Source organism: Macrotis lagotis, chromosome 2 (assembly GCF_037893015.1).
Source record: "Macrotis lagotis isolate mMagLag1 chromosome 2, bilby.v1.9.chrom.fasta, whole genome shotgun sequence".
Classification (NCBI taxonomy): domain Eukaryota; kingdom Metazoa; phylum Chordata; class Mammalia; order Peramelemorphia; family Peramelidae; genus Macrotis; species Macrotis lagotis.
Window position 1 is genome coordinate 153,512,824 of NC_133659.1, and position 144,179 is coordinate 153,657,002.

The window sequence follows — 144,179 nt, forward strand, 5'->3', positions numbered from 1 at the left end:
GAATGGAAAAAGAAAGGACAAATTTAAGAGATTTAGTAAGTAGGATCATAAGGATTTGGCAACTAATTGAACATAGACAAAGAAGGAAGCATCTCAGAGAATCGTAAAGTTACAAGTCTTAGTAGGAGAATAGACAATGGTGATCTACTTCAACAGAAATAAACTAAACATGATTTAATATGAAGAATATGATGAGTTTGGTTCTAGACATGTTGAATTCAAAGTGTTGGAAAATACATGAGGATACATCCAGCAGAGTTTCAAATATGAAAATGGAGTTCAGAGAGTGGTTGAAATATAAATAAATATTTTCAGGTTATCACAGAGGCAATGATCAAAGTCTTTAGAGTGGATAAAATTTTTAATGAAGAGAACATAAAGAGGGAAGAGAATAGGGCCAATAAGAAACTCAGAAGGATGGCCACTTTTTTTTTTTGCAAGGCAATGGGGTTAAGTGAATTGCTCAAGGTCACACAGCTAAGTATGGTTTAAATGTCTGAGGTCAATTTTAACTCAACTCCTCCTGTCTCTAGGGCCAGTATTCTATCCACTGCACCACCTAGCTGCCCTTACCCTTAGATGGCCACATTTTAAGAGTACTGAGAATCAGAGAGAGAGAGAGAGAGAGAGAGAGAGAGAGAGAGAGAGAGAGAGAGAGGATCAGGAGACTGAAGTTTCACAAAGCCAAGGGAGGATGAGAGAAGTGATCAACAATGTCATTACATTGGTAGTCAAGGAAGATAAGGTCTTCAGTTTCAGCAAAAGGGAAATGTTATATATAAAGGTAACATTGATTACAACATTTAACAAATTTCATATGTTAATCTAAAGGACCAAAAAAACTTATCTGAATTGATCAAAGTATAGTTAATAGCTCTTTGTAGCTAGTCCAAAAAATGTATATTAATGTGGAGAATGGGTTCTAGTACTGTGCTATGGGATGGTCAACAATTTTAATAGTGATTGAATGGCTCACTCATTAGCTATGTATATGGAATAAACCTGGGAGAAATAATTAATACTTTGTATGACAATCAATATTCAAAAGCATCAAACAATAAAAGCATTGAACTGAAACCAATAAGATTAAATATGAAGCCAATAAGGTGAAAATTGAATAAATGTAAAATCTTGTATTTATATTGTTTAAAACCTCACACACATATTTATATACACGGGGCTATTTTCATTTGACAAGAGTTTATATGTAATGAGGACTTATTTGCTACTGTGGCAAAATAGCCTGCAGCTACCACTAGGTCTCTTATCCCCTCTAGAACTGTTGTGCTCTCTTGAGATTACTTTGGCAAGAAATTGGGAAAAACAGAATTTTGCAACAAGTTTCTCTGATGAGGATCTCTTTTCAATCATATGTATGGAACTGAATTAAACTTACAAGATTAAGGGTTATCCTCAATTGATAAACGAGCAAAGGATCTAACTAGTAGAAGAAATAATGGAAGAATTCTGAGCTACCAATATCAATATTTAAAAAATACTCTACATCATTAACAACTAGAGAAATATAAAAACAATTATCTGATACACCTCACATCCATCAGATAGGCTAAAATGACAAAAAATTCCTGAGAGTCTGTAGGAAGACAGGAATGCTAATACACTGTCAGTAGAGCTGTGAACTAGTCCAACTTATTTTGAAAAACAAGTTGGAAGCATCCCTAAATTAAATTATCAAACTGTGCATACCTTCTGGTCCATTGATACCACCAAAATTAAATTCCAAAGAGAGAAAAGAAAAAGGGAAAGAATTTATATGTACAAAAATATTTATCGCAACTCTTTTTGTGGTGGCTAAAATTAGAAATTGAGCCATGCCCATCAGTTGGGGAATTGCTATACAAGTTATGGCATATGAATGTGATGAAATATTGCAGGGTTCTGATAAATGAATAACAAAATAGTTTAAGGAAAACATGGTAAGACTTGTATGAACTGAGGCAAAGTAAAGTAAGCAGAACCAGGAGAATAATTTATAACAGCAATGTTGTAATCATATCTGAAAGACATAGGAACTCTAATCAACACCATGACTCACCACAATTTCAAAGGATTCATGAAGAAACATAATATCCTCATCCAGGTAGAGAGTTGGTACTCTGAGTGCAGATTGAAGGAAATTTCCTTTTTTCTTTTCTTTTTTCCCTATCTTTCCTTTTTTCTTTGCCTCCTTCCCTCCTTCCTTTCTTTTTCTTTCTTCCCTTCTTTTATCTTTCTTCCCTTCCTTCCCTTCCCTTTCCTTTCCTTCCTTCCTTCCTTCCTTCCTTCCTTCCTTCCTTCCTTCCTTCCTTCCTTCCTTCCTTCCTTCCTTCCTTCCTTCCTTCCTTCTTTCCTTCCTTCCTTTCTTCCCTCCTTTATATCTTTCTTTGTCTCTTTTTCTCTTTCTTTCTGACATAGTTAATAAAAGAATTTATTTTCCATGACTATTTATTTATTTGTCTTCTCCATGGGTAGAAAAGGGGAAAAGAGAAGGGAAGGAATTCAGAACTAGAAATAAAATAAAATTGAATTTAAAAATTAAATTAATTTAAAATAGAAACATCTTTGAAGTTTAGGGGAATTTGGATGGCATCCCTATCCTCAGAGGTGAGGGTTGGGGCTAGAAGAAGCCCAGAGAACAGAAAACAGAAAGAAGAATGGAAGCAGTGTGGATGTTTTTCTGAACCTCTAAGATTCAATGAAAATTTCTGAATGAGTGGAAGGAGAGCATCATGCACAAACTCTGAGTAAAGAAAGAGGAAATGGAATTCAATCAAAACTTGGCCAGAACTGAAGTGTAAGAAGGAACAGGGAGAGTTTCATGGTTGCCTAATCAGACCCTTTTATATAGAGGATGGAGAGCCTGTAGGTACCAAGTGGGGAGGAAAAATCCATAGAAATAAACTAATTAGTTCAGACATTTCAACATTGGATCAGCCTAAGATTTAGAGTCAGAAATATGTTAGCTAGCCTAAAGGTATGTTGGCCTTAGCTATCTCATCATAAAAGAGATTTAACCCTCCCCAAGGAAGGAAAACAGTAGTGGGTGGATGGTGCTGCTCATAGCAGAGGCAATGAAGCAGGGTGATAGAGTCTCACACCCTTGGCAGAAATGGAAGCCTAGGAAGAGAAAATGAGGTGACAGAAACTCAGCCTGAGCCAGAGAAAAAGCACAAAACATGCCTCATGGATCTGGAAGCACCCACAGCAGAGTAATTGGGTACCTAGGTTAAGGAGAATAATATTTGTATCCCAGAACAAGGGAACAAAGAATGAAGGAGAAAGTTTTAGCTAATGTATAAAAAGAAAGACACCAGTAGAACTCACATCCCAAAAGCTCCAAGTTGGAAATGTGGGGTGCAAGAAAATGCCTCAGTTTCCCTGGCTCCCTTTAAGGTTTAGTTTAAATCTTATCTTTTCCAGGAAGCCTTTCCCTGTTCCTCCAGTGACTGGTTTCTTCTCACAGGTTACCTCCCTCTACTCTGAATATATATGCTATATATCTAATTATCTAAATGTTGTGTCCTTCATTAGAATGTAAGCCCTTTGAAGGTAGGTACTTGTTTTAGCCCTTTTTGATAATTCAGTTCTTAATATAATACCCTAGCACATAATGAGAACTCAATAAATGCTTATTACTGACAGACCTGCTTACATTTCCATCAAATCTGCCTTCCCTCTTCTATTACCATAAACAATGCTTCATTCATGTTATAACATCCTCAATGGACATGCACCCCTCTTTACCTCTACCAATGGTAACAGTACTAATAAGGTATTGGGAGTGAGGGAATGGTTCAGATTTCTAAGAGAGATCTTTTCTGCATAATATATACAGAACCTTAGAATTTAGTCTAAAAGGAAGCAACATGAACTTCATTTTACTCTAAGACATATTGCATTTTTGGTCTGGGGGAATTTTGTGTGAGTCACTTCCAGCTCAGAACACCCAGGCTGCAGTTAATGACTAGAGTTTTTATGTATAGAGAAATACTGAGTCTCATAGACTCATTTCCCAGCCATTTTATTGTAGTTCAGTTGGTTCACCATTTCTCTGAACAAGTGATGCCCCTTATGGGAGGTTTTGAAAATACCCTAGCCTGGCTCAGAGTCCAGCTGATCTTGACTTTACTGTCTGCTACACTTTTTCCCCCATCACCATTGGTCAATGGTAAGTTTCATGGCAAACAATATATGCCTAATTCTAGATATTTGGGCATCTCTTCTAAAGTGACATTGTTAGTATAGGTTAGAAAATGGTGATTGGGTCAGGACAATGTGTCTTTAGAGTCTTTTACTTGGACTAAGGTAGATTTAAGGGTAGCTAGGTGCCACAGAGGGTTTAGAGTCAGGAGGACTTATCTTCATAAGTTCAAATCTGATCTCATATACTTACTAGTTGTATGACCCTGGGTAAGTGACTTCATCCTGCTTGCTTCAGTTCCTCAGCCATTGATAAATGAGCTGGAAAAGGAAATGGCAAATCACAGTGTCTTTACCATGAAAATTTCAAATGTGGTCATGAAGAGTCAGATACAACTAAATGATAACAAGAGACAAGTTTATTCATCCAGGATTACTTGGCTTGATCCAGTTTCCTGGATCTTTAAATCTTTATATATGTTGTATTATATTGTCTTGCATTATTACTTTATTATCTTGAAATATTTCCTAGTTGTTTTGGGTATGCCAATCTTAGCTTCCCAGCTAGACATCAGGGACAATCTCTTCCATTTTGTATGACCTTAGGATTTCAGATTTGGAAGAGAACATAGAGGTCTTCTATTCCATTACCCTCATTTTACAGATAAAGAACTTGAGGTCCTACCAGTGGAAGTGACTCCAAACTTATACAGTTGGTTTATAGCAGAGCAAGATTCAAATTTAGGTCTTTGGATCTCAAATCCTGTGCTTTTCCTTCCTTAGAATATTGAAGGATTCATATTATATTGCCAATCAGAATCACTTTATAGAAAAATAGAAAATATAATCACTTTGAAGTTAAAGGACCATCTCTACCTGTCTGACCTTGAGCAATTCACTTAATCTTCCTGGATCTCAGTTGCCTCATCTGTAAAATGAAGGAATTTTACTGGATAGCTTTTGAAGTTCCATCTAGTTATCTAACTATAATATTATGGTAAAAAAAAATGAGACACAAGGTCACAAAGAGAACCTGTGCTGAAGAAAGAAAAAAAAAAGAATTAGTTTCTGCTGTGCATATTTGAACACATTGGTGCCTGTATTCACCCATTTTCTACTTAGAGCAACAACCTAGTAGTTTCCTGTGATTGTGTGAGGGAAGAGGAGGGTTGGACAAGTAGGGGAAAAAATTAAGAAAGGAGTCTTTGGGGCTAAAGGAGTAGGTGGCATCTTCTTGTAACAAAGGGAACACATGGACTACTATTGTCTCTCTCGTTTTTTTTTTTTTTTAGTTTTTGCAAGGCAATGGGGTTAAGTAGCTTGCCCAAGGCCACACAGCTAGGTAATTATTAAGTGTCTGAGGCCAGATTTGAATTCAGGTCCTCCTGACTCCAGGGCCAGTGCTCTATCCACTTAGCCACCTAGCCGCCCCATCTTGTCTTCTTTCAAAAAACTTCTAACAGCACCATCATTATAAGACCTTTCTCCTCAATCCACCTGCTAATGACCCCTTATATTTCCTTTGTAGATATTTTGTGTAAATAATAGAGGTCTTCTATTCCACGAATGTTGTTTTCACAAATGAAGTGTAAGTCTTTTGATGTCAGGGATGATTTTATTTTTGTTCTTGCTTTCCCAGAAATTAGTACAGCACCCAGTAATTAATTGTTACCTGATTATTGTTGAACCGATTCTTATTGATGGCAGATATATGTCCCCTCTCCACCTGTAGGCTGGTGGTTAGCTAGTGATGAACACTATCTCTCCACATGGGCAATCCTTCAAGAAATGACCAGACCCTTTGTGACTTTAAGGGTTGTCAACACTGTGGGATAGAAAAATATTAAACTTAAATTTTCTACAATCAACTTATAAAAAAGAAACATGTAAGAAGAAGATGGGCAAATCATTTTAGATGATAGATTTGCCAAAGCTTCTGTCGATCTAATAAATGTATTTTTTTATTGAATTATATCCAGCTCAATTTTTCTTGATAAGGTGGAAGGAGAATTCTTAGAAACATTGTCTCAAAAAGAAAAAGCTCTCTGCACAGTAGCCCTAATTTCACAGTCATATTAGTAACAAACAGGAGACCATACTTTTGAGGTTTTCAGCAGCTTTGCACAGATGAATAGCTTTCCACATCATGCTAGTTTTGACAGGATTAGTCAAGGAGTTATGAATAAAACTTTGTTGGCTTTCTTCTCTGTTAAAATACGATTTATTTTCCCTCAGTTTTCAGGCTCACTGAGCTCCAAGAAATGTTCTTGAATATATTACTTCAATGCTAACATAACCCAACCTGGGTCAGACTGTAGGTCAAAGTAGGAGACAGCTGACCCCAATGAGGAGATCCTAAGTGTTGATATAGTGACATGATAAAAGCATAGATTATTCTTTTCTAGCATAATCTGGAAGTATAGGGGCAGGGTTTAAGGGAATTATGGATAGTGCAGCTAAATACTTCAAGTTATATCTGTCTATGGGATTGGGAGACCTAGAAAAGTAAGAGTTTCTCTTTTCCATACCATCTTCCCCTTTCCAAAAGAAATGATGAGAATATTTCTGGTAATAGTGAGAATAGAAAAAAAGAGAGCTTTGTAAATAAATGCTTAGGAGTCTAGAACACACACACACACACACACACACACACACACACACACACACACACACACACACACACATCCCCAATGGGGTAGGAGGTTAGAAAAAGTAGATGAGGTGGATTTTCTTAGGTAATTAGGTCAAAGGCTCTTCCATTTAGAAACTTCTAATGAAATGTGTGTGAATGGGAAATCCTACAATCTGTAATGACAGCTTTCACGGTTTGTGGACAGAAAGTAAATTTCTTGGTCATTACCTATTGCTTTTTCACTTCCCCCCACATTGTGTAAGAGCAGCAAGATGGATTTAGTAGGTGGTCAGGCCACTTGTGGGGTCAGAACATTTGCTGGGGATTGTCCAGTTTGGAATTTATCTTGGTTTGAACTCTATGATGTTGGGGTTGGTCTTCAGTTTCATAGAATTTGATGGAAAAATATCTATCATAATTAATCTATGATAATTAATTAATGGTCCTCATTTGCAGTGTCCACATCTTGCTCAATTCTTACATATTCTATACTCAGGGGTTCTGATTTGATAGGCTGAACTGTCAGACTTCTCAAGAAAATGAGATCAAAGTTCTGTATGTTCCTTACCATTTACCCCTTAAAAACTGACACGAATTTTATTAGAATGCAGACACCTAGAAGAATAAATATAGAGAATGAGATAGTACTGGTTCTGGAATAGGGGTGCTGGGTCCAAGTCTTGCCTCTGACTTAGTATTGGTATTACCTTGAGTTTGTCACTTAACTCAGTAGAGCCTCAGTTTCCTTATCTGAAAAAAATGTGGACTAGATGGCCTTTGAAGTCGCTACCAGCTCTAGACCTAAGATCTAGTGGTCATTACTGCTTCCAGCTTCCCTCAACTTCTAGTATATTCTTTAGGATAATAAAAATCATCTCTCTCTCTCTTTTTTTTTTTTTTTTTGGTTTTTGCAAGGCAATGGGGTGAGTAACTTGCCCAGTGTCACACAACTAAATAACTATCAAGTGTCTGAGGTTGGATTTGAACTAAGCTTCTCCTAACTCCACTGTCAGTGCTCTATCCACTGAGCAACCTAGCTGACCCCAAAATCATCTCTCTCAAATATTGTTTTGCCATGTCTCTCTTCAGTTTCCTATCAAAGTGCCATTTTAAATCTAAACTCTTTGCCCTGGTCTTCAACATGAGTGCTTGCCACCAAATGCTTCCATTTCATAAACTCTCTAACTCCAGTTTTCTGTCTTTAGATTTCTGTACCTTAAATTTGTAATACACAGAATCTAGCTTCTTCACAAACTTTTCCCTGAGTGATTTCATCTAATTATTATTATTCCATTAAATCCTACATGCTCTTAGATAGTTCATACTAAATTAATTTGTATTTTTTACATGTTCCTTTATAAGTCTTCTTGTGACATCGGCCTCCTTGTATCTGACTCATTAGACACTCCATCTCCTGACTGCATTTTCATTGGCTGTAAAGGATTCTCTCCTTTCTCATCTCCACTTTCAGGATTCCCTTGTTTCCTTCAAGTCCCAACCAACTAAAATTCCATCTTCTATGGAGAAGTCTTTTCCCACCCTTTTTAATTCTTGTGACTTCAGTTAATCATCTCCTAGTTAATTGTGCATATAACTTGTTTTTATATCACTTTTTGCACATTATCTGTTCTATTAGACTGTAAGCTCCTTGAGGGCAGGTACTATTTACATCTTTCTTTGTATGTCTGTTACTTAACATAGTGGTTGGCACTTATAAATGTTTGTTGACTTGACTTGTTGACTTCTTATGTTTTTTCCTGTGCCATATGTCCTTCCTCATAAACTCCACAGGATAAAGTTCATCTTCTATTCTGGGTCTCTTCATAGCCAATAATAGAGCTCTCCCTAAGTGTTTTAATGAATAGGAGATTTCAAACTGGGGTTGCCACAGAAGGGGGAAAGATCTTCAGAATAAAACATCCATTCACTTCTCATGTTTCAGTATTTTTACTGGGGAAAAAAAGCTGTTGGTGGTTTAGGCAGTTTTTTGACAATTTCCCCAGAGCAGCAAAGACATTGTAAATCCAAATGTTTTGCTATACTGACAGCTGTCACTCCAGCCAAGCAGATGAAATCACTGGCTAATGAAAAAATATGCCTTGAACCTGGGGTAAGGAGGGGAGGGGAGGAGGAACATGGGACATAATGAAATAAATTAGCCTCAGAGGGAGGGTAAGTTTCTTTCTGACAGGAATGAAGCATGACTAGTTCATATTTTTAGGTTTTCTTTTTTCTCACCGTGAGAATTATTTAAAATAAATCTAGTCCTAAAAAGTGAAGTGGAATGATTGTCCAGGTAGAATAATCCCCCCCCCCCCCATATGGTCCTCTATACTTTCGAGGGGGTTTTACCTCTTTAGGGAGTGAGATATAAGAATTTAGGAGGATCAGAGACTTAAATTATCAGTAAGATCATTTAAGCCCCTTTCTTTGACTATTACAAAGGACTTTCCAGGACAGTATCTCATCTGATCTTCTTAATATCCCTGTGAAGTAGATAGTATGAATCAAATGTCCCAACTCCTCCCCATTTTGCAAATGAGAAAACTGGGGTTGGTAGTGTCACAGCTAATAAAAGTTGGTGTGGGATTCAAACCCAACCCTTCTGAGTCTGGGTTTGTTACTATAATCATGTCACACTAGTTATGGAGCCCTAATCCCTAAGTGACTCTGTTGGGTAGAACAAATGCAATCATTCAGAACAATGGGAGCTTGGTTCTCAAGGCTCTAACTCATTTAGCAAGAAGATAACAGGTAAAATGAAGAAAGAGGTGAGCAATGGATCTAATCTCTCTGCTATTCCTTCTAACCCAGTCTCTAATTAAAACAAAACAAGTCTGCAGCAAGAATAACAAGTTCTACAAGATATTAAAAGCCATTCTGTATTTTACCTTGCATCCATTTCTTTTTCACGGAGTGTTGTAATTCCTTTCTAGTTATGATCACATACCCAGCTTTAAATCTTATCTTATTCACAACTGCCTGTTCTACCCTGCTTATGTCACTTAATCTTTCCCAGATTTGGTTTCACCATTTGTAAAATGGGGATAATAGTAGTGGTGTTGCAAGCAGCTAGATGGCAACCTGAAATCAATAAAACCTGAGTTCAAATTCTTCTTCCAACACTAAACTTGCTACACTTTACTGTGCATTGTCAGTTCTTTGCAAACTTGTTATTATCACAGCTGTATTATTCTGTTTTAATTAAGAAATGGGGTAGAAGGAATTTAAAAGAGATAAAACCCATTGTCCATCACTTTCTACATTTTATCTGATGTCTCCTAAATGTCTCCTCATTAAATGAATGCCAACCTCCAATAAATACAAATAAATATATAACTGTTTTAGCAAAACCTATATGAGTCAAAGGAACCTTTCAACAGGATATAAGAAGAGGAAGTGATGGATGGGGGTGGGGGACAGTGCAATTTTAGAAGCTTTTGGATTCTTTTCCTCCTGCCCTTTTGGAATTGAGGTCAATCTGTCGCTTGATTTAGGTGGGCAAGCCATATCAAATATAAGGGGAGGAGATTGCCCTTGTCCTCCCTTTTCCACCCCTTCCACTTCCCAGCATTCCCTGAAGGCAGGTTCACCATTCTTTATAGTAAGAAGGATGTCATGAGGTGGAAGATAATAAAGATATAGATCCAGGAGAGTAGAGTGATGAATGGGAGAAATCCCCACACATATCCACTTAGAAATCACTTACTCTTGGCAGAGGGTGGGGGTGAAGGGGTAATGTCTGACTCTCTGAGAGTCAAGGAAATAATGCCTTAAATATATCAGTTTTTTAAAAAAAAATGAACTAAGAGGGGGTGGCTAGGCGGGGCAGTGAATATAGCACTGGTCCTGGAGTCAGGAGGACCTGAGTTCAAATCTGACCTCAGACACTTAATAATTACCTAGCTGTGTGACCTTGGGCAAAAGTTACTTAGCCCCATTGCTTTGATATATATATATATATATATATATATATATATATATATATATATATATATATAATCACTTTGACTCACACACATTGTCTCATTCCTCACAACACTGGGGTGGAGGGGTCAGTAATAGCATTTCATTAATGTACCATTATCTCTATATATTTTAGATGAGAAAATAGAGGAATAGGAGTTTTCTCAAGGTCCTAGAATGAGTATGAGTCTGGAACTCAAACCTAAATATCTTTGTAAAGGTGAATCAGAGCAGTATAGTGGAAAGACTCTGTCTTGGGAGGGAAAAGATCTTGATTCAACTCTCACTACCCTCCCTGTTGGTATGACCTTGAGCAAGTCTCTGGAACTCAGTTTCCTCTTGCATAAAGTGAAAAGTTGGATTTAAATGACCTCACAGGTCTTTTCCAGCTCTAGCTTTTGTGACTTCTGGAGGGTCTCTTACAAACCAGAGGAATCTATATTGTCTATGTCTCTTTACCATTATCTCTTTCTCTGACTCTTTTCCTACCCTTCCCGTTGTCTTATTCCTTTTTCTCAATACTATTTCTTCTTCTTCTTCTTCTTTTGTTTTTTCCAAGGCAATGAGTTTAAGTGGCTTGCCCAAGCTCACACAGCTAGGTTATTATTAAATGTCTGAGGTCAGATTTGAACTCAGGTTCTCCTGACTCCAGAACTGGTGCTCTATCCACTGTACCACCTAGCTGCCCCAGTATCCATTTCTTCTAACCTTGTTTCCCCTATCTTCATTTCTTTCTTTTCATCTACCTCTCTCTATCCAGCTTTGCATCTCTTCCTGTCTTCTGTAACTTTTTTAATGAGAAGAGTCAGTCAATGTGCCAGGAAGCTAGTGAGAACTTGATTGATAGGAATCTAATAATAAGGACTGAAACTGTGGTTTCTTATTCATTCATTTGTTTGCTAGTCATTTATTTTCACTCCTAAGGTAAAACAACAATACCCTTTACTAATGCAAATCAGCACTTTCTCTGAAATGTATAGTTTCAAAAAATTTTGGAGAAATTAATTGATTTTCTCAGTAAGTGCTAGAAGCAAAACTTGAACTCAGGTCTTCCTGGCTTCAAGATCAGCTCTCTGTGTTAGAACATGCCAATATAGTGGTTAAATGACCTTCTTTAGATTAAAGATTGGCTGAGAGAAGGGTTGGAGAAGGGAGGTGATAAGGAGGTCTAGGTTCTCCCAGGTCTGTGGAAAAGAGTTGAGGAGACAGAGAGTAAGCCCTGGCAGAGGGGGAGGAACAATGGTGTGTCCAACTCAGTGAGACCCTCAAAGCTTATTCATGTGGTCGAAGTTATGAAACAGAAAAATGAAGGCACAGGTGAGCACATGTGCCAATGTTGCCATATCACAAACCAGCTTAATCCTCAACTAGCATGGCTTGACTTTTTTACAAAGCTAACATTGTGTAGTTTCATAAACTGCAGAAGTTTTTTTGTTGCTTTTTAAACAAAAGATATGTACATAGGAATAAGGATATTTATTTTAAAGCATTATATGACTCATTGTAATTGTAACAGACAACTTGCAGCATTAACTGCTATTTTGTCCCAGGACTTTGAGAATAGATCTCAAGATTTTGGAAAACACCAACCACATTTCAGTATATTTTCTACTCCATTCTAAGTTGACATTAACACATTGCCTGCAAACTTGCAAATAGAGTGTATAGAATTGGAATTAGACATGTGACATGAAGAACATTTTATCCAAGTGTTTTTATTGAACTTTTATAAGTTGTTCCTGCCTAAAGAAAATATCCAGAATTTCATAAGCATGTCCTATTCATGACATCTCTTTTGGGGAATATGTATATTTGTGAGCAACTTTGAAGCATACAAAAAGTGAAAGTAGAACAAAAATTTCAGACAAGGATCTTGAAAATGTTCTTTGCATCACTACAACCTCCATCAGATGAAATATATATGCATTAATATTCAAAACAGACTCAGAGTTCACACTAAAAATGGCATGTTCTTATTTTTTGTTTAAAAAGTTAAAGTTTTGTTATTATACTCATTATTTTTATTATTATACTTTATTACATTATTAAATTTTATTGTTATACTCATTGGCAAAATGGGTTACATTGCAGTCATAAATAAATATTAAATTCTAAATGCACCCCTTGACAAATTTTTGTTGGGCAATGTGGGTAGAACAATGAAAAGATTGGACACTCCTGCTAGAGAGTAGCAATAACTGCTACTATTTACTACTTTCGACTAAATGAGATGCCAAGGCTATAATTGTGAATTCTACTTGGGGTGGAAGTCCCCAATAGGTCACTAGAGACATTCAATTCCCCTCTCCCTACCCCAAACCCAAATCTCTGCTCAATCCCTGTCTCACAAGAAGGGAACAGAAAGCAAATTCACATCTATATACTTGGATGTAGCGTTTAAGTACGACATATTTGAGTGTACAATACATTTTTGTTCTCGTTTAGTCATACTCAATTGTTCATGATTCCATTTGAGGTTTTCTGGGCAGAGATATTGGAGTGGTTTGTCATTGTTTTTCTTCAGTTCATTTTACAGATGATAAACTGAGGCAAACAGGTGCTAAGTGACTTGTCCAGGGTCATAGAGCTAGAATGTATCTGAAGTTGAATTTGAACTTAGATCTTTTGGACTTCAGGCCAGTGCTCTATTCACTGTACCCCACCTAGTTGCTTGTCTAATACATAAGTAGCCTATTTGAGTCATAGAGATGACTGCAGAGTAAGCAAGGTTATCATATTAGCAGCTCATACAAAATTAGGAAGGATAACTAATATGTTGAATGACAGAATCAAAACTCAAAATTATCTTGGTAGACCCAAGCCAATAAGATAAAGCTGCATCAGAATAAATGTAAAATCTTAAAGGTTTAAAAAAATCGGTTACCCAAATATACAAATAAAGCCTGATTTGATAGCAGTTTATATGAAGGAGACAGTTGTGTGGTATTGGAAAGGGGAGTTGGTTTACAATCAGGAAATCTGAGTTCAAACTCCATATTTAACATTTAAATTGATATGTGTCCCTCAGAAGGTCTTAGTTTTCTCAGCTGGAGAATGGAGATAATAATTCTCAGTCAACTATTTCATGAGGTTTTTAAAGAGAGGAAAGCACTTTGTAAACTTTAAAGTAAAAAATAACTCAGCATTATCATCATTATCATCAATTAACAATGTTGTTGTTGTCATATAATGGGAGTACTTGCCAGAAGCTGGCAGTCGTTTTTTAAAGTCCCATAATAATAATGAGCAAGTCCTCTTGACTGGGTGCATGAACATTATTTTGTTTCCTCTAGACAGGATGAGAATGCTTGTCTCCTCTCTTCTCTCTCTTCCTTCCCTACATCCCACCTCTTCCCTGGCTGACTCAGTATTTTTCAGGAACTTCAGATGCCATCATATCCATGTCCCTTTCTGGGGATTTCACAACTGGAATTATTTTCTTCAAGATCATAGTCTCATAGATTTAGAGTTGACAGAAATATGGGAGTTAGTTTATCCAGCCCTCACATCCCCATTTTATAGATGAGACTGAGGACCAGAAAGGTTAATGACCAAGGTTACACCATGTCATACATAGATCCCTTTAAAATTTGCAAACTGCTTAAGAAAATTTATCTCATTTGTCCCGCACAACAATCCCATGATGAAGGTGCTATTGTCATCAGTGGGAATCTGAAACTCAGAGAAGAGATGTTCGTTGCCCAGGGGCACACAGTAGTAAGTATCCGAGATAGGATTCAAACCCAGATCTTCCAATTGCTTTAGTCACTGCATTGTACTGAATCTCTGCAAGAGGGAGGGAGAGAGAGAGAGAGAGAGAGAGAGAGAGAGAGAGAGAGAGAGAACTGTCAATGATTTCTTGATCGTCATATCCTGTATCCTTGAAAATTTATAAACCCTTACTCTTTTTTTAAAAACCTTTCTGCAGCAATTAACACTATTAATACCCCCTTCCCCTCCTCCTCTGTGATATACTCTCTTCTCTTTTAGTTTCCAAAGTATTGATTTCTAGAGTTTCTACTACTATCTTGAGAAAATCAGGAAACCCAAGTATAAATCTGCTCTAAGATTTTTTTATAGAAAGATTTTATTTATTTTGAGTTTTACAATTTTTCCCCTAATCTTGCTTTCCTCCTCCCACCCCCCACAGAAGGTAGTCTGTTAGTCTTTACATCGTTTCCATGATATACATTGATCTAAGTCCTGTGATCTCAAATATTTTTAATAACTGTGACTGGGCAAATATTTAACCCCTATTTGCCTTCCGTCTCCTCATTTATAGAAGGGGAATAGTAATAACAGCTACCTCCCAGAGTTATTTGTGAGGATAGAATGAGATATCATCTTCTTTATAAATGTTAGCTATTATAATTATTGTGGTGATGATCAAATGAGATAATGTTAATCTAAAAGCAATTCACAATAATAATGAGAACTGGCATTTATGGATTTACTGTTAAATTCTCCAGGGTGATGGTCATAGATAAGTGGCTTGATTTTTAGCTCCTGCCTCTGATACATACTGGTTCGGTAGCCTTGGGCAAGTTACTTCAATTTTTAGTGCCACAGGCAAAATTCAGATACCATAAATGACAGAGTAGGTTCTGAGATCTGCATTGGCCATGAAACTTTCCTATAATAATGAAATCACAGAGCAAATCCTACTATCCCCTCCAAAAGAAAAGTTCTCCATAGAATGACATATTTAAAGGACAGCTAAATGGTGCAGTGGATAAAGCATTGGCCCCTGGAGTCAGGAGGACCTGAGCTCAGGTGCAGCTCTGGCACTTACTTGGGTGAGTCATTTGACTCCATTGCCTTGAAAAACCAAAAATAGGACATATTTAATAAAATATGAATCCTGAAAATATTTGTTTGATGGAGGAAAGTGTATGAAAATGGGGAAACAAAGGTAGAGAGAGAAAAAAAACTGACCATGTAGGGAGGATGGTAGGAATAAGTTAGAGAATAAACTTGGGGATCTTAGGGACAGGACCAGTCCTAACCCTTACCTAAGTAGATTGCCCCAGTTTCTTCCTCTGTAAAATGTGAGCAATTAATATACAGGCAAACTAATTTGATAAAAAAAAAAATTAAGCATCTACAATGTGCTAGCCATGGTGCTAGCTGGATTTACAAATAAGAGGAAAACAAGGCAGTTCCTCCCTCCTAGTATTGTAAGTTTTGGAAATTTTGATGTCTTAGTTATTGCTGGGGTTTTAATCATGAAGAATATCCAATTTACCCTCTCCCTACTGACAGAAAACTCACCACTGGAAGAAGTAGGTAGCCCCATTCATTTCTGTACAGTACTAATTGTTAAGCATTCCATTAGTCCTAATTGTCAATCATATCTGAGCTGGAGAGGCAGCTTGTTAGGGTGTTCTGGACTCTCCCTGTGCTGTGCTTTTTCAGTGGCCATTAGAGTGAATGGCAGTGACACCCATGCCCAACTGGGTTAAAGGCTTTAATGCTGTTAATCTGTAATGAGTGCTTTGTACACACCAGGGACATTGCTGAACTTCAGATGGGAGGCTCAAGTTACAGAATAGCATTAAAAAAGCATACACACACACACACACACACACACACACACACACACACACAAAAATCTAAATTTCAAATCTATCATGCATGAAAAGATTTTTTTTAGTACTATGATTTTTGTTTCAAATTTCATTCAGTCAAAATAAGCTCAGAAAAAGCTACACAGAGAACAGAGAAGGTAGATGGACTGGAAAGGCTGAGTTGATTCTCTTGGGACTATAGTGACCCCAGGGGATGAGAAGGTTGGGGAGAGGAAGGTGTTTGTGTGACCTTCTTTTATTTTCTGTTGATCTGTAGCTTGGTATTACTTTTAACAAACCCACCAAACTGTAGCAAATTACATCATAAACTCCTGCAAGTGCTGTAAATCATAACTAGAGTTGGACTCTGGAAAGGAGCCAAGAAAGTCACCATAGGCTGGCTGAGTTTGGTTTTAGCAGAGGATGTGGTAGATTTTTGTAGCTTTTGTGGTGCTTGTTTTTTTTCCCCCTTTCTTTCTTCTTTTCGCCTCAAACCTCTCACCTGCATCTACAAATCATGTCCCTATTTGTCTTGAACCAGAGCCAAAATGACCTCAGAGGTCAGTGATGCATGTCTGTTGGCCCGTGTAAAAACTACCCGGTGACCCTTATGTAAGGCATTCTTGTTATTTGAGAGAAGGACTATTCTCCTGTAATAAACACTCCATGTGGTTGTGGTTGGTGATTTTAAAAGAGGTGTGTTCCGAGGGTTGGGTGTTCCAGAGCCCTGAACTAAAAGGCAAAACAGATGCTTTCATTCAAAGATGTCAACTTGTTCTACAAACAGTAACTAAGTCACCCAGCACCCATGAATGCATTTTGAAAGTTGGGTTAGGCTGGGCCAAGACAGGTGAAATGGCTCTCTTGGCCTCTAACCAACTCAAGAGTAATACTCAAGTACATCTCCTGGGAAAGAGTTCAGGGCCTTGGGTTCCATTTTCTATGATTTTATTTATTTTTATTCTATTTATTCTTTTTTTTTTTTTTAGGTTTTTGCAAGGCAGAGGGGGTTAAGTGGCTTGCCCAAGGCCACACAGCTAGGTAATTATTAAGTGTCTGAGGCCAGATTTGAACCCAGGTACTCCTGACTCCAGGGCCAGTGCTTTATCCACTACACCACCTAGCCGCCCCTATTCTATTTATTCTTAATGAACAAATTCTCCTAGAAAAGATCAACCTAAAGAATTAGGCATAGTAAGTTATTTACTTAGGATTTTCCCCTCCCTGTGCTTATCAACTAATTCCAGTCAGGTAGACAGAGATTGTTTCTAATCTTTCCTTGGTTCTGGTCTGAAGTGCTGGGATTGTGTCCAAACTCTCCAATAACAAGGTGGGTTTACCTGCCGATTTTAGAGGGTTTGCCTTGAAACCTGGTTATAGATTAAGCTGAGTCTAACTTTCAGAGGAAAGACTCTTGATCAGGAATTAGGACCTGTAGCAAGGTGGATAGGTTGACATAGAGTGACTTTATATTCCATCAGTCAATTTGTATTAGGACATGACATGATGACAGAGAAGACCAAGTGATTTCTTTTAATTTGCATGCTTCCTGCCTCCGTTGAGATAGAGGAGTATCACACTTAAATTAATAAATTCCTTGTCCTTTCACCAGTCATATCTTGCCATACCTCGACTCACTTTCTTATGCCTCTATACTACGCACCATGGTACCCTCTCCCCATTGCTCTCTTATTTGAGGACCTCTCATATATAACTGAAGAAATTGAATACATTTGTCAAGAGCTCCTACTTTTCCTGTTCTCTTCATATAGCTTGACTCAGACATCTCCCCTTTGATCTCACTACTCCCAAGGACTAAATCTCCTTTACTTTTGGCTAGATTGAAGAGGAGGTTCTTCTCTTGCCATTGCCAATCCTTTGTTTGCATCCTTAATTTCATTTCTCCTATCTTCTTCAGCAGATTGAACCCACTATCCACCCCATTCACTTTCTTATCTTTAATCTTTCTCAATTGCCCCTTCTCTACTACCTAGGAAAATATACATTATCTTCCCAATCCTTAGAAAGAAAAAAAACAACATCTGAGGATCCCATTCCCTTCTCAGCTAGACTTAATAAAGCAATCTATACTAGATGCCACTACTTCTCTCATTATGCTCTAAACTTCTGCATTCCAGATTCCAATCTCATCATTTAACTGAAATACCCTACCAAAGCCACTAAGGATTTCTTAATAGATATCTGAGGACCTTTTCTCAATCCTCATCTGTTTCCACAACATTTAACACTGTTTATTTACCTTCTCCTCCTGGATACACTTTTCTCTAGATTTCTACACCACTTCTCTCTCCTGTTTCTCTTTCTGAATGTCTGATTATACTTTTCAGTCTTTTTTGCTAGATTTTCATCTAGATGACAAGACTATTCTGTGTCCTATTCTCTTTTCCCTCTCTGCTATCTCACTTGATAAACTCATCAGTACCTGTGAATTTAATTGCTATCCCTATGCAGATATGTATATCTCAGACCAATATATCCAGTACCTGAGTTCTGGATCCCACATCATGAATTATCCTTTTTTTTAAAAAAGAGTATTTTTTACCAATTCTTTGTAAAGACAATTTTCAACATTAATCTAAAAATATTTTTAAATTCCAAATCTTCTCTCTTCCTCCCTCCCTTCCCCCATCCCTGATATAGTAAACAATTTGATATGGGTTATATATATTCCATCCTGCAAAACAAACATAGTACTATATTAGTCAAGTTGTGAAAGAAAATATAGAACCAAAGAAAGAATAAAAACACAGAAAGTGAAAAATGGTATACAACAATCTATTTTCAGACTCATCATTACTTTCTCTAGATAGCATTTTTCATCATAAATCCTTTGGAATTATCTTGGATCATTGTATTGCTGAAATAGCTAAGTTATTCACAGTTGACCATTGTACAATATTGCTGTTACTTTGTGCTGTGTTCTGGTTCTACTCAGTTCATTTTTTATCAGTTCATAGATGTCTTCTCAGGTTTTTCTGAAATCAGCCTGCTCATCATTTATTATAGATAAATTACCTTTTATACATCTTAAATTAGGTATCCTGTGGAGATCTCAATTCAATAATTCCCCCAAAATATCATTTTTTTCCCTTTACCAATTTTCTCTTCCTTCTAACTTCCTTGTTATTGATAAGGTTACCACCATCATTCTAGTCATCCAGGTTTGAAACCTCAGGATCATCTTTGACTCCTTATTTCTACTCATCCAGCATTTCTAAACTGTTCCAAGAATTTGTCTATTCCATTACTCCAGTTTAGGACCTTCTCACCTCCTTCATGGACTTTTGCAATGGCCTTCTAATTGGTCTCCTTGCCACAATTCTCAGTTGCCAAAACAATTTTCCAAAAGAAAATCATGACATCTGTGTCATCCTCCTTACTCAGTGAGCTCCAGTGTCTCTAGAATCAAGTATAAAATCCTCACTTTAGCGTTTAAAGCTCTTTACCACTGTTTGTTACTGTTCGATTATGTACAATTCTTTCTTGGCCAAGATATTGGAGTGGTTTGCTATTTTCTTCTCCAGTGGATTAAGGCACACAGACATTAGGGGACTTGCTGAAGGTCACATAGCTAGTAAGTATATTTGAGTTCTGAAATCAGGTCTTCCTGATTCCAGGCCCAGGGCTCTATCCACTGAGTCACTTAACTGCCTCAGTCCCTTCTTAATTCTTAGGTTTTGTATACTTAGTTGATTTCCATACACTCTTTAGTCTGTCTCCATTACCTACTTGCTCCATTTTCTTCCCTTGAGTCTTTGTACTGGTTGCCCCTCATGCTGGAAATTCTATCCCTTCTCATTCCTCTCCCTAAGTTTTCCATAACTTCATTCAAGTATCAGCTCAAATTTCATCTCCTTCAGAAGACCTTTCCTGGTCTCCCCAAGTACAAGTGCCTTCCTTCCTGAGATTTTCTTCATCTACTTTGTATATATTTTGTCTAAAAAGGACAGGGCTTAGATCTATGATTTCATTCATATAAATAACCCCCAGGTTTGGAAATAATTCTTTATCAAGTCAGATCAGTATCTTCTTAAGTCTTAGTGAAATGATTAGGACAGTGACAGATAAAGTGACTTGACAAGGATTATATAGCTAGTACGGGTCAGAGACAGAACTTGAACCCAGGTCTTCCTGATTTTGAGACTAGCTCTCTATCTATCATGCCATGCTGTCTTCCATATTTTATTTTCAGCTAGTTTTTTTCATGTTATCTCTCATTTGGAATGTGTGCTACTTGAAGATAAAGGTGGCACAACAGATAGGTTGACAGTGCTAGAGACAGGAAGGCCTGAGTTCAAATGTGGCCTCAGATACTTAGTAGCTGTGGGATCCTAGCTGAGACACTGAGTTGCTATTTACTTAAGATCCTCCAACTATTGTTGTGAGGATTAAATGAAATAATAATGATAAACACACAGCACAGTGACTGGCACATAGTAGAATCTTAAAAAATGCTTATTTCCTTATTTTCTTTCTTTCTTTCTCAAGTGTTCAACACAGCACTACCTCCTAGCAATCACTAAATAAACATATTTGATTGATTTAAGGACCAATTCCTTTGTGAATGACTGTATTTCCAGTTAAGTCTGGATGTAATTCTGAGAAACCAAATGCTTTTTCTTAGGTAGAGATTTAGAAGCTTCCTGCTTCCTAGTTTAAAGACTGAGATTTCCTTACTCTGAAATACCCCCCAGTCACTCTGGCCCTCTTTTCCCAATGCCGAATTTCTCTTAGGGCCTCCATTTTGGGGAAGAGCCCAGGCAGACCAACCCTCATTCTCCTCTCTGCTTTACTTTTGATTTTCTAGTCTACCTTGTGAACTTCTTACCCTGAATCATGCTTTGCCATGTTGTCCACATTCTATCTTTGGTGAGTTCCTTCTGCCTCCATTTGTTGGGCGGGGGGAGCAGTAACCAGACTGAAAAACTTCATTCCTCTCCTGGCTAAACTTTTTGACTTTTAGAACTTCAGTACCCTGATCTCTTGAATCCTGTCTCTCCTTTCCTTTATGGTTCTTTTTGTGTTGTCTTTCCCCCATTAGAATATAATTCCTATTAGGGCAGAGATTGTGAGGTTTTTTTCCTTGTTTATCCCCAGAATTTAGAGCAATGTCTGGAACATTGTTGTTGTTGCTGCTATTGTTTCTACTTAGTAGAGTAGTCCAAGGATTCTGAATGAGCAATTCACCAGTCATGACTGTGGAGCCATCCTGATGTAAAAACTAAAGAAAACAAAGAACAAAGAAATCTAATGGGAGATTGTCCTTAGTTCTCTTAACTAGATCTCTAAAAGACTCTTTGGAATAAAATTTTTTTTTATTTTTGTTTGAAGTTTCCAAAGGAATTACTTAGCATTCAGAGAGAGAGAAGAAGGAAAGGAAGAGATAGAAAGAATGAGGAGAGAGAGAGAGAGAGAGAGAGAGAGAGAAGAGGAGGAGGGTCTGTGACTTTTTAACCCTTTTAACTTTTGTTTAAAGAATTACACAGATATTGTCAAATGAAGATTCACAGATTTGTCAGAATGCCTTGTGTCTTGGGAGGCTTGTGCCAGGGGGAAAATAACAGATTTTGGAGAGGAAGGACCTAGGCTCAGATCCTGCCTCTGACATTTATTTCCTATGTAACCTTTGGTGAGTCACTTATCTTTCCTGTGCTTTTGTAGAATGAGAGGGGGGTTGGACTTGCTGACCCTTTCTAAGATCCATTCCAGCACAGCCTACTTTCTCTCCCTCATTGTGCCCTGGACCTGCCCATCCTAGAATTTGACAGAATGTCTTATTGCTCTGTGCCCCATTGTACAGTCATTATTTAGATGTATATGTGAGGTTGAGCAAACCAGACAGCAAATTTGATAAATGTCACAAGTGATAGTGTGAGTTCAGCTGAAATAGGTGCAGAAGAGTGATTGTTGTCCTCTTCCTTTGTTAGGAATTATAATAATTCAGAGGCTAGTTGAGCAACATGACCTCAGAAGGCATCCCAAATGGGGAATATATCCAAAGTCAGGATATAGGAATCCATTTTTGTTTCACTTAATGACTTTTGGCAAATACTTTTATTTTTTTCCTCATTCCTTCAATACCTCCTTTCTTCCATGCTATCCTCAAATCATGCAATGTGTATATATTTTGTTTTAAAGGACAGATAAAAAGTAGGTACATCAGGTCCTTTCCATCTCTACATTTTAAAAAATTCTAAATCTTTCTGCCCCACCCCAAGAGTAACTTGCATATTACTTATTATCTTAAATAATCCTCATTACTTCATTACCTACTCCCAAGTGTGGGTGTTGCTCAGGTCTCTTTTCTGGGTTTATCTTTTTCTATACTCTCTCCCTTGATGAGCTCATCATTTCCCATGGACTCTGTCATTATTTTGTCACGAATGACTCTTAAGTAACATATCCAGGCGTAATATCTCATTATGAAATGCCTGGTGGAACCTCTTCTTAGATGCACTATTGGCACCTCAAATTTACTATGTCTGAAAACTGAATTCATGATCAACTACCCTAAAAACAACTATTTCTCCTCTAAACTCCCTTATTTCTTTTAAGGATACTGTCATTTTTTTTTCAGTCACCCAGACTTGAAAATTTGAAATCATCTTTGCTTTTTCATCCTCTCTTATCCTCTGCCTCCATATGAAAATGGCAGTTAAGCCTTGGGAGATTCTTTTTCCACTATCCCTCAAATCTCCCCATTTTTCTTCATTTGCACAACTGATAGCCTAGTTCAAGCCCTTATTGCTTTTCTTCTGTCAATTCTAAAAACTTACTCACTGGTCTACATGCCTCTTATCTCTCCTCTCCTATCCATTTTTTTACCCAGTTGCCTAAAAATATTTCTTTTTTTAAATTTTTTTTATGTATTTAAGGCAATGGGGTTAAATGACTTGCCCAAGGTCACACAACTAGGCAATTATTAAGTGTCTGAGGTCAGATTTGAACTTAGGTCCACCTGACTCTAGGGTCAGTGCTCTATCTACTGTGCCACCTAGCTGTCCCCTAAATAATATTTCTAAGTCCTACATTGGACTACATCATTCCTTGTTCCAAATCAGTTAATGACTACTATCTCTAGGATAAAATACAAATTTTGAACTCTGGTATTTATGACCCTCCATAGTTCACCTTTCTGCCTTTAATTTGTACTATGAACTCTTCTTTCCAGGCAACCTGAGCATTCCTTCTTCTATCTCTGTCCTTTTGCTCAAGTTGTCTCCCATGCCTGGGTATAATCCTTTTCTCCTTAAGGTTCAGCTCAGAGGACAACTAGCCCCTACTATTCCCTCCCTCCTTTCTTGAAATATTCTTCTTTGAATCCTTATAGAATGTTAGCTTCTGGAGCACACCTACAATCTTGTTTTTGTCTTTGTATTACTGGTGTTTAAAACAGTGTTTTGAATAAAGATGAACTTAACTAATTGTATTGAATTTGAATTTTTTCTTGTGAATTTTGATTTGGGGAGATTTTTTCTTTTTTTTCAGAGGAAAAAAGACATTTTTAGAACTCAATACAAAGGAATTTCTCCCATTAAAAAAATTATGGTTGAAATTGGAAAGAAAAGACCAAAGCAGTGACTGAGATGGCATTAGTGCCTCAGATGTAGGTCCCTGGCCTCCAGAACCCAAATTGGACCTTCAAACACCAGTCTCTTGTCATTAGGAAACTTATCTGGGACCCAGGACCAGAGTCTTAAACTGCAAGACTCTCATCTCTAGAACCTAGGGTCTCTAACATCAGACCTGATATCCTTTTTTCCATAATAACTGACATTTATATAGTTCTTCAAGGTCTATAAAATGTTTCACATATATTATATCATTTAGTTCCTACAATAAGCCAGTGAGAATGGTGCTATTGCTATCCTCATTTTACAGACAAGAAAACTGAAGTTGAAAAAAAGGTTAAATGTTTTGTCCAAAGTTAGACGATAAGTAGGCATCTGAGACAGAATCTGAACTCAGGTCTTCCCTTCTCCAAGCCCAGTTCTATATTAACATCACCAAAGTATGTGTAGCTTCCGAGGTGATGAAGTATTTTCCTGCTACAAAGTCTTCTGCCACCAAAAAATCCTTTCAGGCAGAATTAGGTTAAAGGACAGTACTATGTCTAACAGCACAATGACTAACAAGTTCCAACATCTTTATTTGCTAATCTGGGTAATTAAAATTGCCTAATACCTTGGGGCCATTCCCCTTATCCAGCTTCTATTTCTTATTCTCTTACCCCCAGTTATACTGACCTATGGCCCCCTAGTCCTTGTCTAGTTTTGCCTTCCCTTTCTATCCTATTCTATTAGAATCCCTTGTATTTTGTTGACGAACTTCCTTCATACCATCTTTGAACAGTCACTCTGACTTCTTCCTTCACAGCCCCAACACCAACATCACTTTATGTCCACCCTCTCCAATGTTGGATTCACTTTCTTTCATGTTGTCCAGCCTTCCAGGTCATAGAGAAGAGGAAGAGGAATACTCCTTGCACTTGGTTGTTGTTTCAAGACCCATCACTTTTTGTCTATAGATAACAATGTGCCTGAAGTTCACTCTGTCCCGATATTTCAGCCTATCATAATCCACTGGTTGACCCCCAGGTCATTTTGAAGGAGAGCAGTATGAGATCCCTGCTCAATAAACTGTTTCCATTCCTGGGATGCCACTTTCTTACTTACATTTTTAAATAATCCTTTCTTTTTTCCCAAAGTTAAGTCTAGATATCATGTTTTTTTATGAAATTTTCCTCGATACCATCAGTTGTTAGCTTCTTCTCCTTTCTCAAATCACTTTTATCTGTATACATATTATATTCTTTAGTAGTATTTAAGTCCCTTGAGGGCAGAAATTTTTTTTCCACCTAGCACCTAGTCACCTATGGCTAATTACCTAACATCTAGCTAGCACCTTTGGCTTACACATAGTAGTTGTTTAATATCTATTGAAATGAATTAAATTGATTACAAACCATTCCTTTAATAATACCTTCTAGAATTTTGTTATGAAGCTTAGTAGTCAATGATTTGAGGAATGTACTTTCTATCTTTTGAAAATTGGGACAGTTGTCCAACTTGAATTAAAAGCTATTTCTTTGTTTACCTGTGCTTTACAATATTCTGAAGTGTGTTTGTTTGGGGGGGGGGGGGGGGAGTATAGCTTGCCAGAGATTATTTTTTAAAAATCTCATCTTAAATGTATAAGTGTAAGTAAATATTGAGTAATTTCAGCCCTTATGAAGAATTAGAGGAATTCATGATTGGGGGAAAATGTTCATAGAGAAATCTAATTGGGTGCTATCATAATCATGATGCTTACTCTTAACATCTTGTTCTTTTTTCCCCTACTCACAAGAGAGAAAGTATGTGTGTGAGGGTCAGGGTGAGTGTGTGTGGCAGAGGAAGGGAAGAACCAAAATGTTGTTTGGAAAGTCAAATATAGCTTTTTCCTACAAGGAGGGAAAATAATATGTCTAGTAAAAATGTTCTGGAATTGTAAGACTTAATTCAGCAAAGAAAATTCAAGATATTTCATTTTGATGGGGACATTAGATATTAGAATAAGGAAATGTAATGGGACATATTAAATTTAAATGGGAAAGATGAATTTTTTTCTCAAAAAAAATCAGTGCCAGATTAGAATAAGAAATTATAGTTGAATTTTGGGGGGAAGCACATAATTTCTAGCTAGAGTTTTTATTTTTTTATCAAATTTATTCTAGGCTTTCTTTTAAAATGCTCTCAGACATGTAGCTATCAGTCATTAACTGAAAATTATTTTTAATAAAGTTACATTTTTATAGAAAATTTTTAAATGACTGAATTATATACTTTTGTTCTGTGTCTCAGATACACATACCTGGATAAAGTTAGATGATTTGTCAATAACAAAATTCAATCTAGTTTAGCATCCTAAAGTGAAGTGTTTTGTATTCTGAGAGTTTGGAATCCTGGAAGGGAAAAGAGAGGGATGAACTAGTTCAGACAAGGTGTATTAATCATCTTTGGACAGGAGTTATTTACCATTTTGTTAATCATTTTCTTTCTTTCATTTCTTTCCTTCTTTCCTTCTTTCCTTCCTTCCCTCTTTCTCTTTTTCTTTTTCTTTCTTTCTTCTTTCTTCTTTCTTTCTTTCTTTCTTTCTTTCTTTCTTTCTTTCTTTCTTTCTTTCTTTCTTTCTTTCTTCTCCCTGCCTTCCTTTCTTTCTTCCCTCCTTTCTCTTTCTTTCTCTCCTTCTCTCCTTCTCTCTTTCTTTCTCTTTCTTTTTTCTCTTTTTTCTTTCTTTCTTTCCTTTTTCTTTGTTTCTTTCTCTTTTCTTCCTCCCTCCCTCCCTCCCTTTCTTCCCCTTCATTCCTTTCTTTTCTTTCTCCCTCCCTTCCTTTCTTTTCTTTCTCCCTTCCTTTCTCTTTTTCTTTCTCTCCTTCTCTCTCTCTCTCTCTCTCTCTCTCTCTCTCTCTCTCTCTCTCTCTCTCTCTCTCTCTCTCCAGAGACAGACATCTTATACTCCAATGGTATTCCAAAATGTTATCATGTAGGTAGCTAATTATTTTTACTATCCAGTCAAAATTTCCTCTTCTTTCATCTAAACTTATTTCCTCATGTTCAATTCTTCTGTTTCGCATCCTTCTCATTTGAAAATGTGAAGGGAATAATATAATCATTTCATAGCCTATCTTTTCTTAGTCCCTTTAACCCCTTTAGATATATTTCCCATACTTTTGGTCATTTTTGTGGCTTTTCTCCAAACTATCCAATTTCTTTCCAACCTTTGTAAAGTAATATGATTGAAATTAGATAAAATTCTAGAATATGAATTCGATCAATGAAGAGTGGAACTATATTTCACTTTGCAGAAAAGATATTCCTCAAATGATAGTCATATACGTTGTATTTTTGTAAATTTAATTCTTTTATATATATGTATATACAAAAATGTACATAAGCATGTATATTACAAGAATCTGAAATTGAAATGAATCCTGAGGTATCCTGGAGGCTCCAGAGCTGATTGTTGGCTCTTAGTTATGAACATATACACTTCAGAAATCAGCAAGTACCGGAAATCAATTCTTGATTTTTTTGTTTGAGTCAACTACTAGATATAAGAAAGTTGTGGAGAAAATGTTAATGATGTAGATTAAAATATTCCAGGGATATTCCTTCTCTCCCCAATCTCCTTGCCCCTACGGTCAATAAATATTTAACAGGACGTCCCATTGTGAGTCCTATAATAAAGCAAAGAATTAATTCATGCTATGAAGTATGTCAACCCACTTCTATGAACTTGGGGCTTTTGCATGTCAGATATTCACCTAGTAGGGCTACCTGTATAATACTTCTGAAAAAGAAAAATACTTGTGACAGAAATAATAACAGAAATGATCATATGGCAGTGCAGACACTCAAGTTGGACAGCTTCCGGGCCTTGATAAATAACCTATCAGTGCTTAGAAGAATATGCATTGTGACATCAAATACACAATTCTGACAGCTCTCTGCTAATTTAAAAGATTTCTTGTCATTCTTTTAAGCCTCTTTGGCTAGTTCTTTTTAGTCTTACAAAGAAGGAATGCTACTCTAGACTCTGTTAACCTGAAGAGGGATATAAAACTCCAACTTCCCTTGCTAGGGAAGATTAAAGCTCTACCCAGACATCATTTATTCATGGGCTCAATATTTAATATGACATTTAGTATTGATATATTTTCAAGCAGGATGCTTAATTAATCTTTAGAGATAGCTCTATTCTCTCATTTTTGTTGAACTTTTTTCTTTCCTGTCTTTATAAAAATATTTTACCAAGCTATCCTAGTTTAGTAATTTAGCTTGACAGTTAATTCTTTTCTAAAGCTAATATTCATAAATAAAATCAGCTAATAAATAAAATTATCAATAAGGAATCAAATATTACTTCAATTATTCAAAAACTTCAATTACTAATGAAATAAGAACAGACAAAAGAATTCAATTCAGCAATATTTATTAAGTGCCAGTTCCAATGGAGGAGGAGTTGGTACAAAACTGATTAACTCTATTTTCACATAAGGTATATAAGTGAATGGGCAAATAAGTTATATCAGATGGTAAACATTCCATTTAAACCTTCTATTAATGAGAGTAAACCAGATACAGTGACAAGAGCATGGGACTAAGAACCAGAAGTCCTGGGTTTGAGCTCTCAGCTATTTGCTAGATGTGTGGCCCTGGGCAAGCCATTTATTTTCAATGAGTCTTAGTTCTTTTAGATGTAAAATTGGAATGCTAATAATATTTTAGTTATTTGTCTTGCCAGATTATTGTGAGAAAATCATTTTGACAAGTGTAGGGTAGTGTATATAGTGGTGGATGTGTCTGCATGTAAGTGTGTGTGTGTGTGTGTGTGTGTGTGTGTGTGTGTGTATGAGTGATTTGAGTCAAAGAATAATTCAATAAGCATTTGTTAAATGCATATTATATACAAAGCACTGTACAAGTCAGCCCCATAAAATCCAAAGCAGGGTGATAGCAAGAAAAAGAAAAGAGATAAAAGAAGGCCGAGAGCTTCCTCCCACCCCAATTCAATTGATAAAATCACAGAAAGATGCAGATAACAGAGAAGTGCCAAAGATGAGACTGTGCCATAGTTCACTTTAATGAAACACATGGAGTTTTCCCTGATGGAATTATAAGGAGAAGTTTACTGTCTTTGGCAAAAGATTGGCCACTCCCCATAGCAACCTTTGAAACAGCTAAACTTGTCAGCCCTAAAGATAGTAAAGGCATGATGCAGCTTTGTGGAGTGTGACATCTGCACCTCTATTGGAGGGTAAGGGGTGGGGAGACTACTTCTCCACCTCATTTCTCCTCCCCTCATTGACATCTTGAAGTGGAGCTACTCATCCAATAAGAAATAGCATAACTAGGAGAAGAGGGAGAGACAGGTGGGGTCAGAAAGTGGTTTCAAGGAGCAAGGGAATCCCTTGAATTTAGAAGCTGAGTTATAGAGAAGAATAGATCTAGGGAGTGTGAATGAATGATCTGCCCAGCAGAGATTCTTAGATCAGAGAGGAGCAATGAGGTGTGTATTAAAAGTTATTCTTCTTGGGCACCCAAACTTCAAGAAGAGTGGATAACTTTTGGAGGGAGAAGCTAACTTTTTAATAAAAAAATTTAAAACTCTTGTCCTCATAGTTACTGTTAGCTTCAGAAGCTACAGAAAATGAGTTATAAGCCTCACCATTGAAACATTATGTGAAAGATGAAGTCTACTGTGGAGATAATCCTATTCTCAATGATTTTCAGATGCCCAATTAATTACAGCCAAATGCAAAAAGTCAATGTTATGACTTGGTATCTATTGGAACCTAGTCTAGTTCTGCTTACTCTCTATTTTCATACATGATATTAATGAACATGTTGGACAGCACAGAACTAAGGACAGATCCCTGAGACATTCCTTTAGAGACTGACCACCCCAAGGTGGCATTGATGTAATAATGACTACTCTGGTTACAGTGTTTCCATAAAACCATTTCTATTTCTTCAAGATGCTGCTTAATATTTTCAGATGTGATCACTCTATCAATGTTTTGTTTAACTGTGTTTCTTTGATACAAGGGAGATGGTCGCATGTGTTAGAAGAAGTTACATTCAGAAATATTTATGATACAAAAACAAAAGATATAAATAATGTTATAAAAGAATACTAGCCTGGTACTAAGGATTCAAAGAAACTTGGACAAGTAATTTCACTTCCCTGGGTCTCAGTTTCTCCATTGGCAAACTGAGGAGATGAGACTACATGATTTCTAAAGTGACTACTAGCTGTCCTGTGCTTAGGATAATTCAGGCTCATGGCAGGAGTACCTGACTGAGAATAACTGTGCAAAGGTTGGATAGGCCTGAAAAAAATCAAATTTCCCAAATTCTTCAAGATGTATGTGTATAAGCATGTATGTGCACACATTCATATATGTAGGGGCAGCTAAATGGTTCAATAGATAGAGCACCAGCCCTGAAATCAGGAGGGCCTGAGTTCAAATTTGATTTCAGACACTTACTAGCTGTGTGACCTAGGGCAAGTCACTTAACTCTCATTCCCTGGCATCCAGGGCCAAGTCTAGTCATCATGGTTCATATCTGGTCACTGGACTCAGATTGCTCTGGAGGAAAAAGTGAGTTTGGTGACTTAGCTCAGCACCCATTCACTTAGATCCAAGTCATGTACATGTCATGGCATCACCTCCCATGGCATACACCTATCTGTGCATGAAAGACAAACGAACATTATCATACACTCACACTATAGGGCTCTCATGTCCTCTAAAATGCTTTTGAAAAGAAACATATGTCTTTATACTTTTAAAAAGTTATATTTGACCCCATTCTTGTACCATTTCATGATTTTTACCCCCTAGTTTTAGTCAGCAGAGAAAATAAATCTGCGTGCAAAAAATTTTAGCCTGGATGAGCTGAGTTTTACAGTAGAATTAGAAACTTATGAAAAGAGAAGTTTATAGTAAAAGCTGTCATTGTTAATTATGGTAGCACTTTGGAAATGTACCCACTGTGATCTGAAAGGACACTTGGCTGAGAAAGTATGGTTCTACTTACAAGACCAATACTAGATTCAAATGAAATTTTTGAGGTGGTCAGAAAGTTTGCTCTGTGTGAATCCTTCCTGGAAAGGAAGATATTAACAGAATGACTAGAGGGATTTATTTTGCTTTCAGTCCATAGATTATGAGTCATTGAAGTCCAAGGGAAAGAAACTTCAAAGTGATTCTTTCCCATCCTTTTTGGTGTCAATCAATCTGGAGATCTTTCTGGTACTTCTTTATTTCATTTAGATTGGGAGAGGAACTGAACAGAGAAGCATGGGATGGAGATGGTTTTATTTGGGTGTAAAGAAGTTCATCCAATTTCTTAATCATTGGAAATAGTTTGGATCTGACTTGAATTTTGGATTTGAGTCAAAGAATAATTCAATAAGTATTTGTTAAATGCCTATTATATATAAAGCACTGTCCAAATCAACCCCATAAAATCCAAAGCAGGGTGATAGTTAGCAAATAGTCTCAATATTAAAAACCTTCCAGTTTTCATTATTGGATTTGTTTTCTCTCTCTCTCTCTCTCTCTCTCTCTCTCTCTCTCTCTCTCTCTCTCTCTCTCTCTCTCTCCACATACCCTCATTTCTTTCTGCTTTCTTCCTACTACTCCATACACCATAAGAAGCATCATGGACTAGTTGGCTTCAGAGTGAAGATGAACTCCCTCCTCCTCTGATACATATTGGTTATATGATCCTGGGAAATTGACTTCCCTTATTGGTGCCCCCCAGGCAGTACTCTCAGACTAAAAATTGTAGACCAGTTGCTGATCAGCTTTGATTGGGAAAGTTTCCTTACCTGGAGTTTCCTATATTTTTTGAATACAAATTTCCAACTAGACCAACAACTAACTCCCTTTCTTCCTATCCCCCCATTGTCTTTTCCTTTCTTTTAATAGAAGAAAATTAAATTACTGAGGTACTATTTTGTCTTTGTGGTCAAAAATTTTGCTCCTAGTAAGGGTTACCTGACCATTGAACCCAAAGTCTCAGGTCCATCTTTTTTTTTTTATTTTATAAAAATACATTTCTGTCAATACCTTTGCATTTACTTTTTTTCAATTGTTGTTTTATTTTATTTTTCCAATTACATGTTATGAAAGCTTTTCAACATTCATATGAATATGCATATTTTTAAATTACACAATTTCCTTCCACCCTCCCTTCCTATCTCTCTCCCCTCAGAGGTCAACAGTCAGGTGAATATTGTACATACACATTTGGTGTTTAACATGCTTATAGATTATTCATTTAAGGAAAAGAAAGAAAACCATGAGATAGGTAAGAAATACATAAGAGAAATTTTTAAAAAGTGAATGTAATGTTCATTTAGATTCTGTAGAGTTCTTTGGTTTTGTTTTGTTTTGCTTTGCTTTCACTGGATAAGGATAGCACTGTCCATAGATGGTCTCCTAGAATTGTCCTAGTTCTCTGAACTGCTGAGAGGAGCTACATCCATCAAGGTTAATCAGCTCAGTGTTGTTATTAATATATACAATGTTGTCTTGGTTCTCTGCTCCCTTTGCTCATCATCAGTTACTTTAATTCATTTCATGCTTCTCTAGAATCCGACCACTCATAGTTACTTATAGAATAGTATTCTATTACATTCATATGCCATAATTTGTTCATCCACTCCCAATTGATGAGCATTCCCTCAATTTGCAATTCTTTGCCACTGCCAAAAGAGCTGTTATGAACATTATGGAATATGTAGGACTTTCCCCATTATTCATGACTTTTCTGGATATGGGTCTAATATTTACATTTACTTTTGATGGAATTTTGTTATAATAAAGACTACCAGCAATGTTCCCACCAAAACACATTCTTTGCATTTTGCTATAGAGATTCCTAGGTCATAGTGCTGATGTGTTTGATTGATGACTGAATGTGAAATGTGTAAGGGGATTTGCATCTCCAAAGGATTCAACAAACATCAATAATTTTGTTTGGTGTTAAATCTAAGGAGACATGAATTGTCAAAATGCTTCATCTTTATAAATTGTAAGGCACTTTCATATACTTTTTATTGTATTGTTTCCTTACCACCTTTCAGGGAATGTGATTATCAATTACTGAATAAGAGATGAAAAAGGAAGTCAGGGTGTATGCTAGTATGTGGGTAGTTAGATGAAATAGTACTGGATCTGTAGTCAAGAAGACTCTTCCTGATTTCAACTCTGGTCCCAGATATTTATTAGCTATATGATCCTGGGCAACTCACTTCACCCTGTTTGCCTCAGTTCCTCATCTGAACTGGAGAAGGATGAGGGAAATCACTCCAATATGTTTGCCAAGACAACCCCAAATGGGGTCACAGAGAATCAAGTCTGATCTAATGGTCAAAGAGGATTTAGTGGAGTCTTAGGGTCTGATTGGTTATACAGGGATAAGTAGCTATCATTTTCTTTTTTCTTTTTTTAGAATATTCCCAAACAAACTTGGAACAATTTGTACATATGCAAAAATGGTTTCTTATTTGCATAGAAAAAAATTAAACACCACATCTTCATTCTCCTATCTGTTTAGTCTGTATCTTTAATCTTGTTTTTATTTTTATTTACATAATTTTTTTCAGAAATGAAAATCCACCTTCTCTTACTCCTACCCACCACCTGATTGAAAAAGAAAGAAAAGCAAAGTGTTTTAATAAAAAATTCACAATCAAGCAAAACCCATTCCTTTATTGGCCATATCCAAAAAATATACAATTGATTTTATACCCTGAGTAGATCACCTCTGTCAGAAGGTAAGTAGCATGCTGCATCATCATTTCTTTGGAATCAAGGCTAATCATCGAGTAAATCAAAGTTTTCAAATTTTTTTAATATTTGCAGTACCACTGTCATGGTATAAAACTAGTTATACTTCATTCTATATCAGTTTATAAAAAAAAATCTTCACAGGTTTCCCTGAAACTGGTCCCTTCATTATTTCCTATATTGCAATATTTTGTTAATTCATATACCATTATTTGTTCAGTCATTCCCCAATTGATGGGGACCCCCTCCCTTAGTTTCCTGTTCTTTGTTACACAAAAAGAGCTACTTCAAATATTTTTGTATATAAACGACCTTTTACTCTTTCTTTGATCTCTATAGATTATTGACCTAATAGTGGCAGCAATGAGTTAAAAATTATGTACAGTTTAATTACTTTTGAGTCCTGGTTTCAAATTACTTTCCAGAATGGCTGGACCTGTTATAGTTCTTCAAAAAGTGCATTAAAATTCCTGTTTTCTCACAGCCCCTCTAGTATTTCTTTTATTGTCAACGTTGCCAATCTGATGGGTGTGAACTGTTTGTTTAATTTTCTGGTTAAGAGATGTTATCTGACAAATTTCATATTAAAAATATAAAATTTATGCATTCAACTTCTATGCTTTTGTAAATAATGGACAGGGAAAAAATGCTTCTTTAAGCTTCTTAAAGTGACTTAGGATTAATTTAATTTGTTCAAACATCATTTACTGAATGCCTACTATGTGCAAGACATTGTTACTAGGACATGTGAGGAAGCCAAAGATAAATAAAATAGCCCCCCTTTTCCAGTTTTTAAACTAACAGTGAGGTAGAATTGTTTAATTTTAATTTAGAATTTGTTATGTGTCAAATGTCAAACAGGAGAATTGCCAGGTTATGGAAGAGCACTGAATGGGGTAGGGAGAATGGGAATCAGTACTTTTGATAGCCAATTGTGGAATAGTGGACAGAATATTTGATTGAGTTTGAACCCTTTTAGGTGAATCACAACTCCCTATGCATCAGTTTTCTCATTCTTCTTCAGACATTTGATGCTTGATGCCCTACTGTCCTTAACTATAGAGTAGAAATAATAATGCCTTTATTACCTATTTCATTTTATTATCTAGAACATCTTTTAGTACCTACTTCACACCTACAAAGCCTGGCACATTACTATTATTATTATTATTATTATTAAATTAATATTATGTGTTCTATTATATTTTTATTTATTTTGCTATTTCCCAATTATATTTTAATCTGATTCAGGCTGTACTCCAGAGTATTGCATATCAAGACCTTTGGCCTAGAAAACTGAGAAGTCAAATAACATATCTAATAGGTAACTAACCAGTAGGGATTGGAGGCAAGGTTTGAAAATTAGGTCTTCCTTACTTGAGCCATGTTTCTCAGCTACTTCATTTAGCTGCCTCTTACTAAAGGAAATGGGATTAAAAGAAAGTTATTAAATAATGGCACAAAGAAAACAGTCAATAAGACAAATTATAGCAAAGTGCAAAGTTGTGTATATGATTGTGGTGTTTAAAAGTGTTAATTTGTAGAACCAGATTTTCTATGGAGAAAATGAATGGAGTCATTCATTTTGTATGTGTGTATATGTATTTGTATGTGTTTGTGATCAAATCAAGAAATCAATGTGAGCTGAAGTCAGAAGTGGGACCTCTACTGGGTCCTAAAGAATTGGTGGGGTGTTGTCCATCTTTCATTTTCAGAGAGGACCAATGACATCATGGAGGTGAGTGGACTTAAGTGGGGCAGAGGCATTGAAGTCCAGAGACAAAACAAAAGTCAGGATAACTGGTGATGGCCCAAAATACAGTGCACGACTATGGGTTCTTTGATGTCTTATCACACTCTAGGTACTCTACAATGTCTGCTTCAGCAGCCTTCATGGCCATTGGAACTAATTGTTCTCATTTTCCCTTCCAATGGAGGGATATCTTCACATGCTTGGGGATACCTTTAATTCACCAACAGGTTTGAGGACTGTTGGTTACAATCAAACTGGCTTAGCCTGTTTGCCAACATGGCTTTGTGAGGGCTGTGCCCCCCAAAAGTGGATGAATAGCCCTGAAAATGGCTCAGCAAGCCCTCAGAGGTTCTAGTTTCCTGAAAACTCTACAGTTAGATTCATGACAGCAAAAAAAGGGACAATTTTGAATAGAATCATGGATACCACAGGGAGATGTTTATATTGAGCATTAGTTCTCGCAATATAGAACTAGAAATACAGAAAGTAAAGAAAATTAGATGCCATTCTTTGGGAGTCACCTAAAATAAGCAATAAAATGCCTTTATATCATCTTCTTCAAGGATCATGCCTTCTTCAAGGCATTTAAAATCCTAAGTATATAAGTAAAGGTCAATAGAGTGAAAAATGAAGTGATTTTATCATTAGAGTATTCAACAGACTGCTTAGTCAGAAAGAGGAAATAGGTAAATATTTGGGAATTAGTTAGGGAACTTCAATTATCCACACAGTTGTTGGACGCCTTTTTCTGGTAAAAGCAAAGCAGTAAATAACTTCTTGCCTCACTTTAGTGATAATTTCATTCTTTAGAGGTAGAGGAATCAACAAGGGGGGAAATGATATAAATACTGGGCAGAAGGGACCATATAGAGAAAGGAAATCAGGCCCTCATCTGACATGCAAAGTTCTCCAGAGCATCTCCCCCATCTAAATCTTTCTCTGCTCACATAGTTTCCACATCAGTTCAATTCCTTATCACCTCTCACCCAGATTATCATAAAAACCTTCTAACTGTTCTCCCTGCCTTGAGTTTCACCTCACTCTAATCTTACACATTAGTAGCCAAAGGGAGTTTCCTTAGGTGCTGATCTATGTCATTCCCCAATTCAACAAACTTCAATGGCCTCTTATTGCTCCTAATTGTCTCTGATCTCTGGGTGTGTGTGTGTGTGTGTGTGTGTGTGTGTGTGTGTGTGTGTGTGTGTGTGTGTGTGTGTGTATGTGTGTGAATTTGGGTTAAATTATTTGCCCAGGGTCACACAGATAAATATAAAATGTCTGAGGTCACATCTGAACTCAGGTCATCCTGACTCTACAGCTGATCCTCTAACCAATGCACCATCTCAATATTGCCTTAGTTTTAGTTTTTAGTTTTGCATTTTTAGTTTAGTTTTTATTTAGTTTAGCACTTAAATCTCTATACTCTGTGGTCCTAACCTATCTTTATAATCCTGCCAAACATTTCTCTTCCTCTGGTACTCTGAAATTTAGTCATATTGTCATCATCTCTATACTCATATATAACAATCCATCTCTCAATTTCATCCTTTTAAAGTAGCTGATACCCTGATCTGGAATACTCTTCTGCTTTAAAGAATTCTATTTTTCTCCTTCAAGAAACAAGTAACTCTTTTCACATGAAGTCTTTCCTCATCCCCCCAAGTTCTAGTGCCTTCCTTCCTTTATATTTATTCTATTTGATGGACTTGGGGCAGCTAGGTGGTGCAGTGGATAGAGCACTGACCTTGGAGTCAGGAAAACCGGAGTTCAAATTCAGTCTCAGACACTTCCGTTTACTAGTAGTGTGACTTTGGGCAAGTCACATAACCCTGATTGCCTCACATCCAGGGCTATCTCCAGCCATATCTGGTCACTGAACTCAGATGACTCAGGTGGAGAAAGCAAGACTGGTGACTTAACACAGAATCCCCTCACTCAAATTCTATTCATGTTCTTGTCATGGCATCACCTCAATGATGTCATGGTCTTCTTTGAGAATGAAGTACAAACATCATCATCATCATTTTATGGACTTGCTATCTTTCCTGTGAGAATGCAACCCAATTGAGAATAGCTTGATAGTAGGGATTGTTTCAATCTTTGTATCAGTAATCTCAGCACTTCACACAATTCTTAATAAAGTTGTAGATTGGTTGACTGATGCATCCTAAGTTTTGGGCAAGTCGCTTTCTAAGGTATCCAGAAAAGATAGGTAGAGGAATAAAATGTTACAAGTCAGCTCAGAAAGGATGGGAGATGCTGATGAATGAAATTCTAAAGATATAAAGGAGAGAAGTTACAGATAGGAGGAGAAAATAGAATTTGAACCAAATATAAATGTACAGGGATCTTATTAAATGACTTAGATTAAAAAAAGAAATAGAAGATAGAAATAGAAATTCTTCTCTCTCTTTTCTTAGGTAAGCAATCTAAATTATACATAAGCAAGCATGTAAAATATTTCCATATTAGTCATTTTGTACAAAAAGACTCAAATAAGAAAGAAGGAAAAAAAAGAAAGAAAAAAAGAAAGGAAAGAAGGAAGAGAAAAATAGTATGCTTCAGTTTGTATTCAGACATATCGGTTCTTTCTCTTGGGGGGCAGATGCTATACTTCATCGTGAGTCCTTTGGAACCATCTTGGTCATCATTGTTACTAAGAACAACCAAATCATTCAGAGTTCTTTATGGTGAAATATGGCTGTTACTGTGTACAGTGTTCTCCTAGTTCTATTCACCTTACTTTGTATCAGTACATATGTGTCTTTCCAGGTTTTGCTGAAATCAGCCTGCTTGTCATTTTCTTATAGCACAATAGTATTTCATCGCAATCACATACCACAACTTACTCAACCATTTCCCAATTGATAAGAAATTCTCTCAATTTCTAATTCTTAGTTACCACAAAAGAGTTGCTATAAATATTTTTGTACAAATAGGCCATTTTCTCTCTTTTTATGAAATTTCTTTAGGTTAAACACTTAGCAGTGGTATTACTGACTGAGAGGGATGCACAGTTTTATAACCCTCTCCAGAATGGTTCTGTCCCAGTTTTTCCACATCTTCTCTAACATATGTCATTTTCCTTTTTTGTTATATTAGCCATTAATTTGCATTTCTCTAATCATTAGTTTTATAGAGCATTAATAAAAAGGGTTTTAAAAAACTATATTGGGAGAGAAAAAAACAGTCAAAGAAAGGATAGGACTACTTTTTAAGGCAGTTGGGATTTTGATAACTGACAACAGAGAGAAAGTAGCATGACAGTTGAAGGTGAAGAATATCCAAAGGTGGTGGCACAGGAGATAGAGGGCAAGATATGGAGTCAGAAAGACGTATCTTCTTGAGCTCAAATTCAGTTGCAGACATTTGCTAACTGTGTGACCCTGGACAAGCCACTTAATCTTTCTTGCCTTTCTTCACCTGTAAAATAAATCCATATCTTTGCCAAGAAAACCCTAAATGGAGTCACATGAATTAGAGACAACTGAAATGAATGAGCAATAAAACAAAAACCAGAATGGCAAAGGAGCTTAAATCCATGCCATTTGAGAACTAGGCATCTTAAAATGGAGAAGAGGTTACAAAAAAACTTGGTTCCAACCTATATTTCTAGCCCTCTTTCCAGGATAGTTGTCATTAAATGTTTAAGAACTAGAATAAGGAGGGATCAAAAATTTATTTTCTTTAGTCCCAGAGGTCAGACTAGGAGCAAGGGGTGGAAGTTAAAGTTAAAAAGAAAAAAAATTTAGTTTAAAAAAAAAGTTTAAAAAACCAGCAACTGGTTTTTTCTCTTGCCAAGACTGGAAGTGGAAGGGTTATGCACAAATCCAATTCTGCTGTTAATCTGGCAGGAAAACTTTGACTCAGTCTATTTCCATTGTGAATTGGTTGTCTCTTTCCTTAGATGACCTAGTGGTCCCTTGCTCCTGGGGTCTCACCAAATTGACCCCAAATTTAGTACAGACAGTGAATTGACATTTCCGCTTTGCAGCTGAGCTTAAGAGATCCACCAGCCTCAGCCTCCTCAATAGCTAAGATTATAAGGCATAGATCATCACACCCATCAAGATCTAAGTGTAAACCAGAGATGTCCATAAAATGGAAAGGGCTATCTCAAAGGCTGTCAAGTAGAAGTTGGATGAGCACTTCTCGGTTATGTTGTATTAGTGAATTCTTCTATGTGTGGGTTGAATTGGATGGTTCCTGAGGTCCCTTCCAACTTCCTAATTCTGGGATTTTGCCAGTGCAAGTCCCATTGGGTCAGACACCATTTCTTTCTTTTTTTTTTAATTTCTTTTTTTTTAGGTTTTTGCAAGGCAAAGGGGGTTAAGTAGCTTGCCCAAGGCCACACAGCTAGGTAATTATTAAGTGTCTGAGACCAGATTTGAACCCAGGTACTCCTGACTCCAAGGATGGTGCTTTATCCACTATGCCACCTAGTCACCCCGACACCATTTATTTCTATGTATCCTCAATGCTGAGAAAATAATAGGCACTTAATAAATTTTTGGTAATTAAATGACCAACATTTGTCTCTTCAACACAATAAGTGTTGTGTAGTAAATGAGGGTTCCAAATGATGGAGTATCAGTTATTACTTTCCTTTTTCTTTGTCTAGTTGAGAATTGTATATAGCTCAGGCACTTTGAGGAATAAAAGTGATTTTGCTATCCTTTTAAATCTCAAAGATAGAATAGAAACCAGCTAAGCAGTCACTTCACACCTGCAGTGAAGGGATTGTAGCCTAGAAGGGCAATATTCATGAGCACTAAACTCAACACAGAACCTAAGGGGGGAGGGGAGAGAAAGAGCAGAAGAGGAAAGAAATGAAAGTTTTCAATCACTCCTGTGGCTCAGATGTTCAGCCTGAAAGGAGACTTTGATTTATAACTTGGCTTCTTTCCTGCCAGGCATCAATAAGGAGGAGAGGCTGCTTAAACTCATGAATTTCCAGAGCTTTATTTCTAGTTTAAGAAACATACATACAGTGCCATTTTTACTCACGCGTCCACCTATTCTGTCCTGGTTCCATAATGTCCTGTACCCCAGATTTTAGGTGGAGATAAATGCATTTTTCTGGGTTTTGTCTTCCTGAGGGAAGGTGAATAATTGTGTTTGTGATCAAATCATATGATTTTAGAGCTAGAAGGTAATTTAGAGATTATTCAGTCTAACCCTTTTATTTTACAAATCAGAAAACTGAGACCCAGAGTGCAAACACAATTGACACTAAGCTAATGAATGGCAGAGCTGGGACCCAATGTAAAGTCTCTGACTTCTAGTCCAGTGCTTTGTCCTCTTCACCAGGCTGCCTTTTCTTGGGAAAGGAGCAAGGGTCGGCCATGTCAGAACGTCTGATGATTGTGGTGAAGAGCTTGCACAGCTTCCCTCCCTCCTCCTTTCATCCCTCCCTATTGTGGAAAGAGTGCCTACAATACCTAGACCTCTTGCTCCAGTTTTCAGAGTGGGAGGACAGAAAGGAAACAGTCCTATCCTGTTTCTATCCTGGACTTGATCTTTGCAGGCAATAAATAGAACCCTGCACCTTTCATTTCCCTCATGGTTGTAGAGGGATATGAATTGTTTGCTTTTAATTAATTTCTTTTTTTTTCTCTTGGTAGGGTAAGACCATTGTCTGTAGGTCACAGGGCAAGCTCATGAGGCTCCCACTCCTTTGTGAAGAGAAGTCACTGACCAAAGTTCAGCAGTGACATTGCAAGGGAGCAGACAGGAGACTGTTTAGTCTCTTTCTTTAGACTGGCTTTTTCTTCCCAGGTCCTCCCCATTTAATTCCTAGCTCTATTTTCTCACCTCCTGAGTTCCTAACTCCCACTGTGGGGACATTGCTATTAACTCAATCTCCTTTCAGTTAAGTAATGGAGTTTGAAAGCTCAACAAGGTGGACTCCTAGCAAGTTAGAAGAACTGGAGTCAATGAAACCTGTATTTCCTCCTTCTGTCCTTCACTTGTGTCATCCTCTGGTCTTCTCAGACCTGAAGCTAGTAGGTACCAGGAATTAATCAGACAGCTGTTGCTACTTTAGTGGCAATCAGAGATGCTGATTTTTCTGACCCTAGTTCCTGTATTCTTTCCCTGCCTCTTTTCAGAGGGCTGAAAGAAATAAAAAGTTTTTGAAGTGTCTCCAGTCCTTTAGCCAAATGGATGGATTGTAGCAGCCTTGAGTGCCATACTTCCGATGGAAGTCAGTGACTGACACATAGTCTTACAGTATATGTTGATTATTATTTCCTGTGTCTTAGAACTTGGAGGGACCTGAGAGATCATTTAGTTTTTAACTTCCTTAGATGCTATTAGTAATAACAAATTACAATATATTGTGTATTAGATATTATTATTTTATATATATATAATATCATATATAATATATATCATATAAATATAGATAATATTATTATATAATTATATAATATATTATATACATTATAATATATAATATAAATATAGATAATATTAAATACAAATATAATTATGATATGTAATATTAAATGGATATCTACAAATTCTATATTAGGGCTGTCTAAAATGTGACCCATAGTGAGATTTTATGCAGCCCCCTGTGGGTTTGCTGAATGCTTTAGTAAATGAAACTGAGCTAGAGCTCTCACTAAAATGACAAATCAAAATATATTGTCTATTATTTCAATAAAAACTTTAAAAAATAAGTTTGGGGGTGGCTAGGTAGTGCAGTGGATAGAGCACCAGCCCTGGAGTCAGGAGTACCTGAGTTCAAATCCAACCTCAGACACTTAGTAATTACATAGCTGTGTGGCCTTGGGCAAGCCACTTAACCCTATTGCCTTACCAAAAAAAAAAAAGTTTGGACAACCTTGTACTACATAGTTATACATAACATATTTATATAATATATTTCATATAATAATTTTATATGTAGTTATAGTGTTCATCTATTTTGCTCATTAAGATTGTAAAGTTCTTTAAAAAGATGTCATTTTATCCTCACAATCCTGGGAGATAGGAGCAATTATCATGATTCTCATTTTGTTCTTGCTGTCATCCTTAGAACTCAATGTCGATGTTAAGGTCAAAGTACATTGTATCCAATTGTGGGTGATCAGACCAATACAAGCTCCAAAGGCCCTAACAGCTTGGCACAATAGTTCATTTTACAGCTGAGCAAACTGAGGCAGTAGATAGATTCAGTGACTTGGTCAGGATCAATTGTCATTCAGTTTTTAGTCAAGTATGACTGTTGACTCCATTTGGGGGTTTCTTGGCAAAGAAAATTGTTTGCTCTTCCTTCTCCAGTTTATTAAACAGAGGAGAAAAAAGGCAAGCAGGGTGAAGTGACTTGTCCAGAGTCTAATAAGTATCTGAGATTAGATTTGAAATCAGGAAGATGAGAGGTCCTGCTCTCTATCCATGAATCACCTAGCTCCCTCTAGAAAGGTTTATTATAAGATCATCATGCACAAAGAGGAAGCGATTAAGTACATATTTCAACCTATACAACTGTTTAAAAAAATTCATCCCCTTGGCCTAACCCCTTCTTCTTTTATGGATCCCTTAGCACCACATGGAGGCTGCAGTTGGACTGTGGCTACAGCTCTAACACTCAATATAAATCAAGATTGGAAAAAAAAAACAATTTGACATGCTTGGAATAAATTAACCAGATTTATCAATTGAGAGCCCACTATGTGTGTGGTACAGAGACAGGTCATTTTGGGTTTATAAAGGTAGATGAGATCCAGTGCTCATTCTTTTGGAGCTTATAACCTAGTTGTGTAGATAAGATAACCCTGTGAGGCAAGCAGTATATGCACAATTATCCTTATTTTACAGGTGAGAAACCTGAAGGAATGGTTGTAAAGTACCATTGTACTTTACAATCATCTGACAATGTTTTGACATGGTTGGCCCTTGTTCCTTTCACTAGCAGTCAGAGGAGTGAAGTGATTTTTACCCTGCGGATAGTAAAGATCAGAGAGAGGATCAAAATCCAGATCTCCTTTCTCCAAAATTCAACATCTTTCCACTGTACCACATGAGATACATCTTCTTTATCCAGGAGATTCTGACTCCCTCAGTATTCTTGGTGATCTGAGATCCACACAGGAGACCTCCTCTCTGTAGCTTTTCTAGGGAACTCTGGATTAGTCATCTGTGCATTATCAACTTCCTATCTTATCTGTGGCATACTTTGCAGTGGTGCTCCAGGCTATTTCCAGAGTTAACCTGGGAAATGTAGCCTAAGCAAAACTCATTTAGGAATGTAAATGCCTACAAGGTAAATTTTAAATGCATTCTAGGGCCATATATAATTTTTAAAAATCATCTGTGGAAGAATGTTATTATAACTTTAAAATGTGCAAAAGAGAACAGAAAGATGTTCAGGAGATAACAAGAAGTAGGACTTTTGAAACTAACCTGTTGAACTTTAAAAAAAAGGAATCTAAACATAGCAGAGATTCATAGTTTCACTTGCAATCTTCTTTTCCTATACCTGTGCACATGAAAATGCTCATGCTTGTGAAATTCAGAATAACAAAACTAAAAGAACAAATGACATGTTGTTTTGTACAACTAATGCTGCATTTGCTTTTCTACTTCCATGGTTGGATGGATCTGTGATCTCATTAATGTACCCCTTCCATCTACCTAGGCAGCCTATCTATGAGTGGAAAAGGGATGAAAATTTAAAATTTCTTCATAGAAGACATGATGAAACATGCTATTAGAGAAAGAAATGTTGGAGTTTGAATGCAGATTGAAGCATATATTTTTCTATCTTTCTTCTTTCCCCCCCCACCTTTGTCTCTGTCTCTAACTCTTTTTAGTCTGTGTTTTCTTTTGCATTAAGATTACTATGGAAATATGTTTTGCATGACTGATCATGTATAATCTATCTCAAATCGGAACAGAGGAGAGGGGAGAAGGGAGAGGGAGTTTGGAACCCATAATTTTAAAAAATGTATGTTAAAATTATTTTTACATGTGATTGAGAAAAATATTAATATAGAAAAAGAAAAATTCTTCATAATAATTTCTTCATGAGATTTCTTCATATACATGTATATTTGTGTATATATATTATATATGAAATCTATCATATATACACATACAGAGACACACACACACACGCACACACACACACACACACACACACACACTTTAAACCCCCTTAATAAATATTTGTCTTCATTGAGGTCATCATGGTCTATTCTCACATTCATGGAGATGCAGACAAACGAGAGGACTTTGTTGTTCTTTAAATATCATTTCTTATTGCCTTATTAGGAGAATGAAGTACATAGGAACTTTTTCCATGATGTACAAGGGAACCAGGTTTGTGATTTCACAGCGGGAAAATTCTTACTACCAATGCACTTGATCCAGCACCTTCTTTTCAACCTAGACTTTAGTGATGCCACTAAGACATCAAGTGATTTACCCAGAATCACACAGTAGGTGACAGAGACAGGATTCGAACCTAATTTTTTCCTGACAATAGTATTGTTCCAAAGTTGATTGTAGGGTACTTTAAACTCATTATCTCATATGTATTTGAACGACTCCTCTCCTCTTTCCACTGAGCTGAAACTTTTTTGTGTTCTGGCTTTTTTTTTTTTGTAGTGAAAAAACTACCATGAACAGGCATAATATAATTCAGACTTCAGCTCACCTTCCCAGACTCATTTCACATCATTCACTTCTGTATATGCAAGGATCCATTGTATTTCCTAAACTCAGATTTCCTTCTCCAATAACCATAGTTTTACCTATGCTGCGGAGGCTATGGGTATTTACTTAATCTACATATGACTTGGAAAATTTATGTTTATAAAATGAATTGATTTTATTTGAAACAGATTCTTCTGGTTGTTTGGTCCAAACTGGGAATTTGGGAAAAAAAACACCTTTGTTTTTTAATTTTAAAGCAAGTACAAGAATAAGAACAACAAAACTCTCCAGTGAGGTGTTTTTGAGTACAACAGAGCCCAACAAAGGGCTCTGGTTTTCATCTTGTCTCTGTCATTGATATGTCACTATGGGCTTAGTCAAAGGTCACCCTTGAGCCTGCAACTCTGAAGTGGGAATGATAATGCATGCCCCCTACCTACCTTGGTTGCGGGAACCCTGAGAAGAGAAGTTGAACAAAGTATTTCTGTCACCTAATTTAAAGTGAGTAGAGAGATGGTAAACCTTAAAATAGTAAGGGGCCAGTGATTAGTGAACCTGGAGTTTTGAAGACTTTAGTTAAAATCTGATCTCACACCTACTAGCCATATGCCCCTGGGTAAGTCACTTATCCCCTGTTTACTTTAGTTTTCTCATCTGTAAAATGGGAGACTCATGGCACCTCCCTCCCAGGGTTGTTATGAAGATCAAATGAATTAATAATTGTAAAGTGCTTAGCAGAGTGCCTGGTATAATTAGGAAGACCTGAGTTCAAATCTTGTCTCAGACACTTGGGCAAATCACTTTACCCCGATTGCCTCAGTTTTCTCATCTATAAAATGAACTAGAGAAGGAAATGTCAAACCAAACCACTCCAGTATCTATGCAGAGAAAATTCCCCAAAAGGTGCCCATCAATTGGAGAATGGTTAAACAAATTGTGGTATATGAATGTGATGGTCGTTCTGTAAGAAATCATGAGGGGAGAGAGTTCAGAAAAACCTGGAAAAGTTTACATGAACTGATACTAAGTGAAGTGAGCAGAAGCAGAGGAACATTGTATATATTAACAGCAACATTGTGTGATGATCAACTATGATGGACTGGCTCTTCTCAGCAGTATAGTAATCAAAGACAGTTTTAAGGACTTGTGATGGAAAATATCATTCACATCCAGAGAAGGAACTTAAAAGTCCAAATGAAGACCAAAGCTTGTCAATTTTTAAAATTTATTCTATGTCTTATGTTTTTCCCTCTCATTATTTTTTCTCTTTTTGTTAGATTCTTCTTTCACAAGATAATTAATATGGAAATATGTTTAACATAATTATATATGTATAACCTTTATTATTAGCATGTTCTCTATCAAGGGGAGGGGAAGAGAAGAGAGGGAGGAGAAAAATATGAAACTCAAAATCTTACAAAAATGATTGTTAGAAACTTTCCATATAGTTGAGAAAATAAATTAATTAATTAAAAAAAAGAAAATCCCCCAAAGGGGTCATGAAGAATTAGAAAATATTGAAACAACTGAACTACAAATACGTTTCTAAATGTAACCTAAAGACCTGTTTTTTTTCAAACAAAAAAAAATATGGGTGGTATTGGGAGACAGAGAAAAGAAAGTTGATGAATTAAATATTTGTTGAATTGAGGTGAACTGAAACTGCTTTGGAGGGAGTTGTTCCATCTATCAAAGCAAACCTCCATTCCTACTGACTATGTGTAGTTTGAGAGGCAATGACATATACTAGAGGATAGACCTTGATATTGGGAAAACCTGACTTTTTGACACATTAGTCTTATGACCATTGCTAAGTCATGTAACTTCTCAATGTCCCAAGGCATCTCTCTCTAAGAAATTAAGTTTTAAATAGTAGTTGCTGATAGGTGTAGAGGAATTTTTCATTCTCCCATTCCATTTTCAAATGGAACAAGCCTTTTTCATTCTCTCAATTCTTGTGCTATGTTAATTATTTCCTATTTATCCCATCTCCCCTCCCATTAAAAACCATATATATATATATATATATATATATATATATATATATATATATATATATATATATATATATATATAAACAAATTTTGGTGCGAAGTCTATAAGGAAACCATAGTATTGGTGGCTCATATTGAGAGCCCATAGGGTTGTCCAGAGGCCAGGGAGAAGGAAAATTTTTATAGTAGAAGAAAAGAGGTAAGGCTTGGAGTCAGTGCCAAAGGTTAGGAAAGGTCATCCTAGGCCTTCCTTCTCCTGCTGTGTTTATTTTGGGCCAGATTGCCTAGATAGAGGTATCTCTTTCCCACACCCCATGGAGCTCCTCCCAAGACGGAAACCAGACCCAGAGACAGGCAGCACAGCAGGGAGGATAGTTTGTAAATTAAAGCAAGGCTAAAAGATTCTGGAAATCTCCTTCCTGCTAGGTGCTTTCTCTCTTTACTACTCCATTAATGACTTAACTGTCTCACAGACAAAGTCCAAGAGGCAGAATTTCCAACTTAAGTCAACTGAAAGAAGTGAGGATGGGAGGTTAGTGCTGTCTGTTGTGGGAGTGGGTGGATGAAGCTTTTAAAAAGAGGTTTTGTAAATGATAAAGAACTGTGTACTAGGACCCAATTTTTATAGGAAGCCTTTTCCAACTGCATTCTTGTACCTTCTCTCAATTATTTTCTATTTATCTCATATATATCTTGCTTTGTATATTTGTTTGCACATCATCTCTTCCATTAGATTGTATGTTCATTGAGGGAAGGGAATATCTTTTGCTTTTTTTATGCACAGTGATTGGTACATAGTAGACAGTTAATAAATCTTTATTAATTGATTATTCAAATGGCCATGAAGGCTGTTGAAGCAGGCTCTGTGGCGTGCTTAGAGTTTGGTCAGGCATTGAAGACACCAAGGTCATCCACTGCATCTTGGGCCATTGCCAGTCATACTGACTTTTGTTCTGCCACTGGACTTAGATGACTCAGAAAGAGAGAGACCAAGAACTTTGGACAACTCTGCCTCACTTAAATCCAATTCACATACAAGTAAGATATCACTTGTAATGACATTGATTCTCTTTGAAAATGAAGAATAAACATTAACATTGATTGATTAATAAATAGAAAAGGTACAATTGTAGACTGGCTTTTTCCCTAAGTAAGGAGGCATAGAAGCTAGATCCCCTGATTGGAGAGTCAAAATATGCCAAGTATGGACTGATCAATCAACAAGCATTTATTAATTGCATGCAAACATCTATTAAATGTATATTATGGGTCAAAAGCTTTTCTAACAACTGGGAGAAAAGAGCTTATAGCCCTTGCTCCAATGGGGGAGATCATATGTACATATGTACATATGATACATCTATAATTGAAGAGATAGGGGAAGGCCTCTTACAGAAGATGATACTTGACCTGATTCTAGAAGGGAGCCAAAGATTCTGTGAGTGTCAAATCCTCCAGGATTCTTATTTTATGGCACCTTCTGAGCATCTCTAGGATTTCTAGAAGGAAAATGGGGTGATAGCATACATGTCATCAGTTTTAGAATTAGAAGAGAACTTAGTGATCAGTGCTTCAAAATTGAGAAAACAAAGTCCCAAAGGTGAAAAAAACAACAACATTGCCCCAGGTCATGTACCTTGTTTGAAGCAGAGCTTGGACTGAAATGCAGGTTTTTCAACCTCTAACCTCCCAGGCTGCTTCACTTCCAAGTATTGCCCTACCATCACCCTTGGGGCTAGGGGTTCAGAACAGGAGATAAAAGAAAGGCAACACAACTTCAAAGTTCAGGACTCTATCCTGTGCATTTCCCTTGGGGGTAACTAATGTTAGCTGGGAAATAAAAATAAACCAGGTGGCAAATCACCCAAAGCTTGACCCTAGAAACTGACCTTCAGCATGAGATCACAGGATTTTTAGATTTAAATTTGGAAGAGATCTCATTTAACAGAGAAGGAGATTGAGTCTTCAGGAGATGAAATGATTTACTCTGAATCACACAGGATCTAGGATTTGAACTCAGATCTTATGGCTAAAGCCAGCTAGCATTCTTTCTCAGACTCCACAACTTCCTATTTCACTAATTTCTTTGTACCTATCCCTATAGCATACATACTGATATAAATCAGGTACAAAGGAGGAGAAAAGGTTGAATACTCCTAATGTCATGATTTCCTCTGAGCTAAGTGCTGTAAATTATCCCTTTTGATCCTTACAACAATCTTTTTTTTAGGGTTTTTTTTTTTAGCAAGGCAAATGGGGTTAAGTGGCTTGCCCAAGGCCACACAGCTAGGTAATTATTAAGTGTGTGAGACTGGATTTGAACCCAGGTACTCCTGACTCCAGGGCTGGTACTTTATCTACCGCACCACCTAGCCGCCCCAGCTCCTTACAACAATCTTGAGAGATACGTGTTATTTTTTTCTCCATTTTACCCAAGAGGAAACTGAGGCAAGCAGAGGTTTAAATGACTTGCCCAGGGTCATACTAGTAAGTGTCTGAGTCCATATTTAAACTTCGGTCTTTCTGATTCAAGGTTTACCGTTCCATACCCTATACCACATAGTTGCTGAAATGAAATCAAAAAGATTTGGGTTAGAATCTTGCCATACTTAACTGAGTAATGGGTTAGTCACTTAGATTTTCTAAACTTCAGTTTCTTCTTTTTTAAAAGTGCTGACAAAACTTACACCTTCCTCACAGTGTTATTGTAAGACTCAAAGAACATGACTTACATAAAATGCTTTGCAACTTTAAAGCCTTACATAAATGGGGGCTAACTCCTCTTCTGAGTCTCACAGAAACTTTATAAGGCAGCTGCTAGCTTTTGGTATTATTATCCTCATTTTTGTTATTGTGCAGTCATTTCAGTCATACCAGATTCCTTGTGGCTCCATCTTTCTTGGTAAAGAGGCTGGAATTGTTTGCCATTTCCTTCTTCATTTTACAGATGGGAAAACTGAGACAAATGGGTTTAAGTGACTTACTCAGGTCACACACCTAGTAAGTGTATGAAGCAAGAAGATTTGAACTCAAGTTTTCCTGACTCCAAGCTAGGCAGGTCTATCCACTATAACACCTAGTCACCCTATACCTATCTTCAGATGAACAAACAGGCTCAGGAAGGTAATTTGTTGAAGATCATACAGCTACAGTCAAAAGGTATAAGACCAGATCTTAGGTCTCTAGGATTCAAAAATCTCTACTCTTTATCTACATCATGGCACTTCCCTAACTGTGGAGCTGGGGTTTCCCCTTTCCCTTTCTCAGTGGCAGATGCCTGTACCAAAGACCTCTGTGGTTATATACACACAATTTCAGGGCAAAAGAAGGAAGTGAGAAAGTGTTACAAGGTTCTTCCTTTCTCTTTCTCCAGTCACCAAAAAAAACAACTTGTGAAAACATCTGGGGAAAACGGTACTCCCCAGATGTTCCCTTTAACAGAACACTTAACTTGTTTATATTTTTCCCAGCACTGGAATCATGACAGATTATTTTTGTTGCAAGGTCTCAACAACATTTTGTAGGTGGTCTCATAGAGGAAAGCAAATGTTTAAAGCTTTTCTCCTTCTCTGCCCTGATTGTTTATGTGGGGAGAGTTCGTACCAGTTGCTCCTGATAGAGGCTAAAAGCACTAGGCAGGAGTTTAAAGAATGATCATCATGGCTATGATGTGTGTTCTTTTTACGTGGTATGCTCATATATAACATAGAACACACAGAGAATGTGTCTACAGATTTTTTGAATGGAGTACTTGAGAAAAAAATTCTGTGTAAATTAGTATACTCTAGTGTAGAATGAGATATGTATATAAATAAAAATTACATATTATGTGAATGGCTTAATTATGCATTTAATATATGGTACTCAATATATACCCATATTTATGATAATGTGATTAATAGGTAAGTCATAATAAATTAATTATAAAGTTAAATAATAAATCAAACATGTAAATCATAATAGTAACTGATATTTATATGACTATTAAGGTTTGCAAAGTATTTATTTGAAAGATAGTGTGGGTTAGTAACTATAGGGCAATCCTCAGAGTGGAGAAGACTTGGGTTCAAGACATGTCTTTGATACATAATGTTCTAACTATGAACTATAAACAAGCTATCCAACCTCTCATTTCACCAGGCCACTCTAAAGACCTTAAATTACACAAGGATTTCTGATTAGCCTCACTGAGAAGGCTGAGAATCTCTGGAAAGAATTTCCAGTTCCAGTGAAATCTCAGAGCTGGTCAATGATGTCCTTTGAATGTTACAACAACTTTGTGAATTATTATTATTATTTGATTTCAAGTAAAGTTATTATATCCATTTTAAAGAAGAGGGAAAAATTCAGAAAAATTGTGATTTGCCATGGTCATACAGATAGTATTAGAAGTAGGATTTTTGAAACTGTCTTCCTCAATGAGGATAGTCTTTATTCTCTATTTTATTGGCCTAGAATATGCCCATTTCCTTATTACAGATACTTTGAAAAGAATGGTCTGTACCTAATATACATTTCAATACATTCAAACTTACAAACAGTTTATACCATACAACTCCCAGAGGATGTAAATATAGAGATATGACACAGAGCTCACTCTGATTTGTTGAAACCTAATAGGAAGGAAATGACATATGTCTAAATAACCAGAATGCAAAGAGAAGTGTGAAAAGTATGAAGTCTAGACAAAATGGTCTAAGAAATGTGAGGAGGCTGAGATTACTTTCTGGGACTGGGTATGTTGTTGGGGATGGGGTAGGGTATCAGGAAAAGGAGGCTATATGGAGAAGAAGGTGGTATCTGTTTTGGTGCTAAGGAAAGGGGATAAGACATGTAGATCGATTTTAGCAAAGTCATGGAGTAGGAATGGTGGGACATTAATGGTTTCTGCCTGAACATAATACTCTAATTGTGGTCTGAATGAGGCAAAACATAGAGGAATCATCATTTCCTTATTCCTGAATGTTAGATTTCTCACAAAGCAGCCTAATATTAGACTAGATTTCTTGGCTTCAAATGTCTCACATTTCTCCCCTCCCACCCAAGGTTGCGAATCCAGCAACATGGTACAATAAGAAGAGCATTGACTTTGAAGTCAAAAGATTCAAATTCAGATTCTGTGCCTAATGTTTGCTACCTTTGTGACCTTCAGCAAGTCCCTTTAACTTTTCTGGGCTGAACTTTTCAGCCTGTGAAACCTGGTTGTCATCCATTGGGTTAGCTCTTTCTTCTGGCTTGGTGTCACCTGCAAATGTATTCATCCTTATTTCTTGGTCTCAGGAAGATATGAAAATGAAATGAGATTTATATATATACATTTAAGTATTTTGTTGTTAAGTTGTGTCCAACTCTCCAAGACTTCATATGGGGTTTTCTTGGCAAAGAAACAAACTAGAGTGGGTTTGTCATTTCCTTCTCCAGCTCATTTTTACAGATGAGGAACTGAGACAAACAGGGTGATGTGACTTGCCCAGGTTTCCAAAGATATTAAGTGTCCTAAGACCAAATTTGAACTCAAGATGTGTTTTCCTGATTTCAAGACCAATAAATACTCTAACCACGTCTCCACCTAGTTGCGTGTAATAGCTATAGCAGTGTCTATATGAGGAACAGAAAATGAACTAAGTGGTTTTAGGACTCTCCGAGGAATCCAAAAGAAAGTTAAACCATATCTAACAAGAACTTGGGCATCCCATGAAAGAGAGGAAAAAGACTTCAGTTGTGAGCCTACACCCTTTCACATCTTCACCTCTAAGCTTGAAATTATTTTTTTCCTGGATTCCTAATGTGCTTGTGGAAGATTATGCACCTAGATTCTTTTTGGGGGGGTGGCTAAGAGGGAAAGTTGGGTAGGGAGGAACTGTAACAAGTGTTACCTTAGTAAGTACCATTCTGAAGTCTAATTATTTCTGGATGGCTAATTGAACTCAACTGATATTGCAGGAAATATATATATATACATACATATATATATGTATATATATATATATGTGTATATAGTGCAGGCTTTTGAGTTGTAATGCCAAGGAACCGCCCCTCCCTCACCCCTTGCCCCACCCCTTCAGGGCATCCTAGAAGCCTTAGGGATCAAGTAAGCTGACTCTGTGCTAGACACTCAATCTACCAGAGCCAATGAAGGTTTGAGATAGTAGCTCCAGAGCCTCTGGATGTGCTGCTACTGCTGCTAATAACTAATATTATAATAACTAATAATTAGATTGTCCTGAAAGGTTACCAAAGGACTTAATTTTATTTGACCCCTACAACAATTCTGGAAGTGAATACTGCATGGAGTGTATGACTAAGTTTTTCCCTCTCTGGGAGACGTAGACTAGATACTAGGATTTAAAGGGTAAAACCTAGGGTTTAAAGTTTCCTATGTTCACTTGTCATAAAGTTTATTTAAATTTTGTTGTCTTTTTTTTTTTAGGTTGTTTTTTTTTTTTTTTTGCAAGGCAAATGGGGTTAAGTGGCTTGCCCAAGGCCACACAGCTAGGTAATTATTAAGTGTCTGAGACTGGATTTGAACCCAGGTACTCCTGACTCCAGGGCCAGGGCTCTATCCACTGCGTCACCTAGCCACCCCCAAATTTTGTTGTCTTTAAACTGCAATGAATTTTGTAATTTGTAATAGTCTTAAGAGCCACAGTTGAATTTCATTGTATATGTGGGTGTGTGGCAGGGGAAAGGGGGAAATTGAACTATACGGGAAAGGTTGAGACTTAAAAGGTAAATTCCTGGAAATGTTTCAATGTTTCATAAATGTTCTATTATTGTAACTCACCATTCTATTGAGATTACTGTGAGGAACAAATGAGATAATGGATATAATAGCACTTTGGAAAATTAAATGTGCTTATATAAATGTGAAGTATATATATATATATATATGTATATATATATCATAATCATTGTTATTAATTAACCAAATGAATTCTCAAAGTTATGGAAGTTATTCCAGCATGAGAATAAAAGGAGAATGTTTGATTTTTGGATCTATATTCATCACATATCATATTCAAGTTGACAAATATGTATTAATAACTTAGGGCAAGGAACTGTTCTAATTCCTCAGGATCCAAATTTGAAAAATGACATGATCTCTGGTGTGAAAAATCTTACCATTTAATATGGACTATAAGACATCATAAATATGTATGAACCCATGTAGGATGTGATAAAGGCAAAAGGATATATGAAAAGAGATAAGGACTGGAGAGAGAGAGCTTTGTAAATCATCTACATAGAAATGATCATTTAAACCTTGGGAATGCATGAGAAAATGTAGGAAAAAAGAGAAAAGAATCAAGGGCAAAATGTTGAGAGCTGCCCACACATCTATATGGTAAGAAAGTAAAATAATCTAAAAAAGGAACCTTGGAAGGCTTCATCATACAGGTAGAAGGAGAACCAGGTAAGAGCAATATTACTGAAATAAAAGAAAGGGAAAGTTTTAAGAAAGAAGGGATGGTCAGCAATGCCAAATGATGCAGAAAGTCTCCTAGGATAAGAACTAATAATTTTGTAGTTATAGTTGAGTTATAGGGATGGACATCTGCTCCTGGGGATTGAGAATATAAGTGGATAGTGAGGAATTTAAGTCAGCAAATACAAACTACTCTTTCAATAAAAAAATTTCAGAATACAGAATCTTGTGGTTGTTTTTTATGAGACAATACTATCTAAAGATAGAAATGAAGGGGAAGGGAAAGAAATAACAATAGCTCAAGTGGGATGACTAGATCATAGGGATTTTTTGAGATAGGAAAGACTCAGGTATGTTTGTAGGTGGAGGAACAGAAGTCAGTAAAGAATAGAGATTGCTAATGAACTATTCAATAACTCTTACTCACAAGAAGTTTATATTCTAATAGGGGAGGTAAACAGTATTTATATAGAAAAAGATAGGATGGATGAAATCAGAAAGGAGACAATGGCCTGTTGAGGGGAGGATAACAAAGAACTACTCAGAGTTGAGTAAGATGATTGCTATGTAACAATTAGGGACTAATTAAAGTTAACATATATTTTTGGTAGACTTTGTATAATATTGTGATTTTTCTAGAGAAGATCAGAAAAAGGAAAAAAGGGTGGATTCCCGACAGCTGGAGATTAGTAAAATTGGAATGGTACAGAGACAAGGGAGTAAAGGATTCCAGGAGAGAGGACAGTGAAGTATTGAAATGGCTGACTTTAGGATCAAGACTGTGAAGGGAAGTGAAGCTAAAATTGGAGAATGAGAGAAAACAGATTTAGGAAGAATGAGGTGTAGAAAAAGAAGGAAGGTAGAAGATTATGATTAGAGAAGGGAATTTCAGAATTCAGGACTTCATAGGTATAATAGTTCCAAGGGATAAGTAATTACCACCCTTATGCATGGCTGAAGTAGAATGGGAACCAAAATTGAAAGGGTTGACATTGAACTGAAAGTTCAAGTCATTTAAAAGATTACCAACCCAAATATTGACTCACCAAGGATGAGAGCAGAGATTCACTATTCATGGAAATATTTTGTGTACACACACAGTCTGTATGACCCGGACTTGGACCCACTGACAAAGGTTAGAGAGAAGAGGATATCTTCATCTTTTTAAGCTGGTCTTTTTGACAAGAGATGCTCTTGCCAAAAACAAAGTTTAGGGTTTTTTTTCCTCAAGAGTTCAATTTTCTCTCTCTCTCTCTCTCTCTCTCTCTCTCTCTCTCTCTCTCTCTCTCTCTCGGAGGCAATGGGATTGTGATTTGCCCAATGTCTAACAACTAATAAGTATCAAGTATCTTAGACCAAATTTGAACTCAGGTCATCTTAACTTCAGAGCCAATATTATATCCACTACACCATCTAGCTGCTCCTCAAATTCTTTTCTCATAGCTTCTTTGGAAGTCTTGGGTTGTTTCAGTGCTAACTGCATTAAAATAAGAGTGTCAGGGCTGCTAGGTGGCGCAGTGGATAAAGCACCGGCCCTGGAGTCAGGAGTACCTGGGTTCAAATCTGGTGTCAGACACTTAATAATTACCTAGCTGTGTGGCCTTGGGCAAGCCACTTTAACCCCATTTGCCTTGCAAAAAAAAAAAAAAACCAAAACCTAAAGAGTGTCTTCTAGAGATAGTAATTTGTAGTTTTTGTTGACAGATCTGCTAAACAACAAATGACAAATCAAATACATTTTCTCTCAGTCTTAATAAAAATGTAACTCAAGATTATTGTTATATGTAATTTTTGGTGAAATGTTGGCCTGTGGCATTCTAAGGGAAGAGGAGGAAAGTTTGGGGTGTGGTAGGGAGGATCTGAGTATTATCACCATAAAAGTAGGAAGAGAAATTTGAAGGGGAAATATGTTGAATATTGGAGAATACTGGAGGAGAAATCAATAATTAGACAATGAACATTTATTAAAATATTTCAGATACTGGACTAAGTTCTAGAAATACCAAAAAAGGTAAGAGTTCCTACTCTCAAGGAACTCCCTGTCTAATATGGAAGAACAACAGGCAAACAATTTGTACAAACTATCTATATAGAGGATATATTGGAAGTTATCAACAGAAAGAAGTCAATAGATTTAGTGAGATTGGGAAAAACTTCTTGTAGAAGGTGGGATTTTAGGTTGAATTTGGAGGAAATCAGAAGGTGGAGATGAGGAGAGATTCCAGGCATAGGGAGCAATCAATGAAAATACTAGGAGCCAGGAGATAGAATATCTTGTGTGAGGAAAGGCAAGGTGGCCATTGTTATCAGACTGAAGAGTATAGAGGAGTATAATGCATAAGAAAAATGGAAAGAGGTATATGTGTGTGTGTGTGTGTGTGTGTGTGTGTGTGTGTGTGTGTTGGAGGTGGGGAGAAACAGGTTATGAAGGGCTTTAAATGCCAAATGGAAGATTTTCTCTTTGATCCTGGAGATAATAGGGAGTTGCTGAGGTTCATGGAGTTGGAAAATGACATGTTTAGACCTATATTTTAGAAAGATTATTTTGACAACTGAGATGAGGAATGGGAAGAGAGGTAACAAGTGGAACAATGAGAAAGTCATTGAAATAATCCAAGTATGATATGATAAGAGTCTGCAACTGGGTTGTGAATTATCAGAGGAGAGAAGGGAGGCATATAGACCCTGACAACAGATTGGTTAGAGGGGACTGAGAGTGAGGAGTTGAGTATTTGACTTAAACTGTGAACACTTGTGAACACAGGTGCCAGGGAGATGGTGGTACTCTCAAACAGTAAGAACATTAGGAAAAAGAGAAGGTTTGGGAGGGAACAAAAATGAGGTCAATTTTGGACATGTTGAATTTCACATGCGTTGGGGACATCTATTTCAAGATGCCCAATAGTCATTGAGGTTGAAGGTCAGCAGAAATATTAGGCCTGGATTAAAAGATTTGGAACTTTTGAGCATAGAGAACATTGTATCATTCAATTTATACCTTTTGTTATTGAGTCATTTCAACTGGTGTCTTTTGTGACTTCATTTTGAGATTTTCTTGGCAAAGATTACTTGCCATTTCCTTCTCCAGCTCATTTTTACAGATGAAGAAACTGAAGCAAAAAGGGTTACACAGCTAGTAAGTGTCTGAGTCTGAATTAAAACTCATGAAGTTGAATCTTCCTGATTCCAAGTTCAGTACTTTATTCGTTGTGCATCAAGCTACCCCCCCCCCCAGCAACAACTAATGTGGAAAATTATATCTATTATATGTTAGTCACTGTAGGAGATATAAAGAAAAACCAGACAAAGGCCCTGACCTCAGGATAATTGCAACCTAGTCATCCAAAAACATATGAATGAATAATAGTAACTCAAGGCAGTTAAAAGAAGTGTCATAAGAGATATGGAGAACTGTGGGAGTTCAAAGGAGGGAGAGATTATTTTTGACTGGAGGATCAGGAAATAGAATTTTATAAAACAAATATTTATTAAACATCTATTTTTGCAGAACACCCTGCTAGGTATTGAGGGGAATCTACAAAGTTTAGCAAAAACAAAGACTTTTCAAAATCTTATACCAGGATAAGACATAAAGCAGATATCCTTAAAGCCTAAAATTACAAAAGTGCTTCAGATTCACAAAATAAAATGCTATGTGAGATTTGAAAGAAGTGGTTTGTTAATCAGAATGATCACCCAAGATTTTATGAAGAAAGTAACTTGAATTAAGATTTAAGAGATGAGTAAGAATTCAACAGATAAAGTTAAAAACAACTTTTAAAATCTATCTCTTTGGGGTGTCTAGGTGGCATAGTGGATGAAGCACCGGCCCTGGAGTCAGGAGTACCTGGGTTCAAATCTGGTCTCAGACACTTAATAATTACCTAGCCGTGTGGCCTTGGGCAAGCCACTTAACCCTGTTTGCCTTGCAAAACCCTAAAAAAAAAAGCAAAAAAAATCTATCTCTTTGCTTCTACGTAAACCACATAAATCCTTCAGAATGCTAAGATTCAATCTTAATATTAAGAATATGCAGGAATGTAGTAATTCTTGCTGCTTTAGGAAAGAAAGGTAGAAATTCAGCTTTACCTGTAAGGGAAGAGATATACCTTGAAAAAAGAGGAGTTTAGAAAAAAAATTAGCTTCAGAAAATGAAAGATTTTTTGGAGCTTTTTAAAAATTAGAACTTAGTAGAAAATGAATATAAATCTAGAACCATTATTTGGGGCAAATTTAAGGGGAAATCCAATGAATTTAATTTGGGCCTAAAAAATGAGTACAATTTTGAAAACAGGGAAAGTTTGATAGAGGGGAAGGAGTATTCCTGGTGGCAGGAATAGCTTTAATAAAGTATATTCTTATTTGCATTGTCTATATTTTTCTCCCCTAATAGACTGTAAGCAATTTGAGTGCAGGAATTATTATTTTTTTTAATCTTTACATTAACCCTCTATTTAATAAAGTGGATAGGCACTTAATACATGCTGATTGATTGATCAGTGATTGGGTGGAGTTGAGAGCCAGTAGAAGGGAGAGGGCAGAACATGAAGGAGTTGAATGCAAGGATTTAATTTAATTGAAAATTATCTTAATCATCTGAAAAAGTTTTTTTTTCACAATCTCAAATAACAAATGCAAAGGAAAGCAAAAGAGAGGGAGGTAGAAATCTCCAGCTGGTTTTAGGTAAATTAAACATCATTTATTTTGGATACTGTATATTTTCATTTAAATTTGTCATTCATTTTCCTCCAAAGACTATAGATTTCTCTTTTCCCTTCCTTCAATATCCTTTACCTTTTCAATATTGGTTTAGTCCTATGGGTACGATTGAGGAAGATAGATTGAGGACTGCTGGTCCTGGAGACTGAATTCAAATCTGACTTCAGACACTTACTAGCTGTGTGACCCTGAGCAAGTTGCTTAACCTTGTTTGCCCAAATTTCTTCCTCTGTAAAATGAACTGGAGAAGGAATGGTAATCCATTCCAATATCTTTGCTTTTGCCAAGAACTCACAAAAGGGGTTACAAAGGGGCAGGTATTTCTTTTTTTTTAATTTATTTTTATTAAAGATATTATTTGAGTTGTACAATTTTCCCCCCAATCTTGCTTTCTCCCCCCCCCCCCCCCCCCACGGAAAGCACTCTGTCAGTCTTTACTTTGTTTCCATGTTGTACCTCGATCCAAATTGGGTGTGATGAGAGAGAAATCATATTCTTAGAGAAGAGAAGTCTAAGAGGTAACAAGATCAGACAATAAGATATCTGTTTTTTTCTAAATTAAAGGGAATAGTCCTTGCACTTTGTTCAAACTCCACAGCTCCTTATCTGGATACAGATGGTACTCTCCTTTGCAGACAGCCTAATATTGTTCCCGATTGTTGCACTGATGGAATGAGCGAGTCCTTCAAGGTTGATCATCACTCCCATGTTGCTGTTAGGGTGTACAGTGTTTTTTCTGGTTCTGCTCATCTCACTCAGCATCAGTTCATGCAAATCCCTCCAGGCTTCCCTGAAATCCCATCCCTCCTAGTTTCTAATAGAATAATAGTGTTCCATGACATACATATACCACAGTTTGCTAAGCCATTCCCCAATTGAAGGACATTTGCTTGATTTCCAATTCTTTGCCACCACAAACAGGGCTGCTATGAATATTTTTGTACAAGTAATGTTTTTACCCTTTTTCATCATCTCTTCAGGGTATAGACCCAGTAGTAGTATTGCTGGGTCAAAGGGTATGCACATTTTATTTTGCCCTTTGGGCATAGTTCCAAATAGCTCTCCAGAAGGGTTGGATGAGTTCACAGCTCCACCAACAGTGTAATAGTGTCCCAGATTTCACACAACCCTTAAGGGAAGGTATTTCTTGAAATGACTGAACAACAACAACTATTGTAACATCAGTTGTTGTTACCTTGGTATAGTTTACACCTCACTTACTCTTTGTTACATTCATTTTTTTCAGAGTTGAAATTTCCCTTATCCTACCTCCATAACTTTTACCAAGTGCCTCTAGTTCTTTCTCCTTTCACCCTTTCCTCTAAATCACAATGAAAACAAGAGGATTGAAATGATTCTTCCATTTGGAGAACAGTTAGTCAGATGTAGAACAAAGTTATGAGTGCCCACTTCATGGAGAATATTTTGTAAGTGGTAAATTTGTACATATTCAAGACTTGACAATTTGGATTTCTAAGGCCATAAGTCTTACAGCAAGAATAAGAGAATTCCAAAGTTACAGAGTTGTATGGGACCTCAGAGTTCATTTAGTCTGACCCCTTCCCAGAACCTAAATCTTTCTATGATATTCTTAACAAGTAAGTCATTTAGTAGTTATATTCAGCCTTATTTCATTTATTTGTTGACTATCATTTTCAGTCCTATCCAACTCTTTTGTGACTCTTTTAGGGTTTACTTGGCAAAAAGACTGGAGTGATTTGTCATTTCCTTCTCTAGCTCATTATATGGATGAGGAAACTGAGGCCTCATAGGGTTAAGTGACTAGCTCAGTGATTAGCTTCATTTGGAGGCAGAAGAAATCAGTTTCTGTTTAACTCATAGCTATTGGCTTTAGTTCTCTCCTCTAGGAAAGCGAAACAGTCCCAATTAAACTAAAATTCGACCTTCAACAGGAAACCTTCCCCAACCCCTCTTATTTCCAGTGCCTTCCCTTTGTTAATTATATTTTCTACTTATCCTGTATATCCCTCATTCAATTGTAAACTCCTTGAAGATAGGGTCCATCTTTGATCTCTTTTTGTATACCCAGAGCTTAGAAAACAGTGTCTGGTACATAGAGTGAACTTAATAAATGTTTACTGATTGATCATTTTTTCCTTTGTTTAATTCAGTAAGGAAAGAAGTTTCAATAATTACTTATTGTGTCTATGGTGCACTTAGCACAAAAGTGCCTACAATTTCAGGGAGATGTTGCTCAGTAGCACCTTTCCAAAGATCTTTGTTTAAAAAAAATACTACTATGGGGGTGGCTAGGTGGCTCAGTGGAAAGAGGACCAGCCCTGGAGTCAGGAGTACCCAAGTTCAAATCCAGCCTCAGACACTTAATAATTACCTAGCTGTGTGGCCTTGGGCAAGCCACTTAACCCCCCAAAGCTAAAATAAATAAATAAAAAAATTTAAAAATGCTACTATTGTCCAAGCTTCTTCTTTAGGATTTGCAAAACCCATGAAATGAAAGTTCAGAACCAGAATATATCTGAGGTCAGTGTCCCAGAGATTGCTTTTCATGATGGTTCCAAATTGAACTACTATTAGTTAAAAGACATGCAAGGGGAGGAAGCATGGCTTAAATGAAAGAGCACCAACTTAGGAATCATGGGACCTAGATTCAAATTATGGCTTTGACACTACCTGTTTGACTTTAGGCAAGTTATACTGATGACCACCTGAGCTTCAGCTTCCTTATCTGTAAAATAAAGTTTAGACTACATAATTTCTGAGATTTCTTTTTTGTTCTAGAATCATGATCCTATGAAGGCTTCCTTGTAGAGATGGTAGCCACAGAGCTCTGTAAACTAGAAGATGGTTTTCAATGAGTTAGGTCACTTAAAGGGAGTGGCAAAAGACCAGTCAGGAGGGCATCAATACAGTGTGTTGGAGGTGCTATTGCACAGCTGCTTTCATTTTTGTCCCATTTCCGTCATGGTGTCCTCCCACTCTCCTGTGGTTTCCACTTATGGACATTGATGTAAGGGAATCAAATTCACATTCTTATCTAGGTGTAAAACTTAACAGCTGCATCGTCCATAATTAGCCCAGAGAATCACACTATTGTAATCCTTGTGTCTGAGACTTTGACACAAAGAGCCCAGGTACACTTTGAAAATCTTAATCTCTTGGTTTTTATTTTACTTTTCCCATCAAAAAAAAACCCCCAAACAACTTAGAAAATCTATTCGTGGTACTCCATTCCTTACATGATACTGAGACCCACCCTCCACTTGAAAGGACACTACCAAATCTCACACTCATTAGAGAAGAAAGTTTTGTTAAAAGAATGAGACAAAACTGAGAACAAAGGATATAAGCTATAGAATCTACATACAACAATTAGTTACTGTACTTAAAGTGAAGTCTTTTCTGGCAGAAGTCCTTCCTTCTTATCTAGTTGGAAGAGGGAGGGGTTTGCTGTCTTGAAATTTATAGGTGGGAGAGATGAGAGGAGAAGCTTGGGTGGTATGTTTATCTGTCTCCCTAACTGTGACTCTTTCTTATTGTAGTCACTTTTTGGGACTCTATAGTAGAGTCCCCAGTTTCTCAGCCATTTGTACTAATTCTCTATAGTCGTCCCAACCATACATGTCTCTTGGGACTGGATATACTTTATTTTCCTGTTACTAAAGGTAGAAAAGGAGGGGGAAAGGGAAAACATCCTAGTTCTTATTCACTATGAAGACTTCAAATCATTAAACTATCTTCTGAATCTTTCTCCACCTCTTGGGCCTCCCATTTTCCATAGTCTAATTTATGCCTAGACACTGGTAATGATACTAAGACCATAAAGTCTCTTCATGAAATTAAATCGACAATTATTTGAGTGTTCATAGTATGGTACATCAGAACCCTGGCTCTGGAGTCAGTGGAACTGGTTCAAAATATGCATTTGGTACTTTATTGCCTAAGTGATCTTGATTTTATATACCTTTGTCTTATTTTCCTCATTTGTTAGATGGGTATATTGGCCTAGATGAGTTCTCTTCCAGCCCATGTCTGTAATGATATCCATGACTCTGTCCCAAGTCATGGGTTAATAAGTGTCTATTGAGTGCTAGGCATTGTAGGGGATTCAAGAAAAGTATAAAGCTGCATGTGATTAATAGCTAGCATTTGTATTTAAAGATGTCAAACTTCCTTATATATGTTATCTCCTTTGGTCCTTACGAAAACCCTATGAGGTAGGAGCTATGGATTATACCCATTTACAAAGAAGGAAACTGGGGCACAGAGTGGTTAAGTATCTAAGGTTAGAATTGAACTCAGGTTTTCCTGACTTGAGGTCCCTAGGTCATTTTTCAGTTGTGTACAACTCTTCAAGATCTTTCTTTTGCCATTTCCTTCTCCAACTCATTTTACTGATGAGACAACTGAGGCATACAAAGTTAAGGGACTTACCCAGGAACACACAACTAGGAGGTATCGGAGGCCAGACATTAGTCCTCCTGACTCTAGGCTTGGCACTCTATCTGTTATACCACCTACTGGCTCGCTCTAGTGCTCTATCTACTATGGCATCTAGCTACCTATAATATGAGAACCATAGCATTTTGGGTCTCTCCTATTTTCTTTTCAAAGTTTACCTTGTATTTTCATTACTTGAATATATCTAGCATATATCTTTCTATATCTACATCTATGTCAATATATACATATATATATACATATATAGATATATATGTTCTCCAATGAGAACAGCTCACATCTCTAGGACTTAACAGGTCTTCAATAGTTACTGTGGCTCCAGAACTCACCTCCCTTTAGCTAATGTGATGATGAACTTCTGAATTTTCACTGACTATCCCCAAGCTCCTGGCTTCCTGAAGTTCCTTTAAATTTCATCTAAAATGCCATTTCTGAAAGATTTTCTGATTCACCTTAATTTTAATGCTTTTCCTCTGAGATTATTTCCAGTTTATCTCATATATATCTTATTTGTACATAGTGGTTCATTACACATAGTAGTTACACTGTGAATTTCCTTTGAGCAGGAACTGTTTTTTAAGTTTCTTTATGTGTGTTTGTGTGTGTGTATGTGTTTTTGTGTGTGTGTGTGTTTGTGTGTGTGTGTGTGTGTGTGTGTGTGTGAGAGAGAGAGAGAGAGAGAGAGAGAAGTAGAAGACTCTACACTATATTGGATCTCATATTTGTCCTAGCTAATTTCTATCAATCCATCAGTGATCAGAATGAGGACTAATCGTTGGATGGTTCATGTGCTTCATAGATTTCCTTACAGTATCCAGAGAAAGCAAGCAAGAAAGGCTCCCAGATGACTGGACTTCTTGTTTGTGAATTTATTGGAAGATACTGATAAGAGTCTCACAGGATAAGCAAGCTATTCTTGAAAGAAACATCCATATATTCAAAAATCATATATCTATTTGCACATTGAATATCAAGTGCCTGTATTCATCATGTTTCTAACACAATAGTCAATTTAATTACAAGTTATAACTTCTTTAGGGACTTTTACATTCAAAGGCTTAAAAACTTTCTACCATTGAATTTTTAAATATGGATTTTTATTATGTGATTTATTCCTTTTAAGGCTCTAAAAACACACTCACTCCATTGATGTGTTAACTGCTTCTGCTGAGGACAATTAAATTAGCAATTAGTGTGTAAAAAAATTAAAAAGGGTGAACATAGGCACTATGTATTAATTTATTGATGTTAGTAAATTTTAGACATCATATCTAAGTTTCAGGATATTTTCAAATAATGTAATAGGACTCATAAACAGCAAGATTGGGCAAGCCCCTTAAACTCTTTGGGCCTCAATTTCTTCATCTGTAGAGGAAAGGAGTTGAACCAGATGTTTCTAAGGTTTCTTCCAGCTCTGAATCCCTACCCTCCTCCCTCTCTCCCTCCCAGTTTAGATGTACTTAGAGCCTGGGTGTGGATAGGGACACAAAGAACAGGCTACTAGGAAACAGTTCTTGGAATGGAAAACTGCTCCGATGGAGTTAAATCCTTGTTGGATGTATGGGGTAGGGACAGGAGAGACAAGGTAAAGTAAGAGATACTCAGAGAGATAGAGATGGTCTCCCCTTTTTAGTGTTGCCTCATTTACTGGATGCATTTACTTAAAGCATATTATATTTCCTTTTCAGGGAAATGAAACTGGGCAGCTGATAAGGAGTGCATATGGATCTTTTCAGTTTAATGTTTTGTTTACCCCAAGAGCTGGTTTTCCTGCAAAGTGTCACGCTTTAAATTACTCCTGTTTCCCCCTTAAACCAAACAGTAAACTCCTTTCCCACCAAGTGTGGGGGTTTTCTCTCAATGGTGATTTCCCCCACCTCACTCAGATTATATGGTAAGGATCCTATTTCACTTCACATTTAGCTCAAGTTTTTGGCAGCTTCTCTAGGACTATCTGACTATTTTTCTTTTTATTGTCATTTGTAACTTACAATTCTTTTTTAAAATGGCGAGAACTTAATATTTGGGCAAGTGGCCAGATGAACTACTTCTGGAGTAATCCCTCTAGGTTCCAGGATCCTCTGAGGGAAGACACTGATCTTTGGCCTCTAAACACTTCTTTCAGTACAATGAAAGTTGTTCATTTGTTTTTTGAAAATGGCACCGATTGCCCATTTCTCTTCCTACCATTCTTAGGAGATAGAAATTGCAGAACAATAAGTGCCTACCAGCTTCCCTTCACTCTTTCCTTGTCTAATCAAATCAAGTTTAACCAGATAGGATGGTTCTGAATTTCAATAACTCCTCAACAACATAAACATTACTTTTCCTTTCTCCCCAATAATATCTTCTGGTGTCATATTTTGTGCCTCACTTGGGAATCCCTTTTTTCTTTCTGCCCTCCTTTCTTTCTCCCCTCCATTTTCTGTCTCTTCTTTTTCAGAACAGTTGCTTGTTTGTTTAAATCATGGCCCTCATATTTCTTATATTTCAACTTTCAACCAATTAGTCAATTAACCATTTATTAAGAGCCTATTATTGGGGACAGCTAGATGGCACAGTGGATAGAGCTGACTAGAGTCAGGAGGACCTAGGTTCAAATCTGACCTCAGATACTTAATACTTACTATGTGACCTTGGGCAAGTCACTTAACCCCAATGCTTCAAACCCCACTCCAAAAGAGCCTACTATATGCCAGTTGCTATCCTAGCCTTTGAGGTCACAATGAAGCAGTCTCTGCCCTCAAGGAGGTTAACCACCAGAGAGACAATATGCAAATAATTAGGTATATATAAACTAAATATAAGCTACTTTTCTTGGAAAGAAGGTACTTTCTAAAGAAGTTTTACAACCCACCTGTACTTCTCAGTCTTTCTCCAGTTCTATCCATTCTCTTCTAGCTAGCTGGATGACCACAACATTGGGCTTGGAATCAGGGGGGCTCATCTTCATGAATTCAAATCTGGTCTCAGTAGCTGTGTGACCTTGGGCAAGTCACTTCACTGTTTGACTCACTTCCTCCTCTGTAAAAGAAAAAAAAATAAGTTGGAGAAGGAAATGATAAACCACTCAGTATCCTTGCCAAGCAAACCTCAAATGGGGTCAGAGGGATTTGGACACAACTGAACATCAACAAATCCATCTCCTCTCTGCTTTTTAATTTTTCCTAAATTGGACCCCTTTCTTCTCCTGAATCATTACATTTCCTATCCTGTGGAGTGATTGATCACCCAAGGGGGACTGAAACAAAAGTTAATCCCTATTTTTCTCTGTTAGTATTCCTAATCACTTGAATTCAATCCCATTTGTGAACTGGGGAGAATCAGGACAATGAATTGAAAGCACAGGCACCAAAATCCTGGTTAGTAGTAATGATCAAGACTTTACCAGCTCCCAGAAGTATAAGTAACCCTCTCCAAACTCAGGCAAATGAATATGAGCTCATACAAACGTTTTTTGCATTTGGATCACCGCCAATGCAGCCCCTTCCAGATCAGTGTATCTGGTATGAGGATTTAGGTTCTAAGCACTAATTGCAAGAGGTCCTTGTCTAGAGAAAGAAGCTTCAGAGTACTAGTGGAAGGCAGATTACTCTGCAAAGACATTATTTATGGATTTTACATTTGGACCTTCCCCTCCCCACCCCACCCCTCTCCACACTTTTCACCCCTCTGGGCCTTTTCTGATGGAGATGGGAGAGTGGGGAGTTTCTATTTTCTTGCTAATTGGTTTTTGGCTGCTGTGCTCAGAGGAGAGCAAGAGTTCATGAGAGGCATCTGCAAAAATATTCTATGGAGAAATCGTTTTGGTATTAAGGGCATAGCAAGGCCTGTGGTTTCTGTTTTCCTCATATGTTGATCATTAATGTGGTTTGGAGTATATGTTTGTATGTATACGTGTGTATGGTGTTGGGGGGTTGAGGTTTGGGAGTAGGGAGAAATGGAGGTGAGGAAACCTGACCAGACAATTCATTTTTATTTTCTGATTATCTCTATCCAGTATTCTTACAATGTCCTTCATTTTTGAAGAAGACCACAACATCAGAGAAGTGATACCATGACAAGCACATGAATTGGATTTGAGTGTGGGGGGGTACTGTGCTAAGTGGATCTTAAAAAAGGTGATTTGAGATCAAGAAAATGAGAGAATAATTTGACCAGTGACAGAACTAGGAATAGAACTGAAAGAGTTTTTTCATGGAACTATTGGCCATAGGCCTCTCAAAGGGTTCCATAATCTCAAAAACTGGATCTGCTGATGGGGGAATGATGGTTCTCAAACAAAAGGAATCAGTGCAGACTTTGCTCAATGTAGTCAAGATTTTATTAAAATATTGCTTTACATTTAGGGTAAAAACTCTTGCTTGGGTAGGAGAAGCAGAGTTTGTTGAAACAATTTGTTTTATAGATTTTCTTGGTTAACAGGACAAAAAAGCGACAAAGAGCAAAGAGATCTACAATCGCAATAAGGAAAAGGGTCATGGAATCAAAGCTCTGTGCTTTAAAGAATCTTAGAGATGATCTAATTTAACTTCCTTATTTGCAAATGAGGAAACCGAGGTCTAAAGATTCCTCCAGGGTCACCAGATAGTGTCTAAGATCAAGTTTGAACTTAGAATCTTTCTGACTCCAGGGCCAGCACATATCCACTATACGTGCCATAAAAGAGAGGTGACTCTAGCTATAGCTGTAGATCAGAAGTTCTTCATTTAGAGTACATGAAATTTTAAAAAGAAGAATAAATTGTATTTCAGAGTAATTGTTTTTCTTTCCAATTCTGTGAATTTTATTTTACACATTTAAAAATATTATGAGAAGGGATTCTTATACTTCAATAGACTTCCAAAGGGCCCTGCTTCACAGAAACAAGTTAAGAATGTCTGCTATAGATGAATGTTTACATATAACACAAAATAGGATAATGAAACAATGTCTAAATAAAGTCCTACAAATAATAAAATGCATTTTAAAAATATTCAATAAATTGACAAAATTCCCATCCATAATCATCTGACATCACTCACAACCTGCAGTTCTCAACCATGTACTTTGCAGGTAGAGTTTGAAGGTGGACTGTGCCTGGGTTCACCTCAGAAGCTAATCTCTTAGGTCCTGTCTCTTCTAGGCTATGTGGAGCTGCCATTCTACCTTCAGAGCATGATCCAGGAAAGACTTTTTTCATATGGAAGGTAGAGAATGCCAAATTCTTAATAACTTTCAGGCAAGGGGAAAATTGCCAAAGCTATTTAGAAGGTATACTAATGATCCATGTGACCAGGACTCACAGGAATCGAAATGACCCAATTTCCCCAAATTGTTCTTTTTTGTTTTTAGGTTTTTGCAAGGCAAATGGGGTTAAGTGGCTTGCCCAAGGCCACACAGCTAGGTAATTATTAAGTGTCTGAGACCGGATTTGAACCCAGGTACTCCTGACTCCAAGGCCGGTGCTTTATCCACTATGCCACCTAGCCGCCCCTGAAATGACCCAATTTCAAATCTCAGTTTGGCTTAGAACCTGTATGATACTGAGCAAGTCTCTTGAATCCTATCAGCCTCAGTTTCCTGTACTATAAAGGGCATAGGTTAAATGCCTCAAAGGTCCCTTCCCATTCTACACCTATGATCTAGGAAGTATTAGAGATAAGAATGATAAGGAGCAATCAGAGCCTTGTTGGGGTTTTGTTAGTAAAAAAAAAAGTAGTGACATGTTGGTGACATATTAACTCTTTCACTCAAAAAACAGACTGCTTCAAAGTATATGATTTCCAAGTGAGATAAGGGCGATTAAAGGCTACCATTTTATTTAGCAAGGTTGTAGCATTCCCTGTTTAGAGCAGTTTTATGAAAAGAGGAACAAAAGTATGGACCCCATTCTGTCACTTTCTGCATAAGTGATTTATGATGAAAAGAAGAGTTAAATCCCCTTAAATAGTTCAATACCACAACTACTTAAATGATCACCAGCCTAAAATGCCGAACTGAAACATATAAGAATGGAAGACAAAATACAAAGTACTAAATACATTGCCCTCCTACCTCAATTCAGTTCAACTGCAATCATGAACCACCCACTATGTTAGATATTAGGGATACAAAAATACAACGGTCTCTAATCTTGAGTAATTTTTATTCTACTGAAGGGAAATAACATGCACAGAAATAAGGTAATACAAAATATTTGCAAAATGGACATCATCTTGTTTGTTTATACTTGGATCATCAGTGCTTAGCATAGTTTGAGGACTTTCCATCTAAATCTATTAATTTTTCTTCCTTTCCCTCCCTCCCCTCCCTCCTCCTCCCCTTCCTCCTTCCCTCCCCCTTCCTTCCTTCCTTCCTTCCTTCCTTCCTTCCTTCCTTCCTTCCTTCCTTCCTTCCTTCCTTCCTTCCTTCCTTCCTTCCTTCCTTCCTTATCTGTTTTCCTATTTATCCTCCCGAGACTCCATCTTGCTCAAAATTCTATAGACTTGGTTGTCAGCTCCCTCTCTTAAGTCTGCCTTCTGTTTGCCAGGCACTGAGATAAATGCAAGGGACATATTAATAAAAAGTAAGACAGTCCTTGCCCTTAAGGGGCTTGCAATCTAAAGAGGAAAAACAAAACAGGAAAAAAAGAGGCAGGAAAGGAAATGGAGGAAGGGACAGCTGAAGACATCTTGTTCTTTGGAATTGAAACCAGGCTGAGCAGCAGATACAAAGTGGAGTGAACTGAGAATCTATTTTCTCCCCTACAATAAAGGAAGGCAATGGGAGGAGTCTGAGCTCCGGACTTCCCATCTGAGGGAGAAGAGACTGAGGGAGTTGATATCAATCAAGGCTTGAATTAGCTGCATGATAGTGACTTTAGAAGTGATGAGTTTCTTCTGAGCAATACAATGATCCAAGATAATCACAAAGGACTCATGATGGAAAATGCTATCCACATCTAGAGAAAGAACTGATAGACTTCAATTGTAAAATGAAGAATACTATTTTCATTTTCTTTTTTTTTTATGTTTTTTCCCCTTTTGGTCTATTTCTTCTTGCACAACTGTGACTACTAAGGAAATATGTTTTACATAATTGCACATATATAACCCCCATCAAATGGCTTACTATTTTAGGAAAAAGTTGAGGAGAGGAAGGGAGAAAAATTTGGAATTCAAAATTTTGTAAAAACTGAATGCTAAAAATTGTCTTTAAATATCTTTGGTAAAAAAGATGCTATTAAAAAAAAAAAAAGAAGTGATGAGTTTATTCCAGGAAGAGCATCTTGTTCTGTGGCATTGAAAATCAGGCAGTACACATACAAAGTAGATTCAAGAATGTTGAACTGTGAGATGCAAAGGTGACGTTAAGCAGTAGAATTAGAAATGACAATAAAGCTTGATTGAGTGACACTGGGCCAAGTTACTTTGAGTAATATGATTATATACCTGTAACTGACCTCCCCTTATGTATTTTGAATGCCAAGAGGGTTCATTAATGAACCCTCTTGGCATCCAAAATATCCAAAATCTTTTAAATGGGGAATTGTGAATTATCATTGTTGTTCAGCCATTGATTAGTCATGTCCAATTCTTTGTGACCCCATTTGGATTTTTTTTTTTGATCAAAGGTACAGGAGTGGTTTACTTTTTCCTTCTCTAGCTCAGTTTACAGATGAGGAAACTAAGGCAAGCAGTGTTTTGCTTGCCAGGGGTTACATGGCTAGTCTGGTCAGATTTGAACACAGGAAGATGTTTCTAACTCCAGTCCTTCCATTGTCAAATCTATTGTGAAGGTGGAATTTCTTAAGAGATAACAGATAGGTAGATAATAAACATTTATTAAGCAGTTACTGTGTGCTAGGCACTGTTTAAGGAAAATAAATCAACATTTATTTTAAATAACATTTTTAAAAGAAATAAATAAAAAAACAAAATACAATAAGATAAAAGGAAAATAAAACAGGTCTTGCCCTTAAAGAAGTTTGCATTTTAATGGGAGAAAACAGCACATAAAAAGGAAGATGAACAACAAGGTTAAGGTGGGAAGGGGGCATGATAACAAAATTTGAAGAATCAGAAGAACAGATAGGAAGGAAATGAAGGGGATCATTTTTTAAACTGGAGTTCTTGTAGGGAACTCAGCAATTGGACAATGGGACCTGAGCCAAAAGTGAGAATGGTGAAAAGGTAGCTTTTTCTTTGGGTGGTATTGGTGGGCAGCTAGATGAGGCAGTGGGTAGAGTACCAGTGCTGAAGATAGGAGGATCTGAGTGCAGATATGACCTCAGATACTCACTAGTTGTGTGACCTTGGGCAAGTCACTTAACCTAGGGAGCATTCTATTATCATAACTTTCGCCTTTTCTTCTTTGTGAGGTTGGGGCATTGGAATAAGGATACTCATAACCCTCCTGCTTTTCTTCCTGTTTGTTCTCCCTTCCTTCAATCTCTATGAAGTTTAAACTTCAATTTAATTGATTTTTTTTCTGATTCAAGTCCAGTAGGGTCAGTCTGTATTTAAGCACTGTACTAAGCAATGGGAATGCAAATATATGCAGAAATAAAAATAGTCCCTGCTCTCAAGGAGCTTATATTGTAACAGGAGAAGAAGACCACATATTCAAAAGAGCTGAAAAAAGGAGAAATGAAGGTACTTGATAATAGAAGGGGAAAGCTGGGTAGGGGTGGGGTAGATAGGGATTGGTAGAGAATATCCTGTAGAGTTGAATCAGCAGTACTGCCTGGAGACTGATGAAATAAAGGTTGATTCCTCCTAACATTGGAGGTTCTGTGAAGAATGAGCCAGTCAGAAGGAGAAGCCAGCAGGTAAGTCTAATATAATTAGTCCAAAGATGGGAAAGAGATTCCAAGGTGAACAGGTTTCTAATGCATGGTAGAGAAAGTGCTGTGGAGATGAATCAGCAATTGCATTACAGCCTGCAGAGAAACAAAGAGGAAGATTGATTAGCTCTGCTTCTGGTGTTGCGCCCTTTGGAACTGGTCTGTCTTTATTTACCCATGCCACTGTGGCACCTGCTTATACCATCAAAGTAAACTGCTACTTGGAAGATGATGTTATTGTCTTGCAAAATGGACTTTAAATGTGAACAAGTATACATTTATATATGTATACCCCTTCATAGAATCACAGCAAGGCAAAGTCAACTGTCATATTCACAATTTGGAGTCCATACTCTCCATCTCTGTTTCTTTCTTTCTCCTTCCCCAACCTTCTCCTTTTTTTCTTCTCCTTTCCTTTCCTCTCCCCTTCCCTTCTCTTTTCTTTCTATATATAGGCAAGTACATAATATTTTATGTAGGTATATGTGTTTATATGTATGTAATTGTCCTGGCTTTCCTACATGTAAAATAAGTATAAGGATAATGTCTCTCCTAGATGAGTAGTTGAGTAGTATATTAAGTTGTCACTGTATGTGGATGCATCTGGTATGAGTAATTAGAGAGACAGTCCAGAACAATAGAGAGCCAAAGGGTATTTATAGTAGAAAGAACACTGAAAAACAGAGGGAGGAGACTTGAGTTCTATTTCAGGCATTGAGACCTATGAGCTGTATAAACCTTGGGCAAATCCCTTAACCTAACTCAGTCTTAGTTTCTTCATTAAAATCACTAACGTGCCACTACAGATGGACTTTATGATTCCTCTTCATTATCCAGTCCCAGTTATGAATGTCCCATTGTTCAGGAAAGAAACTTATTTGATTAAGTTTTGAATATTACTCTGAATCTCATATTCTAATTTTTTTAAATCTCATTTTTGTTCTATATTCTTTTAAATTAGGAGTTGGCATATGTCCAAAGAGCAATAAAACTGATCATATCCTTTGACCCAGAAATTCCAATACTAGGCCTATATCCAGAAGAAATCATAAAAAATGGGAAAAGCCTCACATGTTCGAAAATATTCATAGCAGCTCTGTTCGTAGTGCCCATCAATTGGGGAATGGCTGAACAAGTTATGGTACATGCATGCTATGGAGTACCATTGTTCTATAAGAAACCATGAATGATCAGACACTAGAGAAGCATGGAATGAATTACAGGAACTGATGCTGAATGAAGTGATTGGAATCAAGAGAACATTCTACACCTTAACAACATGCATACAGTTCCTCTCAGCAGTTAGAGAGCTTAGGACAACCCTAGGAGACTGTTATGGACAATACTATCCACATCTAGAGGAAGAAAAACAAAACAAAATAAAAATATCAAACCAAAAAACCCTACAGAATCTGAATAAACACTGTTCACTTTTTAAAAATTTCTTTTATGTTTTTCTGTCCTGTCTCATGACTTTCTTTTCCCTTAGTCCTAAGTCCTCATACAGAAAATGATTAATTTGTAAACATGTTAAATACAAATGTATAAGCATAGTGTTCACCAGACTGTTCACTACTGAGGGGAGGGAGGTAGAAAGGGATGGTAAAAGGAGATTATGTAACTTATAAATATGCATATGCATGTGGATAATGTTGAAAAACTTTCGTAACATGTAATTAGAAAAATAAAATAAAATATCAATTGGGAAAAAAATTAGGAGTTGTTAAACTACAGCCTAAGGGCCAATTCTTGTTTGTCACCTGTGCCATTTGTAAGCTAAGGATGCTTTTTAAAATACAATAAAACTTTAATTTCAAAATGTAGAAATCACACTTAGCTCATGGCAGTACAGAAGCAGGTGGAAGAGCAGATTTGACTGTAGTTTGCCAACCTTTGATCCAGATTAAGAATGTGGCATAGTGGATAGAGTGCCAGCCCTAGAGTTGGGAGGACCTGAATTCAAATCTAACCTCAAATACTTAATAATTATGAAACCCTGGGCAAGTTATCTAATCCTTTTAGCCTCAGTTTCATCATCTGTAAAATGAGTTGGATATGGAAATAGCAAACTAGTATCTTTGCCAAGAAAACTCCAAATAGGTTCAAAGAGAGATGGATGACTAAAATGATTTAATAACCAAAAAAAATCTAAGATTGAGTCACAGAGTCTTACACACAAAGTCAATACACACACCTAAGCAGATATCTAAATATCTAATTATATAGTACATTAATATATTAGCATATTATATAAATGTCCATGTGTGTATATATATCTATATTATCTATATTGAACTTCTTTGTACACAATTATTTACATGTTGGCTCCCCATTAGATTGTGGGTTCCCTGAAAATAAGGTCTAGTCTCTCTCTCTTTTTTTTGATATCCCTAGCATTTGGCACATAGTAGGAGCTTAATATATACTTACTGACTTGATTTGAATTGGAAATTCATATTGCCAACACATTCAAATGTCAGGGCTTGGTCCAACACAGGTTCTGTACATGACTTATTATAGACACTCTGCCCATTGGCTTAGGTCCCTGTGTTCTTCAGCAGCTAAAGGATTCATGTGTAAATGACACATTTAAGAAGCTTGGGAATATGTGACCTTCAATCTAAGGTGGAAATGAAGTAAGAAGGAAGCTACATAATTACTAAAGACCAGGAACAGCCCCAGTTGGGAGAAGTTATTAGCATGCCATATGCTTTCCCCGAGTTCAGCTTCCCCCAGTTCTAATCTCTAGTTTTAATATTGTAATTAGTGACATCACTCAATCCCTTCACACTCGAAAAAGCGTGTGGTTTTTCCATGCTGATTAACACAATGCTGAAATTAAAAAAAAAGATCTTGTTTAGATAGCTTCACAAATGTGTCTGTCATTCAGCTGCTTGAAAAACACAAAACTCATTTTTCTCAAGATTATGATAACAGTGATGATGATTGATTGATTGTCATCAGCACATGTTTATCTCTCCCTGTTCCTTACCAAGAATTCAAGGTGTTTAGCATATGAACATTCCTGTTACTTAGGGCTGTAGTTGGGAGGGGCAGGTGTGTATAGTACGAGTCTGATTCCTTTAAGGGGGTACTTCATGCTCTCTTTGGGGCCACTGTATTTCAATGACTCTTGAAGAGAGAGTGAGGTTGAGGACTTAGTGACTCTCTGTGTCACTTAAATCCAATTCATGCACAAATGAAGAAAAAGAAGAAAAGGGTAAGGAGAAAAAGAAGGAAGAGAAGAGGGAGGAGGAGGAGGAAAAGGAAAAGGAAGAAGAGAAAGGAGGAGGAGAAGGAAGAGGAAGAAGAGGGAGTTAGAAGTAGAAGAAGAAGAAAGAAGAAGAAGAAGAAGAAAGAAGAACAACAACAAAAAGAAAGAAGAACAAGAACAGTCACCACCACAACCTAAGTGAAGCTGGGGCTGTGGATATATAGCATTGCAATTTACTATGCTTACCCACTCCACCCCACCCTGTGTTGAGATTTCTTAGTGAAACCTGAGAAAATTGGCTTCTGAACCTGACATGTTGTCTGACTTTTGAGAACATCTAATCTATTACTCAGCACTGCAATTTTCCCCATTTATATCATATCTGTCTTTTTACTTTACTACACTCCACCCCAACATAACGAAAAACATCTGCAAAGTTTCTGGAGGAAAGATGCTAATGATAACATTTGATTCAATATTCCAAGCATCTGTGGTTTTTCTCAATCTGAATAATCCCTCCACTTAGATTGTAACTCCTCTAGGTACTAAATGGTCTATGTATGTTGCAAATCCTTCCCTTCTCTCCCCCCCCCCCAAACATTCAACAGCCTTTAGGTTACTTTCTAGGTGGTACAATGCACAGATCATGGGACTTGGAGTCAACTCAAGAAGTTTGAATCCTGCCTCAGATACTTTCTAGCTGTGTTATCCTGGGCACTCTCTCATAGTAGTATAGGATCATAGCTCTAGAGCTGAAAGCAAATTTAGATATCATCTAGTTCAATACCCTCATTTTACAGAGAAGAAACTGTGATCTAGAGAGGTAAGTGAATTGCTCAAGGTTGCACAGTAAGTGAATCCAGACAGGTCCTCAGACTCCAAAGTCAAAATTCTATCCATTGTACCATGTTCCCTTGTATATATGACTCATTTGAAACTTGTGATAAACCTATAGTACACTCAGGAAAGGTATTATTTCCGTCTTACTATTATGAACTTGACAAACACCAAAAAAATGAACATTTTCCTATGCAAAGAATAGAAAAAGAAGATTGCACGTGACATCATAAATATCCATAATGTACAGTTTGTTCATTTATAGACTATTGAAATTTAGTGGGGCACTTCCAATATTACACTATTGGTTTGTGTAGACTTCTGAACTTTCTTCTCTTATTCACATGTGTTTGTGTATTCTTTTATTAATCCATCACATCAATGTAATCCATTCTCTGTGCCCCAGAAACAAAAGCAGGGACCAATACCACAGAAAACAGAATCTGGAAAAACAAAAAAAAATCTTCATTTGCCTTGTTCAGAAAATATATGATTTTTCTGCATTTTAAATTCATTACCTCAGGCAAGAGGTGAGTGGCATGTGGTTTATCTTTATGTTGGTTAGAGTTCAAAAACCTTTCAAAGTTTTTTTTTCTTCTATAATGTTTTTATCATTATCCTAATTAACTTTTTAGTTTTGCTCATTTCACTCTTTATCTTTTCCTGGTTTTCTCAGTTGTCTCTTTTATCATTATTTATAGTGAAATCCATAACATTATTTGTTGCATTCATATACCTCAATTTGTTTAGCCATTTCCCAATAGGATAACTCTTTGGTTTCCAATTATTGTTACACCATGAAAACAGCTGCTATAAATATTTTTGTACATAAAAAATTTCTATATATTTTTTATTTCCTTGGGATATTGGTCTAGTATTGGGGGTATTAGTCGGATCCAAAGGGAAGCATAGTTTAGTAGCTTTTTGACCACAGTTCCAAATTGTTTTCTCGAGTGGCTGCATCAAGTTACATCCCCAGCAATAATAGTGGAGTAGAGTACCTAAACTTAGAATACCAATACTCATCTATTTTCTGCTTCTAGTAGAGTGCTTCAATCTTTAAGCTGGATTTTTTAAGCTGGATATTTTATTAGGACAAATGTCTTCTAGTTTCATCTCTTAGTTTAAATTTTTTTTATGAGCTACAGTAGACCATATCTTGGTGGTATGGTAGACAAAAGAGGAAGTAATACAATCATCATCTGGTATTTTTTATTATAATACAGTGTGTAAGACTACTCCAACCTTTCCAGATTGTGGGCAATCACTCATTTCTCTGAATCCCTATAGCTCTTTTTGTTAGAACTACTCTTCTGGTACTTAGCAAATAACTGCTTTGTTTTTTATTGCTCTTTTGTTATATGTATGTTCTTTTCTCTTAACTAAACTTAAATTTCTTGACAATTGAGATAGGGTTTTTTCCATCTTTGTCTTCCCTAGTACCTAGTAGAGCCTTTTTCATATAACAGGCATTCAATCAATGATGATGATAACCTAATCTACATCCAGAGCAGAGGTAAGAATCCCAAGGCCATCTTAATGGCAGTCTTTTCCTTTGGTTGAGTCAGTAGTGCACCATTTGGTAGCATAAACCAAGAAGAGAAGCCACTCATGTTTGAATTGTAGGTGTTATTTTTTACTCTTCCCTTTTCCCTCACTTCTCATACACAAATTGTCACCATTTCCACTTCTACATTTAACAATTATTTTCTTCATTCTGGTTCCCTATTCCTCTCCATTAATCCTTATTCTTCTTCCCATATACCTGGATTATAGCCTATTAAAAAGTCTTCCTGTCTCCACTCTCTTTTTCCCTTCAATTTATTCTTCATATTGCTTCCCTTATGTACAGTTCTAGTCATTCTACATCTCTGCTTGAATTCTTTGGTGGTTCCTTCTTAGTGACATAGTAAAGGTTAGATTTCTCTGCCTAGTGCTCCTTGTCTTCCACAACTGGCATGACCACTTCCTTTCCAGTCTTATCTCAATCTCTCCAAATACCAAATGCACCATTAAACTGGTCTATTTTCTGTTTTTGGGTTTTCTTACCTTGTCCATATCCTTATTCATACAGGCCTCTATATATAAAATGCCTTCCTCTTCTCCTTCTGAATTCTTTTCCTTTAAAGCCCAACTCAAATGCCACCATTGCCATGAAACTTCTTCTGACCTTCACTGTCAATAATGCTTTTCTCTTTTGAATCTTACAAATCACTTCTCTTTGTGTCTACCTAATAACTCAAGGTTATACATGTTATACATGTTTGTCTTCCAACTAGACTGATAGCTTCATGAGGAAAGGAACTCTGTCTCACCTAAACTTCGTATCTCTATTATTGCTTAGTTAAGTGCTACACACATGTGACCCTTAATTAAAGTTTTTTGAATTGAAAAGGATAGTGAAAAGAACTAAGGGATTGTCCATTGTGACTAGGTAATTATTAAGTGTCTGAGGCCGGATTTGAACTTAGGTACTCCTGACTCCAGGGCCCATGCTCTATCCATTGCGCCACCTAGCCACCCCCCCCCCCATTAGTATTCTAACAGACCCATGCTTTCCAAAATACATTGCAATCATTTGCATTAGGGATACACAGATGACTCATTTCTATTTTCCTTTCTTGACTCTAGGGGAAACTCACAGGGGTCGTATTTGCTTTCTCATGTCAATAGATGTTTCTACATTATCTTTGCTTCCTGTTGCCAGCTTCACATCTCTTCAGTTCCATGGGCTCAATCTTTTTCACAGGAAGAAGGATGATTTTCCTATTTGTAACTGAGATGTTCTGACCTTTTCCCCTTCTTTGCCCAAGTTCTCATTGTAAAGTTGACTAGATTTGCAAAATGGAAAAAAAAGGGAACCACTTGAAGGCTTGCTATTCTCTTCTAGAAGAGGTTGGGAGTCTGCCTTTTTGATGAGTGTATTGATGTATCAGGGAGATATGGGACTGCAGGAGATCAAGATCTATCCCAACTCTGAGATTCTCAGAATCTAGATGTGTGATTTTGGAATTGGGAGAGGATATCTTTAGCAGGGACTTCATAAAGGCCAGTTGACTGATTTAGGTAGTGATAGTACTATCACATCTCTCATTTCATAGATGAAGAGACTGAGACCAGGTCCTCTAACCAGGTGTTACAAAAAAAAAAGTATAAAAAAACTGTGCAATATGAGTTCAAAGGAAAATAGATACCATCCTGTTAGAAGGCAGAAAGTGTCAGAGAGAAGCTAGCATTTGATGTGAGCCCTGAATGTCTCAAATAGTTTCAGGAGTCAGATTTAGCAGAGAAAGGCAAAAACAAAAGGAAAAAACAGTCAGATAGGAAATCATGGGGTAGTTAGGTGCTCAGGGGATATATTGCAGGGCCCTGAAATCAGGAAAAAGACTAATATTCCTGAGTTCAAATCCAGTCACATAAATTTATTAACTGTGTGACCTTGGACAAGTCATTTAAACTGTATTTGCTACATGTTCCTCATCTGTAAAATGAACTGGAGAAGGAAATGGCAAACCCCCCTGTATTTTTGTCAAGAAAACCCCAAATGGGGTCGTGAAGATGACTAACATCAATAAAGAAAATCAAAAGACATGTTTGAGTAATAGCAAATAATCCAACCTGGCTGAAGTTGTGGGATATATTTAGAGGGTGTAAAAGAGCATTTGACTGAACAGCTAAAGAAAGGGAAGTTATATCCTGGAAAGTCTTGAACATTATAATAAATTTGGGCTGCCTCTGGAAGGCAGACATCATTATGCAGGAAAGCTTAGTAGAGGGTCCCAAAGATCTGCCCTTTACCCTTTTCTGTTCAACATTTTAATCACTGACTTTTATGAAAGCATAGGTTTCACTCACATCTGATTTGCCAGTGACATGTAACTAGGAGAGATGGTTTCCAAATTGGAGGAGAAAAATTAAGAACCCAAATGATCTTTTCACATTAGAGAAATAGACTGAATCCATAAATTTATAAGGATAAATCTAAGCTCCAACAATTCAAAATTCAAACACATCAAATGTACAATTATAGGATAAAATATAAAATTACAATGGGGGATGAACAACTAGAATTTATTCAATATAAAGAAGATAAGAGAATTTTTTTTTCCATTTCTATAGGCATCAAGCACATATGCAATTGGTGCTTATTATATGCTGTCTTATACTATTTTGGACAAACCTTAGACTGCAAGAATAACAGGGCTCTGTCCAGAAAAAAGGAGGTGATATGCTGTATTTTGTCCCATATTTGAATATTGAAGTTAGTTGTTGGACAAGCACATTCTAGTAAGGACTTTTAAAAGATGCAGACTCTTCAACAGGGGAAATCCAGGTCAGTGAGGGAATAAGAAATCATTCCTCAATAGGACTGATTGAAGGAATTAGAGATTTCTTAAATGTAGATATGAGAGTTATATTCAAATGCATGAATGCTTGTATGTAGAGCAGGAATTACATGTAAAGCAAACTTGGTCTGGAGGATGAAGCAATTTGTTAACATTACAGAGGGACAGAGTTTGGTTATAAGTAAAATTTCACAACAGTCCTGAAAGTAGAATGAGCTAGATATAGGAATTTTAAGATATTCAAAACCCAAGGTCTTCAAGCAGAGGTAGGACAATCATTATAATCATTTGGGAGAGATTTTGTAGAGAGGTTAGATAGGAATTGAATTATAATATCTCCGAAGTTCCTTTCTTCTCTTGATCTATGATAAGCCATTGGTAATCCCAAAGAACATTATCCATAGAGAGAGGTATGTAAGATGGTCCTCTAACCCTATCATTTTACATTTAAAGGAACTGAGGTCCAGAGAAATGATCATTCATTAAGTATCATAGTTAATATAATATCATACAGCTAATTAGTAGCAGAGCCAAAACAAATTAAGTCTTCTGACTCCTAGCCCAGTACCTTTCCTACAATATTGTTGTTGCTCATCTTTTTTTTTCTAAGAGGACCAACGATATCACAAGGGTAATATCTTGACAATGTGAGTTGGATTTAAGTGAGGTAGAGTTGTGCAAAGTCATCAGCCTCACTCTTTCAGAGTCATTGAAATTCAGTGGCAAGACAAAAGTCAAAAGGACTAATGATGGCTCAGGATATAGTGGATGACCTTGGTATCATCAATGTTTGACCAAGTTCTAGGCACTCCACAGTACCTGCTTCAGCTGCTTTCATGGTCATTGGAATAAATTGTTCTCATCTATATAGTCCACCAGAGAGAGTTTTCACATACTTGGAGCAGACATCTCCTAACTCACCAACAGGTTTGAAGCATGGCAATTGTCCTCAACCTGGCTTAGCCTGTCTGCTCTGATTTTTTTTTTGGGGGGGGGGGTTGTGGCCACTGAGGTTGCTATAGCTTCTTAGAATCACAATTGAGAGTTAGGTAGACACCAAAAGTATATAAGTAGCCTTGAAAGGGGCTTGGCAAGTCCTTATACAAGAGGTGCTAATCCTTCTTGAACATTCCATTCACTTCTATGACATTACATTGTTTCTGAAGACAGTAGCTACCAACACACATTATTACTCTCTATCATACCTTAGTGTAAATGAAATAGATACACACCTCAGATCCAATCCTCTATGGTAAGGCATGTAGTACATTAAAGGATATGGTCCCATTTGAAATCTTTAAGTCACTTATATTTTTATATCTCTCATAACTATATCTGAGACACCTTTGATTTAAAAAAATCATACAACAGACTGTATACTTGGTAAAAATCAGTTAATAATTCATCTCTAGCTTTGCCAATCAGTCATTTTTATTGCTGAAGGTGAAGGGAGATGATATTTAGAGAGGCAGAATGTCTGTGTTCAGAAATCATTCCATAAGTCAGGAGCCAAGCTGTCTAGTTTCTAGACTTCCTGTCTTGTAGTCTGCAGTATTGTGCCAACTTTACTTAGTGGTAGTAAAATGAGTGTCGATTGGCAATTGCTGTCTAGGGGTGAGTACAATGATTGTTAAAAGTTCATTTGATTCTAGGCTGTATCCAGGACTCATAGTTCTGCTGTACTTTGTCCTGGTCAGACCACACGGGGACTTTTATATTCACATCTGGGTGCCACATTTTAGAGAGTAAACTGATAAAATAGAAAGTGTCCACAAGAGGGCAACGAGAATAGTGAAGGGCCTTGAGTTCATATTATATGAAAATTAGTTGAAAGAAGTGGGGATGTTTGATCTGGGGAAAAGAAGAGTTAGGCATAACATGAGAGCTGTCTTCAAATATATGAAGGGCTAGTATGTGGAAGAGGAAATGAACTCAGACAGAAGTCATGGAACCAGGTTCCTAAAAACCAGAGCTCTCCAAAGATAGATTGGGTGGCCTCAGAAGTCAGTGGTTCCAACCCCCACCCCTCTCCCCTCCAAGGGCTAGCTGACCACTTGTTAGTTCTGTTGGAAGGGGAATTCTTAGTCAAATGTAGGTTAACTTAGATGTTTTTAAGGTCCCCTCCAAGGTAAAAATTTGTGATTCTTTTGTCTGCTATTAAACAAAACCTCTACTCTATTGTTGATAATATCTGTCCTTCATTCTCAAAGAAGACCATGATATCAGGGAGGTGATGCATGAAAAGCACATGAATTGGATTTGAGTTGGTAGGATACTGTGCTAAGTCACCAACCTCACTTTCTCCTCTGAAGTCATCTGGGTCCTGTGGACAGATATGAATTAGAATGACTGGAGATGGCTCTAGAAGCAATCAGGGTTAAGTGACTTGCCCAAGGTCATGCAGCTAGGTGAGTGTCTGAGGCAGGAATTGAGCTTCTGTCCTCCTGACTTCAAGGTTGGTGCTCTATCCACTGTACCACCTAGCTGCCCTTCTATTATACAGTCTTATCAACAAACATATGCAATCAACTAATCAACAAGTATTTTTATCAAACACATCCAATGGCAGGCATTCTGCTAAGCTCTGGATTTATAAAGAAAGACAAAAACAAACAAAACACAGTCTCTGCTGTTAAGGAGCTCATAGTCTCATGGGAGAGATAATATAAAACATTACTATATATATGGTATATATATATAACATATAGTTGTGTACATATGTATATAGATACATTTATATACATATATATCATTTGGAAGGTGATCTCAGAGGGAAAGCACTAGTAGAGGGCAGCACTAGTAGAGGGCATCATGGTGGTTGTTAAAAGATATCCAGTAGATCCCAAATTTGAACTGAGTCATGGAGGAGTCTTGGAAGGAAGCCAAGAAGCAGAGTAGTTGAGGAATAAGAGAATTCTTAGTGTAAAGTATAACAAGTCAGGAAAGTTAAGAAGTCAGGTTGTGAAAGGGCTTTGAATATCAAACAGTATTTCATACTTGATACACTGAACTTATGTAATCATTGTCACCTTTTGTATCTGTCTTAATCACCCTGTTAGCCCAAACTTCTCTCCTAGGTATAAAAAAGGAAAGATTCTATTCTGATCAGTTTGGAAATCATAGAAGAACATTTAATCAAAGATTATTTAATCACAAGATTTTAAAATGGACACCTGAAAAGGAACTTTGGAAATAATTTAGTCCAATCCCCTAATTTTATAACTGAAGTCTAGAAAGATAAAAGAACTTTTCCAGAGTCACACATTTAGCTGGTAGAAGCCCAGGATAGAGTCACAGTATCTCCACCAAGAAAATCAACATTGAAAGTCTAACATGCTTTCAAAGATAATATGTTATTTTTAAAAAACAAACACACTTTGAACCTCCAGGCTAAATGATTGACATTCACTTCTGATGAGTCTATCTCTGAATACCATAGCACCATATCTTGCATTACTGTATGATATAATGCAATTATAAAAGTCAATAATAAAACTCAGCTATAACTATTAATAACTAGCTTTATGTGCTTTAAAGTTTGCAAAGCATTTAACATACATTATCTCATTTGTTCCTCACAACTGTCTGAGATAGATGTTATTATTAGCTGTTTATAGGTGAGGTAACTGATACAGAGTTCCACCCTGTATCCTCAGTCATTCCTGAAAAAGGACTCTGTCCCCTCCATCTTATACCTCTGTCCTTTCCAGTGCTACCTTGTATTTGCTGCCCTGCTTGGTTTCAACTCTCTGGAACAAGATATTCTACCCAGGATAAACTTCTAAACTCACCACCATATTCCTAACTTCTCTGATTGGAGAGTTGGAAGGTGGAACACCAAAACCTCTTTCCAATTCCTTTCTTTATAAGGGACAGAAATTGATCTTTCATATCACTCTTCCTTGCATCAGACCCCCTGCCTGGTTTCAACTCCAAGGAATATCCTCGTGTCCTGTTCCATTCCCCTTCTTGCCTCCTTTTGTGCATTGTATTTTCCTTTGGATATATAAGCTCATTGAGGGGAGAGATTATTTTTCTTTTTATTAATTGTATCTTCAGTATTTAGCACAGTGTCTGATACATAGTGAGTGCTTAATAATTATTAATGATTTAAACATTCTTAGGTTGGAATTAGGATTCTTGCTGAATTTTTGTCCCTTGTCCTTCCCCATCCCCAGGTTGGCGTCTCTCATCTTTTGACTTCCAGATCCTTTTCTCTTTTACTGAAGCTGGAGGGGAAAAGGAGTAAAATGATAGTGGGGCATGAGAAGAGGTCTGAGAATGAGACCATCTCAGGAACTCTGGGAATAAAAAGATGAAGATATTTGAATTTGAACATGGTGCAATGGAAAAGAACATTGGATTTGAAATCAGAGGCCCTGGATTCCAATCCTGCTGCTGTGACATTACTTTAATGGGTCTCACTTTCCTGGTATAGAAAATGAGGGGGTTGGACTAGATGATGTCTCAAGTCTAATCCATCTCAAGATCGACAAACAGAGAGAACTTTTCTGTACAAATCAAGTCAAAATTCACATCCATAAGGACTTGGGCTACTTTGCCTCTTTCTGTGAATAACAGGTTTTTTGGTAGTACAGGATAACATCACAGGTTTAAAGATAAAAGGGACTCAGAGGCCATCTAGTCTGACTTCATTTTCTTCTTTTTGTGAATGAGGAAACTGAGGTTTGGGAAGATTAGATGACTTGTCCAAGCAAATAACACAATTAACAAATATTAGAGATGATCTTCTGGCTCTGGAATCATTGTCCTTTCCACTTTATTGTGTGTTTTCTCCTAAAAAAGCCATTTAATGGTTCATTTTTCAAAGTTCAACTCAAATCCCTCTTCATTAGTAAAATCATCCTTAACCAAGTTGTTTCCTCAAAGTCCTGTAGTCCTTACTGATTGTATCACTAATATATGTTGTTATGTATTCATTTATTTACTCATTCATCATTTACTGAGTGATGTAATATGGAGGCATTAAACTGGACTTTGTAGGGGCACATTTTTATTCAGCTTGTCACTGTGGGCCCCACTTTCTTCCTATCTCAATCAAGGAGGTTGATCAGACTGGATGATGTCTGTGTGTTAAGTGCCTTGTCCTGTTATCTGTTCTATGAAGAAGATATTCTACAACTCCCCTTCCAATTTCTGTTAGTTCAGTGCTTTTGCCTTTGGTTTCACAGAAAAAATTCAGTTACAGTCCCATTTGTCCCAGCTGGATATGGAGAGAGGGAGGCTGCGGTGCAGCTGGCTGCCCTGTGGGGGCCCTGACTAAGGGTCAGGAAGGACCCAATACCAGTCCTGGTGCTCACCACTGTTTATCTAACTTTCCAAGTACAAAGCATCCTTTCTGACTGTAATGAATGAGAACCATCTAATGGGCTACAGTTTCTCCTTTATAAATAAACAAGGGATGAATAAACATGGAGTGAGAGGTTCAGAGCCCAAGGATGACAATTGCATCAGTGGTTTTTAGGAATGCCTCTGGATTTTTATTGGGTGTCATGGGTGGGAGGCGTCAAGATGATTAAAGAGACTGGGATTAGCTTCAAGGAATTGATAATTACCTGGTAATTCTGGGAGGATATTGAACATGTTGGGAATGGGGAAATCTCATGGAAGTTACTTATGGCTAGAGGTTCAGAATTTGGGCTATTATGGAGACAAGGACCACATTTTTCCAAACCAAAAGTCAGGATGCAATTAGATAAAGGATGGTCCTCTTGCAAAGTCTGGTTAACAGTCTACTTCCTTTTAGTGAAATCAAAACAGTCCCAGAAAATTCAGGAGTGGGGAGACTATTATAAATTTGAAGAGTACATACTTCCATTCTTTTTTCCCCCTCTTTCCCTCCATCCTTGAGTGATTCATGGGCTACAGTGTCTGTAGCAGCCACAGGAGAATGGAAATTGAAGAGGGGAGGAGGGGGAGGGAGGGAGGATCAGAGAATCACAGAACCATTGACTAGGAGAACTGGAAGAAACTTTAGTGATCTAGTTCAATCCTGTTATATGACAGGTGAAGAAACCAAGGGGGAAAAGGATGGAAATGGAGCCAAGATTTTAAGTTTCAATTTGAAAGAGGATGAGAAACTGATGAAGTGTTAAGGTGGAGATAGTGTTCCAGATGAAATCATGGTCAAGAAAAGAAAAACTAGCTTAAGTATGCGTCAGTCCCTTTTATCTGGAATTTCAAAGCACCCCACAGAAGAATAGAATGTGAGGTTTGGAAAAAAAGAAATCACTTGATCTCATTATCTTAATTAAAGGATGAGGAAACTTTCTCCTCCCCCTACTTCCTGCTTCCCCTCCCCCACTTTCCCATGAAACAAAGTCTAACACCATGAAGATAACTAACAGCAAAACTTGGACTACCTGACCAATTAGGATGTATCTCTTGAAGACTTCTAAGTGAATGACAGATAATAAGTAGTAGTAATAATTACGATGTCTCTAAGCAAAATTTTGCCATACTAGTCCTCTGTAGCACAGAGTCATAGACTACGAAGGAACCGGAGTCCTGACTCAGTAAATGTGAGTTCAGGTTCTATCATGAAATATTTATTACCTGTGTGACCTTGAGCAACTCACATGACCTCCCATGGCCTTGATTTCCTCAATTTTAGGTGTGATTGACAAGGAAAGCAGATTGAGATTCATAAAGTGTTTTATGTACACTGCCTTATTTGATCTTCACTTCAACCCTATGAGGTAAAGACTATTATTATTCTCATTTCATAGGTCTAGAAATGGAAGTTCAGAAAGTTGAAAGTCTTTTCTCTACTCTAGAATAATGGAGTTGACCTAGCTGACCTCTGTGGTTCCTTCTAGGGGACAATTAGGATCCTTAGAGAACATCCAATATAGGGGTTCATAATCTGAAGTACATGTATAGATTTCAATGTGTCTGTGAACTTGGTTGGGAAAAAAATACATCTTTATTTTCACTAACCTTGAGCTGAAATTTAATGTTTCCTACAATTATTTAAACATATTATTCTGAATAGGGTTCCATGACACACACACAAAGGTTAGGAATCCTGATCTAGTACACTCTCTCTTATTTTACATTTGAAGAAACTGAGTCCCATAGAGGTTTAATAATGTATCCCATGTTACAGTGGCAGTGTGTGCCAGGATCTCTGACTGCTAATAAACTGCTCTTTTAACTGCAACAATCTTGTTTACCTTTGAGTGTATGGGGTGAGGGGATAGGTACAGAGGCTTATCTCCAAGACCTCTAAGCCTGTAAGGGATACTTGAGTAGTATCTATCTTTATAGAGATAAAGAATTTTCCCAGTGGAAAATCATTAGCACATCTTGACTTTTCCCAGGGTCTCCCAAAGAGTCAGGTGAGAAGTCACCCACCCCCGCCTAAGACTCTTGGGACCAGGTCATGGACTATAAGCCTCAACTACATTTCCTTCTTTTCTATAAACTCTGAAATTATATAGTCCTTTCTTGACTCCTCATGCCATTTGTTGATACATGTAATAAGGTATTTTATTTACAATTTGTGGAGAATCCAACTGCAATGTTGCTTGGGTGCTCTCAAAATGGAAAGGGTTGAGATGGTTGCCTAGAATGGGGCTGGGGCGGGGGGAGTGTTAAGAAGAATTTGAAGTGACAGTAGAGCCACCTGGATGATCTGCCTAGTTGCTTAGAAAATTTTGGCGTTTTCATATTGACTTTTTCCTCCAAAGAGCTATCTTTGTTGGATAAGGATATGTTCCTTGAAGGAGCTTTCTCTCACTCCAATAGCCAGTCTGTTTTCATTTAAGGTGCATGAGATCATTATCTAACATCATGGTCACAGGAGAGTTTTTTCCAAGGCTCCTGAAGTGATAAAATACTGCCTCTCAGTTAAAGTTCTTACTAGTGGAACTGGTTAAAGTTAAAGAGTTTTTATTAGCTTGGCTATCTTTGCAAAGTATATTTCCGGTAGGCCCTCTAACAGAGAGTTCCAGAAATTCATACTGTATTGAAAGTGAACAAAGAGAAAAAAAAATCAAAGTATTCTGACTTTTTATTGCTCCCCCCCACCAAAAATGCATTTTATAAATGGAGTATGATGGATTTTAAATTACCATTGCACTAAGTTCCCATTAATTCAAGTATGTTCAAAAATAGAGCAACTCACAGCAATGGTGATGAAGATTTGAATCTAAGGAAGCCAGAATAATGTAAATTTTTTTTCAAAAATTATTTTATTATTTTGTTTTTAATTTATGAAATAAAGGAAACATTTCAATAACATAGTATAATAAAAAAAGATGAATGCATATGAAACTGTCAATGGGGTGCGTGTTTGTATGTGTCTGAGTGTGAACTTATGTTGGGAGAAATAATTCCTGAATTTAGGCAAGTTCATTTGTCTTCAGAGTGGAAAATTAGGTCGTTTCCTCTCTCCTTTTCCCTTCCTCCCCCCTTTTAGACTCAGTAGCGAAACAGAACAAACAGCAGAAGATGCTGAAAGATGAAGGGCTGAGAAATGTTTGTTGCACGTGCTCCCTGAGACATTCCTGGTGTTTTTACTACCTGTTTGGCATTAAGCATTTACACACGGGTTAGCAGTTTGTAACATTTTGTAAACATCCGTCCTACTTTCCAACAGACCTTGTAATGGCCCAAAAGCAGCTGGAGAAGATCTTGTGGTGAGAGAGCTTTTAACTAATAGACTGTGGCTGGCCGAATTGAGATCATAACATGGTAGATTTAGAGCTACAAGGGATCTTGGGGGTCATCTTAGTCCAAAGCATCTCATTTTACAGAAGAAAAAAGACTTTTGCATTTCTGGGTCTCAGTTTCCTGATCTGTAAAATAGAAATAACAATAGCATTAATTACATAAGGTTGCTGTAAAAATTAATTATACAACCTATCCTGAGTCTTAGTGCAGTTTTTAAGCTTTAATATCTTCAGATATATAAACACTGAAAACTTAGAAAAACATAAATTATTTAAAATGTTGATACATTTTTATTTAAAAATTTAACATAATTCCTGATAATGTGCAATAGATCATAATAGTCAATTCTCAGATTTTGTAAAAATTTTCATCAGTGGCTGCTCAGTGACTGAAAGATTTGCATTTGTTATGGCTAGAAGATCATTCAGTCAAGAAAGTTTTGAGGTGGACACCACCATTTGATGTGGCCCTCACCAGATGAAAATTTGATAGATCAGGTGACTGAGGTGGTAAAATGAGAGAAGATATTGTCTACCAATCAATTGCTCTGAGAAAGTGCACATGCAATGCATCCTGATAGTGGATCCCTTATCATTAAAATTAAAATTAAATTAAAATTAATTAAAATTAAATTAAAATAAAAAAAGAGTTAACCTTCAAGATCCACAAAACTAAATAAGTATAAAAGAAACAGAAATAATTAAGTTTTCAAATTGTGATTTTGTAAATTTGTTGCATTTATACTGCTGAATTTATTAAAGCTTAAAACTGCACCAAGACTTTAGGGGCATGCTGTATAGAAAAGATAATTGGGAATTTTAAACTGCTCTATAGAACATCCTCACAATGACTGTGTTATACTTAAGATTTCAAACAAGTGGTGATTTCAGAACTGGAATGCTGATCTCCTTACCACTACAAAACGTAAGACCTGCCATGTCTATATCATGTGTTGTGGGATCTCCTAACCTAAAGGAGTTTTGTCCATGATGACCTTGGACAAGAAAAGCTAAAGAGAAATAAAAGGAAAAGGCTATGGTCCTGAGATTAAGGAGCAAGGAAGAGAAATCTCCAATCTCTTGGATAGTGGTGGTGATGTAAAATGACCAGTGAGCAGATTAAACAATAATCAGTACATATTTATTAAGTTCTATGAGCCAGACACTGTGCTAATTATTAGGAATACAAAAATAGGGAAGAGATAACCCCTCCCTGAAGAAGTTTACATCTAATGGGACTAAATATCAGTGTCAGGAAGTTCTCTATAAATTCATTGAGATTAGGGATTATTTCATTTATTGTAATTGTACCTCCAGTGGCTAGCACATTAGCACATAGTAGGTGCTTAATAAATTTTTCTTAACTGATTGTTTGGAGTAGGTTAGGGTACCCTACTCTGTCTTATTCTAGAATGACAAAGTTTACTGACTTCACCAGAGGACTAATTGGCATTTCTCTACTGTTTTTATTTGGCCGTTTATTTTCAATTCCCATGAATAACCAGAGAAAATCTGGCAGAGGCAACTGTTCCACCATGCTGTTTCACTTGGGTCAGTGCCACAACTTGATGCTGATATCATTTTTCCCCTGAAGGAAAAAGGAAAAGATAGCAATGATGCAGACTAAGCACGTAGCTATTCAGCAGGGTATGGCTCCCAACCCAGGCTAAGCAAATGAGTTCAGTGAAAATCAGAACCAACTGAAACTTTTGACCTCAGCATTTTGCTAGCAGAAACCCTGCAAATCTCATTAGAAAGGAGTAGTACAGAGATAGAGTGAGATGAAAAGTTGCATTTATTTGCTGATATTAAAGTACACAGAATACTCACTACAACCATATCCTCAGGGTTCTTCCTTTGGATCAATCTTTGGAGAAAACCAGCATCTAATGAGATCCCTTTATTACAAGAATAATCAAAATCCTTTGGATGAGGTTAAAGATTGCTTCATGCTAAGTTCCACTCACTGGTGAGCAGTGTTTATATGAAAAGTCTTCTGCAATAACAGGAGGTTATAAAAATTCTAGGAGGGCTTCAATCGATAGGGTCTTCATCTTTAATAGTGTCTTTCCCTGCTCTTTCTATTCACATTAACTAGAAAAGATGCATGATCTTCATTTCTCTCCTACATTTTCAATTGTAAAAACACTGAACTGAGCTCAGTCCAATCCCAGACTGAGTTGCAACAGAAGGGGTTTTCTATCCTTCAGGTGGGGAAAGGCAGGGATATGGAGGAGGTAGACTAGGACCTTCCCTAACTGAAGCTAGTGGAAGATCATAAGGTATGGTTAAGATGGGCTGGAGAAGCTCTCTGGGGAAGAAGCATATCCTCCTTACCCCTACACATCAGAATCCTGAGGAAAAAGCACCTGTACATTGAACCAAACACACTCCCCACCCAGTGGGCTCATTTTAAATAATGATAATATTGTCTAACACCTACTATTTTTACTACTACTACTACTACTACTACTACTACCACCTCCACCACCACTATCACCATACTATCACCACAGCCATCACCATATTACTACTACTACTACTACTACTACTACTACTACTACTACTACTACTACTACTATTAGTTACCATTCCGAGACTGTACTAAGTATTTTAGAATATTATGTTGTTTGATCCTCACAAAATTTCTGGGAGGTAGGTTATTATTTATCCCTATTTTTACAGATGAAGAAACTGAGGCAGACAGAAGTAAAGTAAACTTTCCTAGGATCATACAACTAGCAAGTATCTGAGGCTGGATTTGAACTTGGGTTTTTCTGTCTACAAGCCCAGTGCTCTATCTACTGCCCTATATACCTGTACTTGAAGGATAACAAAGCTCCTTACGTATGTTTCCTCATTTGGTCCTCATGACAACTCTATGAAGTAGGTGGTTTTATTGTCCCCATTGTAAAGATAAGGAAACAGACTGAAGGAAGATAAGTGATTTGCACAGTTACACCTAGTAGGTGTCTGAGATGGGATTCAAACTTGGTCTTGGTTATTCTAAGTCTCACGTTCTCTCTACTATGAACATCCTAACTGCCTCAAAAAACCTGGGAAAGGATGAGGGTGTGCTTGGGAAGGAAGTGTGACAAGAGGGTGTAGCCATGGGTAACATGAAGGTCATTCTCATCCCCAGCATCTTTGTAGCCCAAGAGGGCTTTCCTGAAAGAAATAATAGTAAATTATGATGTCTATTTCTTCCACCCCCACACTTAAATTCTTTAACCCCTTTAAAAATTTATTTTAAAATTCATTTAAAAAAATTTTGAGTCCCCAAATTCTCTCCCTTCCTTCAATTCCCTTGAGAAGGCAAGCAATATGATATCAATTATACATGCCTTCAACGCTTTTATTAGGGGTTTTGTCAAGTAATTCCAAAGACAGAGTTCTTTGTCTAATGTTCCAGGAAATCAGCCAGTTTTTGTTTTATTCCCTCTCTTCCCTACTATGTTCTCTACGTGTCTTCTTCCCTTCAGGGTGTTCTACTAAAAGGGATGGTCATTGAATCAACTTGAACAAATGACCTTTCCATCTTGGAAAAGTGAGCCTAATGAATTGAGTTCCCTTCCCAGCTTTCAGTGAAAAAGGAAAACAAAAATTCACATTCAGTAAGATCTTGGGAATAGTTTGGGGGTATTTTCAATTCTGTACTGTTGAGTTAGTTGGTATAATAATGACAATAACTGACATTTATAAGGCATTTTAAAGTTTACAAAGTGTCCTTACATTTATTATCTTATTTGATCACAATCACCTGGGGTACAAGTATGATAAGTATTGTTTTCACCACCATTTTTTAGGTAGAGAGATGAAGGATTTGCCTATTATCTCAGGATTTGGACGAGTCTTCCTGGCTAGAAATTCTGGGCTCTGCTGGCTCTTGCAATATCCCCAACATTCTCCTTTACTTTGCCTCTAGTCCATTCTCTCTATACTCAGAAGCACAGAACTTGGGGGAAAAGGAGTTTTGAAAAAAAAAAAAAAGGTTTTTCCAAACCACAGTTTGTGTTCAACACTCCTTCGGAAAGAGTGAGTCAAGAATTATTTGGAGCAATGGTCTAAGTCTCTTTATCTTTTATGTGCTATATTTTGTCTCTCCTCCGTACTTGTTCCATCATATCTCTAGTTCTCAAAATGAATTTTTCATCCCAATGTGGCCCGTATCCTACCTTCTCTCTATACCGTCTGATTATCTTCTTTTGCCTCTCTCCACTGGTAAATCCCACCCTATGGACCCATTTTAAGTATTGCCTATTTGAAGCATCCCTCTACCACTCTAGCCCATTTCCTGCCCCTTCTCTGAACCCTTGGGGCATTTCCATTCTAGTGCTTATTCAGAGTCTTCAGAAGATCCTTATGTACTTGGATACTTCATCCTTTATATGGTAACTATAATAGAACCAATCTGCAAATGGCTGAGAAATTTGTTTATGATGTTTAGGATGACATCGTACAATTGTATGTGATACATTCCCAAATCAGCTTCCAAGATATTAAAAATAGCTACTATAGATGAAAAGGAATTATGTCCCATGTTATGGTCAACAAGAATGAAATCTTAGTTACTGGGAAAGAAAAATAATTTAGTTTGCCTTTAAATGTCACTTAGATCTTAAAATGTAGATGCAACTTTGGCTCCCTAATGTGGTTTCCTATTGACTATTTCTAGTGTAATAGCACCTAAGGGACAATTTTCTTTTAAAAATAATTTTGTTGATATTTTCTCTTTTTTATATCATATTATTCCACATACCCCTCCCTTCCCTCCCCCAGAAAGTTTCATAAAAATATTTTTAAATTAAAAGAGCAAAAGGAGAAATTCAATAGCTATTTGTCTTAGTATATAACTTATTAGCTCCCATTGCTCCCAAATTTCTCCAAGCAAATTATAATGAAATATCATATCAATCAACAAATATTTATTAAGTACTATATTCCAAAGTTCCATATGTTGCAAAACATTTTTTTGTAGTAGCAAAGAATTGGAAATTGAAGGGATGTCCATAATTGAGTAATAATAACTGAACAAGTTATAGCATATGAATGTTACAGAATATTATTGTTCTATAAGAAACTATAAATGGTCGGACTCTAGAGAAGCATGGAATGAATTACAGGAACTGATGCTGAGCGAAGGGAGCAGAACCAAGAGAACATTGTACACATTAACAACAACATTGTGAGTTGATCAACCTTAATGGATGCAGCTCATCACAGCAGTTCAGAGAGCTAGGACAAGCCTAGAAGACTAGCTATGGACAATGCTATCCCCACCTAGAGGAAGAAAAACCAAACCAAACCAAACCAAAAAACTCCTTCAGAATCTGAATGAACACTACATTCACTTTTTTTTAAGGTTTTTTTTTTTTGCAAGGGAATGGGGTTAAGTGGCTTGCCCAAGGCCACACAGCTAGGTAATTATTAAGTGTCTGAGGCCAGATTTGAACTCAGGTACTCCTGACTCCAAGGCCAGTGATCTATCCACTGCACCACCTAGCCACCCCTACATTCACTTTAAAAAATCTTCTCTTATGTTTTTCTTTCCTATCTTTGTAGTTTTCTTCCTTTTCCCTTAATCCTAATTCCTCATACCAAAAATGACAAATCTGTAAACATGTTAAACACAACTGTGTATAAATAATATTCATCTGACTGTTCAACTCTGAGGGGAGGGAGGTGGGAAGAGAGGGTGGAAGGAAATTATGTAGCCTAAAAAATATGCATATGCATGTGGATGAATGTTGAAAAACTTTTATATTGTGTTTTTGGAAAAATAAAATAAAATATCAATTGAAAATAAAAGTGTTATATTCCAGGCACCAAAGGCTATACATGTACAAAGAAAGAAACAACCCCTTCTCAAGATGACCTGACATTCTAATGGGAGAGATAAATATATACATATAAAGCATATATAAAAACCATTGTATATATATATATATATATATATATATCAATAAAGAAATAAATTACTGGAAAAGAAAAATAATTCAATTTTCCTTTAAACATCATTTAGATCTCTCATAATGCTGAAGCAATCTCAGCTCTCTAATATGACTTCCTGTTGACCATTTCTAGTATTATGATACCTAAGGTATAATTCTCTTTTTAAAAAATAGTTTTGTGGATATTTTCCCATATAGATATATTTTATACACATTTATCATATCTAGAGATAAATATATATATATATATATATAGCCATATATATACTTCCATCATGTAGAGATGATTCTATCATTCATGATTCTTTTTTATATAATGCATTTACACATACACACAATACTTATCTCCTCCTGTTAGAACATAAGTTCATTTTGTGAAGGAATTGTTTCATTTCTTGTAGTTGTGTGTGTGTATGCAAATATATTTATATTAAGAATTAAGCTATTAAAGAAAAATATATACAAAATGGTAAAATAAAAGAACATTTGAGAATAAGGGCAAAAGAATCGAGAAAGGTTTCAGGAGAAGATAGTGCTTGATCTGTGTCTTAAAGGAAGACAAAAAGAATAACATAATAAAGGATGCAAGACAAATAACAAAGAGTTAAATATCAGGCAGCAGCTATCCCTGTTTTGGAAGTGGTGGATTATGAATGTGACATCTTGCACATACTGTTCTATATATATGAGGTGTTGATTGGTTTTGTTGAACTGCTTTTTTTCTCTTTTAAAAAATCATTATCCCATATGCAATGGGGAACTGGCCAATGGAGGGCCAAGTCATTAGATTATGTGTAGATTCATCCTTCCTGGAGGATGCTCCTCGATCATTGTTTTGCTTCCTGATAATTTCTTTCCTGGTGACTTTGTCCTCTCAAACCTTTTGTAGGCACATTCATTTCCTCCTTCACCTCTTTTGAGTCTTTGGTACTTCTGGTTCATCAGCCAATCAGAATTTTTATTATAACATAGTCTTCATGGCCCCTCTGAGGCCATGGCTAAAAATTGGTTCCCTGGAGTTCCAGGTGTTGGACTGGCAGCTGTCAGGGAATATCTGAACATGCTTTGTATAACCAGGAAGAATGAATCTAAACAAGCTTTAAAGGCTGTGCTCTCATTGGCAGGTCTCCCAAAACAAAGAATGGTTTAATAAGTAAAAGAAGAAAAGAGTTATATTTAGAAATAGAAGTGGCATACATTTTTTTTTAAAAATCAATAAAAAGATTTAAATAGCAAGTACCCACTCTACTCATTTCCCAAACTACCTTCTCCCAATCTGCCAGGGACTGGAGACTATGAGTACACTTGGCTTCATGTCTTCGCCTGCTATTTTTGAGAAGGAATGAGAAATGGGAATGATTGATTTGCCCATTAAGTAAATGCCGATACCTGGAAACTGATACATCCTGACATTGTAATGCTAAAGCATTGCAGGAAGTCATTTTGCTTCCTTTCAGAAGTTGACACAGGAAAATTCTTCCTGCCACTGCTTTGTCCAGGAATGCTGTTGCCCCTTGAACCAGCTCACCATTTTCCTTTTCCTTTGTATGGAATTTATTTCCCCCCCCCATCCTTTTTTTTTAATTAGATGGTGCAGTGCATACAGTACTGAGCCTAACACCAGAAAGGTCTGAGTTCAAATCTAACTTCAGATACTTAACAGCTATGAGATCCTGGGCAAGTCATTTAGTCTGTTTGCCTCAGTTTCCTCACCTATAAAATGAGATGATAATAACACCTACCTCACAGGGTTGTTGTAAAGATCAAATGAGATTATATTTATAGAGTGCTTAGTATAATGTCTGGCACATAATAAGGTGCAATATAAAAATGTATTACCTTCTCCTTTCCTACTTCTTCTTACAAAAGTAATACTTCTCTCCAAGCTGGGTGAATTGGAAATTGCTAACTTACAAAAGAATGTCTGAAAGATGCAATTCCCAAAGAAGACATGGGTAGATATGCCCTCTGCCCACATTAAAAAAGATCAATTATTTAAATTAAAAGCCTAAAAGCTGCACAAGGACTTAATGAAGACCTTGTATGCTGTCTTTTGTTGTTCTCTGGTTGATTCTTGTGCTTGTCTCCACAGGAGAGTACAAGACAGGGTATTGTCGTATCATTCCTGAATATATGTGGGAGTATCCAGATATCAAAAAAATACTTGTTGATCGGTTAGTCCCTCTTCCAAACTACAGCTTTTCATAAAAAGCTTTACTGATGCATTAATGATCAATCAGTTCATCAGTGTGAGAGCAATGTCTATTAAGACATATTGTGATTCTTCTATAGAGAACTGGTGAAGGCAACTTGCCTATCTTCACAGAATTAGTACTTTCCTTCTGATGATAACTTCCAATTTACTCTCTATATGAAGACCATGACATCAGGTGATGGATGTCATGACATACATGTGCATTGAATATGAGTGGGGGGACGGGGCTGTGTTCAGTTACCAACCTCACTTTCTCCTCTGGAGCCATCTAGAGATGCAAGGCAATCAGGGTAAGTTACTTGCTCAAGGTCACAAGGCTAGTAAATATCCAGTGTCTGAGACCAGATTTGAACAAGGGCAACTGGATGGCACAATGGGTAGAGAGCTGACCTTGAAGTCAGTAGGACCAGAGTTCAAATATGGCCTCAGACATATTTGTGTGATCTTGGGCAAGTCACTTAGCCATGTTTGCCTTTCCCAGATGACTCTGGAAGAGAAAGTGAGGCTGGTGACTTAGTACAACACCTGCCTCACTCATATCTAATTCACATACATGTCATGGAATCACCTCCCTGATGTCGTGATCTTCTTCAAGAATGAATGACAAATGTCATCATCATCATCCTTTATATGGCTTATTTCTACATAGTTGTTTGCATGTTGTTTCCCTCATTAGACCATGAGATCCTCGAGATTGATTTTTTATCCAGGGACTTTTTTTATCCTTCTTTTTAACCCCAATAGACATAGTGTCAGGCAGATAGTTGTAGTTTAGTCATTTTTTCAGTTGTGTCTTACTCTTCATGGCAACATTTGGGGTTTTCTTGTCAAAATTATTGCAGGGGTTTGCCATTTCCTTTTCCAGCTCATTTTATAGATGAGAACAGGATTGAGTAACTTGCCTAGGATCATCTAGTAGCAACTAGCTAAGGTTAGATTTGAACTCTGGGCTTCTTGACCCCAAGTCTGATACTCTTCCTACTGTGTTACCTAGTAGCCCATATTAGGCACTTAATAAATATTTATTGACCAGATGAGATTTTAACCCGGATCTCCTGGATTGCAGTTCCATCTTTCTTTCTACTTTATAATACTATCTCTGCAAATAAGGGTTTCTTGTTAAATATTAATTAGCAAACATTAAGTAAATTACTAAAAAACTTTTCTGCTTCCATACATTCAATTGTCTCTTCAAGGCTTAAAGAGTTAAAGAAACTTCCAAAACTGCAGAGCTGAGTCACTGGGAGAATCAGGCTCAGGGAATGGTAACTGATAAGGTCCTAATCCTGGCAAAGCTGCCCCAATGGCCAAAATTTTCCATTGTTGAATGATTCTCTACATGCCTACAGAAGAGGCTTAAAATTATCCTTCTTTTCCACAGAGAGCTATAACTCTTTGCCCTAGAAATATCTAAATAAACACTGGCACAGGGGCCTAATGAGTTTCAGATATGGTGGAGAGGAGAAAGGAGAAGACCCAAAGGAGGGGAAGGTTGATAACAGAATGAGTAGAAAATAATCTCTGGAGTGTCACTTGAAGGATGACCCAGAGAACATGAGCAACAGTAAATAGCACAGATGGTCCAGGGCCTGGTCAAGGAAGGAACTGGAGGACTAGGGGAAAGGGAGAAGAGTGAACCTTCCCAAAAAGAATTCTGGATCTCCAGGTACAATGGAATCATATGATTTTGTGTCCTCAATAGTCAGCAAATTATACGGGAATTGTAGAACTACTACCTGGGATTCACTCTCATGGTTTGAGGAAGACAGGACAGAAGGGGAAGCAGATCTTCATTGGGGTCTGGTGTAAAGTTAAGGGACACCATTGTGTGTTATAGATAAACTGACCTTTCTTTTCTCTGAGTTGTATCCTTGATTGGACTGATCTCTCTTTTCTTGGACTACTTGTGGTGAGTTCATTAATCATCAAGCATTTATTGAGCCTACTCTGTCAGGTCCCCTCCTGGATCATTGTCTTGTCATGGAGGGGGCACTTGTGGAACTCAAAGAAAATTATGAACTTTGCCAAGCAGGATTACTCAAGAAGGAAAATTATAGTGTAGCATTCTGAGAGAAAGTGATCCACCAGAGAAAGAAATAATCAACTATTCCGGTATCTCTGACAAGAGAACCCCTTGGATAATAGGATAATATGGTCCAAAGGGTCAAAAAAGAGTCATATGCAACTGAACAGCAAAAACAGCAGTTAGGAACTGTGATAAGTGCTGGGGATCTAAAGAGAAGCATAAAACAATTTTTATGCAAGAGAAGCATGCATTCTAATGGAAAGATAATAGATAAATAACCAAGAATATACTATGTACATATATATATATATATATATATATATATGATACTAGGTAAATAACAGTGTATACTATATATAAAGATAATAGGTAAATAAGTATATATCTATATATATTTATATATATGGTAAAGAACAGTATATATTCTATATATGAGGGAATATAATAGGCAAATAACTAAGTATATATTTAATATATATATGTATATATATATATATATATATATGAATATAATGGATAACTAAGTATACAAAGGCTCAAGGTTGGTGTGTTCCTAGCTAGAAGGTATCAGTGATGTCCCAGGTACTGTTTACCTGGATACAAATATAAACAAAAAGAAAAATATTCCTCATCCTCCAGGAATTTGTATTCTGATTGCAGGGCACAGCTCATAAGAGGTGAGTTGAAAAGAAGGAGGGAGATGAAAGCATAAGCCAAAGTCTGGAGAGTTAAATGCTCACTTGGGAAAAGACTGAAGGACACCTGAAAAGAACTCACAAGTAGAGAAAGGGACCAATCTGGAGGGATGCTTCAGAGAGCAAAGGCCACAAAGTGAAAAATGACTGCATTGGACCCTTTCTATAAATAGAGATTCTGAGGGAAAAAAACTCATCAGTGGGAGCAGGGACCTGACAGAGAGAAGTAAGCAAATAGCTGAGAAGGAGCTCTACCTTATTATTGTGAGTTGTGTCTGATCCTTTGTGATCTCATGGACTTGTTTGTTCATGGGTTTTCTCAATAAAAATACTGGAGTAGTTTGCCACTGTGTCCCCATTTTTTACAGATGAAAAACCAAGGAAACTAGGGGTTAAGTGACTTGTCCAGGGTCAATCAGCTGATAAGTATCAGAGGCCAGATTTGAACTTATCTTCCCAACCCCAGGTCCAGTACTCTAACCACTTTACCCACCTGGCTGTCTTTCTACCATAACAAGATGTTATCTTTTATTGTCATCTGCATAGCTATTTAATATGTATTGGTCCAGTTTCTTGAGTAAGATAATAAACTCCTTGATGAAAGGAATCATATTTGCTTGGTATCTCCTACAATACCTAAAATAGTAGTAAATAATGTTTTCAGTCTATTGATTGATTGACAATACAAGGATCTGAGAAGGAGCATTGCCTGGTGGTTAGGGTTCTGAATTTGAAAGTAGAAAAAGGTAGGATTTGAGCTGGGCCTAGAAGGATATCAGGGAAGTCAGGAGATAAAGATGAGGAGGGGAAACATTGCAGATATGGAGGAGAGCCAATAAAAATACCCAAAGCTTGGAAATGGAGTGTCTTGTTCCAGCAAGGAAACTGGTATTATTGCAAATCCTCAAAGGATGCCTTAGGCACATCATAAATTCTTCTCAATAAATACTAGTTGATAGTGTATAGTCCAGTCTCTGTAAGCAGAGTACATCCCTTTGCTGCTGTTGACCTGGCTCTCTACATCCAGAATGCATTTGCATCAATCAGGTCTCTCAAGCTGTTGCTCTAAGTCTGATTTCTTAGTATCTTGGCAGAAAATTATAATTACCAGGACCTTCTTCCTAAGGTAGGAGAGGAAGAGCAGCCTGAGAAAGTCAAGCCAGGAAAATGCATATTTTTACAAACCAGAGCAGGATCCCTTCATTATTCCACCTTCTCAGAGTGAATCCAATCATGTTTTATTCATTGAAAATATAGATTTTTTTTTATTGTTCTTCCTTTTCTCTCTAACAGCAGCGATTTCGCCCTGATCTGGCATGGCAATCTAGTTCATCTGTCCCTCAGGAGGGTTTTCTCCCCCTCCCTTCCCCCATCCCCCCACTTTAGTTCTGCCAGCTGCTCATTGCATTGTCTGGGCTGGAGAGCCCCACTGCTGGGAGGGAGGTGACTCCCTTGGCTAGGGGAAGGGGACTTTTGTTTCTTATTATCCAAAGGAGCTAGTATGGGTAGAAAAATGGTGAAATATAAAGGGAGGAAATGTCATTTAGAATGCACATGGATTACCCATTTGTTTAGTCCCAAGGAACCACTTCACTTGGTGTTTGTAATTTATTGACTCTGGGGTCTGCAGCAGTTGCTTAATGGTGTACATGTTGCACTCTAGGAGTGAGGTACGTGTGCAAAGGACAAAGGCAGAAGGAGTACCTTGGGTCTAATTCTGCTAGGGTCAGTCTCCTCCTTCAGAGGCAGCACTCATATTGTCTCTTGGACTAGGTCAAAGTGAAGAGGAGAATTGGCTCTAAGCCTCATTGGGGGTGCGGGGCAGAATTTGGGAGAGAAAATAAGCCAATTTATCATATGGAAAAACTGATCGAAAAGGTTGAAAAAATTTCTGACCTCACCTTGCTCTGCTCTCTGAATACTTACATCAGAAAACCTGGGACATTCACCTGAGAACTGAAAATGAAGGGGAAATAAAATATCTATATTACATTGTACAAAAATATCCAGAGATTAGTCCCGTCTCTCTAAACATACACAGTAGATTTCATGGCCTATGCTATAATGACTTTTCCCTTAATGTCAACCTAACTGCAGCAATCTCATCTCTCCAGAACATAGTGAAAAACAAGTAAGGTCTCTGAGTTGTTTTATATATATATATATATATACATATATATATATATATATATATATATATATGTCACAAAGTCCTGTACTAAAATATTTTTAGTAGCTAAACAAGTTGTAGTAACTGATTGTAATGAAATATTATTATGCTATAAGAAACAAGCAGAATGATTTCAGAAAAACCTGGAAAGACTCATATGAATGGATACAAAGTGAAGTGAGCAGAATCAGGTAAATTTTGTTATCTATCCCTCTATCTCTTAGTTCCTTTCTTCTTCCTTCTTTTTTTTCTTTTTTCTTCTTTTCTTTTATCTCCTTTCTCTAGTTTTTCCTTTCTTTCTTGTTGAAGTCTCCTTGCACAACATGACTAATATGAACATGTTTTACATGATTGAGCATGTATAACCTATATCAGATTGCTTTTTGTCTCAGGGAGGGGAGAGAGAAGGGAGGGTTGAATCTGGAACTCAAAACTTAAAAAAAAAATGAATTTTTAAAATTACTTTATATGTAATCAAAAGAAGTAAAATAAAATGTTACTTTTAAAAAACAACCAAAGTCTTTGTTTCAGAAAATTTATGTGCTTAAGTCATGGGCATCAGCCTGGCATAGTGGATAGAGAGCTGACCTCAAAGTCAGAAATTTCGACCTGTGTTTAAGACCTTCATCTTGCCCATATTGACTGTGTGACTCTGAGCAAGTCACTTAACTTCTCAGTTTTGTAGGCCTTTCTCTAGAACTATGAGTTACAGTTGGTAACCTTGGCAATAGATGCCCCTCATTAGTATCTCCCTATATCAATGAAATCTCAGATCCAATCTTCATCCTATACTGCTTGACATAAGAGAATTATTATGAGACTGAAAAGTCCTGATGACAAAAAGTTGTTTTGTGTTTTTATATACTTATTACTTAACATAGTGCCTCAGAAACAATAATCACAATGATTACAACAGTATCAATGAAAAGAACAAAAACAAGACAATCAAAACTGAATGCTTCAAAATTATTATAGAAAAAAACCTTGCACCAAAGGAGAGATATGAGAAGGCATAGTAGGGGGTTATGGGGAACAGAACACTGCATTTGAATGGCAGACTTTTTAAATATATTATACAGTTTGGTTCAGGGGTAAGCTAGTAAATGTTTGAGAGCCAGTTCTCCAAAAAAAAAGTATGTTGGACACCCTTATAAATTATATCTCTATTATCACTATTTCTCTATAGCTTTCTTAAATCTAGAAAATCAATAAAATAACACATCAAATCCTGATTTGTAACCTTTCTGAAGTATAAATGCTCACATTGAAAATGTAACAGAAACCTCTTATCAGCTGACTTCAACCTAATCATTACCTTACTGGACTTTTCCTCCCTCTTTTTAATTTTTTGGGGGGTTGGGAAATAGGATTTAAATGGAGGAAAATAGAAGGCTGCGTAAGGAATTGTAAATGAAGTAAAAATGAAATATATTAATGTTTTTAATTTTTGTAATAGGAATTATTTTTAACTGTAAAAACAAAATAAAAATAAAACCTATGAATATTATATGTTACACCAGCTTCTTTCCTATGTTTCACATGTGTAGGATGTTTGAAATCTAATAACTTTATGTCTTAAACCTCTTTGATCCTTACTCTTTTCAGTCTATGGGCTAGGCACACACAATCTATCAATCAGCAAATATTTTTAAAGTACCTACCATGTTCCAAATACTGCACTAGTCTTTGGGCATACAAGGTAGGATGGATATCACATCAGCTGACTGATAATAAGAAATTACTGATTTGTTGAGGATTGCTAGAGGCAGGCATACTGACACCAATGAGAAGTGAAAGCTGATCACCAACAACTGACTGACAGCAAAGAAGCCAAGGGAGAAAACTACAAAATAGAACCGATGACTCAAAAACTAGCAATCTGGGATCATTCAGTGAAGGTACAAAAAATACTATTTATTCTAATGTGCCCAAGAGGGCATGGAGAAAGAATGTTTAAATTAACATTCAGTGTGCCTTGTTTAAGAAAACTGGGAAATATAATACAATTTAAGATAAATTTGCAGGAAAAAATAAATTGGACATGAAACTAAAAAAACAGAAAAAGAGCTAATTAAAAATCCCCAATTAAACTCCAAAATGGAAAATCTGAAAATCAGATAAAAGATTGAGAAAATTGAGAGTAAAAGAAATCATTGAATTAGCAAATAAAACTAGTAGTTGGTCTTATGAAAAAGTCAATAAATAGATAAACCATTTACTATTTTGATGAAAAAAAATTACTAGTTTCAAAATTAAAAGGGTGAATGTACCATCAATGAAGATGAAAGTAAAACAATTATTAGGAGTTATTTTGCCCAACTATATGTTAGTAAAACTGAAAATATAAGTGGCATGGATGAATATTTACAAAAATATAAACTTTCCAGATTAATAGAAGAGGAAACAGAATACTTAAATAACCTCATCTTAGAAAAAAGAAATTTGCCATTAATGAGCTCCCTAAGAACTGGACCAGATGGATTCACAAGTGCCATCTGCCAAACATTTTAATCCTACTTCTATATAAACTTCTTGAAAAAATAGGTAAAGAAGAAATTCTACAAATTCCTTTCATGAAATAAGTATGATTTTAACTCCTAAACCAGGGAGAGAAAAAACCAAAGAAAGCTATAGACCAATTTCGCTAATGAATATTGATGTAAAAATTTAACATAAAATATTACATATGAGATTACAGCAATATATTACAAAACTCAAACACTATAAACTGGTGGGATTTAAACTAGGAATGTAGGGCCAGTTCAATATTAGGAAAATTATCTGCATAATTGACTATCAATAGCAAACTGCACAAAACTTATATGATTATTTCAAAAAAATGCAGAAAAAGCTTTTCAAAAAATATAATTCTCATTCTTATTGAAAACTCTAGAAATTATAGAAATAAATGGAACTTTCCCTAAAATGATAAGTAGCATTTATCAACAACAAGTAGCAGAGATGTTAGAATCTTTCCCTACATAAAGGTGAAAAAAGGATGCCCATTAGCACCATTATTCAATGTTGTATTAGAAATGCTAGCTATACAGCTTTTTTTTTAAATTGGCAAATAATTGAAAATTAAGGAGATACTTATCAATTGGGGAATAGCCAAACAAATTGTGGTAGATGAATGTAATGAAATACTTTTGTTCTGTAAGCAGAACCAAGAGGTCACTGAGCACCTTAATAGTAAAATTATGTGATCAACTATGATAAACTTAGTTCTTTTCAGCAATACCATGATCAAAGACAATTTTAAAAGACTTGTGATGGAAAATGCCTTCTACATACAAAGAACTGTTGCATCTGAATACAGACCAAAGCATACTATTTTCATTCTTTTAAATTTGTTGTAGGTTTTTTCTTTCTCAGTTTTTTCACAACATGACTGATATAAAAATTGTTTAACATGATTGTACTTATAAAGCCATATCAGATTAATTGCTGTCATGGGGAGGGGGAGGGAAGAGAGAGAGGAGAAAAATGTGGAATTCAAAATCTTACAAAAATGAATGTTGGACACAAGTATCTTACATGTAATTGAAAATAAATTTAAAAGAAATGTTATCTATACCAATAAAAAAGAAAAAGAAATCAAAGAAATTAGAATACATAAAAAAATAAAACTATCACTCTTTGTAGACTTAGAGAATTCTAGAGTATTAAATAAAAAATAATGGAATTAACAACCTTAGTAGAACTGAAGGATAAGCATTTCTATATATTACCAACAAAGTCCAACAGCAAGAGATAGAGAAATTTCATTTAAGATAACTGTAAACAATATAAACTTGGGAGTCTACCTGTCAAGACAAACCCAGACATTATATGAACACAACTAAAAAAAAATTCACACAAAGTCATATATAAATAATTTTAAAATATTAATTATTCATGGGTAGACCAAGTCAATATAATAAAAATGACAATTCTACCTAAATTAATGCACTTATTCAGTGCAATTTTTTCAAGCTTCCCCCCCCCCCTTGAGGTACATTTTAAAAAGTTATTATATGTCAAAAAGTTTCAGGAAACTTTAGGGCAATAATCTATTCTTCCATAATTGGAGAATTAAGGAATTGTGAGAGTGTACTCTCATGACAAAGAGGTTGAAATTATGACAAGAGTGATCAACCCTCCCCTTCTCCTCCCACTTAATCACTTAGAGTATCCTCTTGTAGGATGTTCTTTGGCTGAATTTACTTCACATAATGGCCTCTTAACCAGTGCCAAATTGTTTTGATGATTACTGATTTGTAATACAGTTTGAAATCTTCCCACTGCATCCCAGAACACCAGAGATTTCTTGCCTAGAAAGGGGCTAGGCTGGGGTCCCCCACTAGATGTGGAGGAGAGAACTGAGACATCTGGTAATTTCCTGCTTTAGCTTTTTAACTAGATGCTAAGCTTAGTTATTTACACCTATTAAAGGAACAAGTGCAATGATTGCATTCTAAATTTATAAATTTTTGGTACTGGTAGGCCACTTTCCTTCATATGGCAAAGAAACAGGATGAATTAGATTGGGTGTACAATGTAGTAAATGACCACAATAATGTTTGATAAACCTCAAAATCCAAGTTTTGGAAACAACTTATTATATGACAAAAATTACTAGGAAAACTAGAAAGCAGTTTGGCAGAAACTATGTTGAGATCAACATCTCACACTATATATCAAGGAAAGGTTAAAAAGGATAAATTATTTGAAAGGGATGATATCATAAATAGATTAGGGGAGCATAGAAAATTTACTTGTAAGATCTATAGATAAGGGAAGAGTTTATGATCACACAAGAGATAGAAATGATTACAGGAAGTCATATAGATAATTTTTATAACATGATATTAAAAGACTTTTGCACAAACAAAACTAGTATAGTCAAAATTAGAATGAAAACAGGAAACTGGGAGGAAATTACAGTAAGTTTCTTTGAATACAGTCTAATTGCTCAAGTATATAGAGAAATGAATCACATTTATAAAATTAAGAGCCATTTTATAGTTGATAAATGATCAAATGATAACAATAGGCAGTTTCCAGATGGAGAAATCAAAACTATCAATAATCACATAAAATTATCTAAATCACTACTAATTAGAAAAATGACAATTAAAACAACTCTGAGATACTACCTCATACCTATCAGATTGATTAACAATGTAGAACAGAAAAATGACAAATGTTGAAGGGTTTGTGGAAAAATTGAGACACTAATGTACTATTGGTAGAGTTATAAAACTAGTCTAACCAATTTGGAACTATACTCAAAAGATTATAAAACCATGTGCATCCTTTGACTCAGTAATACCACTGCCAGGTGTTAATTCCAAAGAGATCAAAGAAAAGGGTAAAGGGTTTAATTTGTGCTAAAATATTCATAGCAGCTTTTTGTGGTGGCAAAGAACTAGAAATTGAGGGGATGCTCATCATCTGGGAAATGGCTAAACAAATTGTGGTATATGATTGTGATGGAATATTATTGCGCTATAAGAAATGATGAACAGGATGGTTCAGAAAAACCTGGAAAGAATTACATGAACTGATGCAAAGTTAAATGAATAGAACCAGGAGAACATTGTACACAGTAACAGCATAATGTATAGATGATCATCTTAGCTACTCTGATCAAGACAATGATCCAAGGCAATTCCAAAGGACCCATAATGAAAAATGCCATCCATCTCCAGAGAAAGAACAGATGAAATTTGAGTGCAGATTGAAGCATATTTTTAAACTTTATTTTTATTGTTTTATATATTTTTTTGCTATTTAACTAATATGGAAATATGTTTTGCATGACTTCACACATATAACTGATATCAAATAGTTAAAAGGAACCTTACATAATGAAAAAATATCAGTACTAAACATATATGCACCAAATGGTAGAGCAACCAAATTCTTTTTCTTAACTGAAAAAGAAATTTATTTGATAAGGTTTTTGTAAATAATTTCTTTACCCACAGAAAACATAATATAATCATTAAACAGAAGAAATATCAAATCACCTTAGACAAAATATTATACATGGGGAAAGAAGAATATCTACAAGCAGTTCTCCTGGAAAAAGTCTGATTTCTCAGCTTCACGGTTACAATTCTGTAATACATTTGAAATGTACATTAGGAGTTACAGTGAAATTCTTACTAAGGCTAATGATATGCAAAAGCAGGGTTAAGGTGGTGCTTGGTCAGGGTTTCCTCTTCATCTCCCAGGTCTGGGTAAGAGTAAGGGCTTAGAACAGTTTAAATCTCAACATATGGCTCAGGGATTGGTCTCTTCAGAGTCAGCCTGCCCCAAACTCATTCTAGCCTCTTTACTAAAGTAATTAATCCATCATGAGCACCCAGATTCTCTAAAAATAATGAACCAGAGAAGAAAATAGACAAAATGTTTGCTTGTGTTCACAATATATTTCTCAAACTATTTTGTCTTATTTATTAATGATACAAAAACCTTTTTTTGACCTTAAAATAGTTACATAATTTTGTTGGGAATAAAGTTATTGAATATGCATCTTTATTTTTGAAAATCTTGGTTTATTCTTTTTTTGTTTTGTTTTTCAGAATAATACAAGTGTGGAAATTTGTTTCACATGACTTCATATTTGAGAGTTGGAGGGAGGGGGTTGGTAGTCAATTCTCTGCAAACATTAAAATAAGTTTGAAAATAATCCCAGAAAATTTATTAACCCACATACAATTTTGTTTCCTTTAAACCCATCTGCTCTCCCCCAAGGCAATATACTTAGAAGTAAAATAAATTAAATGTTTTCTATTTGTCTATTTAGTAAATTTGTCAAGATAGTATTTGACCCCCCAGTACTCATTATTAATATTGTGTTTGAGATTAAAAGTTTTCATAGATTTTCAGAATGTTCATTAGAGATTATGGAAGATTGATGACAAATATATATTGCAAAACAGAATATAGATCAAAGATATAACTAGTGTTTCTGGTGCCTAGGATATCACAAGAGAAATGTGTCTTCAATCGACAGTATATATATTAAGTATTTTCCATATGCAAGGTACTAGGGACACAAAAGAAAAAATGAAAGTCTATGTTCTCAAAAAGTCTATTTTCTATAGAGGAACAAAATATATAAAATTAAAAAAAATCAAGGCAAATCCAGCTGTGGAGGTGGAAGGCTTTTGTTTGTCCTTTGTCCTCAAAGAGGACCATGACATCAGGGAGGTGATGCCATGACAAATGTGAAGCAGGACTGTGCAAAATCACCAGCCTCACTTTCTCCTCCAGAGCCATCTTGGTCTAGTAACAAGATATAGATCAGGAAGACTGGAGGAAATCAAGGCTCCCACTGCATCCAGGGTGGGAAAGATACCTCAAAACATAAGGACATGTAAATGGAAATCCTAGAATACCAGAGGCTTCCTGCCCAGAAAGGACTAAGTTGGGACCCTCCCCACTAATTCTGGGGGAGAAAACACAGGCATCAGGTAACTTCCTGCTTTAACATGCTAACCAAGTGCTAAGCTCATTTATTTATGCCTGTTAAAGGAACAAGTGCAATGATTGCATTCTAAATTTATAAATTCTTGTACCATTTACCAGGTTGTTTCTCCCAGTTCTGACGCTCCTATGAGTTATAACTCATTACTTCCAATTGGGTATGGTTTTGTGATTTTTTTTTCTTTGAGGACTTGGACTTTCAAAAATAAAACATTCTTCAGTAGGGAGATTGTGAGAGAAATCCTCTTCTCTGGCTTTGAGTCATGAAATTGTGGTAAATCCTTTCTACTGACAAGTGAAAAACAGTGGCTTGAAAATTCCTTTGAATGACTAAAAGGAATAGTAATAATAATGATTAAACAGTCAGGAATGTTGAAGTAACTGTCCTCCTGGCCCAGGAATTTGAATCCTACTAAAGCATCTACACAACTTTAGCAAGAAAAATCACATTAATCTAAAGAGATCATTCATATGATTCAGTGGAGACAGATGAAAGACTATGAATTAGAAAATTCATATAGGAAGCAGCAGGCATCATGGAAAGTTAATAGTTTTAGTGACAGGAATTCATGGGTTCAAATCCTTCCTTTGGCATTCATTTTCTAAGGTTAAAGTATGAAGGGAAATGCCACATGGGATTGACAAAGGGAGTTCTGTACTAATGAAATGATAGTTTCTGATGTCCCTTATGGCTCTCCTACTCAACTTGTTTGATAGCCTAGATCCAGGCTGTTGTTAACCTGTCCTCTCAGCTCTTTCCTCTCAGTTTAGTTCCTGTAATTGTAATCACAGAGTCAATCAATACTAATTCTTTCAGTGACTGTGCAGGGATTCTGGGAGGATTAATGAGTATGAAATACTAGGTTTTTGGGAGCAAGGTGCTACATAAATGTAAAGTTTTCTTGTAGCACCCAGCTTCCATTCTTTACCAGGCTGCAACAGAGTTCTTGTGGTTTCCCTCACCAAATAATCTTATGACTAAGAACCACAAAATAAAGGGAATCTTTGATCTAGAAAGTGTGTTTTCAAAAACTTATCAGTTAAGAACTAATTGGCTTCTCTCAGAGCTTCTCCAGAAACTTGAATTTTATGGATGGCAATGTTTTCTTCAGTTGTTATTCCATCAGAGAAATTTGTTATTCCAGAATATAGGGTAATATGTCAGACTTTAGGATGAACAGACCTCAAGCTTTTACTTGTTACATTATTTTGCTTGCCACTCCAAAGGATGAAGAGAAAAAGATAAGTGCTGTTGAAAACTATCAACATTAAAGTAGCTTCAACTGTTCAATAGAAGGTAAGGCAAATACAGAGTATGGGAACCCAAAAACAATGGAAATGGTAACTGATTGATAGACGGTGGACCTTTGTTTCAATGCCAGTGGTGTAGTGGACAGAGTGTTAGTCTTGGAGTCTTAGACTAGAGCTGAGTTCAAATCCCATCTCAAGGTATTTATTAACTGTAAGACCCTTAACTTCAGTTTATCTCAGTTTCCTCATCTATACAATAGGGATAATGATGACACTTCCCTGGATAGTTGTATATGATACCTTTGGAATAAAAAATGATATTTTTGTTAGATCATAAAACTCTATATAAACAGTAGCTATGATTATGATTATGCAAGCTCTGCCATTGCCTAATGTTATGTATCCTTGAACAATTCAATGTCTCAACTAGGGAGGTATGATCAAATGAGATAGATTGTAAAATCAGTAGGTACTATTGAATAGCCACCCTAGGGGCACCAGTTCTGGAGTCAGGAAAACCTGTATTCAAATCTGATCTCAGATACTTGATACTCACTAGCTGTGTGACCTTGGACAAGCCATCAACCCTTCTGCCAAATATTTAATAAAGTAAAGTTAAAGAGGCAAGGTGGTACAGTGGATAGAGTGTCAGGCCTAGAATCAGGAAGACTCATCTTTCTGAATTTAAATCTGACTAGATAACTTACTATTTATGTGACCTCAGGCAAGTCACTTACTTCTGTTTGCCTCATTTTCCTCATTTGTAAAATGAGATGGATAAGGAAGTGGCAAACTACTCCAGGATCTTTATCAAGAAAACCCCAAATGGAGTCTTGAAGAGTCAAACATGACTGAATGACAACTGAATAATAAAGTTGTTAAATATTTATTGATTTATCCCATCCATGATCCCCCCTACTAACATTACTGCTTTGCAAAGTTTCAGGAGGACAATATAGATACTTACCAAATATTTTTTCATATCCTCTTGAAAAGATTCTTATACCCTGTGGGGGTATGTATATAGGAAGCTGAGAACCCTTCAATAGTGGGTAGAAATCTGACCTTAGAGTAAGGTAGATTCAAGGAAATGCTGGTAAATATTTAATATATTGTTACCTTGAGGGAAAATGTATGTGGGATATACTTTGAGTTTAATTTGCATTATTAACATTTTCTATATTATTTTCTTGATTATCAACAAAATATAAAATCAAGTCCTCATTTGTAAATTTCTGATTTCCAAAGCATAGATGCTTAAATTGAAAATTTAGTAACTGTTTCACAGATGATTAGAATTGGTACTAGCACATCCCTTTCTGGATTCAAGTTCCATCCCTGGTATATATAGGCCAAGTGATTCTCATTGTCCCAGGAAATTCCCTAAAACTGTTACAGGCAGTTGCATTGGTAGATAAGGTTTCTTAATCTGGGAGTTCCCCAGATTCATCAAATATGTAATACTATCTTCCCAAATGGTATATGAGATCCCTGGGAACAGTAGAGTAGGGAGTTTCATTTTTTGATTTGCATCCCTGCCAATTTTGGATAACATTACTGTCATCATTTGTTTTCTTTTCTTTTTTGTTTTTTTTGTAAGGCAACGGGGTTAAGTGACTTGCTCAAGGTCACACAGTTGGGTTATTATTAAGTTTCTGAGGCCGCATTTGAATTCAGGTCTTCCTGACTCCAGGGCCAGTGTTCTATCCACTGTGCCACCTAGCTGCTCCCTTACCATTTCTACTAAAAGAAATAGCACTATGTCAGGTACACAACATGTGTTTAATAACACTTGTTGATTGACTGATATTTCATGTTTGGTACTTGGAAAAAATTATGGCTATGAAGAAAAAGGGAGTGAAAATCATTGACTAAAATATGAAATATTTTGATACTCTTATCTTACTCAGTTCCATTCTTATAGAGTTGGCTACATTTTGAATCTAGGTAGGCATTGTAACATAGTGGAAAGACCATTTAGCGAGGTTCAATTCTCAGCTTGTATAATTATTAGCTGAATTACTCAGTTAAGTAAGCTCTGTAAGACTCAATTTTCTCATGCATAAAGTGGCAATAATATGCTATTGAAACTAACATGTATATAATTCAATTTGATTCAAACTTTTAAAAATCAACCAATTAACACATTTATTCTGAGTTTACTAGATACTTGACATTAGCGAAACAGATATAAAATTTATTTTGTTGCTGTCAGTAGTTTTTCAACTGTGTCCAGGAAAACTCCCTTTTGGAGACTTCTTGGCAAACATACTGGAGTGGTTTGCTATTTCCTTCTCTACCTCATTTGACAAATGAGGAAACCAAGGCAAACAAGATGAAATGATTTTCCCATAGATATACAGTGACTCTAAGTCATTCTAAGTGATTCTAAACATCTGAGATGAGATTTGAGTTCAGGGAGAAGAGTTTTCCTCACTCCAGGTCCAGGATTCTATTCATTGGGCAATCTAGATGTCCCATAAAAATAATTAGCTTTGCCCTAAAAAGGCAAGGTTGCCCTTTTGCTGGAAGGTTTGGATGTTCACATGTAACTAAATTAAAGTAACATACAAAATAAAGAAAAAATGATTTTTGGGGGGTCAATAATAACTAGAGGATTTAGGGAAAGTTTCTTAGAGGAAGTTTCATTTAAACTGAATCTTGAAGGGACCCAAGAGTTCTAAGTATTAAAAGTGAAGAGGGAGGTCATTTTATGCTTGGAGATCAGATCATGCAAAGTTATAGAGGTGGAAGATAGAATGTTGTCTGTCAGAAACAGAACATTATGGGCAAGATATCATGTTAAGTGGAGATACAAAGATATAAATAATTATGAGTCTTATTAGCAAAGTAGTTTTAATATTGTTTTGGGAAAAAGACAAGCACACAGATAACTATAGCACAGGAAGAGGAAGAGCATTATAAAGAAAAGTTCAATTGGGCAATGAAAATTATTAATACTATATGATAGGTACAGTATTATATACACTAGCAAAAGACAGTCCTTGCCTTCAAGATGCTCCCAATGTATTAGGGAATGTTATGAAAAATTTGAGCATCCAAGTCACTTTCACTTAAAGATAGGGTAGCTTTTGTGAAAGAGAAGGTTTTATGTAGAAGGTAGTATTTGAGATAGACTTTAGAGAACATGAGAAGCCACAACAAATTGATATGGAGGGGTCCATTCTAAGCATGGAGATAATATGAGCAAAGATAGCAAAGGGCAATAAAAAAGTAGAAGACAAAGAGAGGTTCAGATTTTCTGGAACATAGTCAATGGTAAACAATAGGAGATAAATCTGGTTTGGAACCAGATTGTGTCATGGAGGATCTGCTATACATTTCTTTTTTAAATTTAAGTTGTCAGTTGAATTCCAGGAGCATTTGGTTCAGTCTTTTCAGACAAAATCCATTTTTCTTCTTCATTGGAATTCATTCCCTTTGTGTTCTTAAAAATAAATTTTTAAGTATCTCCTCTCCTTCCTGGGCTGACTTTCCCTAAAACATTTTATTTTTCCTCTGAATTCTTTGAAATCTGCTTCCCTAAAATTTAAGATCTAGATCTAGACCATTAGAACATAACCAGATTCCTTTTCTATCATATCTAAGGTAGAATGGCCATTTTCCCTCAGGATTTTTATTACTTCCATCCCAGTAGCTAACTTCTGTTTGAAAATGAGGCCTTTTATCACAGTCTAGTCATGAGTTTAGTCCAGCCAAGCCCTCCTCTCTCCTTCCTTCTCTTCCTCCTCCACCTCCTCCTCCTTCTCCTCTTCCTTCTCCTTCTTTCTTCTCCTTTTTTTTCTTCCTCTCCCCATTTTCCTTAAATTTTGGCCATTTTATAGACATTTTAAATCTACAGGCTCTTTATAAAACTTTTCCTCTTGCATATTTCTTGCTGTCTCATCTGCAAGAGGGAAGAAACCATAGCCTATGTCTTTATAGTCTTCAGTTTCTTGCTAAAGACCTCATAATGGCTTGAATTTTTTTTTTGTTTTCTTGTAGAAATGCCATTTGTGCCCATGTGAATCATCATAAATAGTTGGTTGTCATACATTTTGTTAAGTCTTGGAAGGTTCTGCATCATGTCTTGGATATGTGCCTGAGCAACCTACTTCTCTACTGTCATCAGACTGATAAATAGCTGACTCAGTATCCTTGAGCAGGAAAGCACCATTATTATTCTTCTCTTCTTCTCTGCACCCCACAGGATGCTCTCCCACTTAAAAGCTTCTGCGACTCTGTTGAATCATTCTTTAGTGGATTAGCAGCCTCTCCTCTTCAGGAATACTATCAATTTTTTAAAAAATTATTTTACATATAATAATTTTTAAAATTATCATACTGTGGTCCCATTCCATTCCTTTCTTCTTTGTATAACAATAGTCTTCCTTGGGGCAGCTAGGTGGCACAGTGGATAAAGCACCCGCCCTGGAGTCAGGAGTACCTGGGTTCAAATCTGGTCTCAGACATTTAATAATTACCTAGCTGTGTGGCCTTGGGCAAGCCACTTAACCCCATTGCCTTGCAAAAAAACCTAAAACAAAAAAAACAATAGTCCTCCTTTTCCCCTCATCCTGGCAAAAGTTGCCTCCCTACTCTACCTTAGATCTTGTTCTCTCATCCTACCTTCCTCTGAAGCCCAACTTCTCTTTTCAAAATACTTTATTCTCCCTTAGAACCTAGAGATTAAAGGGATCATTCTTGGAGAACCTTCACCCAGACCTTAACCCAGGCATATAATGTTGATTGATTGATTCATCCTTCTCCCAGAAGGAGATGAGCCTACATTTGAAATATAAGTAAAAACAGAGATGTACTGGTAAATGTTTAGCTATCAGCTCTGGGGTGGAGGGGTGGGGAGAGGCAGGGGAAGATGTATGTGTGACACATGTAAGTTTAAGCTACTTTATTAACAATTTTTCCTTCACCTTTTTAAGTCTGGACAACCTAAAAAACCCCCAATAAATCAAGTCCTGATTTATAGTTTACTGATTTCCAAAGTGTAAACTTTCACATTGAAAAGTAACAATGAGTTCTTTGGAGCTTGTTCCATCTGGCTCCAGCACAACCCTGATTAAGAATCAGGGTTGGAGTAGATATTTGTATGTACAATGTACACTATATAAGCTATCCATAATTTCCCCTTCTCTCCATAGTGTTTCTTTGAAATAATTGTGGGTGTTTTCACCTCAATATTAAGTACCTGGTTAAGTTTTGTTTATAGCCTATTATCACCTCTTAATAAGTTGATTACAACCTCATTTAAATTCCTTTCCTTTGTCTCAATTCCACACTCACAAACCTCTTCAACCTTACACCAGCCTTCTTTCTGCTTCACAAATTACCAAGCCATTCTATCAATTTGAGTAATTGTAAAAATTTGTAGTCTAAATGAATCCCTTCGTTTTTCATCCTTACCAGTGATCTTTTCCTCCTTGAATCCACACCTTCCATTGATTCTCTTTATCCATAGGAGCTTCCTTGACTATCTTGGATCCCCCTTTTCAAACCAGTAAGTTGAATATGGATTGTTATATTCTTACCTAACTTTCAATTATTGAATAGGTATTGCCTAAGACAAACTGAGATCTAGGAAAAATCATAGCTTAAAAAGGCCAAAGTCTCCCACTGTACGTGGGGCCATCACCAGTTATCCTGACCTATGTCTTGACACTGGACTTTGATGACTGGAGAAAAAAGTGAGACTGATGATTTTTCATATCTCTGAATCACTTAAATACAATTCACTCACAAGTTAAGGCATCACCTTCCTTGGTTCTCTTCCAGAATGAACAAGAATTTGGAACAACATTTGAAGATCAATCTCCTTCAACTTTTCCTCAATTTCTCCCAAATTTTGCCAAATTTTTCTTCCCCAAATTCAATCTCTGTCCAGCTTTACCATTCAAAACCTTTCCAAATAACCTTTAGGGATGTAAAACTCAATTAGAAATGGATTCATGATGGCCACATATGGACTTGGAAAGCCACAAATTAACATCAGTGTTGTATTTCATTTTTATTTATTTTGACAACATTGCTCAATTATATTTTAATCTGATTCTGACCACAGTGGGAGGAATTTTGTGGGCCATATGGGTCTAGTGGTCTTGACACTTCTGAACACTATTTCCTTTTCTTTCTTGTTTGACTCTGGCCCTTTTCATCTGCTCCTTCTCTGACAGCCTTCTTCCAAAGAAGCCAGAATTAGAATTTATTGCTCTACTTGCCCAACTTTCTCCTTATTCCTGTTGTATTCTCTGTATCATATTATTATTAGGGTGACTATATATAGTCCTTTCTGTGTTTGCTACTCCTTTGTTTTAGTGCCATTTCTCATGTTATCTTTCCAATATCATTAAATATCACTCTTGCATTCTGGGATTCAGTTAAACTGGGCTTCTTTTTAACTCCTTTTACCTTGCACTTTTCTCTCCTGTCTCTATGTCTTGCCCTGAACATCTACCTTGTCTTGAATTTATTTGCTCTTCAAAGAGCTCTTCTCTTAATTTAAGATACAGCTTAAGAACCGTCTTCTGCATGAACCCTCCTCCCAATACTAAGCCTCTCTCCCTAACTTTGACTACTTTGTATTATTCTCCTATTACTTATTTTATGTACCCTTTTACATATATATATATATATATATGTATATCTATACATGTATATGTACACACACACACAGACACACTTCTTGTCTCTCTCTCTCTTGGCAAACTCCTAATGAGCAGAAATTGTTTCATTCTTTGAATGCACTTAACATAGTACCTGGAAAATAGTACATTATTAGTAAATACTTGTTGATGTATTGAGAGTTGACTCACTTACCTCGATAGAGTCTGTTTAATACCATGATCTTGTTATATTTATGGAGGACAAGGTTAAAAAAATGCACTGAATCATGCAAAAGATCATCCATGGCTTATAACCCGCCCCACAAGTTTCTGCATGTGGGTCTGGCACTCTATCTACTGCAACACCTAGCTGTGTGTGTATGTATACAGTAGATACATATGTATCCATACCTCTCTCTCTCTCTCTCTCTCTCTCTCTCTCTCTCTCTCTCTCTCTCTTTGCATACACACACACACACACACACACACACACACACACACATATATATATATATACACATATAAAACACTTGAAGCAAAACATGCGGGATTTTTCATAAGCTGAGTTGCTCAGGATGCTACAGAGAACAATATAATGATGTTATAAAAAACTTAGAGGGCTTTTCTGTCTTCTTTTAGATCAGGTATACTGGCTCTCAGGCTGGGGAAGGGTGAGCTCAGCTACAGAGGAAGGAAAATGCATCCTATGTTTCAGTTTCCCCTCCAAAAGGACCTTTTCAATTCCCAGAGAGTCTGTCTATAGAAGAAAAAGATAGCCTCTCCCTGCTTTTCCACAAGCCAGTTCCATAATTTCTGCACACACACACACACACACACACACACACACACACACACATTTATTCATAATCACGAAGAGATGAGTCACATTTCAGTGGAATCTTCTGAAGAGTGCTATTAATGTGAAATATGAATCTGATATGATACCTTTGATATCTAGAAATCTCTCTCCTGAATGCTTAGCATGGATTAGCTTTTAAGTTTAAGGGTTGGGAAACTATGATATATCTTTGACCTGAGGGAAGTTTTTGAAAAATTTTTGCACTGCTAACCAAATAACATCATATACACAAAATATAGAAATATCCTCTGGTAATGGAAATGGGGAAGTTGGAAGTACAGGCAGTTGAAATCAGGAAGGACATCATTTATGTAAGAAGTGGAGCTTGAGCTAAGTTTTGGAGATAGATGGGATTCTAAGAGGAAAGGGTGAAAAGAGAGTATGTTTCTAGCATGTGGGACAGCCTGTGCAAAAATGTCAGTATGGGATATAGAACATCTTATGTGAAATACATCAAGAAGCTATATGAAGGGAAGTAATGTGTGTGATACCTGCTTATCAGTAGGACTTATTTTATTTTATTTTATTTATTTTTTGCAAGGCAATGGGGTTAAGTGGCTTGCCCAAGGCCACACAGCTAAGTAATTATTAAGCTGAGGATGGATTGTTAACTGAGGTACTGCTGTCTCCAGGGCCAGTGTTCTATCCACTGGGCCACCTAGTCACCCCATCAGTAGAATTTTAAATGCCAGAGAGGAGTTTGATCCCGGAGTCAATATAGAGTCTGAGATTTTTCAATAACTTGTAACATATTTGCACCCATGCTTTAGAAATATCATTTTGGCAGATTGAGATGGGACAATGGGCAACTGGGAGAACAGTGCTACAATAATGCAGAGAGAAGAGCATCCATGGAAAGACAGTATTAGCAGTATCTTATACTACAATGAGGTCGAGAAGGAGGAGAACTGAGAGAAGACCATCACATTTGTCAATTTTAAGATTACTGGTAATTTTGTAACTAACACTTCAATGGAGTAATCACTAAGTTGGATTTGGCATCATTCAGTTGTGTCAGAAGTCATATAGCATGGAACTGAGAAGAAGAAGTGGGGAGAAATGTACGTAAATAACTTTTTTCTGATTTGGCAATGAATAGTAGTAGACATAAGATGATTACTTCATGACCTGTGTCACGTGCACATATGCATGCATGGAGACTTGGGTAACTTCATGGGGAGAAAGGTAACAAGCCAGTAGATAAGGAAATTGTGAAGATTAGGTAGAGTGAACTATTGTAGGGACAATTTGCCAGAGCAGACAGAGAGAAATGCAGTCAAAGGAACCTCCTAATATGTGATTATTTGGGGAACAGGGCAGGTCATTAAAAGACAGAGAAAAGTGAAATTAGTATTAGTCAATAAATGAAGACTTCTGAAATTTTGGCAATGATGGGATAGAAAGTAAGAATATAACTTAGGTATGAAAAAGGTTCCTTTTCTAATCCCTTCTTTCCAAACATTCTGAAAATTACTTCTGGAATATGAAGGTGTTTACCCACCCCATCCAGGTAGGAGAAATGTGCTAGCCTTGGTAATTACAAAAACTTCTTAGACCTTAAAACCCATCTCTACAAAGCAGGTGGATAAAGCAAAGAGAGGCAGAGTTTTATGCTGGTGTGTAAGTAATTTAAAAAAATGTCTATATAACAAACTACATTTTTCTATTAATGATATAGGGCTACAACATTTGAGCTGTGTAGCAACTTATTTTAAAAAAAGGCAGGCAGAAAGAATACCTGGACCAGACAAAATAGAGATATACAGAGGTACTTTAGGCTGGAGAGTTTTAAAGGTGGTAAGGGAGTTTCAAGATATTTATGAGAGGAAAAAGATTCCAAATGATTAGAATATTACTACATATGAAATATTATTATTTCATATTATTACTACATATGAAAGGGGACCGAGAGTACCTACCAACACATCTGCTCGCTTTCTTACTCCTATATTATCTTCATAAAAGTTGCCCATACATGTAATGAGGATATCCTCAGTTAATGATGATTAGGAACAAAATATATTTTTGCAAATTATATCCTAAAGCAGAACACATCTTCATACAATTGGCTGAATGTTTCAAAATAAACAAGATTCTATTGTTCTCATGCTTAACAAAGGTAGCCTTAAATGAGTTCTCCAATTAGGCATCTCTCATGCACATGTTAAAATTATATGATGCAACAAAAGAGACAAATTTATTCTGCCTACCTTTGATTATTAACATCAAGTTACACATAGAATAGGGTGACAAAAGCTACAAAAAAGTATCTGCCACTATTATTGAGGGATGTCCAATAAAGAGTTCAAATTAAAAAGCAATTTGATGGTGAGGTCCTTTCCATGCTTCTATTTGGGAATGATATTGAACTGAGTAGATCAAGTCACAGAAAACTGCACATACATACATACATCCACACCCACTCATACATATACATATACATATATATACACACACACATGAAAATATATACATTTAAACATATATAGATAAACATGTATATATATATACATATATATATATATATATATAATACTTAAAACAATAATACTTGCTGTTTCTCTCACATATGTCACCTCTTAACTCTTCATCTTTTCACTAGCTGTCCTCCATGCCTGGAATGCTCTCCTTTTTTATCTCCAGGCTCCTGACTTCTTTTCAAGACTTAGTTCCTGGGTGGCTAGGTGGTGCAGTGGATAGAGCACCAGCCCTGGAGTCAGGAGTACCTGATTTCAAATCCTGCCTCAGACACTTAATAATTACCTAGCTGTGTGGCCTTGGGCAAGCCACTTAACCCCACTGCTTTATAAAAACCTGAAAAAAAAATGAAAATGCAAAAAGACAGTTTCTGGACCACCTAATGCAGGAGATCTTTCTTGATTTTCTCCCCCTCCCCTTTAGTCTCTTCCCTCTGAGATCACCTCCTAGCTATACTGTCTCTATCTTTCATGCACAAAGTTATTTATATGTTGTCTGCCACATTGGAAAGTGAGCTCCTTGAGAGTAGGGATTGTGTTTTTACCTTTATTTGTATTCCCAGAAGTACATGTATAGTAATACTTCTTGACTGATCCTATCTTTTGGAAATGAAACAATAGGAATGTTATTGAATTGATTTTATCAATTCACAGAACATTGCAGAACTTCCTAAATGAGACCTATAATCCATCACGATGAGATAACAAGAAAATAATAGGGGATGTGGAAAAATTGGGATACTAATATACATTGGTAGAATTGTGAACTGATCCAACCATTTTGGAGAATAATATGGAATTATGCCAGGATATGTGTATATCCTTTGACCCAGCAATAATCAAGAGATCATTGTATATAGTAATAATAATGTCTTTGAAGAACAACTAAGTTATTTTGTGGACTATAAGTATTTAAATTAACTACAAAGAACTTATGAGCAAAGATACTATCCACCTCCAGAAAATGAATTGAAAAATAGAAGCAGACATAGTATGGTTTTACATGTATATAGATATATAGACATATTGTGTATATATATATATAAATATTTATACTTTGAACATATAGTTACACATATATGGTTTTACATTTGTGCACTTGTATGTATGAGTGACATGTTGGCCTTCTCTAATGCTGAATGGAGACAAAGGGAGGGAGACAGTTTGGAGATTAAAATGTAATTTAAAAAATTTAAAGAATAATAGGGAAATCGATAATAAAAATACACTGCCCATTCCTTACAATATTTCCCTTTAGCTGATCTTCACAACTTCCTGATCTACTGGGGTTTTTTTTAACTACTGCCTATGAAGTTATCCAAGTTTCCATGAACATATACACATACACTTTATACTCACTTGACTTTAATACTTATATTTTCTTTTAGGGATAGTTAGACCAAACCCTTCTGAGTAATTATGACTTTTATTTAGCAGCCTCTGTAATATCCTCAAGGTTTGATACTATCTGTAAAGTATCATCTATAAAACTGGAGAACATCATCAGCTCTAGGGAATCCCTCTTCTGCTTGGACAATGAGCTTTATCTTCCATGACAATGAAAGAACAACTTTGGCAAGAATATTTCTGTTTTGTGCTTCTCTTGATAATAATGTTCAAAATGGCTTTGAACATTATTGTATATTTCAAAGAATCTGGTACAATTGTGACAAATGTATGAATCACATTGTTGGAGTAGAGTCTTTAAGTAGGTTTTCCTCTGCCAAATCAAGTGATTTTAAAAAAAATAGTTAACAAAAAAATAAAGACAGTGTTAACTTGTATTCTCTATATCTTTTAACAAATTGAGTAGTGGTAAAGATGTAAGGACTGTAGATTATCATGTGGGGAAGTGTGTCTGCACCCTATAATGCCTTCATAAGTATGTATTTGTAGATTAATCTCACAAAACTATGTAGATGGGAAAGTAGGCATATGGGTCAGGAGTTATTGATGTTCATTTAGTGACCTCTTTTGGGGTAGTACTAAGACCAGCTTATTCCCCATGCTTTTGGTATTATCCTTTCTTTCAGATATTTTAAGATTCAATCCATCAATGTGCCTGATACTGTGCCATTTTTATCATGGACCTCTGTGTATTTTGGGGCTAGTCCAGTTGCTTTTCCCATGTTACATTTCTCAAAATGTGTCAATTAATTTCACTTTCTAAATATAAACCCTAAGATGTGCTAGTTAGATCAAAACTAACTCCTCCAAACCTCCCAAGTATGCATGTTAATGTACTGATAAGATTTCTTATCAGCTCTTGTTTTTTATAATTAATGACATTTATCTTTCTCTCTTTTCTAGGTTGCCATACGCCATTTTCAGTTATTTCAACCTTGAATAACTGATCTTTATATTTTAAGTGGTAATTACCTCTGTAGATCTTTTCTTTGCTACTAGGTTTTAACATTAAAGTCTCATATTCTTCTAGTTTAATATTTTTGGTCTTCCAACAGAACTACTTTCAATAATTGCCTCTTCTTCCTCTAACTCTGAATAGCTTTAACTGGTATACGCTGAGGGATAGATAGTATAAATTATGCACACTCAGTTATGTCTCATTCATTCATTCACTGCACTCTTAGGTCAAGATGTGACTTTCTGGGTGGCTAGGTGGTGGATATAGCACAGGACCTGAGTTCAAATCCGACCTAATTCACTTAATAATTACCTAGCTATGTGGCCTTGGGCAAGCCACTTAACCCCACTGCCTTGCAAAAACTAAAAAAATTAAATTAAATTAAAAAAAGATGTGACTTTCTTCATATTTGACCATCTTGTTTCTTTCTTTCTTTTTTTTTTGCAAGGCAAATGGAGTTAAGTGGCTTGCCCAAGATCACATAGGTAATTATTAAGTGTCTGAAGCTGGGTTTGAACTCAGGTCCTCCTGATTCCAGGGCCAATGCTCTATCCACTGCACCACCTAGCCACCCCCACCTTGTTTCTTAAAAGCAATCTTTTTTGAACATTAATCGCACAAATAAAAATGTAAATTAAGCAAAGATAAAATTGGATTTTTTTTCACATCAGATCATATCTCAAAACTTGTTAAGAACCAACAGGACCTATTTAGTACCCTGGTCCATGGTGAAACAATAAGGACTTGTTCTCTCATGAAACTAGTGAGAACAGTACTCCTATTCCTAAATCATGTTGTTTACTCTGGAAGATGATGTTTTGACTTAGTTATTCTTCAGTCATTTAGCAATTCTTAGTCTGAGAATTTGTCCACAAAGTCCTTTTGTAAATGTAACTTAAGCTTCATAGCAATAGCCAAGTTTGCTTTCAGAGTTGCAATCTTTATTTTGAGTAGCTCTTTACTCTTGTAATGGGAGGTGGATGGAAGAATTTTCTTTTGCATGAGCTTGATACATATTTGACCTCTGAATAATGAGAATATTTGGCCTTCTCACTCAAAGAGCAAAGTACTGGATTAGGCTTACAAAGGAAACAGAAGGGCAAAAATACTGAACTCAAACACAGTGGAAGTCTGATATAATGGACCATATATCAAAGACTCCAATAACATTCCACATAAAGGCTGCTTATGGCCTAATGAACTACACTAATACACCAGACCCTTTTGCATAGTTGGTAAGTAATTTATCTGAATAAGGGGCAGCTAGGTGGCACAGTGGATGGAGTATCAGCCCTGGAGTCAAGAGGACCTGAGTTCAAATCTGACTTCAGATACTTAATAATTGCCTAGCTGTGTGACCTTGGGCAAATTACTTAACCCCATTGCCTTAAATAAATAAAAAAATTTAAAAATAATATATGCATACAAGTATATATGTATTCTAACAAATATTAAAAAAATAAAAATTCCTTAACCCCATTGCTTTGCAAAAACAGAAAAAAAATTTATTTGAATAAAACATAGAAAGAAACTCTTGATAATAAACTTTCACTGTATTTATTTGTATTGAATCATCATCCATAAAGAGATCTCAAAAGATTTGATGAAAACAGAGTATGGGGCAAGAATTATTCACACCATGGAAGAAGGCATAGGTACCTTAGCAATAACATTATTGTGTCTTTCATATGATATAACCATCTTGTATCTAGCTCTTTAAGACTCATCTTTTGCTGATAGCTCAGGTCTTGACCTTTCTTCTCTAATTAGTACTTAAATTCTTTTGATTTTATTGCTATTTTTTGTTGTGGTTTCACCTTAATTTCCAAAAAATATTCATTTCCCCTTTAGTCACTAGAGAACCATCCCTCTTGATAAAGAATTACAAAAATCATAATGAACAAAAGTAGTGCCAAAAAATGTAGCAACATATTTTAAAGTATATTTCTGAAACAGTTCTTGAATCTGATGCTAATCTCTCCTGTTACACAGCCACTACCTATGTTTAGGCCTTCAACATCTTTTCTAGCTTTTTTGTTTCTAATTGATCTTCCTGCCTTAGGACTGTCCCTGCTCCATTTCATCTTTTCCATAGCTATCCAAGTGACTTTTCTTAAGTGTGATTTGTTTATGGTATTCATAAGGTATCTAGGGAGACTTAGTATCTCTGGTGTGAGCCCTTGTTGAGCCCTTTTTAGAACTGCTCAACCTCTTTGGGTGTCCTCTCGGCCTTGTGACTCCAAGAAGCTGTAGAACTTGCAGTGGCCACATCCCAGTAAATCATCTTGGTAGATGGGCTAAACCAAATTGAGGATAACCAGGGGACCTCAAACTCATCAATGAGTTAGGGAAATATCTGTCAAGATGCATGAAAAGCATGTAAAGATTTGAGGTAGAATGGTTAGATGAGAATAATCTGTTCATGAATGTAGGCAGGTGAAGCAGGTGCTGTGGAATTCTTACACCCTGTTCAGACATCAAAGACGCCAGGGCCATATACTGTATCCTGAACTATCACCAGTCATCTTGATTTCTGTCTTTTGACTAAACTTCAAAAACTCTGGAAGAGAGTGAAACTGATAACTGTGCAAATTCTGTTTCACTTAAGTCATGCACGAGTGATGATATTCCTTATGATGCCATTGCTCCTCTTCACAAAGGAAAAATAAATAACAGTTTGATCATGTCACTCCCCTATTAAAAATCTAGTGGCTTCCTACTACCTCTAACTCAAATATATGTATTAAGGACCATCTCCAGGCATCCTGATCCATATCTGGTCACTGGACCCAGATGGCTCTGGAGGAGAAAGTGAGATGGGTAACTTAGCACAGCACCCCCTCACTCAAATCCAATTGACTTGTATGCCACTCCCTGAAGTCATGGTCTTCTTTGAGAACAAAGGACAAACAACAGCAACAACAGAAGCTCATAATATAAACTCCTCTATGTAGCTTTTACAGCTCTTCACAATTTGGCCTCTACCTATTTTTCTAGCTTCATTATTTCCTGTACTTGAAAATCCAGTCAGATTGACTTTCTCTTTGTTCCTTATATACAAAAGGATTTCAAAAACACTATCTGTGTAGCTATTACCTATATGACCATGGTCAAGTTTCTTCCCTGAGTCTCAGTTTCCTCACCTGAAAAATGAGGATTAGGCTCTACTATCCTTCCAACTTCAGATCCTCCAGTCGTATTTCATCTCCTATTCCATGGCTTCTCACTAGCTGTCCCCATGACTAGAATCCAATTCTCTCTTTACTTCCATTCCATAGAATTCTTCTGTTCCTTTATTCCACAGCTTAAGCACTACCTTCTACACGAAATCTTTCCTGAGCTCCACCAACTACTAATGCCTTCTCTTCCTATCTATTCTTTTAAAACATATTGTATTGATTCCTTGTATATTTAATCTCTCTATATTTATATATGTACTTGCCTCTCCTTTTGAATGCAAACTTATTGCAAGTAGGGATTTCTTCATTCTTTGTACAAGTATCTCCAAAGTCTGCTACATTTCCTAGCCTGTATTAGCAGGTGCTAAAGAAAGAAATACTTATTGATTGATTGATCAATAGCATTCCATTTCTAAAAAGAAAGATGGAAGATACATTTTTTCCTCTTTTCTTTGGGGTGGAATATATTCAAATTCTTACTCAAGGTTCATTTCAGCCTTTCTTGCCAGCAAATGTCAACATTTCCAAGAAATGCCCAATACCCCGATCTAAAGGATTGCTGTAGGTTAAAAGGAAGGTAGAATGGGAGGAAGGATCAAGATAAATGGAACTTCTTCAGGTCTCAAGCAGGCTGTTAAGATTTCTGAGCAAAGTTCCTAATTTATCACCCAAGAATTTGACCTCACTTTGAATGCCACTAACCTGGGGGAGCTGGGCAAAGAGTTGTTATGCCACAAACTTCCCCCCATCTTTGTCCCTTCCCATTTTTAAGTAATAACAAATCTTTCTGTTACATGTGCCTAAAAGAAGAAGCCAAGTGTTTGAGGGGAGTGTGACTACACTAAGAACAGATGGGGAAAAAAATGGAACATCCCATCTCCTCCTCCCTCCTACACCTCCTCCCTTTGCTTTTAAGAAGATTGCTGTCAACTGGGTCAGTTTCCTCATTTTTGAGTTTAATGATAGGTCAGCCTAGTTTATAAGGCAGTTGAAACAGGGTAGTGACAAGGCTGGGGGAGGACAGAAGAGAGGGGGACACCCAGGCAGAGAGGAGTAGGAGATGAAACTCTGGTGTAATTCCCACCAGACAGTTTGTCCTTTTGTTAACTGGGTTAGCCTTATGATTGCTGATTTTGGCTGCTTCTCCAGCAAATTGTAAATGAAACTGAGTGTTGTGATTTCAAGAGAAATCTGTTTTTTTCTCCATTGTGATATCTCTTTATGTTCTTCCCCTTGAGCTCTTTCATCTTCATCTCAGACACACATAACAAACATGAGAAGAACGACAGGCACACCATGGATTCGTAAAAAAAAGAGATGACAAACTATACTGGAGGGATTTGTAGTTTGAGGAGGAAGAAAAAGCAACCAGTGAGACTTTTTTTAGACTGCAGAAGGAAATGGGCAAATTCCCAGGTCAGTTCCTGGATCTTAGCCATCTGGCCTGCTCCTCATGGATAATACATTGCTAAAATGACTTTATTTGTTCACTTCATGGGGGGTGATGATTTCTGATGCTATTAAAGTTATTTTCATTCTAACAGGCAGGTAATGCCTTCCCTGTGACACATGAAGATGGGACAATCAGTGACGTATGACCTCTTAGAGTGATGCATGCATATTGTGGTCAGTCAAACTGTTCTTGGGACAGAAATTCAAAGAGCATGCAAGGGCACTGGAGGAGTGGAATATGCTTCTTTCCATTAGGTAAGAACTTAGATCCGGAAAACCTTGAGGCAAAATTCTAGGGAAAAGGGCAATTAAAAAGGCTAAATTTCCTTTAACCTCTTTCTAGCCTAGCTGATGGTTTATGGTTCCCCTAGTTTAACTTCTTAATTAACAAAAACAGCCAGCATTTATTAATCTCTTACTATGAAAGAGTCAGGGATTTGGATCTGTATATATAAAAGTTTTTTTTTAAAAAAAAACAACACAGAGCCTACTCTCAAGGAGCATAGAAGTGTGTGTGTGTGTGTGATGTGAAATTTTAATTTGAATAGTAAAATGACTAAAAATGCATAGGAAAAGCAGAAAAGAATAGGAAGGAAGGAAGGATTGCTTCAGGCTAGACCAGGGAAAGTTTCATGAAGGAAGTGACATTTAAACTGCTTTGGGAAAGAGAGGAATGGTTTCTATAGTCTGTGGTGGAGATATTATTTAAGCAATAGGAATGACCTATGATAATACATAGAGGAAAGAGTGGACAGGGCAAGATGGAATACACTTTGTCTGATTGTAGGGATACATCATGAAATAATCCTAGGAAATCAGGTGTGAGAATTTGAGGGCCATGAATACCAGGTTGAGGAATTTCCCTTTTATTTTGTTGGCAATGCAGAGCTGCCAAAAGGTTTTCAACAGGGATGTGCCAATCTCAGACCTATTCATTAGAAAGATTACTTTGACAATGATGAAAAACAGTTGTGTTAAACTCAAATAGAAATGGGTACCACTAATCTCTATTTAAGCATCCCTGTGGGCCAAGTTTGGGTTAGTTTTAAAATTTAATGCTATTTTTTGGTATATTTACTTATTTTGTCAAATATTTCCCAATTACATTTTAATCTGGTTCAGGCTTCATTCCGGAGTGTTGTACCACCAGTGGAACAGTGGGGTATGTGTTTAACCCTTCTTATGTGAAAGATAGGTTAAAGAAGAAGGCCATAAAAAAATAAAAAAATAAAATAAAAAATAAAAAAATAAAAAAGAAGAAGGCCATAATACCAATAAGGAAGCTATTTTAATAATCCAAGAAACAAGGACCTGCAATAGGCTAGTTACAATGAAAAGTGCAAGGGATAAGACATATGTGAGAGTTATTGCAGAAATAGAATATATAGGACATGACAATTTATTGAATATGGGCGAGAGGAGAGAAAGCAGGAATTTTGAGCAAAGATGACTGGCAGAACAGAAATTAGGAGCAAGGACAGATTTAGGAGGGCTACTGATGATTTAGTTCTTTTCAGTTTGAGAAGTTTGCAGGAAATCTAGGAAGAGATTCTAGGAGGAAATGTACAATTGGATATACAGAGTTTAGAAGTAATAAAGTAATCTGAGTGGATTATAATAGAGAAAAACTGAAACTAGAACTTTGTGAGATTCTGAGATTTGGGGGATTGGAATGAAGGAGAATCAGTCAAGAAAACAGAAAGGATGGATCCAAAAGGTAGGAGGAGAGAAGCTGGGAAAATGTCATGTTCTGCAGCAACACAAAGAATGAGAACTGAATATTGTAAGGGCATTGTAAAGGTTAACAATATCTTTGTGGAGAGCAGTTTCAGTAGAGTCATGAAGATGGATACCATTTTGTTGAAGTGAGGGGGTAGTGAGGAAGAAGAGAAAATTTTATAAATTTAGCAATTAAGGAAAGGAAGGAAATGGGGCAATAATTTGAAGGCATAGTTAGGTGGAGGAAGGCTAATTTTTTGACTAGATAAAGTCTGAGCAATTTTATGGTGGAAAGAAGACAGTGACTAGAGAGAAAGACCGGAGATGGAAGAGACTGGGGAGTTGATAGATGAATCAAGTTTCAGAAAGAGACAGGGAATCACAGTTTAGAGCTAAAAGCTAGGAATCAGATTTTTCACCTTCACTTTATATATGAGGAAAATGAAGTCCAGAAGGGCTAAGTAATTTGCTTAAGGTCATGCTGGGGAGTAAATGGCAGAAGGAGTATTTGAACACAGATCTGCTAACTCCAAAACCAATACTACCACACTGGCTCCCCATGATGGGGTAGCAGAGGTGCAGTTGATGGCTTTGTCAAGAAGGTTATCTTATTCTCTGAGTCTGTAGGGAAGAACCCAACAGGAGAAGATACAGAGAAATTTAAGGGTATAGCATGGGGGTGGGCAAGTAATGTACTCAATCTTCTCTCAATAAAGAGAAGCAGATGTTAAGTTAGGGGTTTGGAAAATGTGAAAATATGCTCCTTCTCTTTCAAATACTGCTTTTTTTTCTGCATTCCCCCATTGGCTCCAGTGATAATTATTCAGTTGCCTTTGGATAATTGTAAATTTTAAACTCATAGGTTTAGATCTCAGGAGCACTCAATGATAGAAAAGCCAGGAGGAGAGAGGTAATTAGAATTGAACATTAGCAACAATAACAACAAACTTTTGCTCTGGGAAGCCTGAATAGGTTTTGTATTGAAGAGAGGAAGTCCAGGGTACCTCTAAGAAGCACATTTCTTGGTAATTCTATTTCTCCTCATTGTTGTGTTTCTGTGATATTTGCCCTGCTCTGTTCTTCTACCTCAGAGATTATTTTTTTGTTCCCTCAGCAGCATGGCTGTTTGTCAAGGTCAATTCTGGCAAGCCATCTTAAGAATCTGTTAAAATTCAAAATGTCCAGTCAATAATTTCAAGCTCCTCTATGAAGGAAAATAAATCAGACTATCGTCATCATTATTATTGTACTTGTCAGAAGATAGAGGGAAATTTTTCAATAATGTTGATGTTAGGGGCGGCTAGGTGGCGTAGTGGATAAAGCACCAGCCCTGGAGTCAGGAGTACCTGAGTTCAAATCCAGTCTCAGACACTTAATAATTACCTAGCTGTGTGGCCTTGGGCAATCCACTTAACCCCATTTGCCATGCAAAAACCTAAAAAAAATAATGTTGATGTTGGAGAGAAGATAAATTAAAATGCATGCATGTATCTCTATTATGATGAGTTTTCACCTCCCCTCCAATTTTGGTGTCATCTTCAGGTTAGTGTGAGGCTATGGTATAAGCTAAAGGTAATCTGAATCTATAAAATACTTAGATGTGTTATAATGATGTTCCTTTAATTTGATTCCAAAGTCTCCAATTTAGGTGAATTTTTTTTTAAATGAGGCAATGGGGATAAATAAACTTGCCCAAGGTCACACAGATAGTAAGTATCAAGTGTATGACACCAGTTTTGAACTCAGCTTTAGGTGAATTTTTGAAGGGAAGGGGAGAGGGGAAGGAGAGAGACAGAGACAGAGAGACAGAGAGAGGGGGGAGGAGGCAGAGAGGAAAGAAATGAAAGAAGAGAAGATGTAGCATAAGGGATAGGAGGGAGAGAGAGGAGAATAGAAAAAAGAAATGGGAAGAATGGAATGAAGAAAAGAGGAAGAGAAAGGGAGAAAGGGAGAGAGGGAGGAAGAGAAGAGAGAGTATATAAACTACTATTCTATGTTTCTACTTAATATTTAAAAGATAGCTAGACCCCTTGTTGGTCTTTATTATGTCCCAAAGGAGTGGGTTATTATCAATTCTGCCATTTTATAAATTAGAAAATTAAGGCATATGCAGGGATGGTGCATTATCTAGCTATCATGTGGCAAAACTCAGTTTTCTTGTAATTAGTTTTTTAGACTTAGGACTCCATGTCTTGGTTAGTTTGGGAAGCAAATCCTTTAACTTTGCTATGCCCTGTTTCTCTGCCTTGTGAGAATTTTAATGACAAATTTCCATTATTTGGCTCTTCTAAAGAAGGCTGCCATGGAAATATAGCATGTGATCATTGTTCTATATGAAAAAAAATTGATTTACTTCAGGCCAACAAGGACATTCTTTCCAATTCTTAAACAGGACTGGACTGAGAAGGAGAGTGACATATGGATATGGTTTTATGGTGGAATGGAGGGGGAAGAGAGAAGAAAAGTGAGAGAAGAAGAAATAGAATTCATAAGAGGAGAGAATGAAGTGATTCTTTTTTCTTTCTTTCCTCCAACCAAGGCCTCTTTTGGTTCTCATTTACCCCTTTTCAGTTTGGGATGAAGATATCTGTCAAAAGAGATTAAATTGATTCATTAAATAGCTGGAAAATTCCCTCCCTTTTTTGGGCTAATCATTTTAGGGCTCAGGATAGATATCATGCTACTCATATAGTATCTTCCTGCAAGGTCTCTTTAGGATTAATTGGACCTTGCCTGCAGCTGATTGGTTACCATTCTCTAGAAATGGTTACTGCCCTAATGGAAGTTTAAAATCTATGCTACAATAGCCAGCACTGAGGACTACATTGTTGTAACTTCAAACATGCCTCTGTAACTTAGTGTTTTGTTTGCATACTGAAAAAAAATGAGATCGGAAGAACTGACCAACAAGTTTGAATCAGCTGTAAGAGGAATAAACTTAAAATTCTGAGGAAGAGTAAGGATCAGCAACAGCCTTCTAAATGGCCCAGAGCACCTGGAACAATGCTAAATTCTAAACATTGTGGAAACTCAGTAAGTGTTGTTGTTGTTGAAGTTTAGGAAGTTTTAGAAGACTTTTAAAAAGAAAAAAGAATCTGAAACCAAAGAGATTGGTGTGAGAGTGTTCTCTGGCTGAAAAACTAGGATAATAATTACCTGTCAAGTAACAATTGTTAAGAACTCATGATGCTCCAAATGTATTCATTTTATTTATTCACTAATCTAATAATTCAGCAAATATTTATGAAGAATTTATTCAGAATATGTGTTTTAAATTGTTCTTAAATGAAATTTTATTTTTTAATTAACAAATATTTATTTTCCTTTCCTATATTCTCTCCTTCCAACCTCCCCGCACATAAAAATTACAATAAAACCTTTGTAACAAATATGCCTAGTCAAGCAAAACAAATTCCTACATTGGTCATGCCCCAAAATGTCTCATTCTTTACTTCTCTCAACATTGTATTTTCCAGTGTGAACCTTTCACCCTTCACAATCTCATTGTCCTTCACTAATTAGTCCTATCTCCTCATTATTGTGTCCCTCAGCCTTTACACAGGCTATCCCTTATTCTTGGAATCTCTCTCTCTTACTTCTATCTCTTGGACTCTCCAGGTCCTTTCAAGGGATGGGGGGGGGATATGAACTGAACCTATGATTTCACTGACATAATAAATTCCTGGTTAAGTTAAGTAACTTGTCCAGGATCATACAGCCAATAGAAGACAGAACAGGATTTGAAAAGGTTCTATATGGTGGTCTTATTGCCTTTCCAGCCCCTTTCAAGTATCCACCTTTTTAAAGAAGCTTTTCATGATTTCCTTACTCACATCCTCTACCATCAAAATTACTTTATTTTGTATTTATTCCATATTTACTTGTTTGTAAACAAGTATCCTTCTTCCTAAAGATGTTTTGCTCTCACATCTTTATTTATTGTGACTGGAATACCTTCCCCTCTTCAATCTAACCCTCTTCATCTAATGAATTTCTACCTCTCCTTTAATTCTCAACAAAATTACCTATTATAGGCAGCCTCAATCCCCTTCTTTGGTTAGTAATGGTTCCCTTCCCCCCATGGCACTTTATTTTATGATTTAATATACTTATTATATAATATCATGTATCACTAGAACTGAATCTTCTCTAAACATTATATTTCCCCTAGAACCCAAAATACAAAATACTGTATACAACAGACACTTAACAGAGTCTTTGAGTTGTGATGCTGTAGAGTTTGAGGAGAATGAGCGCAACAACAAAACATCTTCAAACAATCTTGAGTGATAATGGATAAAATACCTTTCATTTGTCCTTTGAGTTAACCTATCTTCTTTTTAATCCTGGTATTTCATGATTTGAATTCATATAGTATTTCTTGTTGGTTTTGAGAAAATACTTCTAAGAATAGGAAAGAAAGTGTTAAATGAATCTATGTATAATATTGGAGAGTCTAGAGTCCCATATGAATAGAGACATTTTCATTGTGAGATATTTGTATTCTTTCAATAAATTCTGAAATTATAAATGTATATATACATACATACTTATATTAATGATGATGATATGTTCCATTAATATGGGGCACTATATAGAAGCTATTCAAATACTAGAGACAGTATTACTATCCTCTTTTATATTTTTCTAGAAAAAAACATATCTCTGAATGAAAACATTTGTAGCAGTCAAAACCATGTAGAGTCTGATAAGTTTATTAGAAATAGAACTTGTTTTTTTCCTTCTCAGATTTCTTGGTGTCGAAAATATTTAGCAAAACTCAGAAATTAATTTCTTTTATTCTTCTGCTACTCATCATACCTGGTATCAGAATGTATAAGTAACTGGATTATCTTTCCTTTCCTTCCTATTCCTTTTGCTCCTCCTTCCTTTCTTTCCTCTTTCTTAAACTAATTAAACATGGATTTTTCTTGCTAGAGTTCACTCTTCCTCTTCAAAAAAATGATGTGCTATGGAGCTATAACTTCTATCACTCTTCAAATTAAATGAGTTAATTTTAGCACAGAGCCTAGGACTTATTAGTGTAAACTATGTAAATGATCATTCCCTCTTTATTTCCTTCTGAGCTATCTTTCAGAGGTCATAGAGGAGGTCTGGACTCTGACATAGAGAAGGAAATGGGGTCTGTACTGAATAATAAGGTCTCAGATTGAGGAGCTTTGAAGTTATTTAACAACAGGTGGCTATCTAGTCTCTGCTTGAAGATAGATGTGGCTTTTGGTCTCACCCTCCTGACATATCTAGAGTTAATCTTTTGCTGATATTATTTCAAAATGGTCTATACTTGTTTCTCCATGAAAATACAAACTCCTTGTAAGTAGTGACAGCTTCATTCTTTGTTCTTGAGTCCCCAAACACAGAGCTTGACATAGTTATTATTTGTTCAGTTGTTTTTCAGTCATTTCTAACTCTTTGTGACCCCATCTGGGGGGGGGTCTGAAAAAGATCCAGGTGTGGTTTGCCATTTTCTTCTCCAGCTCATTTTAAAGATGAGGAAATTGAGGCAATAAGGGTTAAGTGACTTTCCCAGTGTCTCACAGTTAATAAATATCTAAGGCTAGATTTGAACTCAGATCTTTCTGACTCCAGACCTAGTCCTAACACTGGGCTACCTAACTGCCCCTTAATAGTTTGACTCATAATAGGTGTTAATAAATGCTTGCTGTTTAATTAAATGCTTGACTGAAACACCTTGGGCCTCAGTCCCAGTCAACTCTAATCTTATCCCTTGATTCTTGAAGGCAGCAATCAGCACTGGTTCAAGTACATACTTTGGAGTACGAATCTAAGGATTTGTAGTATATATAAAATATCTCACAATATATACTTGTTCTCTACTCAGTTCATGTTGTGAATACATAGACTTACTGCAACTTCCTGTGTTAAACTTTAGATCTGGGGGTTACCTTAATCACCCCTTTTATTTTACAGTTTAAGAAACCGGTGCTCACAGAGGTGACTTAATTTGCCCAAGGTCACACAGCAAATTAACAGCTAAACCAGGGTGAGAATTAAAATTTCCCCACTGACTCATTTCCCCCACCAACTGGTGCTCCAGGAATTCTGTCTTTCTTTTCTCTCTCTCTCTTTTATATCTATAGCCTCCATTTTCAGACTATTAAATTGCAGCTACAAGTCAACTCAAGTGAGAAAATGGGCTGTGGACAGCAGGAAGAACCACTCTGGTCACTGCTATTACCTCTTTCTCTACCCAGAGAGTTACAACAGTCCTTACCTCAATTAAAGGCAGGAAGGGAAGAAAGAGGGATTATTTTTGTCAAGTTGATGCTTTTTGAATATGACCTAATTCTAACTAAGAAACCAATCAGATGCAAAAGTGGAAAAGGCCCATTATGTCTGGTATGATGGAGTCACAGAAATCCAATAATAATGTGAATCTCAGCTCTAATGCTTATCCCTTATTATGTCTATAAACACTTCCCCAGGTCACATTCAATGACTGTATAATATCATCACCAAATAACTGATACTGTGTACTTGCGTGATAAAAAACAAAACAAAACATGTTTCTGTGGCTTGAAGCTGTCTCTATTAATCAATCAATTAATTAATTTATTTATTTATTTTAGATTTTTCAAGGCAATGGGGTTGAGTGGCTTGCCCAAGGCCAAACGGCTAAATAATTATCAAGTGTCTGAGGTTGGATTTGAACCCTGGTACTCCTGACTCCAAGGCTGGTGTGCCACCTAGCCACCCCTAGAAGCTGTCTTTAGAAGTTGGTATTTAACACTTCAAAATACACCTAATAGGCAGACATTAATATTAGTATCCCAATTAGTTAGGGATTACAAAGAATAATAAGGATTCCTAATCCCAGGGAATCTTTAGTTCCATTTGACAAACATTTCGTAAATAACTATTATGCCAATGGCAAGGGCAATGGATAGAGCACTGGATTTGGAGTCTGGAAGACTCATTTTCTTGAATTCAAATCTGGTATCAGACACTTATCAGCTGTGTGACTCTGGGCAAGTCACTTAACCCTGTTTGTCTCAGTTCCTCATTTGTAAAAGGATGAGAAGGAAATGGTAGAACAATTTGAGAAAATTCCAAAGGGAGACACAACAACAGTAACAATATGTCAATAGTAACTAAATGAGGTAATTAGTAGAGAACAGGATTCAGAATCAGGAAGACTTGAGTTCAAACCATATCAGTTGCTTAGTAGCTGTATGACCCTGAGTGAGTTATTTAGCCTCTCTGTTCCTCAGTTTCTTCATTTGTAAAATGAGGAAATTGGACTTGACAACCTTCAAGATCTTATCAAGTTCTAAATCTAGAATTTTATGATCCTGAGGGTCTGGATTCAAGCCCTAAATGATACATATTGGCTAAATTACTTTCAGCAAGTCACTTAATCTTAAGTGGCAACTTTCTAAGACTGTAAATTGCAGATATGTTGGCATATGTTGATAAAAGAGTTTACTTAGCCATATTTCCTAAGTACTAAAATCATTGGTCCAATCCTTATCCCTACTTACATACAAGACCCATACAAAGATAGCTCCTACTGCTACCAAAGGGGGGAAAACAATATAGTTCCTACTTTCAAGGGATTTCTACTTTGCAGTTTAACAGGATATACAAATTGCTGTACTCTACTGTGATATTTCAGAAAGAGAAATATCAAATACTATTTTGAGGCAGGATAGATTTCACTGACTCACTCTTAGGATGTTCCATCCTAGGTGAATAATCTAAAATTACTTTGGGGGTATTTTGTCTCACAAAAAGGGAAAAACAACAAATTGTTGATGGCCTTTCAGAGTTTCATACAAAGCCTAATAGGTCAGACCTTGGGAATAATGTACTGCTCAGTTTCTGGGTCTGGTTCCAGAGTGGAAGAGAGGAGATGCTCAGGGGAGGGAGAATGTGAGCAGGAGTGCAATATTTTCCCAGCAAGCTTGCCTCCTTGGCAGTCCTAAACCTGGGCTCTGTCAATTTAACACCCACATAAATAGGTTTGAAATTGGAGGCTCCCCATGTGGCATGACTGTCTCCATGTCTTTCTCTTCCTTGCTATAAGTTTGGAAGTCTGCTCCTAATGAATGTGGACTGTGTATACTCAACTCAGCCATCTTTAAGTTTTCCGTCCAAGATGCAGGTTTACTTAGAAGTGAGGAGAAATATAAATACTGAGGGGAAAAAATTGTATGGGTCAGGAAGAAAGGACAAAATGAATCAAAATTAGGAAAGATGACCTCAGGAGACATTTCTCCAACATTTACTCCCTCTTAAACAGGATTGATATGGGGGAAAATAGGATTCCAGGATTTGGGGGAGGGGTTGTTTTGTTTTTAACAGTGAAACAGATGAGCTATAAAATAAAAGCTGGTAGAAGTCACTTTATGATTTCTGTTCTTGCCACAGAGAAGGTAGGAGTTGCACATTTGTACAATGGTCTTTAAATCACTATTCCTGGCAAGGGAAGGAAGAGGAAATAAATAAGTCTGTTTAAGTAGAGTTTGTCAAAGGCCACTGGAATTGTTGCCAGACCTCATTGTTTTTTTTTTTTTTGCAGGTACTGCCATCCTTCCAGAGTTTTCAGGTTCATATATGAGTAGCCATCCCTCTGCCTCACTACCCATATCCAGATAATTGGCAAATCATCTTGATTCAATCTCCACAAACTTTCCACCTCTTTCCTTTTCATGACTCCATTGGTTATCACCACAGTAGTGGTCTTCCCCAACTTTTGACTAGACTATTACGATGGTCTCTTGCTTCCAAGTTTCCCCCTTGCCAATTCATCTTTGACACAGCTTCCAAAATATTCTTTCTAAAATGCAAGTCTGACCATGTCTTTCCCCTGCTTGGGCATCTTCACAAGCTCACAGACTGTAAATATAAAACTGGAGAGAGCCTTACAGAATCCAGCAAGCTTGCTTTTTTTTGAGCCCTTCAAAATTTGATCCTGGCCTACCTCTCTCCACTTCTTTCACGTGATTTCTCTTCATACATTTTATGTTCTACCCAAATAGATCTCCTTGCTGGTTACCTGAATTTAGTATCTCATCTCCCACTTCCATCTTTTGTATAGGCTGTAACTCACACCTAGAATGCACATTCTCTTTATTTCTGGTGATTACATCTTGGATTGAAAATGAGGCAGAACTCATTGGCCTATTCTTATCCTATATGGTCTTATCCTACTGTGTGACCATGCCTTGCTGCCACAGTCATGGGAAGACCTTTCTGAGGTTTTTACATTTTCCCTTTCCCTTCATACTTTCTTAAATTAATGATTCTTTAGTAAATAACAATAATATCTATTATTTATAAATTGCTTTAAGGTTTGCAAAATGCTTTGCATATATTATTTCATTTAATCCTCACAGTGATCCTTTGAGGTAGGTCCTGTTATCAAAATTGTACAATCTAGAAAACTGAGGTTGAGATTAAGAGAGGTGCTGACTTTCCAGAGTCACATATCTAGTTCATGTCTGAGACAGAATTCAAATTCAGATATTCCTGATTCCAAGTCTAATGCTCTACCCCCTGAATCATCTTTCCACCAACAGCACAACATAATAAATGGGATTTGAAGTCCCAATAATGGAATAGCTATTTACTATATGTACAACCATTTAACTTTTCCAGGAGCCACTTTCCCCAAGTGTAAATAAAGATAAGGTCTCTTTCAGTTCATAATACAATTTGGAAACTTAAAATTTCACATAGCAATGTTTAAATAGCACATAGTATTTTAGTGTTTTTAGTTTTCCTAAGCATATTTGTCTCCATTATATCATTCAATTCAGCTCAACAAACATGTCTTAGGATCTCTTATGACCCTACCACAAGAGTGAGGTAATCTCAGTTTTACAGATGAAGAAACTGAAGGAGAGGGATGTTCAGTAACTTTCCTCAGCACCTAGACAAGAAACAACAGACTGATTTCTGCAGGGAGTAGTAAATAATCCTTACCTCTTCAAGCTAAAACATCTGGTTTCTGTGACCTTGGGTCCATCCCTACACTTCTTCAAGTTTTGTTTCTTCACCCATCACATGAGGGGATTTGATTAGATGATTTCTACCATCTCTTCCAGCTCTAAAATCTTAAATAATACTATAGTTCTATTATTCTTCCATTCTGTTCTTCCTGATGCATACCTCTGAGGTCTGGAGAGAATGAGAAAAACCCTGTGATATCTACATATTTTTCTCATTTGGTAGGATGGAGGAGAGAGGACCTAGTGATCAGAAACTGATTATCATACATTAAGTCAAGGATACTTGACAATATGCTCTGTCCTTTCCAGAGTACAGATGGAGCTTCAGGGGAAAATACTGAGATGTCATAGTCTTCTATGTCACTGGAGCAGAGGACACCCTTGGCTCTGTTCCCATGGTTTGACAGCTCAAAAATGTCAGTACCCTCAAAACCCAAGCTCTGTCATGAATCATTCTCTGGAACAAGTCCAGTGGGCAAAATAATCAACTCCAAGAAAAGTTAATTTGGGCGGACATTCAGAGGGAAGAAAGAAAAGCAAATGGCATGAAGCCAGATTTGAGATGATTAGTTTTTCATTTATATTTATAGAATGCTCTCTTTTAAAGAATTCAATAGAGACTAACAAAAATTGAACATTTTTAGAATGCAATATTGGGATGAACTGATACAAAGAGACATGAGTCAGTCTCTGGCCTCTGGAGCTACAGGACCCAATAACTTCACACACACACACACATACATACATACATATATATATATATATTTCACATGTGTATATTTGAAATATATATATAATATATCTTATAAATAGTATATATGAGCATATATATCATACATGTGTGTTTGTTTATATTATATAGATATTTAAGAAGTAATTTGATATAGAAGATGAGAGTTAACCTTGGATCCAAGAAGAACAAATTTAAGTCCTGACTCTAACATATATTGACTGTGTGTCTCTGAGCAAATTATGGAAACTTTTAGTGCCCTTGCAGTTCTCTAAGACTATAATTTGCAAAGAAAATACTGGCCTGTATTGGAAGAAGGATCCAGCCTCAGACAATGAAATGACAAGTCCAGTCCCTCCTTATCTATCTAGCCAAAGAATCTTCTTAATTTTGCTATCTGGTGAATTTTCTATACCAATAAAATGACAGATCCAGTCCCTTCTTATCGATCTATCTGAAGATGCATCTTCCTGAGTTCAAATCTGGCCTCAGACAATTACTAGCTGTATGTCTCTGGGCAAGTCATTTAACCCTCTTTGCCTCAGTTTCCTCAACTATAAAACGAGTTGTAGAAAGAAATGGCAAACGACTCCACTATGCTTGTCAAATGGGGGCAGCTATGTGGCAAAGTGGATAGAGCACCAGCCCTGAAATCAGGAGTACCTGAGTTCAAATCTGGCCTCAGACACTTAATAATGGCCTAGCTGTGTGGCTTTGGGCAAGTCACTTAATTCCATTGCCTTGCCAAAAAAAAAAAAAGAATAGAAACCCCAAATGGAGTCCTGAAGTTATACTGGAATGATTCAACAACAATTTATCTAGCTAATATATATGGCATATATTGATGGTGCTAATATTGCTAGTTAATATGCTGTCATTGCTAGATAATATATTGTTTATAGCATATGTTGGTATGATATATATAATACATATGTATATATAAATGCACATATGTATGTGGAAGGGAAGTGCATAGAATACAGGACCTGGAGTTAGAAATAGCTGAATTCAAATCCTACTTCAGACACTCACTGTGTGATTCTGGGCAAATCACTTAAATTTCTGTCTGCCTTAGTTTCCTCAATTATAAAATAATAATAATTGCACTTAAAATACAAAATTGTAGTAAGAATCAAATAAGATAATATCTATAAAGGGCTTAGGACAGCGACTGACACAAAGTAATTGTTATGACATAAATGCATATTGTAGAAATGCTATTATATAAATTATTATTGTTGTTATTTAGCCATTTTTTTTCATTCATGTACAACTCTTTGTGATCCCATTTGGAGTTTTCTTGGCCAAGTTACTGATGTCATTTGCCATTACCTTCTCCAGTTCATTTTACTGATGGGAAAACTGAGACCAACAGGGCTTAAATGATTTGCTCAGTTATACAGCTAATAAGTGTATGATGCTAGATTTGAACTCAGGTAGAAGAGTCTTTGGCTATATAGTAAAGGAGAGACTGGACCTGTCTGAAGTCATACTGACATCATTGTCTGAAGCTGGATTTGAGTCATAAAGATGGATTTTTCTTACTTCAGACCTGGTGTTCTATGCAATTGCCACCTAGCTGTCCTTTATTATCATCATTATTATTATTAGACATGATCATAATACGATTCCCATGTTTCCCTTCCAATTTCTCCTCCCCCACTCCCAAATAGTTTTTTGCTCACAAAGACTTTTTTTTTAGTTTTTGTTTTTGCAAGGCAAATGGGGTTAAGTGGCTTTCCCAAGGCCACACAGCTAGGTAATTAGTAAATGTCTGAGACCGGATTTGAACCCAGGTACTCCTGACTCCAAGGCCAGTGCTTTATCCACTACGCCACCTAGCCACCCCCTTACACAAAGACTCTTTATTAAGGTATAGAGCAGATGTAGCCTGAGTTGGAGGAAAGACTATATAAAGTCATGCTGAATAATTTCAATACTAAAGTAGCACTTCTGTTTATTTGTACTAAACCATCTTTTCAACCTTCATAAGGGGGGTATCTGTTTCTTCTAGTGCAGTCAGATTTGGTGTATGAGTCCACCCACTCTATTAAATTCCACTAGTGCTTAGGACAGCTATTTTCTGGGAGTGTGAGATGGCTAGTTGTAAATAGAATGCAGGCTAGACCTCATTAAAAACATGGCTTCTCTGATTGGGCTTGGGAACCTCTACAAAGGAAATCTCCCTGAGGCCTAGGTTATAAGAAAGGATTCCTAGTGATGGTAGAACATTGCTATAGCTGAAGTTCTTCAAGTACCTTAAATTTCTCCAGGAGTAATCTAATCTAGATCTCTCCATGTGCCCATTCACAAGAAAATAGTTATTTGTTAATAAACCAAAGCATTAAGCCAAAAAGGGAAGAAAGTAGAGCTTGGTACACAAACATTTTCATGTCTGCAAGAAACTGAGTGCAGCAAATTGTGAGAAATCTTGATGACTCTGATCCTCAGACCACTCCTTTTCATTGCTTCTTAGACTCTGGTTCTGCAAATCCTTCCTTCATCTGACCCTCATCTCAACCCCTGTCTTTCTGGGTACTAACTCTGTCTCTGAAATTTATGTCCAAACTTGATCCCTTACTGAGCAATCTCGAGGACATGACCTTTCCTCATTTCCTAGTCCAGGAGGCATCATCCTCTATCAAGGAAAGGCTTCAGCCTTAGAACATGGCAAGTCCTGTTTGAAGGCATTATCTAATCATACTTGCAATTCTATGGAGCTCAATTATAATCCCCTTTTAGTTTTTTGTCTTTCTAAACTGAATTCTCAGATTTTTAAATATCTCCTCATAAGGAAATCTTTCACATCCCCTTTCTTCACTATCTTGGATGATGGTTCTTCTCTAGGTAGAGAGAGTACCACAACCTAAAAACCACCCAAACCTAGTATTTGCTGAACAGAACAAAGGACTCTTGCTCCTAGTCCAATGATTTTGCCTTTAGGATCTACTTCTCCAAAAAACCAGGGCCTCCTGCCTTTCTCTTCAAACCTATTTGGCTTCCCTGAACATAGCTACTTTAAGATTTATAGCTTGCGTTGGTCTTTGGCAAGTGTACCCCCTTCGCCATTGGTTTGCTCTAGAAAGCTAGTGGACTTTTGCCTACTGACAAAGCTATGAGGATTTCAGTAATGTTTTTTAAATGACTTTTTATTTCTAGGAATGAAGGAAGGATAGTAGAGATTCACCTTCTTTAGAAACACTGCCTGGTAGCCCAAGCTTTGTGAAGATGGCTCAACCATGAACAGAGAAACAGAGCATTCATGTTAGAAAGAGGAGTTGGAATCAAGAGACCTTGGATTTATTTATGACTTGGTCCTCACCAGCTGTATGAACTTGACCTTCTGATGCTCTGACTCAGTTATGAATAAAGGGAGGGAGGGGAGTGAACTAGATGATTTCCCTTAGCCCCTTTGTCAAATGAGATACT